Below are 121,896 nucleotides of genomic sequence, written 5' to 3'. Positions count from 1 at the left end.
TAATGCAAGGGAAGGTCTTCAGATTCTTACAAAAGTGACTTGTTTAATTCAGCATATGTTGGCTTTTTTTAAAAAAAAAATCAGTCAAATAGATTACTGTTTTATTGTTAGAGATAGCCATAAGCATTTTCAACAGATGCTACAAAGAAATGGAGAGCGGATGCACAGGTGTCTGAGGTGAAGAGAAAGGGAAGGAGAAGGAGGCAATGGGAAGGCTGCCGTTAGGGATAGTCTTTTTGATCTGATCTGGTTAATTTGCTTGCAGATCCCAGTGGGTAGAATTGCACTCTTCCTTCCTGAACTATACTGTTTGAAATTTTGGGAGTTCTAGTCCTAACACGTCTGGAGGACACCAGGTGGGCGACAGCTGATTTAACCTGTTTCTTGCATGAATCGGGTTAAAATAAATGTTAAAATAAATATGACACTAAATCATGGTTGCTCAGCATGAAATTTGAAACTGTTTAAATTGACTTCAGACTCAGCTAAAAACTTAGGTGGATCCTCTAGGTTTGGATGACATGTTTAACCAAAAGATGGTTAAAATTGTGACCGAAGAGCCATGAATGATAAAGTTACAATGAAGACACATTTTCTTTAACCAACTATGAACAGTCCAATCTCTATAATTATAGGTAAATCCCAGGGTAAATGAAGCAAATAAATTTATGTGAATTTAGGCCATTAAAAATGAATTAGTTTCACATTAAAGGCAATTACTAGCTTTATACACTGCCCTAAATCATAAGGGGTTGTTTCATTTTGGCTTAATGTATCTGTAATCAGTCAATTAATTTGATCAATCAACTGTGATTAAATCAGTTATAAATTAATGCAAAAAATATAGCTAATCATTAACTCCTCATTCCCAATCCTTGCCTGTATCCTGTTTTGGAAAATTTCTGGTGACAAATTAATGCTAATGCTTAGAGATCTGAAATGTGTTTGACTCGTCCCTTTTGTTAGGATATGGGCTTGGACCTGCGGCAGAAACAACACTGGTCATTCTGTGGCTAATTGTTGGAATCTGGAGGGTGGGGCATGTGTCTTCCTAATAGCAATAGCACTTAGACTTATATACCACTTTACAGTGCTTTACAGCCCTCTATAAGTGGTTTACAGAGTCAGCCTATTGTCCCCAACAATCTGGGTCCTCATTTTACCCACCTTGGAAGGATGGAAGGCTGAGTCAACCTTGAGCCTGGTGAGATTTGAACTGCCAATCCTACCATCCTTGTGGTTGTGTTCAATATCATTGATCTTAATATCCTCCTGGATTTCCTGTAAACTTTCCTGGTGGAGACCGTGTTTTGTAGTTGTTCTGCTTCTGAGTGACTAGTCCCAGTTAGAAGTTAGGAGAACACAGGAGGTCCTGTGGTGGCTCCAAAATTGGCTACTGCAGGGTTTAATCTTCTCTCTCTGGTTATTCAATATCAATAGCACTTATATACCGCTTCGTAGTGCTTTTACAGCCCTCTCTAAGCGGTTTACAGAGTCGGCATATTGCCCCCAACAATCTGGCTCCTCATTTTACTGACCTCGGAAAGATGGAAGAGTGAATCAATCTTGAGCTGGTGAGGATCGAACTTCTGGCAGTGGAATTCAGAGTTAACCTGCAATACTTCATTCTAACCACTGCGTCACCATGACTCTTATTCAAGTGGTGCTGTTGAACACTTGCAAGGACTCACAAATGATTTTAGAGTTATTCTCCCTAGCCTTGGCATTGTAATTGCTATGGAACCTAAACCCAAGAGGAGCAAATTTCCAACAGAACTACTCCAGCTAAACCCCTCTTGTTGCTCAGTGAGATCCCAGGGAGAATTGCCAAGTTGTAGTGCCAGGTCATGACTAGCTACATATTGTCTCATAGAGATCTGGCATTTATAGATGTACTTTATATATTGAGCAGTGCAAAAACCTGAGCTTGGAGCAGAACCTTTAAAATTAGGAGCTTCTTTGCTTTCTGTCTTCTATTTCAACACATGTTCCAATTCTTCGCAATTGCTTGAAAATGTGTTAAGATTGAGTCTGAAGGGTACTAAAACAAAATTAGCAATGTCAACAATAAATATAGTTATGGCTCCTTAGAGGTTGACAAACTATTTATTGCATGAGCTCTTATGGATCCATTCCTCACTTATATAGTTATTTAATATCTGATTGAAAGGGAAGGCATATCTTTTATATTTTGACATCCATGGTTTTTTCCCCTGTTTTTGATTATGAAATTGATTCAAGGACAAAAAAAAAAAATGCATTCTCTTGGGATAACCAGATAACTTTTATTGTTCAAGATATCAACTCACAAACACGGTGAATAACAAGGAATACAGTATTGAATATATAGAAACTGTACATTACCTTTTTAAATCTCTTATTGCTTTACTAGGCTAACTATTAAACAAATTTATATACTGTAGCTGCCCAAGTATATATAAGTGACTCAACCCTTAAAAATGACAATAGCGTCATGGAATGAATTTATCATGTAATGATTTTTACATTTGTCCTACAACATTTTAAAGAACAGGTAAGAAATTACATAAATATTAGAGAATACTTATAGACAAAACAGAGGGGAATAAATTCAGTACCTGGGAATTCTAGTAATTTTGCTCCCGATATCTGAGAATATCATGTTCATAAAAAATAAATTGTACAAAATCCTCTAGTAATATGTGAGGAAGTAGAACTTCAATAAATATTTCCTTGGAAACATATGCAAAATTTCTTAAGCGAGTCAATTCAGCCAATATTTTATTCAGAACATTGCACAATCTCTCACTTTCTTGGGTTAATCAAGAAGCAATCTGGTTGCATGACGATCAAATAAAGTAGAAAATAGAATAGAATGTGAGCTATTGGGTATAAAAAGCACACTATAAGGAAGCTAAAGAATTGGAAATATAAATACCAATTTGCCTGCTCTTTCTTGAATCCAATAAGAAGCACTAGGGGGAGTTATTTACAGTACAATCCTTCTCAGAAACATTTCTAACACAAAACGTAATGTGCATATCATATTAAAGACTCTCTCTTGCCGATAGCTCAATTTTCTCTAAGATGGGACTAAATCAAACTTCTCTGGTGAGAAGAAACCTCTTACTTTCAAACAATTAAACTGCTGTGAGATTGGAATAATACCTTTTGACTTTATCATCTGTAAAGATTCTCAGTCATCCAGCTCATGGTTGTCCAAAGGTGCTTTTTTCAGGAGGCAACTGGACTTTCTTGTTTTTTCTTTTAAGACGTTTCTCTTCTCATCCAAGAAGCTTCTTCAACTCTGACAGGATAGTGGGGAATGGAAGCAGGGGTGGGATTCAGCCGGTTCGGGCGAATCAGTAGCTCCGCCGATCAGCTGGGAGCCAACCAGTTTGCTCTGACGATCAGCCCCTGCACTTTACTTATTTTTATCCTCTCAGCTGATTCGTGCAGCAGAACGGATTGTTCCGCCTTAACTGTGTTACTCCCCAAAAGTAATATGGAAGGTTAGTTTTGTTAAAACTGGCAGGATCCCACCACTGAATGGAAGGATTTATATTCCTTGCAGACAGAGGGTCATTTGCATCCTTTTAGAAGGTGTGGTAGTAGGAATGGATTTCCAGAGGGGAAAAAATTGCAGACTACAGGAACTCAGGTGACCCTGAGGACACAGATAAACCTCCAAGTGCTTCAAAGACCCTCTAAAAGGATGCAAATGATCAGCTGTCTGCAAGGAATATAAATCCTTCCATTCCTCATTGTACTGTCAGAGCTGAAGAAGCTTCTTGGATGAGAAGAGAAGCGTCTTCAAAGAAAAAAAAAAAACAAGAAAGTCCAGTTGCCTCCTGAAAAATGACCTCATACACATAGCATTCCACCACGGTTCAGGAATATCCAGTAGCCTCAGTATAGAGACACCCTCTGAAAGAAGTAGGAAATATAAACCCTGTCTTCACTTCCAGATCAAATTTGTATTTATATTTGTATTCTATGTTTTTTATCTTGGCTGTACACCACCCTGAGTCCTCAGGGAGAAGGGCAGTATATAAATTGGAAATTAAATTAAATTAAATTAAATTAATTTTCCCCATCCTGGCTGGAGAATTCTGGGAAGTCCACATATGTTAAAGCGGCTAAGGTTGAGAAACACTGTTTTCAGTGGTGGGTTGCTCCCGGTTCTGTCCGGTTCTATAGAACCGGTAGTAAAATCGGTGGGAGGCTCCACCTCCACCCACCCACTCCACCTCCACTCCACCTCCACCCACCTGCCGCGACGTCATCATGGGTGATCTGTGCATGCTCAGAAGTGCGCGCGCTCCTGCTGCAAATCGGTAGTAAAGGTAAGTAGAACCCACCTCTGACTGGTTTATACTATCCTACACTCACTGAAATCTAAACCCATACGCAGCTCTAAAAACTTTGTTTTTTTAACCTAGCCTTAGTGCATAGAAACCAAAGAACGCCTTTGCATAAGATATATTTTAATATATAAAGAGAAAGCAAATAATATTTGGACTATCAAAGAATGTCCCAGTTGCAACTGTGACAACCCAACTGCCTTTTTCAAATAACATAAAAGTAGAATACAAAACAAGTTTCCAGAGCCTTTCATTCTTGGCAAAAGAAGATTAATCTGAAAAGCCTTAAAATAACGTGCATGCCTATAAACCTTATTACTAAAGTTAGCCGAAATTTATACTGTGGCTTATTTACTACCGGTAGATACTGTAGGGCATGTACAGTATCACGTATAAAGGCAAGGCTTCACTGACCTGTATTTTAACAAAATGATAATATTACTAAAAAATACAAATTTAAAATTAAGGTTCATATGCAAGGCTGCTTTTCCCTCCACCCTGCAAATGACATGGGATTTTGGCTAATCGGGACATCGCAATTGGAAGGGAGTTCATGTTTGCTTGGAAGCCTCTATGACTGTTGTGGCCAGCCAGTGGCCAGCAGAGCTGGCAGCAGATTTGGATAGTGAGGAGGTTGGGGAGGAACATGGGCCAGTCCTGGAGTCTGGGGAAGGCTCTGATGAGGACTCTGCGTCCGAGGCAGAGAGGGGGCCAGGGCCCTATGCCAGTTATCAGCTGCCTTCGGAGTCAGATGTCAGTGAGGCAGATGAACAGATGGAACCTGTTCCCAGTGTGCACATGCACAGAATTGCCAGATGAAGGGAACAGCTAAACGACAAGGGTCGACTTGGGAGTAAGGCCACAGGTGGATGATGAATGGCCTCTCCCATAGGGAATAAAAAGGAGCGAAAGGGGAGGTGAGTTTGCAGGAGACAATTAGTTCGCTTAATTGGTTTGTGACTCTCTGAGACTCCTTGCCAAGTTTTGAAGATATCGGCCTGGCAGCTCTCCAAGCCAGATAAAGTCTGTGACTGTAAATTCCCCCTTGAAAGGCTTTGCTGGATGTGAATGAGAAGAATTCACAGTGTTGCAATTTTTTCAGGATCAGACTCAATAAAGATAATAGGAGTTAGAGCTTTAAATATATTTCTTTTTAATTATGATAGGCATTCTATATTCACTGAATATTCAAGGTAGAAGCGACGAGAATGGTGAGGGTGGCTCCTTATATATATACAAGGGGTGGAGCTAGGAATGGGAGTGGTAAGTTATGAATACATTAAAGTCCAAAGAATAAGTTAACCTCTGATGTTCCATATATACATTATTTACACATTGGAGAATAAGGCATTTACATCTGACAAATCCCCCTCTAAATGCCGGTTCGTTACACAACACCAATTACATTCTGATTCAGGACAATATAATACATATAATTTAGAAGTTAAATATTTGTGTTGTTTAGAAGGTAAGGGTTTTGTTAATATGTCAGCTAATTGTTCAGAAGTATCGCAATGTATTGCTTTAATGAATCCGTCTTGAGACAGTTGTCTCACATGCTTAAACTTTATATCAATATGCCTGGACCTTTGTCCAATTGCATCGGATCTGGATATTTCAATGGCCGCTTTATTGTCTTCATGCATAATAAATGGTAAGGTGGGTTTCTTCCAAACATCAGTGATCAGATCATTGAACCATACAAGGTTATTTGCAGCCTTGGACAAACAAACATATTCCGCTTCTGTAGTAGAAGTGGCTACTAGTTCTTGTTTACCAGTATACCAGTAAACAGGACAATCATTCAATAGAAAAACATAACCAGAAGTACTCTTTCTGCATGATGTATCACCAGCCCAATCTGCATCAGCATAACAAGTAATTTTTGGTTCTCTGTCATTATTGGGTTCCAACATTAAACAAAAATCTAACGTACCCTTCAGATATCTTAGAATTCTTTTGACAGCTTCCCAATGATACAAGGTTGGTTTACTAACATATCTTGACAATAGATTGAGAGGTAATGCAATATCTGGCCTAGTCCAATTAGATATATAAAGGAGTGAACCTATAACTGATCTGTAAAATGTGTTGTCTTTAAACTCAGGGGAAGATTCATCAGTGTTTCTAAGAAAATCAGTTTGCATAGGGGTGTCACAGGTTTTAGCATTATTTAAGTTACATTTGTTTAGGAGTTCGATGATTTTATCTTTCTGTGTAAGTTTGAATCCCCTTTTAGTTTTGTTAATTTGCACACCAAGGTATTTATTCACTTTACCCAGAGATTTCAGTGAGAAGTGTTCATTTAACTTATTTACAAAGATTTCCCTGCTCTCTTTATGCTTTCCAATGTATAAAATATCGTCCACGTAAATTAATACAAATTCAATATGATCATTACTCTTTTTTACAAAGAAACAGTTATCAGCAGTGGTGGCGTTGAAATCCATGGTCTTAAGTACTTTTACCAAGCAATCGTACCATCTTTTGCCGGATTGCTTTAATCCGTACAGACTTTTATTTAATAACCAAATTTCGTTCTTGTTAGTGTATTGACTGTGTGGTGCTCTTACATATATTTCCTTATCTAATTTTGCATGTAAGTATGCGGTCTGTATGTCATATTGGAATACGTCCAGATTGAGTGCAGATGCTACTACAAGGGCTGTTTTGACACTCTCTGTTCTCACTGTGGGTGAATATGTATCAGTATAGTCTTCTGGATATTTTTGTGCATAGCCTTGTGCAACTAGTCTAGCCTTGTATAAGGTATTGCCTCCTTCTAAGTTCTTAATTTTATAAATCCACCTGGTGCCTATAATTGTTTTATCCTTAGGTGCGATCGCAGGTGTGAATACATTTAATCCTTGTAAACTTTCCATCTCTTTTTCCATAGCTAGTTCCCATTTTTCTCTTTCTTCATGTGGAAGTTTCAATACTTCTTCATATGTATTAGGTGTTATTTGTTCTCCATTCATATGCATTACGTAATCTTTGTATTTATTTGGTATTTGGTTTCTATTGTTTCTAATAGTTCTTTCAGGCTTGCTATGGTTATCATGCAAATATCTAGCTTCCTTTTTTGTTAATGTGTCTGTCTTTATTTTATGCTGACTATTAGTCCAAGTTTTGGTTTTGTTCTTACTTTTGTTAATATTTTGATTTTCTGTTGTTCCTTCCTCGCAAGATATCGTATCTTTACATTTATTAGGAAATATTTCATTAAGGTGCAATTTTGACCAATTGGCCTGTTCATGGAACACAGCTGTTCTGGATACTATAAATTTGTTATTACTATCAATAAATCTGTACCCTTTGGTTCCAGTTTCGTATCCCATGAATCTTAATCTCCTGGATACGTTTTCTCCCTTTCTCCTCAATTGTTTAGGTATGTGTACGTCTGCAGTGACTCCAAATATGTGCATGTGTGATAATTTGGGTTTTCTATTGTACATCACCTCATATGGTGTCTTATTCACAATACTGGACCAGGTTCTATTTTGAGTGTAATTCGAATAATGTAATGCCTCTGACCAAAATTGTTTGCCTAAACCAGCATCCTCTAATGTGCACCTAATCATGGTTTGTAGTGTGGAATTTTTCCTCTCTGCAACTCCATTTTGAAATGCAGAAAAAGGATTGGACGTGAAATGTAACATTCCTCTATCCTTTAACCATTGGGAGAATTCTTTAGACATGAACTCACATCCCCTATCTGTCATAATTTGCTTTATTCTGATATTATGTTGTGTTTCTATACGTTTGTAGAATTCCTTAAATTTCTGAAATGTTTCATCCTTGTGCTTTAATGTGTAAACAAAACCATATCGGCTGTAGTCATCCACTATTGTTAGGAAGTAACGTTTTCTATAGGTAATTGAGGGACTTAATGGACCAACTAAGTCCATATGTACCAAATCAAAAATATTGTTAGTTGATCTGTTAGATTTTTTTGGTCTGGGACTGGTTTTTAGTTTGGTGGACTTACATACTGAGCATTCCAAATAATTTTCACAATTTTTTATTTTGACACCTTCTGCGTGTTCAGTCATTTTTTGTACTACAGGAAAGCTTGCATGTCCTAACTTCCTGTGTAAGATGTGAGCACACTCATCATGAATTGGTTTACCTATTTTTGGTTTCTTTTCCTTGTATGTATTTTTGTGATCATGAGTTATTCTACACTCATCATTGTCACTGTTACTGACATTTTCATCATCTGCTTCAATACAATCTTCCATATTTGAATCAATGTTATGTAAACATCTTTCTTTAGTTATCAGATAGGGTAGACCTCCTTTTATCATTACAGTACCTACATTTGTTTTGTTCTTTTCTATAGTTGCTTTCCCCTTTGAGAAAACTATATTGATATCAGATTCTCTGCTTAATTTTATGGCACTTAGTATGTTGTGAGGTATTTCTGGGATTAATAATACCCCCTCTATTTTCCCTAGACCAGGCAAGGTCACATTTCCTTTGCCTAGTACTTGAACCTTTTCTTGATTAGCTACCTTTATCACAAACTTATCTTCTATAAATGAAGATAATATACTTTTGTTGTTGGTGGTGTGATTCGTTGCACCAGAATCAATAAGCCAATTGTTATTCTCATCCTGCTGTGTTCTGGTGCTGTCTTGTTTATTTAGCCCATTCAGTGACCCAGATTTCCTCTCTTTTGAATTTTCTCTACCCCTTCTACCTTCTTTGTAATTTGGTGGACTTCTATATTTGTGTCTATCTGTGGAAGATTGTCTGTAATTATATTTGCTCCTATATTCTGGTCTATGTCTCTCTCTTGAGACTTTGGGGCAGTCTCTTCTACTATGTTCCCTGGATCCACAATTGTAGCATCTAAAGGCCTCATTATGTTTATCTTGAAAGACTACTTTCCTAAAAGGTTTGTGGTCTGTTTGGTTACTGGATCGATTTTTTCTTGAATTGTCTTCTGCTATCAATTTGTTAGATAGACTTTCTATGGATAAATATCCCAAATTAATGGTATCTAAGTGTGACATAAAGCTATCCCATGATGGATCAAGTGAATTGATAATAACACTTTTCATTGTTTGATCTGAAATCACTTCCCCCCTCAATTGTAGCTCAGCTCTTATTTTGTTTAGATTTATCAAATGCTCACTTATAGAAACCCCTGGTTTTACTCTAGAGGAAAAGAAATCCTTAGACATTCTTGTGGTTGTAGCTACGCTATCGCTGTGAAATAGATTAAACATGTATTGAATTATTTCTGATACAGTTAGGTTTGGTTTGATGCTATGATACATTGCAGGAGACACGCTAGATATTATTATGAAAAATGCTCTATGATGTAAACAATCTATTTTTAAAGTCCAAGGTCTTCTTGGAGGGCTAGTTATAAAGAATAGTAAATTTTCTTTCATGAAAATAACCTGAAGCTGTTGGTACCACTCTTGTAAATTAATGCCATCAATTCTAAGTTTTGGGAAGTCACTGGGTAAGTTACCTACATTATTCTGTCCATTACTTACAACCTGGGGCAGTCCGTGATCTCTCAAGTGCAGGAAATTACAGAACGGCATTGGGATGCTTGCAATGAGTCTGCGCGGTTCTCTGGCCAGTTCAAGTCCTTCTGGGTCGTCTACGTAGTTTCGCACATGCGCGTTGCTCATTTCTTCTTTGGTGGCGTCGTGGAAGGTTCTCTCCCTTTCAGCTCTCTCGATCCGCTCCTCCTCAGATGAGTCGGTCTCTGGCTCGGTTTTTGGGGTTTTGGTGGTGGCGACGGTTCTTTTCTTCTTTTTGTGTGCGTTGGTATTCGATCTTGTCTGTGGTGTAGGGCGAAATCGGCATGGCTCTCTGGGCTCGGGCGTCGTCGCTTTCGAAGTCAGGATGGGAGCGTGCAGGTCTTGAGTCGCCGGTTTGATTTCTTGCTTCTTCGTAGATGTCTTGGTAATTTTCAGTCTTGGCCCAAAAGCAGCAAAGAGCGTTTTCATTGCTGATTTTACTTGAGATTTTGTTAAATCGTCTTCACTTTCTGATTTTGGATCATCTGAAGAGTTTGAGGCTTCTTTCTCACTTTCTTCGTCTGATAGTGTTTTTCGCGCCAGGAATTTTGAACTGAGCGTTTTGATTGGCTCTGCTCCATTCTCTTTTGAAGTTCGTTGAAACCAAGATGGCTGCCATTCAAAATTTCGCGCGGGATCACATCTTTTCTTTTTAACAACTATTTTCTCAGTAGTCATCTCACTTACGGTTTTTTGATCTTTGGGTTTTTCTTTAATGACGTTTTTCTCTCTCGCTGCTCCGCTGTTCTTCAGCATCTCCTGGAGGTCCGCGATGAGACTTTCATCATTCTTTTGGCTTTTTAGTATCTTTAATATCTCTGACCTGAGTTCGTTATTTTCTATTTCGATTTCTTTCTGGTCATTATTTTCACTCATTAGTTCTTCTTCTTCAGTGGTGTATTCTTCGGATTCTCTCGAAATCGCATTGGTGGATTCGTTGACCATCTCTTGATCAGTTTCTATTTCTTTGCTGTAGGCCCTGGTGTTGGGCCTATCTTTCTTGGACATTTTTAATTACTTATTGAGTCAATTAACCATCCTCTGCTACCAGCTTGTTGCAATTTTTTCAGGATCAGACTCAATAAAGATAATAGGAGTTAGAGCTTTAAATATATTTCTTTTTAATTATGATAGGCATTCTATATTCACTGAATATTCAAGGTAGAAGCGACGAGAATGGTGAGGGTGGCTCCTTATATATATACAAGGGGTGGAGCTAGGAATGGGAGTGGTAAGTTATGAATACATTAAAGTCCAAAGAATAAGTTAACCTCTGATGTTCCATATATACATTATTTACACATTGGAGAATAAGGCATTTACATCTGACACACAGTAACTTAATAACAAGGGTTTTTTGTCAGGACAAGGAGTCTGCTTTATGCTCTTGAGAAGCCTAGGTCAGAACAATGACTCTAAAACAAGGGTGAGTAGCTATAGCAACTTTATGACCTGTGGACTTCAATTCCCAGAATTCCAGAGACAGCATGGCTGGCTCAGAAAAATCTAAATCTAAGGCCACTGAGTGTAAAGTTGCCATAGTCGCCCACCCCTGCTCTAGAATAATGTGTTCTGCCCCAGCGACGGACCCCAAAGAACACAGCACAAACAAAGTCTGTACAGACCTTAGTTTACTAAATTAAATCAGTCTTTTTCAAACAAAAGCTGTTAATTAACTTTTTTAACAGCCTACAAGAATCCAAAGAATAAATAATCGCAATCTTACTATGGTTGGCAGAAAGCCCAGAAGCAATTTGTAGAGAACTAAGATCAAGACGCGAAGAAGAATGAATGAAGTTGTTCCCTGCAAATTGCTTCCTTAAATAGGCTAAGGGAGTGGCCAATTAGCCCCAAGCCTTACTCTCGAGGAGACCTCCTCTTGAGGAGCCACTCCTGCCTTTTGGCAGCTCTGTGCTCCTGTGCATCGAGAAGAGGTTCCTCCTCTTCTTCCTCTTCACTTATGGGAGCTTCTGGAGGTTCTGAAGGCCCTGGCTGAATCCCCGCCTCTGGCACCACATCTTCTCCAGCCTCCTCATTGTCTGACTCGAGTGCCAGCACCACACCAGCCTCCTCGCTGTTGGAATCAGCTACAAGCTGCACGGGCCGCTGACGGGCCACAACACTATGTCTCATTTCCCAGCGTTCTGATTGATACAGTAAGTTTTCCTGAAAAAAAAACTAATTGCACAACATCCTAAAATATTCATAGTAGTTGCTGAAAATGTCCCTAAAATCTGTGATCCTGAAACTGTATCTTTGCACTTTGAAAAACTGGTATAATAACAAGGATGGAGAAATTTCCTGACAGAACAATTAATCAGTGGAACAACTTGCTCCAGAAGTTGTCAATGCTCCAACACTGGAGGTTTTTAAGATGTTGGATATCCATTTGTCTGAAGTGGTGTAGGGTTTCCTACCTAAGCAGGGGCTTGGGCTAGAAGACCTCCAAAGTTCCTTCCAACTCTGTTATTCTGTTTAAATGTGTCCCGGAATGTGCAATAATTCAGCAATGGGGAACTTACTGTCCTCCAGCTACCATATAATTCTTATCATGTCAAACTATTGGCCATGCTGTCTGAGACTGGATTTCAACAACTGTACATGGAAATAGGTTTCCCATGTCTATATAGATAGTGGGGCATTTGGGGATTTGGACTGTTTATGTTTAGGATTGTGCCTTTTCTCATCAGGTTGCTTTAGTTCAGGGGTACTATTCAGCAGGTTCTGACAGGTTCTGGAGAACCAGTAGTGGAAATTTTGAGTAGTTCGGAGAACCAGTGAATACCAACTCTGGCTGGCCCCAGAGTGGGGTGGGAATGGAGATTTTGCAATATCCTTCCCCCAGGAGTGGGAAGGAAATGGGGATTTTACAGTCTCCTTCCCCTGGAGTGGGGTGGGAATGGAGATTTTGCAGTATCCTTCCCCTGCCACGCCCACCAAGCCACAGAACCGGTACTAAAAAAATTTGGATTTCACACTGCTTTTAGTTGTATGCAATCTTTCTCCAGAATGATGTGTAGAGCTGGTTATGGAATGATAGATTAGAAAAAGGTTGAGAGAAAAAAGGGAGCTTATAAATGGAACAAAATCAAAGGGTGCCCTTCAGGCTTGAGGTCTGCAGAAAGATCTCTCGGTCATCTGCCGTGTACACCATCCTGCAAGGAAAATCAAAAGAAAGGTTAAGGACTGTTATGCACGCTACCCATCCCAACACTGCTGATGGAATGTAAAGGGGGTAAATTGAATAAACTCATGAAATATTTTTTTTTTAAAAAAAGTTATAAAATATGTTTCTCTACCTCTTTGCCCAAAATGGCTCCCAGAACTATTTGTATAACATTGATTTAAAAAGAAGTGTTTGCACTGCATTTTTTTTCCAGTACTAAATGAAACGATTAATACACATGCACACATCATGATATTCTATTTTAGAATTGGCAAGTTTATCTAAGATTCTCCTGGAGAAAATCTCTCTACTTCAGGGATGGGCAACCAACAGCAACTTGATGTCTTGTGGATTTCAACTCCCAGAATTCCTGAGCCATGGGATTCTTGGGAGTTGAAGTCTATAGGTTGTAAAGTTGCCATAGTTACTCATCCTTGATCTACATCAGGGGTGTCAAACTGGCGGCTGTGGGCCAGATGCGTCACATGTAGGCCACGCCCATCCCAGCTCCACAAAGGGAAAAAACGTTGCAATACGTCACGTGATAGCAACATGATGCGGCTAGTTTGACACCTGTGATCTACATGGTTCCTAAGACTTGAGACTGACTTGCCAGCGCGTGATCAATCAATGAAAATCATGCAAAGCAGAGCAAAGAATTAGAAATACCGCACAAAGTATATTAGACATGAGGTAAGAAAAAAAGAAAAGGTAACATGGCTAAATCCAGAGGAGACATGCTCCCAGTTCGGACCGGATTGCCCGATCAGATAGCGATGGAGGCGGGTGGTTCAGAGAACCAGTAGCAAATATCCTTGCCTCCCCGCCCCATTGCCCAGCTGAGCTGTGCAATCATCAGAGGCTTTTTTTTATTTTTAAAAGCATTTTTTCTACAACCTCTTTGGCCGAAAAAATGCTTTTAAAAGTAAAAAAAAAAAAGCCTCTGAAAAAAAGCCTCGGCTGAAGAGGTTATAGAAAAAATGTTTTGCCAATCAGGCAATCAGCTGGGATCGTCAGAGGCTTTTTTAAAAAAAGAAAGCCTCTGCCGATCAGGCAAGTAAGCTGGGATCGTCAGAGGCTTTAAAAGCATTTTTTAGCATTTTTTTCAGCTGAAGAGGTTGTAGAAAAAATGCTTTTAAAAGTAAAAAAAAAAAAAAGTTGACCACGCCCACTTAGTCATATTACCCGTCCCCCCCCACCAAGCCACGCCCACAGAACCGGTAGTAACAAATTTTACATTTCACCACTGGCTAAATCTATTTTACACCGACATTGTTCTCTCTATCTTTATAAAACGTCTTTGGTTCAATGACAATCAATTCTGATTCATATGTCTTTTTTGTTGTTTCAACTCTTAACTTCTCTCTTTTGTGGGTGTCATTAGCTCCCTCCAACCACAAGTTTCCCAATCTTCTTCTTCCTCTCAACTCATTCACTCTTCTTTCAAGCATTTCTTTTCCAACTCAGTTCATATTCATTCTCTCCACATGACCAAACTATCTTAATGTGCTTCTTTGGGATGGTCACTTGCTTTTATATTCAGTCTCAATTCATTCAGTCCTCGTTTATTCTTGAGTTCTTTTAGCATACACACTGCTTTTATGTAACCCCCTGATCTCAAATACAAAGCCCTTTTTGCTTCTTTTGGCATCCTTTCCTCTCAGTGTGATTACACACTTTCCCCTCAGAACACTACACACTTTCCCTCAGAACACTACACAATTTCCCCTCAGAACACTACACACTTTCCTCTCAGAATACTACACACTTTCCCCTCAGAACACTACATACTTTCCCCTCAGAACACTACACACTTTCCCCTCAGAACACTACACAATTTCCCCTCAGAACACTACACAATTTCCCCTCAGAACACTACACGCTTTCCTCTCAGAACACTACACACTTTCCCTCAGAACACTACACACTAAACTGTTCCCCTCAGAACACTACACACTACACACTACCTTCTACTTTTTTATCCATCTTAACATTTCTCTGTCCATTCTCCCAATTGGTAACACTTAACCAAGTTACTTTTCCTCAAGTAGCTAACCAGACAGCTAAAAGCTGAAAGCATGGGAAGAAAAATGGGTCCACGAAGAAATGTCAACCTAGTCAAACGAAGAGCTAGGTAGGAATTTCATCCCCTTCTTACCCCTTCAAGAGTCAGTAGAACCTTCGTCCATAAGTGTTTGGATACAGCCCTGTCTTCTGCACCCCAAAGGCTGTAATGAAGATGTTGATAATGACTGTGATGAAAACGAGGACCGTGGTAACATTGTTGAGCAAGTCCAGGAGCTGCTGTTTTGCCACATCATTCAGATTCAGTCGAACTATAAGCATTAAATCCAATCTGGTCAAAATTTCACACAGAGGTACTTTGTTTTCTTGATCCCTCCCTCCTTTCAATTACAGGTGCCTTTCCCCAAGACTCAGAAACACTAAAAATCACAAAAATGCATTGAATTATTTTATGATTTCTTGAGTATCAAGATAGTCTTATTTGATTTTTCTCCCAAAAAAGTCAGGGCAATGAAGCATGTTGTCTTTCCCAATCCTACCGTGTTTCCCCCAAAATAAGACCGGGTCTTATATTAATTTTTGCTCCAAAAGACAGATTATGGCTTATTTTCCTGTTAGGTCTTATTTTGGGAGAGATATAGTACTAAACGCCTCCATCTGCTGACGATCTTAACTGGGGCTTATTTTTTGGGTAGGGTTTATATTATGAGCATCCTGAAAATTCACGCTAGGGCTTATTTTCCAGTTGGGTCTTATTTTCGGAGAAACAGGGTATATGTGATTTTTTTTTCCCCCCGGTCTACAAAACAGTGAGATGTAAAAGCTGAGAAACAGGGCTTCGATTAGTTATGGTTGCTTGTCTTGAGTTGCATATTTATAGCTAAATCGAATATTTCAGAAGCAGACTGCATCCCCAGTTCTCTCTCCTCCTTGAATTTCTCATTGCTTAGCAAAGAGGAGAATGCAAAAACAATACATTTCCTTGATGTAATATAAGTTTACACCACTCTTAAAATAAAACGTGCATATGGAGAACAGGTGACAGGAAACATGTGGCCCTTCCTGATTACTTCTCCCTCCCCCCCCAAGGAGCAGGATTTGCTGTCATGCAAATGACATGTGGAACCAATAGCAAAAGGCGTCTTGGCGCTTGGTGAGCTGCCCAACCAGCTAGCGATTTTCAACGAAGTTTGTTTAACTGAAAACCAAATGCAACTCTCCATCCAAAGGGGCCTGATTGCTTTTTAAGAACGGATTGGATGACACTTGACCCACTGGAAAAAAATATATATATGAGTCACTTTTTGGACCCCCCACCCTTGGTCAGAGTTTTTTAAGAAGCTGAAAGCCAAGGGGTGCAGGAAGATCCATGCATGTTGGGAATGCTAACAATCAGCCTCTATATATAGAAGAGAGTTTCTATTGATACAGCAGGACTGCAGCTGTATGGAGCTCAAGTTCATGACCCTGTCATTCCTTTCAATGCCAAACACATAAGGAGAGAAAGACTGGCTGCTTTTATCATGCAAGGGCATGGGGGGGGCAGGGGTGGAGGGGGGTGGAGGCAAGGGGAAGGAGCATGGAGGACCAACCCAGACAGTTGCGGAGACTGCTTCCTCTATCTGTAACCACAGAGATTCAAAGAACTAGACTAGAGCGATTACAAAGGGAAGGGAAAAAACCACCAGGGTGGTGGATTTACTTAAGAAACGGGGTCGATGCAGGATGGTGTGTAGGCAGCTTCGGCTGCAACCTGCAACAAACACATCCGTGTTTTCATGGCTACTGACAGCAAGTATCAAAGTCTCCCCATCAAGAGCACTGTGATGGAAATTGGATTGCTCCCCGTGACCTGGTTAATTGCAGGCTTCCAAGCTTAGTATTGTTTAAGGCTTCGCTTCTCATCAACTCCAGCTAGTATAGACAAGGACTGATAGTAATTGTAGTCCAACAGGGACTGGGGAGGCAGCAAACTCACTATTGATAAATCCCTTGGATCTTAAATTGCGCGAGTTTTAAAGATGGAATAGGACAATCCCCATTTTGTTTCAGCAGTAGGAAATTGTCTTAATGTCAGTGTCAAAAATTTTAGTAGTTCTCAGATTACTGTTTATTTAACCAACTATTATTTGTATTGATATGCTAAACAAAAAATTCCCTCAACACTGTCAAATTATTTATTAAGTCTGCACTATTATTAATCTTCTCATTGTTCCCACCACCATCTCCTTCCACTTATGACTGTATGACTGTATCTTTGTTGCTTGTATCCTTATTTATATTTATATTGTTTCCTGATTGCTTATTTGTACCCTATGACTAACATTAAGTATTGTACCTTATAATTCTTGACGAACGTATCTTTTCTTTTATGTACACTGAGAGCGTATGCACCAAGACAAATTCCTTGTGTGTCCAATCACACTTGGCCAATAAAAAATTCTATTCTAATACTACAGTAAGTTACGACCTTTGCAACATCCCCATGATCATGTGATCAAAATTCAGATGCTTGGCAACTGGTTCATATTTATGACCATTGCAGTGTCCTAGGGGCATATTATCACCTTTTGTGATCTCCTCACAAGCAAAGTCAATGAGGAAGCCAGATTCACTTAACAACCGGGTTACTAACTTATCAACTGCAGTGATTCACTTAAGAGCTGTGGCAAAAAAGGTCGTAAAATGGGGCAAAACTCACTTAATCTTACTCAGTCTTACTTACTTACTTACTTACTTACTTACTTACTTAGTCTTACTCAGCAGCAGAAATTTTGGGCTCAATTGTGGTTGTAATTCAAATACTGCCTGTACTTTCAATGCCCTAAAATTATTATATTCTAGGAAAAAGTAATTACATATATTATTTTTTTTTCTTTGAGAAAAAAATTATATTTGGGCTTTTATATTCTTTTGAATGACCTCCCATTATACAAAACTGATGGCTGGGCAACAAAAATTAATTTCCCATGGCCTTTCTTATTAAGTCTTTCAACAGTAGGATGATATCACTGAATGGACTGAAGAGTTGAAGTTACTTGCAGTTTATGAACACGTTGCTTATAGACATAGATTATATATGGATGGTTACAAGGAAATAGAACATCCTTCATTGAAACTGATATTAAAATGTTCATATATACATATAGGAGAATCCCTTACAGATATAATTTTCCCTGTTGTAGTTTTGCTCCTTTCTCCCATCTTTCTTTCTTTTCTTTTTTTTTTTGCTATGTTTTTTTTTTTGCTATGTTTTTTTTTTTTAAAATTTTGATTTATATGCCGCCCTTCTCCGGAGACTCAGGGCAGCTTACAATGCGTTAAGCAATAGCCTTCATACTTTTGTATATTTATACAAAGTCAGCTTATTGCCCCCACAAACTGGGTCCCCCTTTCACCTACCTTAGAAAGGATGGAAGGCTGAGTCAACCTTGAGCCTTCGAGAGATTCGAACCAGCAGAAATTGGTTTGTCTGACTAGTTCAATAAAGGCCAATACATAAATAAAACAAATGTTTGAAAGATGACAAGGTGAGCCGTAGGCAGTAGTGGGTTCCACTTACCTTTGCTACAAGTTCAGAATCGGGAACGTGCAGACATGCGCATGCTTGCTTTGCTGACGTGCGGCACTTCTGCACATGCACAGAACCATCTGCACATGCGCAGAGTGTCTGTGATGATGTCTGGGTGGGTGGGCGGAGCCTCCTGCCACCGCCACTACTGGTTCATTCGAACCGCGGCAAACCAGTAGAAACCCACCACTGCCCGTAGGTCAGAGAAATCATCTGCCAACCAGTTTTCTCAACCATTAGTTCTTCTAAGTGTGCTTTCCACAATCTTTACTCACCAAAAAAAGTTGCAGTCTGGCTGTTAACCAGGTGGAAACTGAGGTCACAAATCAGTAAGCAATATTAGCATTTCTGAAGGGCGCCACATCGCAAAAGGCTGGTGTTGAGTAATTCTAAGGGCTAGTTTAGGCATTTGCATTTTGGGACTGTTTACATACAGTAGCTACTCCTGTAAATGATTCAAACAATTCAACTACAGTTTGAAATGAAGAACAGGAAAGCTCTCTTTATACCATCCATGAAATTAAAGCAGGGGTGAAATCTACTTACCTTCCTTACCGGTTTGGAAACGCACGTGCCGTGCATGCGTGTTTGCTATGCTTGAGCTCACATGCATGTCACCTGCACATGCAGACTTTCTGCACATGCGCAAAACCTTCTCTGCATGTGCAGAAGGTAAAAATATACATTACTTCCTGGTTAAAACCAGGAAGTAATGACACTGGGGTGGGTGGGTGGAGCTTTGCTCCACCATCGCTACCGGATCGCCAAACCACCAGCCAAGATCGCTACCGGATCGGGAGATCTGGTCTGATGCAGGAGCATTTCACCCCTGAATTAAAGGCCTGCAAAAAAAAAAAAAACCATCTTACCCATCACAATAAGGAGAATCCCAATGGTCATCTGGAAGAAGAGGGACACACTGATGAGAACTATCAGAGCCACATAATAGTGGAATGAAGGTCCCTGTTCCAGGACAGCCTTCAGCTGTGCAGCATTAGCCATAAAGAGGGCCACGTCCAGCATGCTCTCTGCCATACTTTTCTTGGTAGCATAATGGTTTATGTTGATTACACTTTCCCCAGTGAAGCCAGGGTTAGAGGCCTGGAAGAGAAAAAAAAACAACATTAAGAATCAGGAAGGGAAATGACCTTGCCCTCCTGCTATAGGTAGATGCACAAAATGTTCTTTGGATGTAAAGCAATAACACCAAAATGGCAAAGGAGTTCTCCCAAATTTTTTGCTGGGCTCTATTAGCCAAAACAAAACTAGATTGTGGTGAACAATCAGAATTCGAAAAACAGATTTTTATAGAGTTGCCAGGTGTCCACTATTTGAGCGGACAGTCCGCTTTTTTCACATTATGTTCACTATTTTTTTTCCACAAAATAGTGGACATTTTTTTTATTCAAAAGCTTTATGATGAAATGGTACGTAATCTAAAGCTGTACAGTCTAAGAGAATAAGGATAGGAGAATCGCGTTTTGTCTTTTTTTTCATAAGTTAGAATGAGACAAAGATCGAATATCCATTGAACTTGATTCTCCGAAAAAATTAATGATGAGATTAAAATAAAAATATATTATAAAATTATGTACAGTTCACATTTTTAAAATGTATTGTAGCTTGTGTCGACTGACCTAAAATGGCTTCGAGTGATGAGAGTGACAGCGGCGAGATTTTGAATTCTTTAAAACGAAAGAGAGGAGTGTGCAAATACACCAAAGACTGGGAAGCTACTTTTGCATGGATTACCAACAACGAAACCGACAGAACAAATACGACGCCTACTGTAAATTGTTTGTAAGAAAATATATAATTTAATTGTAAACATTTTTTTATTTTTTTTACTACTTAACCCCCTCCCCCCCGCTTATCCGCTATTTTTTGGAAGCAGACCTGGCAACCCTAAACAGTGCACATATTAAAATCAGGCTCTCTTACCTTTTTCCAGCCTGACACCCTCTAGATATATTGGATTAAAAATGCAAAATGTATTTACATAGATGCAAAATGTATTTTTGCAAATTAAAAATATAAAAATACATTCATTCTTTTTTTCTCTTGTTATTTGTTTGCACCTGAGCCTATTTATCCAGATAAATGAGAGTGAGAGATTCTTGTAACTACTGGGTGTAATGTTGCTTATAGCAGTCCATAGTCTGTCCTGGTATGCTTCTGTTCATTGTATAATCTTTGCTGCGGGTAATATCTGCCGAATTTTTGAGACCTGGATGAAGAATAGCAATAGCCCTTAGACTTATATACTGCTTCATAATGCTTTCCAGCCCTCTCTAAGCGGTTTACAGAGTCAGCATATTGCCCCCAACAATCCAGGTCCTCATTTTACCGACCTCAGAAAGATGGTGTTGGAAGGAAAATCCATCTGGTTCAGTTCCAAGCTGGGAGAAAGACTCTGGAAACAGCACAAGGCTGGAGGCTGATTGGAAAGAAGGTCCATTTATTGATGAACAGAACCATCAGGGCTTGTGGTTCTGGTGCGGCTGACAAAATGGAGTTTAGAGTGGGTGGGTTTTTATACCTTCTGGATTCCTATGGGGTCATGTAGAAGTCATGGCTGGCTCTATAGGCAAAAGGGAAATGCAAATCCTTGGTGTTTGTCTGAGGTAATTTTGTCAACCTTTTGTTTGTTGCTTACCTGAGTTTCTGTCTTGAGCCAGTCTTTCTGAATGGATTACCAAATCTGCATTTCTGAAAGCTGGCCTCCTCATTTTCTGCTTGGGGCAGGGAAATGGGGGCTGGTTTCTGCCTCCCTTAAGTTTTTCTTTTTCATTTCTCCTTTAGGGGAAATATTCTATCCTGCCTTTTTAATATTCCCCAAAATATTTCATTCTTTGTGGGGGAGGGGAGCTTCCCACATTGGAAGGCTGAGTGAACATTAAGTTGGTTAGGATTGAACTGGCAATACTGCATTCTAACCACTGCGCCACCACAGCTCTTGTGATGTTTCTTGTGTCTTTATTTGGCGCACCTACTGTATCTTTCCTCGGTATGCCATATAATTTTCTCCATTGTTTTTCTCCACTGAAATCAATGACCCAATAAACAAGGGCATGTATAGAAACCCAAAACACTGAAATAACTTGTGACATCATTTTTAATGTCTTTGTTTTACTGCCTCAAGAAACAACAGTCATGCATTAGTAATGGTCAAATCTCCTTGGGACTTTGGGACTTGTTTTTTGGCTTGTCACAGATTTGCCACTGTCACCTTCCAGAATGATTTTTTTTTTTTTTGGCTTCCCAATCTATCCTAAAAGGTAAAGGTGAAGGTTCCCCTCTCACATATGTGCTAGTCGTTCCCAACTCTATGGGGCGGTGCTCATCTCCATTTCAAAGCCGAAGAGCCAGCGCTGTCTGAAGACATCTCTGTGGTCATGTGGCGGCCATGACTAAACGCCAAAGGTGCACGGAACCTTGTTACCTTCCCACCAAAGGTGGTCCCTATTTTTCTACTTGCATTTTTTTACGTGCTTTCAAACTGCTAGGTTGGCAGAAGAATCTATCCTAAGCATACCTAAATATCCGATTATTCTAGTGAGGAAGATTTCACAGGGAAACAGAAGCTTCTGTAAGAATGAAGTTTGGAGGGATAGAACCATTCAGAATAAAAAAGGGTCAAAAATGCACATTGACCTCATATCTGTTTAACTTGCACAGGAAATATACATCACAAGTTGCAGTCTCAGAAGAAATAGCAGCTGACATAAAAACTGGACACTTAAAGTTACAAATCTCAATATGGAGAAGATAATTCTTTGACAGATGAAAATGTCTCAGGCTCAAAAGAGCTCATTAGAAAAGCAAAAAATGGAAAACGAAAAGATATTTTAAAAATATTTTTAAAATATTTTTTAAATATTAAAAAAAAGACAAAGGTAATGCCAATCTGTGTACTTAATAAATGCAAAACTGATGACTTTATTGAGCTCAAGAATGGATAAAAATAGACAGAATGCTAGATAAGTCAGGAGATGGATCTATAGGAGGTAAACTTAGATAAGAGTCTAAACCTTAGAGTCTATTTGTGGGTGAAATGGAAATTTTATATATAAAGTAAATAAATAAAGAAGACCATCAAGGATCAGACTACCAACAAAGATAGGAATAGTTAAAGCAAGACTTACTTAGTGGAAATGTATGGCTGTGAAAGCAAGACACTGAGAAAGAACAAAAGAAAGAAAATAAATAGTTGTGAATTATGGATTTGGAAACGGTTTCTAAGAATATCATGAACTGCTGGCCAGTCCTTGAACAAATAAAGACTGACTGCTCTTGAGGCAGTGATCAGCAAACATACATACATTTGGGCATGTGGTGCAAACAGGTGATGAACTAAAAAAAAGAAGGACTCTGCTTGTAACAGTGAGGGAAATACAATAAGGTGAAGATAACAGACAAGGGGGATGAATGAGACCAAGAATATCACTAGAACATTCCTGGAAGAACTGTAGAATATAAGTAGAGGCTTGTTGAATTGGAAAGCATTTGCCCACACAGGATAGTCACAGAATCAGAGCCACCTCAGAGAGGTTAAGCTCTCTCTGTGACCAATTGGAGGCAGCCAAGGTGCCATGGACTTCCTTTGCTAGAGGTCAATCCTGTTAGTTTAGGTTAGGTCCCAACTAACCAACTGCATTCAAAGGCATACATTTTCATGAGCTGCAGTTCACTTCAACAGATGCTTATAGGTAATCTTTGACTTACGACTGTAATGGAGCCTGCCCATCATGGTCATAAGTCATGACAGTCCTAAAACAGAACAGTGAAATGGGCAGTGTATGTGTGTGTATCAGATCAGATCAGATGTAGATGTAGATGTAGATGTAGATGTAGATGTAGATGTAGATGTAGATGTAGATGTAGATGTAGATGTAGATGTAGATGAGGGGACACGATGGCTCAGTGGCTAAGATGCTGAGTTTGTCGATCAAAAGGTCGGCAGTTCAGCAGTTCGAATCCCTAGTGCTGCGTAATAGGGTAAACTCCCGTTACGTATCCCAGCTTCTGCCAACCTAGCAGTTCGAAAGCACATAAAAAATGCAAATAGAAAAATAGGGACCACCTTTGGTGGGAAGGTAACAGCATTCCATGCGCCTTTAGTCATGCCGGCCACATGACCACGGAACATCTTCGGACAACGCTGGCTCTTCGGCTTTAAAATGGAGATGAGCACTGCCCCCTAGAGCCGGAAACAACTAACACACATGTGCGGGGGAACCTTTACCACATGACTGATCTGATTCGTACAACCCTTCTTGTGATGGTTGTTAAGCAAATCACCACATTAAACATAGCAATGGTTTGTTATGGGTGCTGTTTTGCTGAAAATTAGAAATGCCAATTTGGGATGAAAGTGTTGTGAAATACTGTCATGTGACTGTGGGATGCTGCAAACAGTTATAAACACAGCCGTGTTGCCAAGCACCCAAAGTTCAGTCACATGACCAGACTTAACCCAGACAAGACCGAGTGGCTGTGGGTATTGCCTCCTAAAGACTATGTTGATTGTCCATCCTTGGTTCGGGGGGGGGGGAGAAATTGTCCCCCTCAGAACGGGCTTGGAATTTGGGTGTCCTCCTAGACTTACAGCTAAGATTAGAGCAACATCTGTCAGCTATGGCTAAGGGGACCTTTGCACAGGTTCTCCTGGTGCACCAATTGCGACCCTACTTGGATCAGGAGGCTCTCCTCACAGTCACTCATGCCCTTGTCACCTCACGGTTAGATTATTGCAACGCGCTGTACATGGGGCTACCCTTGAAAAGTGTTTGGAGACTACAGTTGGTCCAGAACGCAGCCACGCGAGCTGTCGTGGGTGCACCTAGGTACACCCACATTACACCAATTCTCCGCGAGCTGCACTGGCTCCCTATTGGTCTCCGGTTACAATTCAAGGTGTTGGTTATTACCTTTAAAGCCCTACATGGCTCAGGGCCAGGGTATCTTCGAGACCGCCTTCTACCACATAGCTCCCAGTGACCGGTAAGATCCCACAGAGTTGGTTTCCTCCAGGTCCTCTCAGCTTAACAATGCCGGCTGGCAGGCCCGCTGGCGAGGGCCTTCTCTGTGGCTGCCCCAGCTCTCTGGAACCAGTTACCTTCTGAGATCCGGATCATCCCCACCCTATTGGCCTTCCGAAAAGCGGTGAAGACCTGGCTTTTCCGGCAGGCCTGGGGTCATTGATCTCGCTGTTGCGATCTGGCGAGATCCGGCCATGAATGATGTGAATGGGTTTTAATTGTTTTTAATGTTTTAATGTTTAATGTTTTTATATATGGTTTTTAAATGCATTGTAAGCCGCCTTGAGTCTTCGGAGAAAGGCGGCATACAAGTTGAATAAATAAATAAATAAATAAATAAATAAATTATCAGGGGATGTCTTATTTTTGGGGAAACAGGATAATACTTTTGGGGTTTTTTAAAACATATTTGTAGTTGCTTGTTTCTATCCATCAAAGCCCCTTTTATTCTCTACAGATTAAAAAAAAAAAAACCAATTGAAAATGCTAAAGGCAGGGCAGATTGAAAGTGACGGCATCATGCCATTCTGCTTCTTTGAACATCCCATTGTTCTTGTATTTTGTGACTGGTTGAGTACAGACAGTCTCTGTGGTCATCTGGCCACCAACCAGTGGTGGGTTCCTCCCGGTTCGGTCCGGTTCGGCCGAGCCGGTAGTGGTGACGATATGACGTCACCGAACTGGTTCTCCCCCCCGCCCCGCCCTCCCACCCCCCCACGTTATTCTTACCTTTTATTTGGTCCCACCCCCAATCTATTGCTGCCTCCTGAGTCCCAGCTGATGACTAGAGGGAAAAAAAACTGTTTAAACTCTTGCCGCGGGGCTTCAAAGGGCCGTCCTACAGCTGATCAGTGTTAAAAGCAAACAAATGAGTCGGGTCGTAAGTGCGAGGACTGGTCGTAAGTGCGAGGACCTTCCAGAAATGACTGACCAGCCCACCTCCAAGCCACATCCACAAAATAAGCCACGCCCACAGAACCAGTAGTAAAAAAATTTAGAACCCACCCCTGCCACCAACATCTCATTGCGGAGAAGGATCTTCCAGGGCCAAGTACAGATGGATCCGATGCACTGCCTGAAGCTGCCTTTAAGAACATAAGAAGGTAGGATGCATTGCGGCCTGTGCTGGTTTTCTTGACTGTTCATTAGCCACTCCAGTGATAAAAAATATCCATTGACCAGTTGACTGTGACTCTGTTCAGGATAGCACACCAAGCCACGCCATGCTTGTCCATGATTTGTAAATGGCTTCATAGACTCTATGCCTTTAAAAACCATGGGCAACTTTCATATAGTTTTTCGTCGGGCCCTTAAAACCTATTTCTTTCAGTTAGCCGGGCTGGCCTGATTTTATATTGGTTTTAAAATTTGATACTGATTTTAATTGAAATGTTTTAAATTATGGGCCAAATTCTATTTAATTATTTTAAAACTATTTTAACTTTTGTGTACAAATGTTTTATTTTTGGCTGTTCACTGCCCTGAGTCCAAAAGGAGAAGGGCGGTATAGAAATTTAAATAATAAATAAATAAAATAATAAATAAATATAACATGCTGAACCACATTTTGATTTATTTTCATCATGGGTAGCCCCAATCTTCGACTTCTACTCACAGGAGCTGTTATACAATATAGTCCTTCATCATTGGGGGCTTTTATGAAGAGACTGGACTAGTGGTGGGATTCAAATTTTATTACTACCGGTTCTGTGGGTGTGGCTTGGTGGGCGTGGCATGGCTTGGTGGGCATGGCTTGGTGGGCATGGCAGGGGAAGGATACTGTAAAATCTCCATTCCCACCTCACTCCAGGAGAAGGTTACTGCAAAATCTTCATTTCCTCCCCATCAGCTGTGACTCGGGAGGCAGAGATGTGGGTGGGGCCAGTCAGAGGTGGTATTTACCGGTCCTCCAAACTTCTCAAAATTTCTGCTCCAGAACTGGTCAGAATCTGCTGAATACCACCTCTGGACTGGACAGCCATTTGTCTGAATTGGAATAGGGCAGTGGTTCTCAACCTTTTCTTCACCATAGACGCCATTTAATTACCTTTTGTGGACACAGACTCTCAGCAACGCTGGGCTGCCAGGGCAATTCCACAAGGAAACACGCTCAAGTGGTGGTTCAAAGATGGTTTATTTGCAGCTAACCGATATGTTAACAGCAATCAAGTCAAAGTTCCCGCATCGGCACTAGGCGTTGTTTAAATAGCGCACTGAGAAGTCAGCTTCTGTCTCCACCTCACATTGGCGTCTCGTGATGACATCAACGCGGATCTGTCAACAGCTTCGGTCCCAATCCCTTCAACCCTCGCGATCCCGCTTCACCCAGCACCGTGTAATCATAGCCCTATCCGCACCCCAAAACCCATCACCAACACCCGTGTCGCGCAGCTGCCCCTCCCAATCACACACACACACCGCTTTGGCAGTCACAGGTCGTCAGTGTCGAGTTCCGTTAGCAGCAGATTGACGGCTCGACACAGACCATGGCCAGTTTGGCCACGGACCCTCCAAGACCAGGGATCAGCAACCCGCGGCTCTGGAGCAGCATGTGGCTCTTTCATCCTTCTGCTGCGGCTCCCTGTCGCTCAAAATATGCATCACAACAGCCAATGTGCGACACCTACCGACACGCAATTTATTAAGCATTTGACTCCCAGTAGGCCAACCATGGATAAATCCAAGAAAAGAAAAGTTTCAGAAGAAAACAGAATCTTTAATTCAACTATATATGTTAGTTTTGGGGCTGCTCAGGAAATAGTCAGGCATGGGAAGAGTTTTGTGGCTCCCGGTGTTTTCTTTTCTGTGGGAAACGGGTCCAAATGGCTCTCTGAGTGTTTAAGGCTGCCGACCCCTGCCCAAGACTTCACTCAAGATTTAAATCATAACATTTCTTCAAGCCTTCGCGGACCCCTTGTGATGACATTGCAGCCCCCCAGGAGTCAATAGACCACAGGCTGGGAAACACTGGTACAGGGTCTCCTGCTTCTTGAACAGAGGATTGAACTAGAAGACCTCTAAGGACCTTTCCAACTCTGTTATTCTGTTATTCGGAAGCTGAGACTCATACCAAAAAAAGCCTGATCATCTTATTTTTCAATGGCAGCAGAACTAAACGCAGGAGAAGCTAGTGAATTTGAAGTTCAATAAATCTGCCAAAGGCCTTCTGTGCTTTGCTTTATTTTTCTCTAGGCAACTATGTGATGGGCAAAACTACCCATCACAACAGTTTTTTTTAAAATTAAATCTGTTTATACTACTTTGCATTTAAAAAACTCATTAAGAATGGCCAGCATCTTGAAGACCATCAAAACAATTTATACCAGTGGTGAAATCCAAATTTTTTTTACTACCGGTTCTGTAGACGTGGCTTGGTGGGCGTGGTGTGGCTTGGTGGGCGTGACTTGGTGGGTGTGACAGGGGAAGGATACTGCAAAATCTCCATTCCCTCCCCACTCCTGGGGGAAGGATATTGGAAAATCTCCATTCCCTCCCCACTCTGGGGCCAGCCAAAGGTGGTATTTGCCGGTTCTCTGAACTACTCAAAATTTCCGCTACCGGTTCTACAGAACCTGTCGGATTTCTCCCCTGGTATAAACCAGTACGTATAAGGACAGAAACTTCCTTATATCAATAGTCAAATAATAGGCTACTTCTGCTATTCATCTGGAAGTTGTTACCAGATGCCAGGAGAAACCACTCCTTTCTTTTGAGTGATTCCAAGATCTAAAACTGATATTACTTCATTTTTTGCATGTGACTTAAAGTAGGGGAGCAAGGGGGAGAGGGAAGGACAGCAGGATAGGAGTGATGTGTGAGTGTGTGTGTGTGAGAGAGAGAGAGGGACGGAGGGAGGGGGAGAGAGGGGGGAGGGAGGGAGGCAGAGGGAGGGAAGGGGAGAGAGGGAAGGAGGGAGAGAGAGAGAGAGGGAGGGAGGGAGGGATCATATGAATGATAAATAATCTTCTCCTCTTTAAGAGTATTTGCTGGCAACTCTCAAGGCACTTGGTTGGGAGGCCATTAATTCCAAGTAAGCCGCTGTGGAATGCCAAATCAAACAGAGAGAGACACCCTGGCAATTCACACAAAGGAAACAAAAGAGGCAGCATGTACAACTGGGCGTAGGAGTCCAGGATCCTTAAGCTGCACAATCAGACAATGATGTCTGAAGAAGATGATACAGAGACTATTCAGGGCTGAGGCCTCTTCTTGAACGTGAGCCAGGAGCCAAGGGGCAGAGGAAGAATGTAAAATGCCCCTAGGTTGCAAAAAGCTTGTTTTGACTTCCCACAGCAACAATTCGACACAAGGGGAAACCCATCTTTTTAAATGCATACATCTTCCACTTCCCACCGTTCATTTCGTGACTGTTGGAAGCTATAACAGCACTGGAAAAAGGTGACTTATAACTGGTTTTTACACTTAGAATCAGTGGTGGGTTGCTCCTGGTTCAGTCCGGTTCTTGAAAACCGGTAGTAATGGCGGTGGGAGGCTCCGCCCACCCGCCCCGACATCATCACTGATGATCGAAGCGAGTGCAAGCGTGCGCTCCCATTGCGAACCAATAATAATGGCGGTGGGAGGTTCCGCCCACCCGCCCCGACGTCATCACTGACGATCAAAGCGAGCGCGAGCGCACGCTCCCATTGCGAACCAGTAGTAAAGGTAAGTGGCACCCACCCCTGCTTAGGATCGTTGCAGCATCCCCATGGTCACGTGATCAGAATTTGGACGCTTGGCAACTGCTATGTATTATAACAGTTGCCCTGTCCCAGGCTCATGGGATCACCATTTGTAACCTTCTCAGCTGGCTTCCAACAAACAAAGTAAATGGGGGAAGCCAGATTTGTTTAATGACCACCAGATTCACTTAACAACTGCAGTGATGTGCTTAACAACTGTGGCAAAAAAGGGTTGTAAAATGGGGCAAAACTCACTTAACAACTGCCCGGCTTAGCAAAGGAAATTTTGGGGTTGGTTGTGGTCATAAGTCAAGGACTACCTATTTACCGCTCTGGTAATCTCTAATTTATTCCAACAGTCCTATCCATCATAAAGTGCCTTTCCCAACTTGCTGTCCTTAAGAGGGTTGTACTACAATTCCCAGAACACCCAGTTCATACGGCTGACTGGAGGTGTAGCCCAGTCAGCAAATCCCATCGCTACCGGTTCACTCGTGGGTGCGTGCACACTTGCGCATGTGCAGAAGCGTCCAGGTGAGTGGGTGGAGCCTCCTGCCGCTGCCGCTACCGATTTGGCCGATCCGGGGTGAACCCATCACTGGTGTATCCCCTACATATCTTCAAGGCACCAAGTTGAAAGCTGACTGAGAAGCTACACCTCTTTAATTCACGTTGTAGGGGAAATGATGAGGTTCCATCTTGGCCATACGTGCTATGGAAAGGTAGAATATAAATAAAACAACCAGGACATTGAGACTTCTCTTTAAAACCATCAAGGTATTCCCAAATGTCCTATTCAAAAGTTCAGGGACTGCCAAGCACAATGTTCAAAAGTTCCAAAGCATAATATTATATTAATGGTCATGTGATGTTCTTTAGGGGAAAAAAAATCTCACAATGCGTCTTTTGAGAGTCCGTGTTTCATTAAATAAAACACAAATATTAAGCCATAAATAGTTTCATCCGAATGTTTTGTGCCAAAAAAAGTTACCCTAAGCCTGCAGTCGTGGATTATCTTCAACCCTTTGTGGGGTTGTTGGAGCAGAAAAAGCCACTTGGCTGAGATGGGTGGCTATAGAAATTGGCTAAATAAATTAAATAAATGAAAAGAGCGGCAAGATAGATGTGTCCTCAGTGGTAAGGTAGAATTCCCCACCCTATCATGGTGGCAAAGCGGTTAGGATGCAGTATTACATTCTAATTCTGCCGACTGCCAGCAGTTCGATCCTGACCGACTCAAAGTTGACTCAGCCTTCCATCCTTCCAAGGTTGGTGAAATGAGGACCCAGATTGTTGAGAGCAAAATGCTGACTCTATAAACTGCTTAGAGAGGGATGTAAAGCACTGTGAAGCGGTATATAAGTCTAAGTGCTATTGCTATTGCTACCCAATGGCCTGAGCAGGTTTGATAGACAACCCCAACATTAGGACAGGAAAGCTGCAGTGTTTGGGATAACACTTTCCATTTGGGATCAGCTCAGAGGTGGGTTTCAGCAGGTTCTGACCAGTTCTGGAGAACCGGTAACGGAAATTTTGAGTATTTCGGAGAACCAGTAGTAAAAATTCTGACTGGCCCGGCCACCATCTATTCTCTGCCTCCCAAGTGCCAGCTGTTGTGGCCCGTCAGCGGCCTGGGCAGCTAGTAGCTGATTCGGACAGCGAGGAGGCTGGTGTGGTGCTGCGCCAGCAGCCTGTGCAGCTGGCACTCAAGTCAGACAATGAGGAGGCTGGAGAAGATGTGGTGCCAGAGTCAGGGATTCAGCCAGGGCCTTCAGAACCTCCAGAAGCTTCCATGGGTGAAGAGGAAGAAGAGGAGGAGCATCTTCTCGATGCACGGGCGCGCAGAGCTGCCAAAAGGCAGGAGTGGCTCCTCAGGAGGAGGTCTCCTCGAGAGTAAGGCTTGGGGCTAATTGGCCACTCCCTTAGCCTATTTAAGGAAGGATGACAACTGAGGCAATTTGCAGGGAACAACTTCGTTCACTCTCCTTTGCGTCTGGATCTTAGTTCTTTTATCAGTGTCCCGTAAATTGCTTCTGGGCTTTCTATCAATCCTAGTAAGAGTATGATTATTTATTCTTCGGATTCTTGTAGGCTGTTAAGAAAGTTAATTAACAGCCTTTGTTTGAAAAAGACTGATTTTATTTAATAAACTAAGATTTGTACAGACTTTGTGTGTGCTGCATTCTTTGGGGTCCGTAGCTGGGGCAGAACACCAGCTGATCAAGAGGAAATGGGGATTTTGCAGTAACCTTCCCCTGGATTGGGGAGGAAATGGAGATTTTACAGTATCCTTCCCCTGCCACGCCCACCAAGCCACACCCACCAAGCCATGCCACGCCCACCAAGCCACGCCCACAGAACCGGCAATAAAAAAATTTGAAACCCACCACCGGATCAGCGGTCTATTAGTTCTTGCTCAAATGTAGAAACTTTCTAAGAAAATAAAGTACTATTGAAGTACTGAGAAACTTTCTAAGATAGAAAGAGGATTGGCATCTCTCCCTGGGCAAAGCTGTAGAAATTACAGCTGTTTACATTTAGACAACAACCAGGAAGGATTGCTTCAGACCTCACATGAGTGCAAGACCCACCTGCTATTCATTAAAACAACCAAACTTCTTCTTTTTTTTCCTATACAAGCCTGGAAAAAGAGGCTACTGCTTTAAGAGTCACATTAAATTGAATAATTCTTTAAGCAGCAACAACTCCCCCCCCCCCCCCCGCCTTGCTTAGAGCCCTGAAACTAAGCCCAGAGCAGTATTTATTGCAGGATCTAACATACTGCTCCGGGCTTAGTTTCAGGGCTCCTGCAGCCAAAGAAAAAAAGCAAATTTAAGTCTTATTTTACTTCGCTCCCCCGAAATGTTGATTTTTGTGAGCGAAGTCGTGAGGAGAGAGAAAAGTTGCCAACAGTGATCAAGAGAGAGAGTTGAAGAGGGTCTCCTAATGTCAGCTTAAGCAAACATTGCTTGATGAATTTTAGTTCTTGCCACTCATCTCATTGACACCTTCAGCAGAGCAACTGGAAATACATGACAAGAACAAGTCTTGGCTGGGATTTTAAAGCGTGCAACTTTTCAAGAACAGGTAAATCAAGACGAAAGGATGTTGGCGGACAGGTTTATGGCCTGTACTTGGCAGACAGCAAGAGCCGGCAGTCCTTCCCTAAGAATTAAGTGGAAACTAATTCTCAATCTTTACTTTCACCTCTCTATCAGTTTTCTAGGATGCTGGGACAGAATTGCAAGCAAGATACAAGAAGAAACGGATTTGGTTTTACAGGAAGAGTCTAGATGTACTAAATCCAAGTTTTTTAGCCTTCAGAAAACCCTGAAAGACAGTTAATTCCTATGAAGGCCCAGTACTCTTCAACATCTTCATCAATGACTTGGAGGAGGAGATAGATCGGGAATTCATCAGATTTGCAGATGACACCAAGCTGGCAGGAATAGCCAACACTCCAGAAGATAGGCTTAAGATAAAGAAGGATCTTGACAGATTTGAACATTGGGCGCTATCTAACAAAATGAAATTCAGTAGTAAGGTTGCCTAAACATTTAGGCAAGAAAAACAAAATGCACATACAGTATATGTGGTACCTTGCTCAATAGTAATAACTGTGAGATGGATCTTGGAGTCCTAGTGGACAACCATTTAAATATGAGCCAGCTGTGTGCAGCAGCTGCCAAAAAAGCCAACACAGTTCTAGGCTGCATAAACAGAGGGGTAGAATCAAGATCACGTGAAGTGTTAATACCACTTTATAATGCCTTGGGAATGCCACACTTGGAATACTGCATTCAGTTTTGGTCACCACGATGTAAAATAGATGTGGAGACTCTAGAAAGAGTGCAGAGAAGAGCGACAAAGATGATTAGGGGACCGGAGGCTAAAACATATGAAGAACGGGTTGCAGGAACTGGGTATGTCTAGTTTAATGAAAAGAAGGACTAGGGGAGACATGATAGCAGTCTTCCAATATCTCAGGGTTTGCCACAAAGAAGAGGGAGTCAAACTATTCTCCAAAGCACCTGAGGGTAGAACAAGAAGCAATGGATGGAAACTAATCAAGGAGAGAAGCAACTTAGAAGTAAGGAGATTCCTGACAGTTAGAACAATTAATCAATGGAACAACTTGCCTCCAGAAGTTGTGAATGCTCCAACACTGGAAGTATTCACTTTTAGAAGATGTTGGATAACCATTTGTCTGAAGTGATGTAGAGTTTCCTGCCTAAGCAGGAGATTGGTCTAAAAGACCTCCAAGGTCCCTTCCAACTTTGTTATTATAAGGCAGAAATAGCAATAGCAATTGCACTTCATAGTGCAATTACCGCTTCATAGTGCTTTACAGCCCTCTGTAAGCGGTTTACAGAGTCAGCATTTTGCTCTCAACAATCTGGGTCCTCATTTTACTGACCTCGGAAGGATGGAAGGCTGAATCAACCTTGAGCCTGAGAGGATTGAACTGCTGGCAGCTGGCAGAATTAGCCTGCAATACTGCAGGCCCCCATTCAGAACGATTTGATAAATTAGTGAAAAGAGCTGAAAATGTCAGAATGACATTTCTCAAATAAAAAAAATATCTGTGAAGAAATGGAAAGGTATAGGATGGGAAATATCTGGCTAGGTAAATAGTATCACTAAAAAGTGGAGTAACGGATGAGGTGGCAGTGTGAAATAGTTCCAAAACAGGAGAATTCAATTTCAGACTGCATTCATTTCTAAATCACAGGATATAAAATTTTATTTTATGCTGTGTTGTCTGGAATCCACTTCCCCTATTATCTCCAATTCAGGACACTTCATTGTAAGAAGTAGTGTTCGAATTTGCAAAATGGCAAAAGTTTGGTCAGAGAAAAAACAACTAAAGCGTTTTTTAACAGACTGGAAACCTTATATGGACTTTTTGCTGAAAGATGAAGGAAAAGACATGATGATTTATGGATGTGAAGATTAAGAAAGATATGGATTAAATGAGGGGCTGAAGGAGTCTGTATAACATCTCACAGGAAAGAAAGTCAGTAAAATTGTAATTATGTGTTTTAAAAAGTCCACTATTATGTGTATATGTATAGTGTGTGTGAGTGTATACAGAGAGAGAGAGACAGACAGACAGAGAGAGAGAGGGAGGGGGGAGAGATGGGGAAGGAAGGGAGAAGGAGAGAGAGAGGGAGGGAGGGAGAGAGACAGAGAGGGAGGGAGAGAGACAGAGAGGGAGGGAGAGAGAGAGACACAGAGACACAGAGAGAGAGAGGGATTTTGAGTAGTTCAGAGAAATTCTGACTGGCCTGGCCACCATCTATTCTCTGCCTCCCAAGTCTCAGCTGATCCAGAGGAAATGGGGATTTTGCAGTATCCTTCCCCTGGAGTGGAGTGGGAATGGAGATTTTACAGTATCCTTTCCCTGCCATGCCCACCAAGCCACGCCCACAGAACCGGTAGTAAAAAATTTCGAAACCCACCACTGATCCCACTGCATATTTCCCTCCATGCATTGATGTCTGCAATGCAAACCTGGAGTTGCTCTACTACAAATGCATTACTCAATACAATCGTCAAAACAGAAGATTCGGTCATTCTTAGATTTGCCACCGTACATAAAAGTCTATGGAATTAATGCAAATCCTTTCAAACAAATCCTGTAGGATGTGGACTGTTTCTGGAATTCTTCAAGCTCACATAACTATTCCTGGTGGTCTAAGGCCCTGACAAGCTAATTTTGGCAACTGGAAAGTGCGCTAAACTTCTCCAAGTTTGTATTATTATCCCCTCCCAAATTAGGAGTAAGTCAAGGGAACCACTTAAAAACAAAACATCATGTGAGAATATAAACCCAAGGAGGCTGGCTGACCTGAAAACGACCTAGGTCAACCGTAGTCATTCAAAACAGTATTCTACAAGAACTGTAGCATTTGGTGTGTTAGGTTACAGCATAATCAGGATGGGATGGGCATGTGCAAAAGTATGTGAAGATTAATGTCCTGGATACTGTTGCAAACAACCTTGGCTCAACATTCACACCCAATTCAATTCCTTTTAATTTGATATTTATGTGCCGATGGATATACTATATCCTGCATTGCAACAGGTGCAATCTACCCCAAATGAATCATGTGCGCATTCAACGGAGTTCAGAGGAGATTTAAGCATGGGCTGAAGCTCTCCAAGCGAAATCGGTATCAACCCAATGAAACAGCGCCCTAAAGTTAGAGATGGCCAGATGCTTTATATGCAGAGGGCTCCAAGTTCAGTTCTGGTATTTCACATTTAAAATGATCCCAGGAAGGAAAACTGAGAAAGAATTCTCAGCTCCTGAGGTTTTGGAGAGCTACACCACCATCTGGGGTGGTGGCAAGGCCTGTTCCACAAACTTTATTTGGCAAAGGCATGTGTTGCACATTCAGAATGTGTCTATTTATCTCTTGTAACACCTTGGCTTGCTTTTCAAACCACATATATCGAGTACACAATTTCATATAAACAGATACCAAGGAAGGTGTCCAATACCATGTGGATATCCACAGATGCCACTGGGTTCACCCCGAGCAAAATAGTGAAGAAAAAGACAGCCTGCTGAGGTAAACCACGGAGCCTAAATTTAATCATGATTTCAAGAAATTAGAAGGAAGCGTACTAGGTCCTGTTTCAGTCTAAAACTACCCCTTCCGATTTCTGAGATGAGGGAGCGTCTCTCTTGCCATGCATTATAGTTATTTCCCGTTTCCTGTTTCCCAGAGACATTCCTTAAGAAAACTATGTATTATTTTACTCGATTTACAATACAGATAGCCCTTGACAATGGAGCCCCAATGGAGCCCCAAATCCAGTGGTGAAATCTAAAATTTGTTACTACCGGTTCTGTGGGCATGGCTTGGGGGGGTAATGTGACTGGGTGGGCGTGGCCTTTTTTCTTTTTTTTTTAACTTTTAAAACCATTTTTTCTACAACCTCTTCGGCAAAGAGGTTGTAAAAAAATGCTTTCAAAAGGCTCTGACGATCCCAGCTGAGTTGCCTGATCGGCGGAGGCTTTTTTTCTTTTAAAGGCCTCTGACGATCAGGCAACTTAGCTTGGATCATCAGAGGCATTTAAAAGAAAAAAAAGGCTTGACCCCCGCCCCCTTGGACACTGCAACAGTCATAAATATGAACCAGTTGCCAAGCATTCAAATTTTGATCACTGACCATGGAGATGCTTGCAACGGTTGTAAATGTGAAAAATGGTCATAGGTCACTTTTTTCAGTGCCATTGTAATTTTGAACAATCACTGAATAAATGTAAGTCAAGGACTACCTGTATATATTTGACTTAATGTTTCGCAAAAGAGCTTCAGGGTTGATACAGTTCGGCAATAATTTAGTTTTGAGGGTTCCTAAACACTACACCAGGGGACGCGGTGGCTCATTGGCTAAGATGGTGAGCTTGTTGATCGAAAGGTCGGCAGTTCAGCGGTTCGAATCCCTAGTGCCGCGTAATGGGATGATCTCCCGTTACTTGTCCCAGCTTCTGCCAACCTAGCAGTTCGAAAGCAAAAAAAATGCAAGTAGAAAAATAGGGACCGCCTTTGGTGGGAAGGTAACAGCATTCCATGTGTCTTTGGTGTTAAGTCACGCCGGCCACATGACCATGGAGATGTCTTCGGACAGCGTTGGCTCTTCAGCTTTGAAACAGAGATGAGCACCACCCCCTAGAGTCGGGAACAACTAGTACATATGTGCGAGGGGAACCTTTACCTTAAACACTACACCGTCCTTCTGAGGTTATGGAGATACATCAGCCTATCATTGACGCTATTCCCATCCAATAAGACCAAAGACACATCCCAGTCAATTTCTTTGGGGAACAAGCCAACTTAAACTCTCAGCGCATACAAAGACTGAAGATGCATGCATTTTACTGCTGATATTTGAGACTCACCCATCCCCCTGCTGATAGGAAGCAGCACTGAGTAAAACTTTTACTCCCCTGAGTAAAAAAGCAAACTTTGCCTACCGAAGATTCAGGCCCTCTCCTTCCCTTCTTTCCTTGCCCCTTGGCTGACATTGAAGCTGGAGTCAATTTCTCAGCTGTCTGTACTGGATTCATGGAGCCATCAGAAAGTTTGCTTGTCAGATCAAGTGCATTCTCAGCACCAGCTTCTCTTGCTTGGCTCCCCCACCCCCATTTATTTAAGCTTATCTAGACATTGTTCGGAGCCTCGCTTCCCTCCCTATCTCCCACTCAGGTCCTCTTTGCCAGTGGAATTGCTTTACAGCCATTTTTCTTTATCCCAGAGAACTTGTAAGGAGTCGGCGGTTACATGATGGCTTGGCTCCCAGGATTTTTTTGATCGACACCATGTCTGATAAGCTAGAATCAATTCCAAGATATATAATTACTTTATGCATTGCTTAGGGATTATTCCATGATAAAGCAGTTTGTGAAGGGTTGAAAATAAACCACACATCAGTCAGATGACCTTTAATAGGCAAGTTGTCCTTTATTCGTGTTTTTTTTTTTTTAACTTGCCATTTCACCCCTTAAATATCAGGTAGCTTAGCTCATAGACACAGGCAGAAGAAATCTGTGCTCCTTTTCTGGCCAGACTGTCTAAGGCTGTTGTGAGTAGCAATTCAGCAGCTTCCTAAAGGGCATAGCTTTCCACTAAAGATATTATATTTGATGGCATAGTCTTACTTAGGAAGCTGCTCTGCCCCCTTTGCAATCCAAAGACGAACGATGGAGGAGGAGGAGGAGGAGGAGGAGGAGGAGGAGGAGGAGGAGGAGGAGGAGGAGGAGGAGGAGGAGGAGGAGATGGATGGAGACTGATGCTGATGCTGATGATGACAGCCAGTGAATGTTGGCTAGGAAAAAACTGAACAAGGAACCCCTGAAACATGGTGTGTCCTAGAGCAGGGGTCTCCAACAGGGGTGGGTTCTACTTACCTTTACTACTAATTCTCCTGAATTTCATTTTGTTTTTGTGCTGGTGTTTGACTGCAATAAATTGGAATTGAATTGAACTGAGTCAATTAGAAGATAGTTTTTAAGTGAAATAATAAATAGGATAAAAATATCTGCATGAAGTTGCTGAACAAGCCTTCAGTTTTGACCATGTGACTGCAGGGGCACTGCGACAGCCATAACTTTGAGGACAGGTCCTAAATGCCATTCATTCAGACCATTGTATGGTTGCTGAGTAAATGTTCATTAAACAAGGAGACCTGTATTGCATTAGGAGAACAGCACAGTACTTCAATCCTCAGTCACCATATGTTTGAACTATTCCAATGCATTCTACATTGAGACCACTCAGAATTGCAACTGGTTGAGAATAGAGTGGCATTGGTATACCATAATATGCTCACTTAACACTGATCCTTAGTGAGAAGCACCATAAAAAGTACTTCATATTCTATTTGAATTATTTCATGATGTGTACTGTTCTGAATTGTGATGGAGTCAGGTGACTATAAATGTATGACTGTCTAGTTGTATCCAATTCTAGTGGGTAGTGCTCATCTCCCTTTCTTAGCCAACGGAGCCAATGCTGTCCAAAGATATTTTTGTGGTCGTGTGGCCAGCATGACTATATGCCGAGGCACATGGAACGCTGTTACCTTCCTACCGAAATGGTACCCATTGATCTACTTGCATTTGCATGCTTTTGAACTTCTAATTGGGGCGGAGCAGGGGTAAGTAACAGGAGCTCACCCCATCCCGCGGCACTCGGGTCTCAAATCTGGGCTGTCAGCTTTCCAGCCAGCAAGCCTAGCATCTCAACCGCTGAGCCATCGTACCCCTCTCAGCTATAAATGTAATGAATTAAAAATAAATGATAAATACTCTAATGATTAGAACTCAAAATTGCTGACTCAGTAAATGTTCAGGACCGGTTTTACTAATGAGCAATGTGAATTTCAGGAACTGTAGTAATAATGATTAATTATTGAACGTCTTTATTAATTTACTTGAATTGCTATTGTGGGGGAAATAATTATGGTGGTATTTAGCCGGTTCGAACTGGTTCAGGTGAACCGGTAGCAGGAACTCGCTGGTTAGTGCTATGCCATCTTATTTAGCCACATTTTCTAAGCTGCGCGCATGCATGCAAGCCACACATGCAAGCAAAGCACATGCATGGAAGACTGCACACATGCATGGAAGGCACGCGAGCAATGCGATTTTCAGTGCGGGTGAGCCGGTTGTAAAATTATGTGAAACCCACCTCTGGAGATCATGCATTGAGAACGTACCATCATATGTAAATAACGCAAAATGTGGCAAAATAACTTGGCTGGTTCTAAATTCTTTGCTGGGAAGGGAGCACAATTTGTCTTGCTTTAACTCTCCAATGGTCATCGCTCAACCCCCATCACTCAACTCAGAGTTCCTATTTTCAAAGATATTTTGGCAGACGAGGCAGAAAAATCCCACAAATACCACCACTTCCTCAGACATAAAAATGCAACAGAAATGCAAAAATGCAAAAAATTTAACTGCTAGCACTTGGCACCATTTAGGGCAGCCGATCTTTATCCTGCCAAATGAAAGGACTGGACTGTTACGTTCTCAAGCCAAGATGATCTTGGCACCGCCTTATGTCCTCGACTTATGACCACAACTGAATCTAAAATTTCTGTTGCTAAGCGAGACAGTTATTAAGTGAGTTTTTGCCCCATTTTACGACCATTCTTGCCACAGAGCAAGTTTGTAACACTGCAGTTAGTAACATAGCTGTGAAGTGAATCTGGCTTCCCCATTGACTTGGGGAAGGTTGCAAAAGGTGATCCAACGACCCCGGGAGACTGCAGTTGTCATAAAGTGGAACAAATGGCAAAGAATGGGGATGCTGCAATGGACATAGGTATGAAAAATGGTCATAAGTCACTTTTTCCAGTGCCGTTGTAAGTTCAAACAGTCACTAAACAAGTAACTATAAGTTGACAACTACCTGTACTCTTAGCAGAATTGAAAAATCATTTGAAGATTTTTTTAAACTAGGAGGTTCAGAACAGTGGTGAAATCCAAATTTTTTACTACCGGTTCTGTGGGTGTGGCTTGGTGGGCGTGCTGTGGCTTGGTGGGCATGGCAGGGGAAGGATACTGCAAAATACCTATTCCCTCCCCACTCCTGGGGGAACGATATTGCAAAATCTCCATTCCCACCCCACTCTGGGGCCAGCCAGAGGTGGTATTTGCCAGTTCTCCGAACTGCTCAAAAGTTCCGCTACCGATTCTCCAGAACCTGTCAGAACCTGCTGGATTTCACCCCTGGTTCAGAAGTCCATTTTGTTGATATAAAATAAATTCAAATTAACATGAGGTTAAAAATGGCTTGGCAGAAGCTCTCACCACTCCCTAATACTATTTCATTTGTTGTAGCTCCTGGGGAAAATCCTTTCTAATGTGAGACTTGTCATAAGTACTGACAAGGAGGATTATCTAGAATAATTATTTTTGTAAAAAAGGATGTGTAAACTGATCTCTAAAGCATATTCGCATCCGGCCTATTTAGCAGTCATGGTACTTGCCATCATAATATGTGAGGAAGCAGAAGAGACTAAATTAGAAACATGTATAGAAATAAAAAGTAGGTTAGCAAGAATGTGGGAAAACATTGATATACACATTTTAGACAAATTCGAGTTATTCTTACACAGGGAAGGGCATAATGAAAATTAAGCTTTCCATGAGTGGACAGTTTTTATTACAAAATTCTAAGCAGAAAATATAGAAATTATATTTACCCTGTTTCCCCAAAAATAAGACATCCCCTGATAATAAGCCCAATTGGGCTTTTGAGCGCATGTGCTAAAATAAGCCTCCCTCCAAAAATAAGCCCTCCCTGAAAATATTTAAACGCAGAGCTGGAAATCAGGTAAGATGGTAAGAGGAGCCTAATCTTGCTCCACGTGCCCAAAATAATAAGACCTCCCCGAAAATAAGGCCAAGCTCTTATTTCGGGGTTCAAAAAAATATAAGACAGGGTCTTATTTTTGGGGAAACACTGTAGTTTGAAACTTTTGATCCACAGTTTTGGTCCTTTGTTATATAACATGTCAATATCATTTAGTTCCAAAATTTGTATTTTCTCCAGGTCTGAATACTCCTGGAATAATGGAGTAATAGAATAACAGAGTTGGAAACAGGGGTGAAATCTATTTACCTTCCCTACAGGTTCCAAAGTGCGTGCGTCCGATTTTTGACCCTCTGAGCATGCGCAGAAGCCTTTGCGCATATGCAGAGGGTTAAAAACCAGGAAGTAACGACTTCCTGGTGGGTGGGCGGAGCCTCGTGCTGCTGGCGCTACCGGTTCGCCGAACCACGCGCCACCGCCGCTACCACCACACGCGAGCCAGACAGAACCAATAGGATTTCACCACTGGTTAGAAGGGATCTTGGACACCTTCTAGTCTAGTCCAACCTCCTACTCAGGTAGGAAACCCTATACTATTTCAGACAAATCGTTGTCCAATCCCTTCTTAAAAACCTCCAGTGATGGAGCACCCACAACTTCTAGAGGCAAGTTGTTCCACTGATTGTTCTCACTGTCAGGAAATTTCTCCTTAATTCCAGGTTGCTTCTCTCCTTGATTAGTTTCCATCCATTGTTTCTTGTCCTGCCTTCAGGTGCTTTGGAGAATTGGTTGACCCTTTCTTCTTTGTGGCAGGCCCTGAGATATTGGAACACTGCTATCATGTCTCCCCTTGAAATAATTCTATCAGCGTTTTCACATCTCCTGAATTTCCAATCTGTTACAAACAATTTAGAATTGCACCTCATGAGTTTTCACTTTGTTGAACCTTGGGGGAAAAAAAGAAGTCCATGCAAACTACTGCCAACCAGACACAGTAGACTAGCTCAACAAATAGAGAATTATATCTAACACTAAAACTGTGGATGGATTATGTTTAAAAAAAAACCTGTATTGGTGCTCTTATAGTTAGAATATAAAACCAGTACTGCAGCACATTCACACTGTTGCCAAACAACTGACCAGGAGTTACATAAGAATTTGTTCTCTTTATTTGGTGCTTTGAATAAAATTCCTGAAAGAATCCATAAAATGCATGCTTCTGAGTTTATTATACAAAACAAGCAGTTGGCCCAATGAAATCTATCATTTTTGTTTCTCGCATGGGCAGAGATGAAAATAAGACCTGTTCCAATGAAAAGCTGGGGCTTGCCCTGGAATGTCTCTTTGTCAAACAGAAATTAAATCTTCTTGATACGACTAGAAAATCAAGATATACTCTTTGTATAAACTCTTGAATCACTTGGAAGGAGGAAATGGAACTTATAGCATAAGAACTGCAATATAATTGAACCCAGCTAATATGACTGAATTCAGGTAATATAACTGAACTCAGTCTCAAGTTGCTGCCACCAAAATAAAGTACAAATAAATACAAGAAAGAGACCACTGTCATTTTTATCTATCTATCCTTTTACTAGAATGATATCCCATCTACATTTCAAAGAGCATTTCATATATGTTTTTTTTCTTTCTGATTTTGTGCTCAGGCTAAAGATTGTTGTGGCCTTGATTGATCCTTGACTTGCAAAATTACTGAGAAAAACAAAATCTATTTTTCCCTGAGAAAATTTGAAAACTATGGATTTCCAGATATTGTTACCAGCTATACAGAGAGCCAGCAATAGAGAGGCAGTTTGGTCTAGTGGTTAATGCACCAGGAAAGAGAGAGAGAGAGGGAGGGAGGGAGGGAAGGAGGGAGGGAGGGGGAGAGAGAGAAAGAGAGAGAGAGACAGAAAGAAAAAGAAAGAAAGAAAGAAAGAAAGAAAGAAAGAAAGAAAGAAAGAAAGAAAGAAAGAAAGAAAGAAAGAAAGACTATTTCAAGGGCTCCAATGCAGGGGTGAAATCCAGCAGGTTCTGACAGGTTCTGGAGAACCAGTAGCAGAAATTTTGAGTAGTTTGGAGAACCGGCAAATACTACCTCTGGCTGACCCCAGAGTGGGGTGGGAATGGAGATTTTGCAATATCTTTCCCCCAGGAGTGGGGAGGGAATGGGGATTTTGCAGTATCCTTCCCCTACCACGCCCACCAAGCCACACCATGCCTACCAAGTCACATCATGCCCACCATGCCCCTACCACGCCCACCATGCCCACCAAGCCATGCCCACATAACCAGTAGTAAAAAATTTTGGATTTCACCACTGCTCCAATGTGACAGGTATTTATGAAGTAACATGGCGGCAGTCTTATTAGGGCAACTGCTTTAGGCAGACCTGGATTATCACAAAAGGGTAGGAAAGTATTGTATCTGTCATTATGATATTATCCTGGCTAGGTGGCTCAAAGCCTGGCTAGGTGGCTCAGTGGCTAAGACGCTGAGCTTGTCGATCAAATAGGTTGGCATTTCGGCAGTTCGAATCCTTAGTATAGGTCTCCTGCGTGAGCAGGGGGTTGGACTAGATGACCTCCAAGGTCCCTTCCATCTCTGTTACTGTTAAATCCTATGGAGGGATGTGTATGCAGGGAAAGGTGGGCTAGAGAATATTATGGAAATAAAAATACATACAGTATTGGCAAGAAAACAGGAAGGGCATATAAGGCATAGGAGACTTTCTGCTTCAAGTGCACATGTGACCTGTCTGTCCTTGGGGGTTACACCACCATGACAATGGCATCTACTGCCCTGCCTCAGACAAACCAGCCCTTGGGCTACTTGCGAAGCCATGAAAAGTCAATGCTAGCCATAGCGTAATGGATTTTCCCAACCTGCTGCTCTCCAGAGATATCAGATTTCAATGTTTATGTTTGGTTTTCTTTATAAACTGGTCTACGGGTGCCCATTAAATATGAACTTTGCAATATTTACAATAGCTACAATAGATGCAATGTTTATTGGCTTTATCAAGTTGCCCGGCTCCTTGCTCTGCACTTGAGTACTAAGTGAGACTCAGTGACACTTTCTGTAAAAGGTGTTGTTTCCATTCAGGACTATTTGCTCTACAGGGTTAGAGTTCACTACAACGGCTCTCTAACATCATATTCACAGAAATTATGGAAGCTGGAATCCAAGTCACTTGGAGAACACCTGATCCGGGCAGAAGACAATCATCAGTGGATCTGACTTACAGTAAGCCTCATTTGCTATTAAAGTAACTTAAAAACAGAAATTTTAAGAGCCTTGGTAGTACAGTGGTCTAAGGCACCCTGTTATTAAGCTGGTTATTAAGACCAGATGCCTGCAATTACTGCAGGTTCGAATCTCGCCAAGGCTCAAGGTTGACTCAGCCTTCCATCCTTTCTAAGGTAGGTAAATTGAGGACCCGGTTTGTGGGGGCAATAAGCTGACTTTGTATAAATATACAAAAGGATGAAGGCTATTGCTTAGCGCATTGTAAGCCGCCCTGAGTCTCCGGAGAAGGGCGGCATATAAATCAAATTAAAAAACAACAACAACAACAACAACTTTATTGTCATTGTATGTATATACACAGTATACCCATACAACGAAATTCACTTAACACCCAAAGACCAGGTCCAACACACATAACAATCCCCAAACACACTCCCACCCACCACAATTCCCCACCCCTAAACCACCCAAACATCCACACAACAGACCAAGTAATACTGTCCAACAGCTCACTGATGGTGGCCCTTTAGTTCATTGCTGAGTGCAATTATAGCTCTGGGATAAAAACTATTCAGAAAACATGTGGTCCGAGTTTTAATGATAGAGTGATTGATCCAGAAGTCCTCCAGTAAGCTTAGGTGGCTGATGGTGGACTTGTGCTGGAGAAGACTCCTGCGAGTCCCTTGGACTGCAAGGTGAACAAAGAAGTCCATCCTAGAGGAGATCAACCTTGACTGCTCCTTAGAAGGCCAGATGCTGAAGATGTAACTCAAATACTTTGGCCACCTAATGAGAAGGAAGGAAGGACTCACTGGAGAAGAGCCTAATGCTGGGAACGATTGAGGGCGAAAGAAGAAGGGGACGACAGAGAATGAGGTGGCTGGGTGGAGTCATTGAAGCAGTCAGTGTGAGCTTAAATGGACTCCAGAGGATGGTAGAGGACAGGAAGGCCTGGAGGAATGTTGTCCATGGGGTTGCAACAACAAGAATCCCCATGTTGTACATTTAATTCTTATCACCATCAATCAGGTGGCACTTTCTAACATTGTTATTATTATATCCATCCATTCATCTTTATTTTCTTTCTCTCACTTCTTTGATCTCTTCTATTTCACTTTCCCTTATCTGATTTTAAATGACACACAGCTCTAGAGGATAGCCAGTAGGTGGTGCTGAGAGGTAAACCTAACATGCTTTATACTCTTTTTCTGCTCTTTTCTTTTTCTTCAGTAATCTTTCCAAGGGCATTCATTAGTTACCTCTCCCCCCCCCCCCGTCTCCTTTTGGACAGATTTTCAGTGCATTATGGATTAAATGTGATAAGACCTAAAAGGGGCCACATGTTATCAAGATAATATATTCTCCTTGAAGAAACCGCAGGAGTCCATTTGTGAAATTCAGCAGCTTCTTATATTATTATTATGATAACTTGAAAGTATAGGGGTTAAAAGTTTAAAAGCAGGAAATAAAAAATAAAAAAATCCCAGGGATTAATGAAGCTTATTTAGAATGAAGAAATAATGCTTATTAAGATCTACCCCATAAGGACTGAGGAGTGGTTTTTTGATGTGATTGTTTGTGTTCGTATTGGCACCACAAGTCCAAACCAGAATACTTAACTACTGCAAAGGTGCTAACTGAACCTCAAAGATTCAGTTAAAGGTGATGACTCCCAAAATCATCAATAGATTCACACAACTTGCTAAACCATATTGTTGTTTTGGTTGTTGGTAGTAGTTAGCACAGGGGTCAGCAACCTGTGGCTCTGGAGCTGCATGTGGCTCTTTCACCCCTCTGCTGCGGCTCCCTGTCACTCAAAATACGCGTCACAACCACCAATGTGCGACACCTGCTGGTACGCGATTTATTGAGCTTTTCAACCCCCGGTAGGCCAACCATGGATAAATCCAAGAAAAGAAAAGTTTCAGAAGAAAACAGAATCTTTAATTCAACTACATATGCTAGTTTTGTGGCCGCTCATGAAATAGTCAGACATGGGAAGAGTTTTGTGGCTCCCGGTGTTTTCTTTTCTGTGGGAAATGGATCCAAATGGCTCTTTGAGTGTTTAAGGTTGCAGACCCCTGAGTTAGCGCATCATGTGAATCCAGCAAATAGTGGCTTGCAACCCATGTATTATAATTTAGTACAATGTGTAAACCTTGCAAGTAGTGATATAAGCCCGTTTTGTTTAGTCGGTGGTTAAGACACCAGGCTAGAAAGTGGGAGACCATGAGTTCGAGTCCTGCCTTAGCCATGAAAGCCGGCTGTTCCTTCTCTCTCAGTCCGACTCACCTCACGGGATTCCTGTGGTGAGGAACTTAGGAGGAGAAAGTTGTGTTGGATACTGTATGTCTGCTGTCTTGAGATATTTGTAAAAATAATAAAAGCAGGATATAAATAATAATAGTAAAAAACTAACATGCCCTCTACAACCTCATTCAAATCTTTTTTGTAGAAATGAAATGTGGTCTGGGATAGCAATTTGCAGCACTCTATTATGATTAACAAAAAAAATTAATATTTGATTCAGTTATTCAACTAGCTGTGATCTTTTTGTCCGTAGACTGTCTATAGTTTGGCATACATCTTACAGTTTGTCATATAAGCTATCCCAGGAAACTCAATGTTTTGTTAAATAACCTATTCATGGCAATTCTATCTTCTATCATGTTGGCTAATGATAATAAATGCTTCTTCTTCCAGAGATTCCTTCACTGAGTACTTCATCAGGAATTCTAAAATGTTTGCCTGAAATTGACTTTAGCTTGACATACTCTTTGATTCAGTGGTGGGTTTCAAAATTTTTTACTACCAGTTCTATGGGTGTGGCTTGGTGGGCGTGGCTTGGTGGGCATGGCAGGGGAAGGATACTCTAAAATCTCCATTCCCACCTCACTCCAGGGGAGGGTTACTGCAAAATCCCCATTTCCTCCCGATCAGCTGGGACTTGGGAGGCAGAGAATAGATGGAGGCGGGGCCAGTCTGAGGTGGTATTTACCGGTTGTTCAAACTACTCAAAATTTCCGCTACCGGTTCTCCAGAACTGGTCAGAACCTGCTGAAACCCACCTCTGCTTTGATTACTTTATAGTACATCTCCAAAGCTGCCTTTTCCAATATGGTACCTTCCAGAATTATTGTATTAAAACGCTGAGGTTTCTTGAACAACATAGCTGGCCATATTGGTTGGAGGTGGGTTTTTTTTTCTTCTTTGTCCAACAGATCAAGTTGGGAAAGTTTCAGCTATAGCATAGATGAAAAAAACAGTTTCTGTGAGTCTACCATATTTCCAGGACTCCAGAAAAAACCTGCTTGCTTCTTTCGTTGTCTCAAAATGGCTTCTTTGAATTTTTTTTCAGATCTCCTCCTTTTAATGTAGATGTACAATATCTGTCACTGCCAAATTCTCGTAACTCACTTTTGGAAATGTTCAAGAGATATCTCTTATTTGCATTGGGACATGTCCACCAGAAATGATAATATGTTCCGGGGACTTTTTTACCCAATGTGAAAAAATATTGGATTAAAATTAGAAGTTGGATTGAAGAGATAATTGTCTATAATGTGGATTGGAAACCAGAAATGTTTTTACTGGGGATATTGAACAGAATTTACAGTAAAGAAATTAGATATTTGATTCTGCATATAATTACAGCGGCAAGGATAGTCTACGCACAGTCCTGGAAAAGAGAAAAGATCCCAACAGAGGAAGAAATAATTAAGAAAATCCAGGACTGTGCGGAGATGGATAAATTAACAAAAGAAATAAAAGAAAAGGAAGATACAGAATATTATCAAGTATGGAATAAGTGTTATGATTGGCTCGAGATTAGGGAAAGTAAATGTGAATAAACGATGGAGAGAAGAAGGTGACAAACGTGTAAAATATTGTAAATGAAGAAAATTAAAAATAAAGGGACAATAAAGATAATGATAATAAAGGTTAGGAAAAATGGGGAATGTATATAGTAGAAAGTAAGAGGAACGAAACTGATATGTAAAAAGAAACACATATTGTGTGTTTGTGTTTTGTATGTCGTGTTGTGTTGTTGTTATAAAATCAATAAAAATTTAAAAAATTTTAAAAAGAAAGAAAAAAAGAGATATCTCTTATTATTTCCTAACTTTCTAACTGGACAACATTTCCTAACACATTATTCTGCCTATGAAAAACGAATGGCCAATAACAGGTACAACAATATCAAATATTATAATTCTATTCTGTATAGAAGCAATATAATAATTTTGGATAAAGCAAAAACAGAAAAATATTTAATGATCAAATCTAATGTTAAAATTATTAATGCATAAGAACATGTAAATAGCATTTTTCCTAGGAGCAAAAAGCATTAGAATGACTTTTCATTAGATCCTGACAATAAAGTGATTATACAGGAATCAAGGCAGCAAATGACAAAATGAATCATGATATAAATTCTTCCTCTTCAATGTTTCCATCATAATGTCATGTGTGAATGCACAAGAGTCAGAACTTGCATTGTGACATCACAAAGTCATAATGTAATGTAGCAAATGCATAAGAGTCAACTTGCATTGTGACATCAAGCCAACATTTTGTCAAAATGTTGGCTTGCAGCGCATACCCCCGAACACAACCAGTCTAAAGTTCGGCTGAGAGAGAATAATTGCCCCAAATTACCAAGTGACTTGTAATTGCCAAGCACATTTGGAACTAAATCTGCCCAATCTAATCTAATGCCTTGACTACACCACACCAAATATGCATTTTTCAATATCACATAATGTGAGAAGGATGATGCAGAAATTTAATAAATAAATAAATCCATAGTACTGTATATAAAATGCTGTACAAATCCATGCCATTTTATAATTTCTATTTTGGTGAATTGTAAATAATTACTCAACGTTCTATTAAATCAACCAGTAGGATTAAAATGATATCGAAACTTCTTGGAAGTAAAAATGTATTTTGTTTGATTGCAAAGGACAGAAAAGCAACCCAAGTGTTTCTCACAAGGAAGCTTGTTTTAGAATGTGGGTGCGCTTCTCTGGGATACCCCAACTCAGATAGCTCTCATCTGACTCCAGATTTGTTTCTCATTCTCCAAGTCAACTTCTTTATGGAAGAAGATCAACAACTCCATGAAGTTGATGAGTCATAAGGTAATAGCCGGTCTGCAATTCAAGCCTACTCATTACTAGAACAATGTGTGTCCGCTGCCTTCTGTTTCATGACCTTGATCTTCCAACAAGCTATTCCTCCCTTGGACTCATATCCTTGACCTTGGATTCTAATGATCAGGAACAGCTTCATCCCACACAGAGCAAACATCTGTGCTTCATAGTGGCCAGTCTTTCCAAATTTGAGGCTATGAAACATACGTCTTTGTTTCTACTGAGAAAAATGTGTTTACAATCACCATGAATCTGAGTTTAAGTATCAGAAATTGATTAGATCCCTCCCACCCCCAAAAAATCTGGTCTTCTGATTAAAGAAGCTGATGCACCTAAAAAAGACACACAAAGCTTCCATGACACCATTGTGGTTGCCATCTTGATTTTTCTGACCTCACTGTGCAAACACCCCTGGTTGTACCCCTACACCTTCCCCGCCCCCTCTCTGCATCCCACCTTGATACTAAAACTCTGGCTGAAGTCCATTCCCTGCTCCTACTATTCCTTTCAGACGTGATTGAGGTAGCCTTAGTTTTCAGCAAAGTGGACTTGCCACCATCTTGTTTGGGATCATAAAGCCAACATCATCCCGATGAGCCACTTTGAGTTTCACCATCAAATATAGTGACACTCTTGACGAATCTACCTATCAGAAAAAAATAGAATGCAGAATAACAAAGTTGGAAGGGACTTCGGAGGCCTTCTAGTCCAGGGCTGTGAAACTCGCAGGCCTCAGGCCGGATGTGTCATACCCATGCCCGGTTTAGTGAAGGGGGGAAAAAGTCATGATATGTCATGTGACGCTACCGTGACAACACGAGTTTGACACCCCTGTTCTAGTCCAACCCCCTGCTCCAGCAGGACACCCAATACCATTTCAGGGAAATGGTTGTCCAGTCTCTTTTTGAGAGCCTCTAGTGAAGGAACATCCACAACTTCTGAAAGCAAGCTGTTCCATTGACTGATTGTTCTCACCATTAGAAAATTTCTCCTTAGTTCTAGGTTGCTTCTCTTGAACTAAGTGACTGCCTGTGCAGCTGGTAACGATGAAAGCACGAAGCTTGGAAAGTGTGTCTTTCTCCCTCCCATCTTCTTTTGGTTTTCTTTCATCTCCTCTGGCTGAATTTAGCTTCAGAAGTAGGTCAAGAGGAAATCAGTTTTCTCGTTCAAAAGCTGACCGGTTTATGTGAGTGTGGCAGTTTGACTCCTCAGTTTGGCTGGTACAATTAGGGGAAGAGCAGGAAGCAAAGATAACCTTGGGATGGAAAATGCAAGCTTGGCTGGGAAGTTTTGTAAACAGAAATCAAAAGTTGCCTCAGTGGACCATCTGCAAGTCATTGGCACCTTCAATTCCCCTATTGCAAACTTCCCCATTAATGAATTCGACAAGTCAGCTTTAAAAGCAGAGAGAGTGTAATTGACTGCACTGTGAAATTATTCTCATTTACAGTGTAAGCCAAAACTGTGTCATGCTTCTAGGATGGAAAGTAATTCTTTGCCAACAGGACTGGAGAACTGATTTAAAAACTTTAAAGGGCACTACCCAGACGAAGTTGAAGTCGGCATCTGTTATGCTTTTGCATTTCTCCAACTTTTTTTTTCCATCAGACTGAAAAAATCTGGACCAAATTTTAGTTTTTACATGTGATCACCTTGGCAATGGAAAATACTTCAGTTTCTTTCCCTTAATATGGGGAGGAAGTGGCTCAGTTGTAATAAATTTATGTAGGACAAGGATTTAAAACAATTATGTGAATTATCTCTTCTACAATGTAATATTTTGGTAAAGTTGGAGCCAAAACATAAATGCACTTACATCAGAGGTGGGTTGCCCCCGGTTCGCACTGGTTCTATAGAACCGGAAGTAAAACCAGCGGGAGACTCCACCCATCGACCCCGACATCATCAAAATGCTTCTGCGCATGCGCAGAAGAGCGCGTGCACAAGCAAAGCAAGAGAGCGCGTGCGCGCAGTCCCATTGTGAACCGGTAGTAAAGGTAAGTAGGACCCACCCCATCCTTACATGCATAAATACACAACTACACTTTTCTAGTGAGAAAACTAGCTCCATCAGATCATTAACTCTTTTATCATATATTTAAAAGAATTACACCATTCCATCAATCCATATTATGTTTTATCTGCTTAGATGTTAGTATCTTGGTATCATCACCTGTTACATGCATATAACACTGAGTTATTCTATTTGCACTTCCATAACTGTAGAGCATAAAGCATGGTTTGTAAGTATGATGTTGTGAGCAACAGTCATATGGCTTTAATAAACCATGGTTTTGTATGAGATGTGAAAAAAAGCGAAAAATCCAATTTATCTAAGAATGCTTCAATTGTCCCCCAAGTTTGCTTAAGGCTATGCTACTAATCAAAATGGCATCTTCTGGTGGGACCAGCCAAGCAAATGATGAAACAGAGATCATGACATTGCAATTCAAACTAGAGCCTTTTTGCATTTGTATAACAACACACCCAAGTACATAAGGAGCAGTACTTATGGCAAGACATCATAACACTGTTCATAATTTTGACAAAATTTCTTTGCTACAACACCCCTATAGAAAATGAATTCCAGATTCTTTGGGCCTGTGGATATACTTGGAATCTTAAGAGCAGGTGATGGGCATTGTGAGAAAGTAGCATTCATTATGGATTTGGCTATTTAGCAGAAAGCAAACAGTTGATGTTCCTTCTTAAGACCATCCAAGTCCTTCCTTCCTTCCTTCCTTCCTTCCTTCCTTCCTTCCTCCCTCCCTCCCTCCCTCCCTCCCTTCCTTCTTTCCGTTCGATGTCAACTGCATATCAGGAAAACTTGTATCAAATGTTTTGTAGATGGCACTTTGCACTGGCAAGACTGGCAAAAATGTTTAAAGATAGATCGGATAAATGTTGGAAGTGTAATCAAACATCTGGTTCATATTATCACATGTGGTGGACATGCCCAAGAGCGAGAAAATATTGGACAAAAATGCACACATGGCTGGAAAAAATGATAAAACTACATATAGATATGAAACCAGAAATACAGTTGATGTTCCTTCTGAAGACCATCCAAGTCCGTCCTTCCTTCCTTCCTTCCTTCCTTCCTTCCTTCCTTCCTTCCTTCCTTCCTTCCTTCCTTCCTTCCTTCCTTCTTCCCTCCCTCCCTCCCTCCCTTTTAGCACATTTTCAAATGAATGTTGAACTGCAGTTCCCTATCATTTTATTTTATAAGAATTCTTCCAGGCCAGTGTTTCTCAACTTTGGCAACTTGAAGAAGTGAGAACCTCAACCCCTAGAACAGGGGTGTCAAACTTGTGTCGTCACGTGATGTATCAGGACTTCCCCCCCCCTTTGCTAAACCGGGGGGGGCGTGGCCAGCATGTGACGTATCCAGCCTGTGGGCCACGGGTTTGACAGTCCTGCCCTAGAACATTCTAACCATCTTCAAGCTGCCAAGGTTGAGAAACATAGCTCCAAGCTATAGACAGGTCCCAGGAGTATTCCTGAAAATAGAAATTGGGAAGCCATATTAGCTTTCCTTTTCAAAAATAATCATAAAAAATAAAATTATAAAAATAAAATGAGGGTCAGTGTAGAGCCTGGTGGGCACTATGAAATTGCCCATAGGTGTAATTACCACATTCATTGGACACCCATAGTGCGGGTTTTCTAAGCATTGACCACAGATTAAAACTATCTCTAGTCCAATTCTCCAGGTGCTGAGACTTCTAGTGATGGAAATGCTAACCAGGATATTTTATTCCCTTGGAACAAGGTCACTGGGGGCATATATTGTTTCTGTGATATGGTTTATTTATACTTATAGTGACGCTGAATGTAACCAGAAGCTTACAAAATTAACATTCCAACCCTTTTTCAATTTCAAGAGAAATGACAAGCACTATAATGTTCTAACAGAAAACAGCTTCCTCTGTAACTCATAGCTTCACTCCATAAATTGTTGGGCTTGGTTCTGTTGCCAACTCATATGCACAAATACATGCTCTCCAGTGAAGTTAGAAGAATAACGAAGAGTCACCTTCATATTATCCACTATGCCCATGATGACGAACCTATGGCACACGTGCCACAGGTGGCACACAGAGCCATATCCATAGACACGTGAGCATTGCCCTAGCTCAGCTGCAGCACGCATGCGCGCACCGGCCAGCTGATTTTTGCACCTTCTGGGCCCATCAGAAGTCGGGAAATAGGCCGTTTCCAGCCTCCAGAGGGCCTCCAGGGTGGGTGGGGGAGGCCGTTTTCATCCTCCCCAGGCTCCCAGAAAGCCTCTGGAGCCTGGGGAGGGTGAAAAATGGGGCTGCCGGGCCCACTGGTGTCCTCTTTGCCGTCACGTGCCAAAAGTGGGGGAGAGCGTGGGAGAGTCACTCGCCCATGCACGGGGGTGTGGGGTGCATTGAATTATGGGTGTGGGCACGTGCACATGCGACCTGCCCACGCTCCCACTTTCGGCACACGACGGCAAAAAGATTAGCCATCACTGCACTATGCTGTGCTGTGGGAGCTGGATTTTTCTTTTTTTATGTAAGATACTCCTCTGTTAGAAGGATCAGATTTGGGAGTAAAGGCACAGCTCCCATTTGTGAACTCCAGCAACTGATAACCATAGACTTACTATCTCTAAAATTAAAGTGAATTTATCTAGTGCTCATCTTCTAATGCCCATAGCAGTGGTGCTATTCAGCCGGTTTGAGTGAACCGGTAGCGGCAGCTGCGGGAGGCTCCGCCCATCTGCCCAGACATCATTACATCCTATTTTTGATACTCTGTGCATGCACAGAAGGTCCTGCACATGCGCGGAGGTGGCGAATGAGAGCGAAGCGCACGAGCGCTCTCTCCCATTTGCGAACCGGTAGCGAAGGTAAGTGAATACCACCCCTGACCCATAGACATTCTCCATGAATCTCATTTCAAAGATCTTTAGGTAGATGTTAATCACTGCATGCTATATATTAAGTCCTTGGATTTACGACATGAGTCCCTGATTGGCTAAGACGCGCTGCTGTTCAGGTGGGAGAATTCAGGTGCCATTGGTTGAACACTTTGACAACTATTGTATAAATAGCTGTCAAACGCGCAAGTTGTTGTTCTGTTCCTATTTTCTGTCTTGCTGTCAGTTAAGCCAAATAAAAGGCTTGTTAACTTTCAAACCTGTCTCGCCTCAGTTTTTAACCCCCCGTTGCCCAACCGAGCACTATTGATATACACCTCAAAGTTCAACTAAGTGCTGTGTGAAAACAACATCTTTTTATTTGGCCTGAATCAGTGGTGGGTTGCCCCCGGTTCGGACCGATTCTATAGAACCAGTAGTAAAACCAGAAGGAGGCTCCGCCCACTGACCCCGATGTCATCAGAACGCTTCTGCACATGCGCAGAAGAGCATGCGTGCGACCCCGTTGCGAACCGGTAGGAAAGGTGAGTAGAACCCACCCCTGGCCTGAATCTCTTGTTTTCTTCAGTTTCATTAGATTATCCTGTGTTCCTCCTAATTCGACATAAATCTGTCTTGTTTCCCCCTCCATGTTTTTCTAGGCATAGAAGACCCTACTTTTGTAATCTTTCCATAGGGAGGCAGATCTGAATGTTGACTTGGTCTAACTTAAAGCTAAAAAGAAACACAATGAGGAAAACTATGGCCTTGAAGATGTGCAGCAAAAGTTAGCATGAGGCAAGAGATGAAACCAATACAGGGCTCACAGCATAACAATATCATGGGATGAAATACTGCATTTCCTTTGAAATCATAGTAACTTTAAATGTTCACATTCAAATTCGTTTTATACATATTGAAGTTATCTTTTTTCCTACAATACTTTCCCTCCTTCTGTACAGCTCTGTACATATCAGAATAGCAAGAGTTGAAAGGAACCATAGAGGTTTTCTAGCTCAGTAAAACCTATTACATTTCAGACAAATGGTTGTCCAATCTCTTCTTAAAAATCTCCAGTGTTGGAGCACCAGAACTTCTGGAGGCAAGTCATACCACTGATTAATTGTTCTAACTGTGAAATTTCTCCTTATTTCTAGGTTGCTTTTCTCCTTGATTAGTTTCCATCTGTTGCTTCTTGTCCTGCCTTTAGGTGCTTGGGAGAATAGGTTGACTCCCTCTTGTTTGTGGCAACCTCTTAAATATTGGAAGACTGCTATCATGTCACCCCTAGTCCTTCTTTAAACTAGACATACCCAATTCCTGCAACCGTTCTTCATATGTTTTAGCCTCCAGTCCCCTAATCATCTTTGTTGCTCTTCTCTGCACTCTTTCTAGAGTCTCAACATCTTTTTAATGTTGTGGCAATCAAAACTGGATGCGGTATTCCAAGTATAGTCTAACCAAGGCTTTATAAAGTGGTATTAATATCTCACATGATCTTGATTCTCTCTGTTAAGGCAACCTAGGACCGTGTTGGCTTTTTTGGCAGCTGCAGCACCCTGCCGGCTCATATTTAAGTCATTCTTTTTTTTTTTTTTCCATTTCCCCTTTTATCCTTTTTTGAACAACTCATTTTGGTCTATTTTGAGCTTTTCTTTTTATAATTCCCATTTTTCTGTTTCTTTATATTTTTCTGAAATTTAATAAAGCTTAAACAAGCTTTATTAAACAAGCAAGCAAGCAAGCAAAGACAGAATGTATCTGCCTTCAGGGTGGAAGGGATTGCCATTCTTGAATTGGCCTTTTTAGTCACACTAGATGCTGTTTTAGGACCTCTTTCCAGAGCACAATCCCATAGTCTTTTGAGACTGAAGGTTGCCAATGAAGCAAGCAAATAGCAAAATACTAACAAGGAAAACTAATTATTTAATACAATTTAGAAAAGAAACAAGAATTAAAGATTCATTGAGCAATTAAATATAAGCGTATGCCGCTTTGGAAAAAAAAACTCAGGGAGATCTTACAACCAATTCAGTGCAATTTTGGTCAAAAATTATATAAAGATTGTGCATCACCATTTCTTTATCCTTAACTTTTTTTATGTCATGGTCCCAAATGTCATAATCTTTGTCTGAACATCAGCATAGAGTTTATTTCAACAGAATTTTCATCATACCTTAAAATTATGCCTGTCCTGTTAAAGAAGACACATCATTACTGACTAGCTTTGTATTTTCTTTGCTAGGCCATCCATTTTGTCTGTTCCGCTTCCTTTTTTGTTTTCTAAGTATAAAAGTATTCCAATTCCATGATGTAATCATTCTGTTTTCAGCTGCTTGGATACAGCAACTTATTTGGCTATTTGGAAACTATTTGATCTGGCTAATTATGCTATTTATTTTTACACCATTCTTCAACATGATTTAAAAAGCCAAATTAAGATCGTAATTAAAAAAACAACAACACTCCGTACTATATTATATTAAAGCTGTACAATTATCTCAGCACCATTACAGGAAGTAATCAATGAGCTCAATGTCTCTTATTTCTGAGAAGGGATGCATAAGATTAAACTGTTTTTTAAAAAAAAGGAACTATAAATCAGCCAGTAGGATTAAAATGACATCGAAACTTTTTGGAAGTAAAAATATATTTTGCTTGACTGCAAAGGACAGAAAAGCAACCCAAGTGTTTCTCATAAGGAAGTTTGATTTTAAATGTGGGTGCGCTTCTCTGGGATACCCCAACTCACTCATCTGTCTCCAGATTTGTTTCTCATTCTCCAAGTCAACTTCTCTATGGAAGAAGATCTACAACTCCTTGAAGTTGATGAGTCATAAGGTAATAGCAAGTCTGCAATTCAAGGCTACTCATTACTGCTGCCTTCTGTTTCATGACCTTAATCTTCCAACAAGCTATTCCTCCCTTGGACTCATATCCTTGACTTTGGAGTCTAATGATCAGGAACAGCTTCATCCCAGACAGAGCATTTATTCATACTCAACCATTGCTTCTCTCAATCTACCGTATGTGACTTGTTTTTCAAAGAATGTAAGAGTGGGAAGGAGACTAAGGCGATATGTAATATAGAGACAAGTCTTATTATTATTGTTTCTAATACCCTGGTCACTGGGTCTTACTTGCTTTTGAAGAGTGGCAAATTTACATTTGCGGGGAAATGTCCCACAATATTACCAAGAAATTAATGTGTACTCTGTTGGAACCTCTTGACTAATAAATGCATTAATTTCTCGTATCCAGATGTATACCATCTCTCATAATCCCTTTGGCTAACACTTCTGGAAGGCACTAAGATTAGAGGAGGTTGAAATAGTAAATTAATAAATATAATATTTGCATACTAAGTTTTCATGCTCCCCTACATCTATCTAATGTTCCCAACCATCCTTTGTTATATACAGGTAGTCGTCGACTTATGACCACAATTGTGCCCAAAATTTCTGTTGCTAAGCAAGACATTTGTTAAGTTACAACCTTTCTTGTCACATGACAGTTATTAAGTTATGAACGTGGTTAAGTGAACCTGGCTTTCCCATTGACTTTGCTTGCCAGAAGGTCATAAAAGGTGATCACAAAACCCCGGGAAACTGCCACTGTCATAAATATGACCATGGGGATGCTACAACAGTCGTGAGTATGAAAAACAGACATACGTCACTTTTTTCAGTGTCGGCGTAACTTCGAATAGTCACTAAATGAACTGTTGTAAGTTGAGGACTGTAATGGTTTCTCTTTAAATGACATGTTGTTGGTCAAAGAGAATTGTTCTTTTCTAAGATTTTTCTGGCAATCTTCTAAAACAAGTAATGGCAGCTTAAAGGTAAAGGTAAAGGTTCCCTTTGCACATACGTGCTAGTCGTTCCCGACTCTAGGGGGCGATGCTTATCTCCGTTTCAAAGCCGAAGAGCAAGCTGTGTCCGAAGACGTCTCTGTGCTCATGTGGCCAGCATGACTAAACGCCAAAGGTGCACGGAACGCTGTTACCTTCCCACCAAAGGTGGTCCCTATTTTTCTACTTGTATTTTTTACGTGCTTTCGAACTGCTAGGTTGGCAGAAGCTGGGACAAGTAACGGGGGCTCATCCCATTACGCGGCACTAGGAGTTCAAACTGCTGAACTGCCGACCTTTCTGATCGACAAGCTCAGCGTCTTAGCCACTGAGCCACCGCGTCCCACCTACCCACTGCTTAACCTTCCCACAAAAAGTTAGGTCTCCGCTGCTCAAAGATTTCCCACATAGTGCTCTGTAGCAAGGCAACATAGGAACACTGTGGAGAATTCACACAGCCTTTTTTCAGAGGGAATCCCCAGAGTAAACTTCAGCTATGGGCCTATTCAGGTGCTAGCTCTTGATACCCATCACGTGTTCCTTCATGCAAACATTGAGCCTTTCAATTGAAGCCTCTCCGCTGGTGCCAAGGCAGCTTGCTACAAGCCTATTTTCCAGACTAGACTGTTGAATGTTCTCTAAACTAATGAAAAACTTGAGAGAGAAAAAACACACCCCACTGTAAGCAATTCCCAAGGCAAGGGAGGGTGGGAGGGTTGGGAGAGTGGGGTGGGGTATGCCAAAGCATCTCCAGGCAAGCTTCTTTTTCTATGAACTGAAAGATTCCTCCTTTTCCTATTCCGTGGCTGCCAAGGTACACAAAGCTATATCATTTTAAAAGCAGTTTTTCATAGCATCGTGACTTTTTCCAAAGAGCTCTGAGAATTGCAGTTTGTCGAATGAGGGTGGCGCTGGAGAAATATAAGATGGATCGGGTAACCTGCACGCTTAGTTTTGCAAGCGCAGAAAACAAATTCACCAACGTGAATTCTCAACTATTTTTATTTTCCCATCCCCTGATCCCCAAATTTAAAAAAATAATGGCTCAAGCTTAATACAACATAGTCAGGTTTAAGGCTCCTAGATCCCTTTAAAAAATTAACATTTTAGAGAGCTAGCAACCGGCCTTCAGAGTGCTAACAACCAGATGACTGCAGAGGATATAAATCAGGGGTGGGCTGCTGGGGGTTCACAGGGGTTCGGGAGAACCTCTAGATAAGATTTTGTGCAGTTCAGAGAACCCTCAAATCCCACTCCTGGCTGGCCCTGCCCTGCTCCGCCCACCCCTCCCAGGAGTCCCCACGTGGCCCGTTTTGGATGCAGGTAAGTGCAGGGCGAATGCGGAGGCTTCGGGAGGGCAAAAATCGGGCCTACTGGAAGTTCAGGAAGGCTGGAAACGGGCCCATTTCCAGCCTCTAGAGGGCCTTCGGAGCCTGGGGAGGCTGTTTTCACCCTCCCAGGAGCTCGAGGAAAGCCTCCGGAACCCGGGGAGGGCAAAACTGCCCCCTCCGCTTGTGGTGCAGGAGGCCGACTAGGCCACACCCACTGTGGCCACGCCCACCCAGCAATCAGGCAGAGAACCCCTTGCTAAAAAAATTTAAGCCCACCCCTGATATAAATCCATCCATTCAGTCAGAACTGAAGAAGCTTCTTGGATGAGAAGTGAAGTGTTTTCAAGGGGAAAAAAATCAAGAAAAGTCTAGTTATTTTTTGAACAAGCACCTTTGGACCTGGATGATTGAGAATCTCCATAAACTTTCAACATGTTACAGTTTGCCCCCTATCTTGTTTTCTTTAGAGGCCTCCTCTTTGAAGGTTGGTTTTTTTTTTTTTTTTGATGGGTTTTATTTAGATGTCAAAAGATTCTCTAGTTCTAATGAAGCATTGACCTCCCATAATTGCAGGGCAACAGGAAGTCCAAAGATACCAGGTTGGCAATAGTTGTACAAGAGATTCCCCACCTCTCTTGAAACCGAGGCTTAGCTGCCATATAATTTTTGCTAGATAGAGACCTTGCTTTGGGGATGGTGAACCTTGGCATAAAATGCAAGCGGATACTGTTTATGGCAAATCACTCATTCTGCCTTAGTGGGAAACTACACCCAACTTCATCATCAAATACAAGAGTTGTAAAAACATCCAACTTTCCATGAAGCTAGCTAGGGCGTGTCTCCAGTCATTACTGCCCAGTACACCAACAAAAAGATACTACCCTCAAAATGGGAAAATTCATTCCCCTTCACATTAAAAACTGTTTTTGGTAAAAACAAACCTTTGACATTCCACATTCCTGCAAAAAGGAGAAGCCAAGTGAGACAAGATAATAGGTTTTGCTTTAGCTGAACTTTTCCGATCCTTTGTCTCTGCTGTTGAATTTGGCAACCTGCAAGCTTGTTTTTATGGAGCCTCTTCAGGAAGGTTAAACCTATTAAAAAATGTATCTTCTGAGAGCCTCCCTTTGGATCGCTCCAGCTGCTTCAAAACTATGAACTATCATAACAATATGCACTTCCTACCTCACAGGGCACTGGCTGGCCTCCTCGTGTATTCCAAAATTAACAAATACATCCTGTGATCCGGTCTTTCCCAGTCATGGCCGCTTTCAAGTTGCATGGACTTCAACTCCCAGAATTCCTCAGTCAGCAGTCCAGGCATCTTTCTTGAAGTTGCCATGATGGAAATACACTGCTATAACTTATAGTTCCCATATCCATTTCCTGAAGAATGCTATTTTCCAAAGGCTAAGATCATACAACATGGGTTCAAATATAGGTGAATAAATAGTTGTACAGCAAGTTGCGGGAACAATTGGCTTCATATGTCACATGAATGAAATCAGTATAGTTTATGTACATAACCGCAAAGCTACTAAATCTGGACCATACATTTCTGACAAGCATAAGTTATTTTCTGTATATTGCTGTTGCCATTGGAATGTTTGCAGCCCAGAGTTGATAAACAGCATGTCGTGTGGCTGTAGCAATTATGTTTTGTTAATCTGGAGATTTAGTGTTCTGTATGCAAAGAAGCCTCTCCTCATTCGTGATGCATGATTTAAATTACTCATAAACCTGGCATTTCAGGGCTTAAAGACCAACCTTAGATACCCATTGCATTTTGGACTTGGCTTTGGTATAAATTAGTGGTGTTGAACTTTTTGCTTTGAATATCATAGCTCTAGGAGTAGTGGTGTTTTTTTAATCAGAAATAAGATATGAGGAGGAAAGGGCTGTGGTGGGACTGCAGTCTGGAGTCTCAATGCCATCCCTTCCTCACATCACTACCAATGACTGCTAGGGGAAAAAATGCACATATAATGAATAAGTGTGAATGAGTGGAATGTCCCAATAAGACTAGTGTCAGCTGCTTGAGATAGACCAGACTAGGAAATCAAAAGGTTACTACTTTTATTGTAAGGTTATCACAACATAAACTTGCAAGTCTGAATGCTTTTCCCTCTTCCCCTGCCTTATTTTCTTGAGAACTAGGAGGTCTTGTTTGACATAAGGACAGTGATTAATGTAATAGAATACTATGAGGTGCATCCAGAGAAACAGGTAGCCCTGATTTTCCTGGATGCACAAAAGGCGTTTGATCGGGTCAACTGGAGATTCATGACACAACAAATAAAGAATATGAAATTCGGGGAGAAATTCGAAAAGATGATAGTTTCAATATACACAAAACAGAGAGCAAGGATACTAGTCAATGGGGAACTAACAAATTTTTTTGAAATAAGTAGAGGAGTACGACAAGAGTGCCCACTTTCACCACTACTTTTTATTCTAACACTAGAAAATCTACTTAGAAGAATCAGACTCAACAAAAATATAAAAGGACTCAAGGCTAAAGAAGAAGAATACAAGGTCCAAGCGTTTGCTGACGACCTTGTATTCTTCATAGAGGATCCACTAGAAACAGAATTAAAATTAACAGAAGAAATAGAGAAATTTGGTAAGGTGGCAGGTTTAAAAGTCAAAAAGGATAAGACTAAAATATTAACTAAAAATTTAACAGCAAAACAAATAGAAGAGTTAGAAAAACAATCAGGATTACAAGTAGTTAAGAGGATGAAATATTTAGGTATTAATCTGACAACTAGGAATGTGGCTATAAAAGATAATAATTACGGAGAGTTAGTACAACAAATTAAAAATGGTTTAGAAAGATGGGGGAAACTAAAGTTATCATTGCTAGGAAGAATTGGGGCGATAAAGATGAATATAGTCCCGAGGCTCCTCTACTTATTTCAAACTATTCCAGTTAAATTAGAGAAAAACTTTTTTACAAATTTGAATAAAATTACATCAAAATTCATATGGGAGGGGAAAAAACCAAGAATAAATTTAAACATATTACAGGATGATAGATCTAGAGGGGGTTTTGGCCTACCAGCGTGGGAAAAATACTATAAGGCAGCGAGTTTAACATGGATTAAGGAGTGGGTCAATTTGGATAATTACAGACTATTAAAATTGGAAGGCCACGATCTATTAAAGGGGTGGCATGCCTTCTTGTGGAACGCCGGGAACAAAACCTATAAACATTTTAAAAGCCACATAATAAGAAATTCACTGATTGGCACTTGGTTCGAAATTAAAAATAAACATTATATGAAGGTTCCCGGCTGGATATCTGCATTGGAGGGGGCAACGCACCCCAACACACTAGCCCCCCATAAATTAATAAGATATAAAGAATTACTGGATCCCCAAGGAAGATTAAAAACACGGCAGGAACTCAGGGAACAAGGTATAGAAATAGATTGGTGGCCCTACCTACAAATACAAACTAGATACAATAAAGATAATGAGGAAGGAGGAATTGAAATAAATCCCAACTGACTAGACAAATTATTAGAAGCTAAAGATGGAAATTTGATTTCAAAGATTTACAAATACTTATTAGAATTCGACCTAGCAGAAAATCTAGTCAAAGGACAAATGATAGCTTGGGCAAGGAATATTGGCAAAAACATACAATTGGAAGAATGGGAAAGGGTATGGGAAACCAACTATAGAATAACAAAATATACAATAGTATATAAGGAGAACCACTACAAGATGTGGTACAGATGGTATCTAGCCCCTGCGAGATTGGCGAGGATGTATGCAAATCTTAATCCAATGTGTTGGAAATGTAAGCACAGGGAACCTTCTTTCATGTCTGGTGGCTTTGCCCAAAAATTAAGAAATATTGGATAAAAATAAAAATTTGGATATCAGAAATAATTGCGGAGGATATTGTGTCAGAACCAGATTTTTTTGTTAGGAATGCTTAAACAAAACATTAGAAAGGGAAAAAAAAGTACCTAATATTACATATAATTACGGCAGCTAGGCTAGCCCTAGCACAAGTCTGGAAAACAGATCAATTGCCAACAGAGCAGCAAATAATTCAAAAAATTTACACATGTGCAGAAATGGATAGACTAACGTTGAAATTGAAAGATAAGGAAGACTCACAGTATTTTAAGATATGGGACAGTTGGTATGAGTGGATAAACTAATGGAAAAGAAGGTAAAGTCAAAATTTAGTAAGAAATTAAAAGTAATAATTATACACCGTCATTAAGGAAGAAAAGGAAAATAAGTTTTTGTATATATGTGTACTTATATACATTATATATACTTTGTTCGTTGTCTGTTGATACTGTTGATTGTATTTTAAGGTTGTGAATGTTTTATACAATTTTATTTTTTTTAAATCTAATAAAGTTTGTTTTTTAAAACTAAAAAAAAAAGGAGGTCTTGTTTGAGACATTTTCTTGGGCTACATTTTTTGTCTGGATTCAGGTTGTTTTTTTAATCTGACCGTTGTCTTCTTAGTGGCCCTTCCTCATGTTTATTTATATACACAGTATATCCTGCATTTACTTATTTTAACTCAAGGCAAGGAGCACACGCCGTACTCCTTCCTCCTCCTGTTTTCCTCACAACAACAACAACAACCCTATGAGGTAAGTCGGGCTGAGAGAGAATGACTGGTTCAAGATCACCCAGCTGGCTTTCATGGCTAAGGCAGGGCTTGAATTCGTGGCTTCTTGCTTTCTAGCCTGGTGCCTTAACCACTAGACCTGCCTTCTTCCCGTTACCCTTAGCTATCCTTAGGTCTCACTTTGGAAAAAATGGGCCTCTTTACAGGTGCCAAGAGAGAGGTGAATCACGGCCCTTTGTCCAGAGACGGCCTGCTGGCTGCCATGCAAATGGGTGCTAATCTGCAAGACTCCTGGATCAGCAGTGAAAATAAGCACAATTGCTCCTCCTTGTCTCCACAAGCACACACCCATGTTTATTTCCTCTCTCGCCACTCCTCCGTCTCTCATTTTGTGTTTGTTTTAATATCGACAACCATCACAGAGACACCTTTCCCTGCAGTGGGTCAGACAGTTAATCTGCCCACTTCCCCAGGAGCCCAAGCACTCCTGTTTGTGCAGTGTGTGACTGAGCCAGCAGGAAGGGTTGTTAAGTGTCCCATTGAAATGGAAGTTCTCCCCACCCAAATACCTGAGCTCACCACCAAGCTGGCTTGAGTTCCCTGAGTTTCAGACATTCATACCAATGGGTGAAATCATAACATTGTTTCACAATTGGCATTGGGAAATCGGCGACGGCGAGGCAGTCTTTCCAACCTGGTGCTTCCACAAATGTTAGGGATGTCGCCTCCAGACTTTCACACCCGAATTACCAATAGACGGAGAAATCTGGAAATGGCAGACCAACATATCGGAGGGCACTAGGTTGGAGAAGGACAACACAAGCTTTGTAGATCTGCTTAGGAAGGATTATTTTCCCAAGGATTTCATTTGGATCACTGCTCTCTTAAATCTGCTAGAGCTCAACTCTGGAATGGGATCAAAGACATGCTTTTCAATATGCCCAGGTAGTTACTTCCAACACAGATTATAGTAATGCGTTTAATCAAAATTGAAAGTTTAGGGCTGAGAAAGTATTTTGATTAAAATCATTTTAGCCAGATTTGTAAAAAAAAAAAAAAAAAAAAAAAAAGATTAGCAGTTGTTTTTAAATAATACCACTTGAAATTAAACGTAGCCCTTTCCAACTGGGTGGCCTCCCAGATATGTGGGACTACAACTGTCATCTCTTTATCGGCACAGCATGGTGAACATTTTAGTCTCGCGCATCTGGAAGCTGGGTGGTTCAGGAAGGCTGAAACTAGCTTATATATGTTTTCAGGGTGTTTTTACTTGCCTTCAGCCAGATTAGTTTGAGAATGTCTTAAATAATCCCCATTAGTTCTTCAAGAGAGCTGAATAAGGTTATTCTAGTTAAAATGTTTATTTTAAAGCTTTCAGATAACAATGATATGTGTTACAATTAAAGCAGGCTTTAAGCCCAGTGCATTTTATCTTAGAAGAAATATGCTTTGTTCCAGCTGTGTCTGCTTCTCCGGCTTACAGTATTTGGATGGAACCCATATCTGTATAAAGACACAAGTGTGTGAAACACTCCCTGGGGCAAAAGGGAAAGCCTGTTCACATGACTTAATGAGAATACAGCAGATATTCTAGAAAAAGACAACACACTGATACAATCTAGAACAGAGGTGTCAAACTTGATTTCATTGAGGCCGGGTTTCAAAACCAGTCGTTACCGGTTCGCTTGTTCACTCGGTCACATGCACGACGCTTCTGCGCATGTGCAGAAGCATCCGAGCGGGTGGGCAGAGCCCCCCACTGCTGCCACTACTGGTTCACCCGATCCGGAATGAACCGGTAGCAATCCACCACTGGTGTGATCAGCTTGACATCACTCAAGTTGGCGGCGCCTGTGCTGGCCCGAGCGCTCTGCCAGCAAAAACAGGCTCCCAAGCTCTGTTTTCAGCTGGGACGACCTCCTGCAACCCGCTGCCAGGGAAAACAGAGATCGGGAGGGCTGCACCCTCATGAGCTCTGTTTTCAGCTGCAATGGCCTCCTGCAACCCTCTGCCAGCAAAAATGGAGCTCAGGAGGACTGCCGCCCGAGCTCCATTTTTGCTGGCAGGGGCCCCACAGGTCGGTCCTTCGCTGTTTCCAGGACGGCCCTGTAGGCCAGATCTAAGCATCCCACATGCCGTATCCAGCCCTCAGGCCTTGAGTTTGACACCTCTGATCTAGAAGGAACTACAGTAATTCTCCTGGGACATATAGGAATTGCAGGTAGCCCTCAATTTACAAAAGATGATCACATGACCCCGGGACATTGCCACCGTCATAAATATGAACCCGTTGTCAAGCATCTGAATGTAAATCATGTGACCATAGGTATGCTGCCACGGTCATAAGTGTGAAAAAGTCACTTTTTTCAGTGCCGTTGTATTGAAAAAAGTGACAATTTTTCACACTTATGACTGTTGCAACATGCTCATAGTCATGTGATTTACATTTGGATGCTCGACAACGGGTTCATATTTATGATGGTTGCAGTGTCCTGGGATCACGTGACCATCTTTTGCGCCCTTCTGAGAAGCAAATTCTGGGCTCAAGTGTGGTTGTAAGTCGAGGACTAACTGTATAAAGCTTAAAGTGGCTGTTATGCATTGAATATATATAGTTGTGTTAAGCCCTGCTAAAGTGAAACTAAACTTTAGATGACCCTAACTGTTAACTCCAACTGTTTTGGAGGGAAACTTAGAACATTCATATTTGGGCGGGCTTTTTCAAGTACTATGATTGGTTAAGGCCCTGTGGGCCTAGAGTATAAATTACAGGCATTTGCCTGCTGTTCCTCAGTTCCAGTTTTGAGTCAATAAATGTTGTTGTAGCTATACTGGTCTGTTTCTTGCCTACTGAAGCCCACTACACAATAGTGGCCTTCAGTAAAGTCTCCTTAAGGAACTTCAACATTTTTTACAGTCTGCACCAATACCATAAATAGCTTAACCTCTATCATGAAAATAGCTTTCTCATGAATGGGGACAATGCAGGTAGTCCTTGACTTACCACCACAATTGGGATCATCAGAATTTCTGTTGGTAAACAAGGCGACAGTTAAGGGAGTTGCACCTGATTTTATGACTTTTGTCATGGTTGTTAAATGAATCACTGCAGCTGTTAAATAGTACAGTGGTCTAAGTTAAATAATAAATAATAAATAAATAAATAAATAAAATAAATAAATAAGTTAAATAGTACAGTGGTCTAAGGCACCCTGTTATTAAGCTGGTTATTAAGACCAGCTGCCTGCAATTACTGCAGGTTCGAATCTCGCCAAGGCTCAAGGTTGACTCAGCCTTCCATCCTTTCTAAGGTAGGTTAAATGAGGACCCAGTTTGTGGGGGCAATAAGCTGACTTTGTATAAATATACAAAAGTATGAAGGCTATTGCTGAGCACATTGTAAGCCGCCCTGAGTCTCTGGAGAAGGGCGGCATATAAATCAAATAAAAAAAAATAAAATAAAAAAAAATGAATCACACCATTAAGTGAATCGGTATTGACTTTGCTTATCAGAAGCTGGACGGGAAGTTTGAAAGTTTGAAAGTTTATTAGATTTCTATACCGCCCTTCTCGCGAAAGACTCAGGGCAGTGTACAGCCATATTAAAAACACATAGATTTATAAAATTTAAAACCAATTAAAATTGAATATATAAAATTGGCCCTCAATTTAAAAACACACATACACCTATTTAAAATTCATATTAGGCCAGTCCGGCTTGCTGGAACAGAAGGGTCTTAAGGGCGCGGCGAAAAGTACACAGGTCGGGGCTAAAACAAAGCTCTAGGGGCAGCTCATTCCAGAGGGCTGGTGCCCACACAGAGAAGGCTCTCCCCCTGGGTGTCGCCAGTCGGCATTGTTTGGCCGATGGCACCCTGAGGAGCCCCTCTCTGTGGGAGTGTATTATCCAGTGGGAGGTTGTTGATGGCAGAAGGCGGTCTCGTATATATCCCGGTCCTAAGCCATGGAGCGCTTTAAAGGTGGTGACCAACACCTTGAATCGCACCCGGAAGACCACCGGGAGCCAGTGCAGCTCGTGCAGGAGCGGTGTTACGTGGGTGCGCCAAGGTCGCACATGATGATCACATTAACTCTAAGAGGGTGAAACAGTAGTAGATACATGCCGGTTGCCAAGCACCCAAATTTTGATGACGTGACCATGGGGACACTGTAACGGTCATAAGTGCAAGGACCAGCAATAAGTCATTTTTTTCAGCACTGTTGTAACTTCGAATGGACACTTGACAAATGGTTGTAAGTTGAGGACTACCTGCATATGGAACATGAAGTGTTCTTGGAGACCCATATTCATATCACTGGAATTGAAGGATGTGGTATCTTCCAGCAATATCTACGACAAGTAGAGGTCCATGCGCTCATAGATGAATAGCATGGATCCCTCTGTTTATTTATTTATTAAATTTATATGCTGTTCATTTTCCTGGTAAGGCTCTTCTTCTTAGTGCTAATAGACCTTAGCGCTCCTCTGAGTGCTAATAACTTACTTGAGTGGTCATAGAACAATAAATTCCATTTATAAGAGTATAAACCGAAATTCACACGCAGAAAAAGAACAGGAAGCAATACGGATAAGAGTCTATATAAAGCCCGACTATAGTGAGATCATTACTGATGAGGACCCGGTTTGTGGGGGCAATAAGCTGACTTTGCATAAAATATACAAAAGTATGAAGGCTATTGCTTAACGCATTGTAAGCCGCCCTGAGTCTCCGGAGAAGGGCGGCATATAAAAATAAATAAAAATAAAAAAATAAAAAAAAATTACTTCAGGGAACAAATATTGAAAGGTGGATAAAGCGATAAAGCCATAGACTTCTGTTGCCATGCACCTGCATAGCTTAGATCTCAGCTAGTTAAGATGGATCTTCCACACATTAATTGAGGCAATCTGTTGAGATTTGCCTATATATCCAGGTAACATCTCAAGAACGAGCTATTCGCTGTAATCCTTTGGAGAGAGAGAGAGAGAGAAAAGTGCTTCCTGTGGAGCTAATGACTTAACCTCTATTTTGGCTTTCTAAAAAGACCTTGTGAAGATAATCTTTTCGAAGAGGCTTTTAATTAAAGTTTTAATACCTCGAGTAAGCCTCCGTATGAGACCATTTCTCTAGCAAGCACAGAAGGCAGAAGTAAAGAACTTCCAAAATCTGAGACTGAAGCTGCAATCCAGTGTATGTGTAAATCAAAATACCTTTTCTTTTTTTGAGAGGGAGAGGGGAGTAGAAAAAAAGGCTCTGTGGGATTAGGCTATAAACTGCCCCATCTCTCTTGAAGCTGAGGGACTGCAAATAGAGAAGCTGGAAATAGAGAAGTTGTTTTGCCTGCTCTACAAGAATGTATTCATGACAGAGCCTGTTGTCACAAGATTTTTCAGCCTGATTGTTGCCCTCAAGACTAAATTAATCCCTTTAATTCTATTAGCTTTGGTGGGAGTTACGTAATGGGTCTTTTTATATCTTCCCCCTTCACTCTTAATAATGCACAGTGTGAAGCCGCTTTGTTAAAATGATTGAATATTTTGAGATTGGCTCATCCTTCTGGGTTTTTTGTGTGTTTTGTTTTCATGTTTGCAGAGAAAATGTCGCTTGGGCAATTAGCAGAAGTTGAGATTTGACTTTGGAGAGCTTGAAAAGTCAAGAACTCAACCAAAAGCTCTGGTGACACCCCTTATCCTTCAAAGTGGGCAAATTAGGTGCTAAGTAAAAATAGGAATGGGTGAAATTCATTTAGTTTCCATTTTGTATGCAAAACCGAACATGAACTGAAACTCACCTACTCTTCTAAATTTGTAGTTCTCTGAATTTAGCAGAGCAATTCCCCAGTAGAAACAGCAACAGGGTATGTTAAAGAACAGTTTGTACAAAAATGTGTGGTGTCATGAGCAAGTGTACAACTTACATTAAGTCTTTTGTTGCCCAAAATGAATGTGCAGTAGGCAGAATTGCAGACATGAATATATTTGGAGAAACGTGTCCCAACCCACAAACCCATTTTACTGTAAACCTTTAAAAAAAAAAAAAGGAATCAAGCTGAGCGAGAATGAGACCATCAAAATTAATGTGATACTTAGCATTCATTGTATAATTTAGGCAACCTTATGTTAACGCTTTTGAAATTATATTTAAACTTCCCTTGGGTTTCAAGGTGCAATATATTTAAAATATATTATTAATATATTAACAATTTCTACCCTGTTAACAATTTCTATTCTGTTTCTCCAAAAATAAGACCCAACCGGAAAATAAGCCCTAGCATGGTTTGTCAGGATGCTCGTAATATAAGCCCTACCCCCAAAATAAGACCCAGTTAAGATTGTCAGCCAGATGGGTGCATTTAGTGCCATATTTCCCCAAAGTAAGACCTAACCAGAAAATAAGCCCTAATGCTTCTTTTGGAGCAAAAATTAATATAAGACCCGGTCTTATTTTTGGGGAAACACAGTAGTTTCTGTTGCATAAATACCACTGCATTCAGTTATCAGTTGTATTTTATAATGCTTTATCTGCAGTTATGATGTAATGAAACAATCTTAACTTAGAAAAATATAAGACACTAAGGGAAATCAGTAATGACCCAACAGAATGACTATTTCAGTAAGCAATAGTGCTTGAGTGGAGGTGTTTAAGCTCAGAAGTTATGTCAGGTTAGGCCAGATAAGTGCCTAGATAGGGAACTAATAAAAAATACCATATTGTAAACTAGCATAGAAAGGTTTTTTTTAAAAAAAATTCAGAAATTGGCAATGGCAAACCTGTTTTGTAACATTGCCTAGAAATCACACAGATGGATCCATGTAATTGCTAGAAGTCATGTTTGACACATAATTGTCTTTAAATTTTTGTGCAAGAGCTAATTAACTAATAATAAACCATCCAATTTTCATTTATTCATGGTAACCTTCATAATGTGATTTCCACCTTATGCCAATTTTTTTAAAAAAATAAATTCCTGGCTTTACATTTCCAATACCTAATTAGAAATGCTCAGCGTGGTATGAAAAGTAAAATTATTTTTTTTATTATTTCTTGATTCTGGAAGCTCCATAGAATTTTGATAGAGAGGATAACAACAGCATTCTCTAGCCTTGCCCCCATCTATTCTCTGCCTCCCAAGTCCCAGCTGATAGGGAGGAAATGGGGATTTTGCAGTACCCTTCCCCCGGAGTGAGGTGGGAATGGAGATTTTACAGGATTCATCCCTTGCCACACCCACCAAGCCATGCCCTGCCCACCAAGCCACACCCACAGAACCAGTAGTAAAAACTTTGAAACCCAACACGAGTCCCCAGTGATTAGTCTTGCACACCAGTGGTGGGTTTCAAAAGTTTTTACTACCGGTTTTGTGGGCGTGGCTTGGTGGGCATGGCAAGGGAAGGATACTGCAAAATCCCCATTTCCTCCCAATCAGTTGGGACTTGGGAGGCAGAGAATAGATGGGGGGTGGACCCAGTCAGAATTTTTACTACTGGTTCTCCAAACTACTCAAAATTTCCGCTACCGGTTCTCCAGAACTGGTCAGAATCTGCTGAAACCCACCTCTGTTATACACCCCACTTTGGAGACTCCTCCTTCAAGTAATTCTGGAAGAACCCTCGACAAAGCTCATGATGATTGATGAAATTTGCACCAATCAATTACTGTAGGCAAGTTTGGCAGAGAAGTCCTGGCCAACTCACAAGCATCAGCCGCAATCTTAAATTGAATTCCAATAAGATGGCTCTTTCCTTCATTCCCTTAGCAAAATGACTTCCCTAGATGGAAGCATGTAGACAGAGCTTGTGTGACACAGTTGCTACAGTGGTAGAAGATAACTCCACTTCATGATCAAACAACAGCAGCAGCTTCATTAAAATATCTCCCTCTCAGAATGTCTATCCACAGTGTTGGCAGCCTACCAATAGCATCCAGATTCAGGTGTCAAATATTTGCTAGTCCAGTCCATTGTTCTAACTAATCAACTACTTTCATAGCTCATCAGTTGGCAGTCAGCTATAATTAACAAGTGTTCAAGCAGGAGCTTGTTACCATGCTAAGCCCAGAGAGATAGAAAGGCTTTCTCCAGACCACCTTCCTGTCACTGGCCCAGTTGATGGAAAATGCACTCTGACAAATGCAAATAAGAACCAGATGCAGATGGCAGCAATACCAGCTGAAGGAAAGATAAGGCACTTCACAGGGCCACCCTTTTCAGTTCCCAGTTCCTATAGAGCAGTTTGGAAGTGATTGAAAGTCACTCTTGAAACACTGAGAACATGAAGCGATCACTGTAAGTCAACCAGAGCTCAGCCATAGGGGAGGAGGAGGAAGATTTTTTTAAAAAAATCAGTGCCCTTTCTTTGAGCTTCTGCTAGTTCTGGAACAATAACAACCTCCCGTCTCCTTCTATATATATATATATATATATACCCTGTTTCCCCGAAAATAAGACCCAACCGGAAAATAAGTCCTAGCATGATTTTTCAGGATGCTTGTAATATAAACCCTACCCTCAAAATAAGCCCCAGTTAAGATTGTCAGCCAGATGGATACATTTACTACCCTATTTCCCCCAAAATAAGACCTAACCAGAAAATAATGTCTAATGTTTCTTTTGGAGCAAAAATTAATATAAGACCTGGTCTTATTTTCGGGGAAACATGGTATAAAAAAAGAAAATCACAGAATATGCTAGTCTCCTGTCTCATCCCATCCACGTTGCTATGAAAGAAACCATTTTGCCACAATTTTCTGTAGTACTCCAAAGACGACGATGCATTTGTAGCAGAGGTGGGTTTCAGCAGGTTCTGACCAGTTCTGGAGAACTGGTAGTGGAAATTTTGAGTAGTTCGGAGAACCGGTAGTAAAAATTCTGACTGGCCCCACCCTCATTTATTCTCTGTCTCCCGAGTCCCAGATGATCAGGAGGAAATGGGGATTTTGCAGTTACTTCCCCTGGATTGGGACGGGAATGGAGATTTTACATTATCCTTCCCCTGTTATGCCCACCAAGCCACACCCCACCAAGCCACACCCACCAAGCCATGCCATACCCACAGAACCTGTAGTAAAAAAATTTGAAACCCACCACTGATTTGTAGGATGGTGGCAGGTAGTCCTCATACCTGGAAGACTAGAAGAGACAAGTGTTCATGTCAATAGGAAATTGGATTACATGTTAGCCCCACTAACATGCAGTGGAGTTGTAGTTAGCTATGGGGAAAAACACACTTCTTTTAAATAAACCTCAGCCAAAAACAACCACTCTCAAAAACAGCAGATATCATGAAATCGTACAGATCTACACATGACTTAGAATCATCAGAAGGTCCTTGTAGAGGTGCCAAGAGCAAAGGATGATTTAATCATGTTTATTCTTGTCTGTGAGCCAGTAGAAAAGAAATTCAAAATAAACTGTGCTGCCCAGGCTGCTTCAGTAACGAGGACAGCAATTGATGCTGTTTTTGCTATTATAATACAGGAAGTATTATTTACTTAATACTTACAGTTTGTTTACTGTTAAGTAGTGTTAATACTTTATTTATTGTTAAGGAAAGAGAGCCAGTTTAGGGAAGTGTTTAAGTGGTTAGAAACTGGGAGTCCGTGAGATCTAGTCCTGCCTTAGGCAGAAAGCCAGCTGGGTGATCTTGGGCCAGTCACTTTCCCTCAGCCCTAGGAAAGAGGGAATGGCAAACTACTACTGTAAAAATAAATGTTGCCACAATAACTGCAGGGACTTGTCCAGGCAATCTCTGAGAATCAGACATGATTGAATAGGAGGGGAAAAAAATTGAGAAAAACCATGGCTTTGATCCCTCCCATCCAGTTACAAGAGAAACAGCTGCTGAATGCTTTCCTTACTATGGGATGGACAAGTTTGGAGAAGCCTTAGGTGAAGACTTTTATCAGATAGTCTAGCTACCTATTTTTGGTAACAGGTTGCAGGTACTGAGGCTTTCTCTACCTGTTGTCTAACACAGGGGTCTCCACCTTGATGACTTTAAGACTTGATGACTTTAAGCCAAGCAAAGCTGGCTGAGGAATTCTGGGAGTTGAAGTCCACAAGTCTTAAAGTCGTCAAGGTTGGAGACCCCTGGTCTAACAGATGGTTTCTAAGCACAGATTTAGCTCTCTTTTGAAAGGGGGCTAAACCCAGGTTCAAAAAATAGACCAGCTGACAGGTCAAAACTCCAGATTGAAGTAGAGCAGGGTGTCAAACTTGCAGCCCGGGTGCCAGATGCATCATGCGCTGGCCATCCCGCCCCCAGTTTAGCGAGTTTGACACCTCCGAAGTAGAGAAAGCAGTCAAGAACAAATGAAGTTCATTTACAACAATTGCTGCAAAGGAATGATGTTGTTGGCAGCATGTCACTTAATACATACAGTAGGCAAAATGGTACTGCTCCTATCAAAAGTAGGTAATAACAGAAGCAGTAGAAAAAGTGGCAAAAGGGTATAAATAAAAAAAGAAGTCAGTAGGAGATCTGAAAATCATTTCAGAAAACACTGATCAGCCATTTCTTGGCCAGATGCCTCTACAGAAACCAGATGGCTAGTCTATCTTATAGCCTCAGCCAAGATGGCCGTCAAGGGGAAAGAAATGTGCCAGCAGCCACTTAAAGCAGCTATGGTAGATCTCAATCATTGATCACATCATCAATCGCATAATCTATATGCATACTAGGTAAAGGTAAAGGTTTCCCTTGCACATTGTGCTAGTCGTTCCCGACTCTAGGTGGTGGTGTTCATTTCCGTTTCAAAGCCGAAGAGCCAGTGCTGTCCGAAGACATCTCTATGGTCATGTGGCCGGCATGGTTAAACACCAAAGGCACACGGAACGCTGTTACCTTCCCACCAAAGGTGGCCCCTATTTTTCTACTTGGATTTTTTTACGTGCTTCCAAACTGCTAGGTTCGCAGAAGCTGGGACAAGTAACGGGAGCTCACCCCGTTATGCAGCACTAGGGATTCGAACCGCTGAACTGCCAACCTTTCGATCGACAAGCTCAGCGTCTTAGCCACTGCGCCACCGCATCCCTCATGTATGCATACTAGACTGCAGTAAAAATGATATCTGAAGATAACTACTTAAAAACTGAGACAGCTGAAGAAAGCTACCTCATTTCAGCTACCTGAAATGAAATGAAGGCCATGCCATGAGGTCATAGTTACCAGGGTATGTTCATTCTGTCATGAGGAGGATATGAAAATGATCCTAAGATAATGATTGGCCTAAAATCCCCTCATGAGTTTCCATGGCTAAGGCTAGAACATAAATATGAAATATATTAATGGAACATACTATTTTTTAAAAGGAGTTTATTAAAGATCATCTCCCTCATTCAGATGTTCTGGCTTAATTTGGCTCTTTTTTTATTATTATGTTCAGCTCTCTATTGGGTAGGCTGAAGTATAGTGACATGAACAATAGTTGCAGGTGTAAAAAGACTGAGAATTAAAAGTTTGGATATACTAGAACACTGGAAGTTTTAAGAAGAGGTTGGATAATCATTTGTCTGAAGTAGTGTAGGGTTTCCTGCCTAAGCAGGCGGTTGGACTAGAAGACCTCCAGGGTCCCTTCCAACGCTGTTATTCTATTCTATTCTATTCTATTCTATTCTATTCTATTCTATTCTATTCTATTCTATTCTATTCTATTCTATTCTATACTTTTAATCAAGGGTATCGGTTACAATAGATGTCAAAAGAAAGTGAAAAGAGTGGAAAATTAAAAAGCGTTGAAAAAAACACACACTATTTTTTAAATTGCATTGGTTGGCAATTATGCTGTTATAATAAAATATATATACTTTGAAGAAGTGTTTCCTATCTATTATACAGTTTTGTATGGTAGCCAATATCAATATTGTGATACAATACAATGGAAAACAGATGCTCGTACAGATGAGTGGCAACCTGGCGAATCACAATGAAAGATGGAACTCTGTGTCTCTTTCCTTCCTCTTCTTTATGTGGCCAAAAGCCATATTGGCTTGAAACTTGGGGAAACCTGCTCTAATACTTTAACATAACAAATTATCCTGTTTGGCTTAGGCTCAAAGAGGAAGAGGAAACAGTCGAACTGAAACTCTCCTAAACAGATTAAGCGAGGCAAAGTCTAGTCTTTGTTAGAGGCAGAAGGCCCCTGTATGAGCCTGGCACTGAGAATCTCTTAAGCTTAATGCAGGTTGGCAAAACAGTTTACTATTCCTCTTTGTAGATATTCTATTTTTAAGAATTCAGATTTCCCCTCTTCCTCTTTCCTTTTACATTTGGTTCATGACATGTTAGATGGTAAATCTGAAGGCACCGTTTTTTAATTGATTTGATTAGTATTTGGATGGGACACTAGCAGGAAAAATCAAGCTTGTTGGATATTTTGGACTTTTTTTTCCTGAAAAAGAAATCCCAGAATAAGAAAATACAGGAAAGCTATGTGGATGTGTCTATATAAGTCAATAGGTATCCATTTTGACTGGAGGCAGATCTTAGGTTTTAAGCCACATAGAAACCATTCAAGATGAACGTCATAAAGGCTTTAAAATTAAAATAATTTATATGGACAAGATATTCCCTAATAATCAGCAAGATGGTGGGGAAACATCATGTTTCCTTCTATTTTTCCCAATCCATATATAATACCACTCTTTTTGGCCATCAGATTCCTAAGTTTCAGAAGGAAGAATAGAATAGAATAGAATAGAATAGAATAGAATAGAATAGAATAGAATAGAATAGAATAGAATAGAATAGAATAGAATAGAATAATAGAGTTGGAAGGGACCTTGGAGGTCTTCTAGTCCAACCCCCTGCCCAGGCAGGAAACCCTATACCATTTCAGGCAAATGATTGTCCAATCTCTTCTTAAAAATTTCCAGTGTTGGAGCATTCACAACTTCTGGAGGCAAGTTGTTCCATTGATTAATTGTTCTAACTGTCAGGAAATTTCTCCTTAGTTCTAAGTTGCTTCTCTCTTTGATCAGTTTCTACCCATTGCTTCTTGTCCTGCCTTCAGGTGCTTTGGAGAATAGCTTGACTCCCTCTTCTTTGTGGCAGCCCCTGAGATATTGGAACACTGCTATCATGTCTCCCCTAGTCCTTCTTTTCATCAAACTAGACATATCCAGTTCTTTATATGTTTTAGCCTCCAGACCCGTAATCTTTATCTTTATTTGATTTATATACTGCCCTACTCCCGAAGGACTCAGGGCGGTGAACAGCCAAACAGTAAAATACATAAATACAAAATTTAAAAACAGGATAAAATCGAATTAAACAATTTGGCCCAGACAAATTAAAACACTCCAATCATTTAAAAAACAGATTAAAATTTGCATATTAAAAAGAAAAGAGGGGAAAAAGATTAGGCCAGGCCCGCCTGGTGGAATAAAAAGGTCTTCAAAGCGCGGCGGAAGGTGCGCAGATCCAGGATCCTCCGTATCTCCGGGGGGAGCTCATTCCACCCACCCGCTGCCCCTCAGGAAAATGGGGCGTACGGAGACAGCAATAGGCTATGGCAATCCTTGCAGCCTGAAACAGCTGATCTTCGGGAAGCCGATCCAACCGACAATCAGCTGCTTGTGCTAATCAGGCTCTGCTGAAGCTGAAATTGAAACGGGCTGTTTGCTGCAAGGAGTCAAATTGCTGGGAGGCAGGCAGATTTTTTTTTTCTTGTGCTAATCAGGCTGTGCTGAAAATAAAAATGAAACAGGCTGTTTGCTGCAAGGAGGCAAAATGCTAGGAGGCAGAGGCAGATTTATTTTTTCTTTTCCTCCCCAAAAATGGTAGGTGTGTCTTATAGTCTGGAGAGTCTTATACTCTGAAAAATACGGTATATTCTATAATATGTTGTTAGTATTTGATGCATTAAAACAATTAACTTGGGGAAAAAAAGTTAGCTGAAGAGAAAAAAAATGCTTTGGAGTAGGGGCCCCCAACCCCTGGGCCACGGCCGACTTCTGGGCCTTGAGCAATTTGGAACAAGGCTGCAGAAGTGTGGTGAGTGAGTGCAGGTGCATCCCTGTTTGCACGAGCAGTGAGGGAGCGCATGTGTATGTGCTCCATTTGCACGCGAGGTGGGTGCACTTGCCCACTGCTCATGCAAATAAAGCAGCATGCTTACATGCTTGCCTCCTGCTCACGTGGAACCATACCCCTCCCCCCCCAGCTGGTCCACAAAGCTAGAAAGGTTGGGAACTCTGCCTTGGAGGAAGAAAAGAAATGTGGACTATCTTTATCTTCTAATAAGTGGATATTTTCTAACTCGCCAACAGGGGTGGGTTCTAAATTTTTTTACTACCGGTTCTGTGGGCGTGGCTTATTTTGTGGGTGTGGCATGGAGGTCATGTGACTAGGTGGGCGTGGCTAGCTGGTCAGAGTCATTTCTGGAAGGTCCTCACACTTACAACCAATCCTCGCACTTACGACCCGACTCATTTGTTTGCTTTTAACACTGATCAGCTGTAGGACGGCCCTTTGAAGCCCCACGGCAAGAGTTTAAACAGTTTTTTTCCCTCTAGTCATCAGCTGGGACTCAGGGGGCAGCAGTAGATTGGGGGTGGGACCAAATAAAAGGTAAGAATAACGTGGGGGGGTGGGAGGGTGGGAGGGTGGGGGGGGAGAACCGGTTCGGTGACATCATATCATCACCGCTACCAGGTCGGCCGAACTGGATCAAACCGGGAGGAACCCACCACTGCTCGCCAACACATATCAGCCAGAGGTGGGTTTCAGCAGGTTCTGACCAGTTCTGGAGAACTGGTAGTGGAAATTTTGAGTAGTTCGGAGGACCGGTAAATATCACCTCTGACTGGCCCTGCCCCCATCTATTCTCTGCCTCTCAAGTCCAGCTGATCAGGAGGAAATGGGGATTTTGCAGTATCCTTCCCCTGGAGTGGGGAGGGAATGGAGATTTTATAGTATCCTTTCCCTGGAGTGTTGGGAATGGAGATTTTACAGTATTCTTCCCCTGCCACGCCCACCAAGCCATGCCATGCCGTGCCACACCCACCAAGCCACACCCACAGAACCGGTAGTAAAAAATTTTGAAACCCACCACTGATATCAGCCATTTTGTGTGATTACCCATGACATTATCTCAATGTTTTCTCAGGCCTACATCTTTCATTCCTATTGTTCACTCTTCTAATTTTTTGTTTTTCAGATTTGGAATTGCAGGGAGGGAAGAAAACCTCTTCTTGGAGAAGCCTGTAGTGACTATATCCTTTAGGGCACTTTCCCGCCATTCTTTCACCACCGATGATTCATGACTGCTTTCACTTCTACTGACATGCAATGCAGAAAACAAAGAACAAAATTCTCTGCCCTGCCCCGATCTGGTACAGGTCGTGCAGCATCAAACTCTTTTCCTCCCTCAATTTCCTTTGCTAAAGAAAAGCCGGAACTGACAGGAGCATGTCAATTTCACCCGGGTCACCTGTCAGACCTGGACTTTGCAGAGGCCCAGTTCCCAGCCAAAAAGAGTGATTCCTTTTGCAAGGCAATCAATTCAGATGCCAAATAGAAATTATGTTGTGTAGTGTCATGGAACTGATTTATGAGCACCGTAAAAAGTTTGCACAGAAGCTCCCTAAATTATTAAACATAAAAAACATAAAAAAATTGGATAAAACTCCCTCAATCCTTTGGCTATATCCAAATGGCTCAATATTTTGGCTAGATCAGATATTTGGCTACACAACACATGAGCACACAATAGATACAAACTTAAAGTGAGCCGCTCCAAACTCGATTGCAGAAAATACGACTTCAGGAACAGAGGGGTCAATGCCTGGAATGCACTACCTGACTCTGTGGTTTCATCCCAAAACCCCCAAAATTTTAACCTAAGACTGCTGACCTCACCCCATTCTTAAGAGGTCAGTAAGGGATGTGCATAAGAGCACCAGCGTGCCTACCATCCCTGTCCTAATGTTCCCTTTAATTGTATTCATTTTATGTATTCAATTCATGCTTATACCTATATATAAATAATTTTTTTTTAAAAAAACAATGAGTTTCTTCTCAGTCCCGCTTGCTTCTACAGACCCTGTGAAGCTCTCTCTCTCTCTTCTATGTTCCTCCAGCTTTCTCTGGATCTACTATCATCTTCTGGTGCTGGCAGAAAGATATTCCCCAGTGCAGCTTTTCGTTCAGTTCTGTCATGCGTCTATGTCTTTTTTATGCTCTCCTCAAAATATTCAGCCTCTCTTTTCAGTCTGGGGATCCCAGTTTAAGCCATCTCTTCTAATGTTTTGGGAGGCTTTTTTTAAGCTATAAAAAAGATATCTGGATTTCTGATCACAGATCCATGCTGCTGCCTGCAGTTGAGCCTCAGACAACTGTTCCTAAATCAACTAAGCAGAAGAATACAAGTCGGTCAGCACTTTTTCTAGGAATATCACTAAATAAGGGCAAAGGGCTTTTGCGGTACTAGAAAGCATGCAGGAATTAGCCATCCCTGCAGATACAAACAAATCTGCTTTCAAGGCAAAGATTTTGTAACCACTCCGAAGCCACACATTTAAAGCCACAGATGCCAAGAAAATTCTTTCAACGGAGAAATAAGTACACAGTGTTGTATGCACGGTACACCACATACACTTTCATTCTGGAGCAAGACCAGTGAAAACAGATAGGCCCTTAATATGTCCTACATAATCTACTTATGGCATAGTGCGGACCAAAGAAAGTTGGCACCTCTTATCAGATCAACAACCAGCAAGCACTATGAATAACCAGGACCAAGAGATTCTTGAGCAAGTCCAATTGTGGTCTTAAAAAATAAAAGAACCGGCACCAATATTGGCTTCAAGTTACCAGTTGAATTCCTGTTATCTGAATATTCCTTCAGATATTTTTCTGAGGTTTGTCAAAACAACTACTGTATTTTTCGGAGTATAAGACGCTCTGGACTATAAGACGCACCTACCTTTTTTGGTGAGGAAAACAAGAAAAAGAAATCTGCCTTTGCCTCCCAGCAATTTTGCCTCGTGGCAGCAAACAGCCTGCTTTACTTTCATTTTCGTTTTCAGCATGGCTTGATTAGCACAAGAAAAAAAAATCTGCTCCCAGCAATTTACCTCCTTGCAGCAAACAGCAGAGGCCCGCGTAGCAATAGGCAGTGGCAATCCCTGCAGCCTGAAACAGCTGAGAGTCGGGAGGCTGATCCAAAGGACAGTCAACTTGTGCTAATTAGGCTGTGCTGAAGCTGAAATGGGCTGTTTCTTCTTGCTGCTTGCTGCAAGGCGGTAAATTGCTGGGAGGCAGAGGGCAAAGGGTGGGGGCCAGTGAGTGAGTGGGGCTACATTCGCTGTATAAGACGCGCCCAAATTTTCACCCCCTTTTAGGGGGGAAAAGGTGTGTCTTATACTCCAAAAAATACAGTAGTCCTAGTTGGTACTTTCACTGCATCAAAATAGCCATTTAAATACTAATTACTTCCTACTTCTTAGAACTGAGAATGTCAAAGAAGCAACCTAAATCCAACCAATAAATAATTGGGTGTTGGGTAGCACTTTGGAAACATCTACACCTCCATTTTCCTTCAGCAGATCCTTAAGAGCATTTGAAAATGACTTGCAATTACCTTCACTGCTATCAACTTCATTGTTCCTCAGCTCCACTAGGTAGATCAGACCAGGAAATCAATTTCAACCAGAAAGCCATTTCATTCCTGATTTTTGGTAGATTGAATATTTAAACAACCAAGGTTCTGATCTTGTTCTTTGTATGTGGGTATCCATAACTTATTGCAAAATGAGAATGTGAGCTGGCCCTTAGAAGAACCATACATATTTTTGTTTGCAAATTAATTCAATGACATTTAGTCATTATGCTAAGGACTCAATTTTTAGTAAAATACTAAGATTCACTCTTACGCCCACTCTGCATATAAGCAGATTTCCTACATTTTAGATTTCAGTCATTCTTCATTTAAAGATCTTGTCCCAAAGTCACATTTTTCAGATTTGGGCTAAATACACAAAGGTATCTCAGATCTAAAATCGATATGGTCCTGAGAATGAGGTGAGCTGAGATTGAGCTCTGTTGTTCAATAAATGTTACAAGAAGTGGCTGGGATTAGAAACAATTTTGATCTGTCCTTGGGCCTGTGAAAGGAAATGTGGATTCAAGACAGTGAATACAACTTTGGGATTAGCAAAATGTCCCTGCTTCGTATTTGATAAGCTACTTTGTATTTCTGCTGGAGGGAATTATTTCCATATGTCTCAGGTCTAAAGATGCCACGCTGAAGTTATACAGGCAGTTCTTGAATTATGGCCACAACTGAGCCCAGATTTTCTGTTGCTAAATCAGGCATTTGTTAAGTGAGTTTTGCCCCATTTTACGACTTTTCTTGCCATCATTGTTAAGTGAATCACTGCGGTTCTTAAATGAGTAACTTCGTTGTAAAGTGAATCTGGTTTCCCCATTAACTTAGTTTGTCAGAAGGTAGCAAAAGGTGATCACATGACCCTGGGACTCTGCAAACATCATAAATATGAGTCAGTTGCCAAGCATCTGAATTTTGATCACGTGATCATGGGAGGGGCTGCAATGATTGAAGAATGAAAAATGGATCTTCACAGTCACTTTTTCCAGTGTCAGTTAAATTTTGAATGGTCACTAAAAAAAACTGTTGTAGGTCAAGAACTATCTGTATAAAGGAGCGCAAATTCAAAAGTTCAAGTTCAACAGAGAAAGAAATGTTGAATGCAGTGGGCGTTTGCCACTATGCTAAGCACAGAAATATGCAGGAATTCTAGCAATTTATTTTCTTTTATTTTTATGAAGAGGGGGAATGGATATGCATTTAGGCACAGCTCTGACGAGGTAGAGCAAGACAGTCAGTTACTGGTTGGCAAGCAAACAATGATTGGCTAACGTTTCTACATCTTCAGTTTGGGGCCAGTAAAAACAACCGCTCAGTTGGTTGATTGGTTGGTTGGTTGGCAGTCATCTGCAAGCTTTAGATTTGCAAACTTTTAAATATGCTTGGGCTTATAACAATGGTGGTGAATCTTTTACTCTAAGATACACACGTGGTTGGAAAAAATGATAAAGAGACGTATTGACTTTAAACCAGAGATATTTTTATTAGGGATCTTACCAGAGACATATAATAGAGAATTGCAATATTTAATTGTGAATATTTTAACAGCTGCTAGAATCGTATTTGCTAAAAACTGGAAAGGAGAGAAAATACCTACCGATGAAGAAATTATTAAGAAAATATTGGATTGTGCTGAAATGAGTAAACTGACGTTTGAAATAAGAGAACAGGAAGACAATCAATATTATTTGATATGGGGTTTATTTTATCATTAGATAGATAATAAAATAGGGAGATGGAATACGATATATGAATTGGAACTTAAGATAAAACGTGTAGAAATTTGTTTTTAGGAAAAAGAAGCTTGTGTCATATATGGATATTTTGAAGATATTGTGAGCACAAAAGGATGCTAACCGATCGATACACTATCTGTAATTGTTTGAAAGGATGATATTTTTATGTTGTTTTTGTTTGAAATAAAAAATTGTTTTTCAAAAAAACAAACAAACAATGGTGGTGAACCTTTTACTCACCGAGTGCCGAACAGGTACATGCTACGCGTGCCTTGCACGCGCGAGTTCCATCCGCGTTAATGCATGGTTCCTCCCCCATGCACTGCATGTGCAACCGCACCATCTACACATGTGCACAGCTTTCGCATGGGCCCCACCGTGCGCTGCTCACGCAATCGCACCATCTGTGCATGTACGTGGTTTTTGCGCATGCAATGCACATGCATGAATGCCATCTGCGCATGCATGTGCTGTTGCACTAGTACTCTCGTGTGCATGTGCAAATGCGCGTGCATGCGCAGGAGAGCTCCGAAGACCAGCTGGGTCCCCTGAATTGCTTGCGTGCGCACCAGAGGCCCCTGAATTGCATGCGTGCGCCCCATGCATGGGGTGCGCATGCATGCACAGCTGCAGGTGAGTTGGGCGATAGCTCGCGTGCCTGGAAAAATGGCTCTGGTGTGCCACTTCCGGCACGCGTGCCATAGGTTCACCATCACGAGTTTATAACATTCTGATATACAAATAGACCAGAAAATCATCAGAAGATTCTGGATTAATCTTAAGTACATTTTTTTTAAAACAAGTTTTATTGGTGTCTCCCCCCCCCACTTCCCCACATCTTTTTCGAACAGAGTATTGGCCGTTTCTTGTCTTATACAATTAATTAAATTCAAATATATTTTACTCAATTACAATTCTTGCCAAAATCTTTCCCGCCCTCCTTTTTTATCATATCTCACTATTTCTATGCTTACTTACATGCACAATATCTTCATTTGCCCTTAAATTCTAATTCTACTATTTATTCATATTTATTCCCTTTTATTCTTTAACAATTCATTCTTTATCTTAATATATTTGTGTTTGGTCGGGGTTGCCTTTCTTCCATTTCATCTTTTTTATTGTACAGCAATCTTTCTCCTCCAACCTACCATCTCCCTCTTTTCTTTCTTTCCTACTTTCTCTTCCCCTCCTCTTCTTCTCTTATCTACTTCCCCTCCCCTTCTCCTTCTCCTCCTCTCTTCCCCTCTATCTTCCCCTCTCTCCTACTCTAATTTCCCTTCCCTTCCTTCCTCCCTATTCTTCCTTCCCTCTGTCTTCTTCCTCTTCCCTTCCACCTCTCTTCTTCTCCTTCATCTCTCTCTATTGCTGATCTTGAGTACATTTCAGTCTCGATTTGTCCGGAAAATCCCAGAGCTGGTGAAATATGTCTTGTGCTTCTTTAATACTCAGTGACAGATGAACTCTGGAGAGCAAAGACATTAGCTACCTCTAGTTTTGATAAATAAAACCCTGCAGTACAGCATTAACCTCTCATCTCCCATCCTTTGATTGTATTACAAATTCTCACACGTAAATTGCTGTGAAATATGGCAATCCTCTGTTAAAGTGCCTAAAATCCCATTATTAATTTTAAGCGTTCAGATTTAGCACTTTCGAGCACCTTTAGGATATTTGTCAGATACCACACCGTAAAGAAAGGTTGATAGTTCACATACGAACTATAAAACAAACCAACCCACAGAGGGTTTTTCCCCTCACTCTTTCCGCTTGCTTATTAGGGGAAAATGGAATGTTTGGATAATCCAGCCAAAATCAAGGATTGTTTAATCCCATCAATTTCAATTTAGACAGAATGAGGTTCTATAATTAACTCTTCTCAGTGATTTCAGTTGGAACAAGACAGGGGGCAATTCTATATATACTGCAAAGACCAAGACTTATTATATTAATCTTGAGGTTTTTGAAGTGCTTACTTTGATTAGATTCTGGACTGTGCACTTCGTTATTACTCTTAATCTAATATTTATTACTTTACTATATCTTGTCAAATTAGGGAATTGGAACTTCCTTGAGTAGTTAATGAGTTCAGTATGGAGTTGGTTGCATTAGAGAATATGCGACTTCTAGTTAACATGACAAATGTTAACCTATGAATCAGTTTTCTGTTTGCAATTCAAAAATAATTACTATTGAGTGGACAGATACTCCCAGGTGTAAAATGCTTGAGAATAAATAGACTCAGCTCCCCTTTGTGAGGCTGGTCACCATATTTATTCCCAGTATATGGACAAACTTGGCAGGCATGCAAAAGAACTATTTCTATGAATTAAGTTATTTTTTCCCCTGTTTGCAGGAAATGAGCAATTTTTTCAATTTCCTAAGGGGAAAGCAACAGATTCTACATGTAGGCCATTGGAGGAAGCAATTTCACTCAGGTATTTCTACAGTTTTAAATTTCTCAATCTTATTTCTTATGTAACATTTTCTGACTAATTCTTTCCTTCCAAGGCCAATTGTAGAGCATAAATTGTGAGTCATAGTTTTAACATTCATGGCCAAAAAGAATATTGGGCTCCACAGAAAAGATGGACTTTAAATCAGCAAAGAGGAATTAATTCAGCTTTCCAAAGCTGATAGCCTCATGAAAGGTTTGGGCAGCAGTTCCCAGAATTCCCAATTGGTGCTGTAGAAGAGAATTCTGGGAGTGGTATTCTCAACATACAGGTAGCCCTCATTTAGTGACTGCTCCACTTGGCAGCCATTCACAATTACAGGGGGAATGAAAAAGTAACTTTACGAAGGATCCTTGCATTTATGACCTTTGTAGGTCTGTAAAGCAAAGGAAAGCTGAGGTTAGACCCTAAGCACTTCTGCCTAGCCACCACTTTGCTTAACGACCTAATTGCTGGTCCTACTTGTCATTGCTAAATGGGGGCTATCTGTACCTGGGTTTAAAACTCACTTGGATGAGTTTTATGACAGGATCAACCAAGATTTTACCTGTTTCAGATAAAAGACAGAAAGGCTATTTCTTCCTCCCTTGCAGAGATAGAAATGGAATATTCATATTATTCTTCATTATTGATCATGAGAGAGAGAGAGAGAGAGAGAGAGAGAGAGAGAGAGAGAAACAGACAGACAGACAGACAGACAGACAGAAGGTAGGTAAGTGGATGGATGGATGGATGGATGGATGGAGAGATGGAGAGATAGAGTTAGAAGATAGAAGACAGAGAGATAGACAAAGATGGTAGGTAAGTAGATGGATGGATGGAGAGATAGAAGATAGAGAGATAGAAGATAGATAGAGATGGTAGGTAAGTAGATGGAGGGATAGGTAAGTAAATGGATGGATGGATGGAGAGATAGAGAGATGAAAGAGAGAGAGAGAGAGAGAGAAGGTAGAAAGATAGAAGATAGACAGATAGACAGATAGATGGTAGGTATGTAGATGGATGGATGGATAGAGACAGAGAGATAAGATAGAAGATAGGAGAGAGAGAGAGAGAGAGAGAAATAGAAATAGGATGTCTTAGTCCAATTTATTATTATGTGCATTATAGCATACTTTTAAGATAAAAAATAACTAAATCATAAAAATACCAGTGCCACCTTCACACTTGAAGCAGCAGCCTCCCTTAGAAAGTGCAGTCAGATTGTATGATAGATACAATTCTGCCCTCTAATGCTTGATTCCCTTCCCCATCATGCACGTCTGCAGAGCCCAGATTGGGAGCGTTAATGAGAAGGACCAACCAGATGGTTCTTAGTTGCTCTCAAGGAAGGACATGTAGGCAGCAGCCCTCTGGCATAATTGTTTCAGTAGATCTCGTAAATTGCAAGCACGTTGCTCTTAACATAGTTATTCTCCTACAGAGGTGTTTTGACAAGGACATCTCTGTTCTCACCAAAATTCAAGCACCTGGAGTTGGGGAAAAAAAATCTCTTGAAACATCTTTTATGTTTCCTATTTATAGGAATTCAGATCATATCCAGATTTAACTTGGTTAATGTCATTGCCTTTCCACAGGAAATTCTGAAAACAACTGTTTTCAAAAAAAAAAAAAAAAGGAAGCCGTCTGCAACACAGATTTTTATATTAAGAATCATTGTTGTTATGTGATTTTTGCATTGATTTATTGAGGGCATTCACTGTCTTTCTCTTCATATAAATGAGCAAACATTGCACAATATTGTAAAGTTATAGTGCAGCCTTGAAACAAAATTAAAACTTATTGCCTTGAAGCCATGTCTTTGTGTACAGAATTAGATTCTGGGCCAGTGGAAATTCTCCATATTCACTGAGGCAGAATATTCTAAATCAAGAGTCTCCAAACTTGGCAGCTTTAAGACTTATGGACTTCAACTCCCAGAATTCTCCAGCAAAGTCTTAAAGCTGCCAAGTTTGAGGACCCCTGTTGTAAATGAACACCGACTTGGTTCTGACAAACTTTTGCTAGTCATAAACATCTCCTCTCCACCAGGTATAGGGACCTGGTGAAAAAAAACAGTTGCTTGTGCAGATCTGTGTGGAAAAATGTGGTCCTTATGATGCCAAGATATAAACCACATGGGGTTTTTAAGATTAAAACCAGGCCTTTAACTGAGCCTAGAAACAAGCCAAGAGCAACAACATTTTTTTTTGTAAAAAAACTAGTGAGATGTGTTCCATTTGAATGATTCCAACCAATAAAGTATTAACTTCATTTCAGGACAAATTGCATTGCAAATACTCTTCAAAGGCATCCTTACAGCAAGTCCAAGCAAAATGTTTTAGAGCGATCGGATCTAGACTGCAAAAATCCGCATAGCCACAAAGTGGCATCAGAGATTCCAGTTATCTGTACGTATATCTTTGCTGCCATTAGTTGTCCTTTGGCTTTTTGCAGCTCAAATCTGGTAGCCCAAAGTATTAAATAGACCAGGGGTCTCCAACCTTGGGAACTTTAAGACTTGTGGACTTTAACTCCCAGAATTCCCAGAGTTGAAGTCCACAAGTCTTAAAGTTGTCAAGGTTGGAGACCCCTGAAATAGAGTACAAATGGTAGTCAAGCTTTCTCTGTTCAGGAGGAGCTGAAGCATAACCTGATATTCTGAATGGGGCTTCATGTTGCAAAAACCATGTTAGCCTTCAAAGCCATGGCCAGATTAAAACACCTGTTCAGGCCCCAAAAAACCAAATTCCTTGGGAATACAGCTCAAGGGCACCGACATTCAGGCCTGCAACAGAAGGAAATGGACAAGCAGCTTCTTCCAACTGCTCAGCTAGGTTGACATGGCACAATCATTTCATAAATAAATAAATGATCTTCTGAACTGCAGACTAGCCCAACATAGTGTTGTGTGAATTTGATGGAATGGTTAGTTTGCAGTTCAGTACTTTGTAGGAACTTAAGCAATGGAATTAATAAAATCCATAAAGATAGCCCATCTGGGAAGATCTCCTTTTAAAAATATCCTTCCTAAAAGAAGAAAGCTATTGTAGCAAATCAAAGGAACAAGGCGAGAACTTCTTGCCCTAATATAGTTGTTTTCTACTTGAAAGTTTTAGACAAGGTAACATTAAAATCCGTCACACATCATGCTTTTTGTCTTCTTGATAGTAGTTGCTTTTTGGTGGGGTGGGAGTAGGGGGACAGATGGCTATTTGAGGTTTGCTTGCAAGTGGGTGTATTTGTTTCTTTCCCGTTCCGCAAGAGACAAGGTTAGCTCTGCCAAAGCCAGGTAACCCTAATTGCAACCTCAGTATATCCTAAAGTCATGTTATGGTCTACCGTTCTTCTCTTAAGCTGAATGCTCCCTTTCTTCGCTTTGCTGGGTACTTCTGTAGGTAGAATTTTTTTTCTTAAAATTCAGCCCATCGACCAAAACCTGTCCCCTTTCAAGGGATGCCAAGTTGAGGAAGCACACGTTCCTTGTCAAACAAACACTAAGGAGCAGTAAAATGGCTGGATGAAGAGGTTGTATTTCCTCAGGAATCCTAGATCTCTCTCCTTTTCTTGCTTAGCTATTGCTGTGTTTATCTCTTTCCCTGCAAGCATTTCAGGACCGGTTTCTTAATTAAGCACAGAAGAGCTTTTTTGAGAAAGAGCAGAGATGAAATCACAGTTTTCCACCTGATAGGAGGGGGAAAATGAGGTTACTTTCATTTACTTGTCCTTTTCAGAAAGCCCTGACAGTTCTCCTTTCATCTCCCTGCCTCTCAACTTTATTAATTGGGGCAAGTTAATCAATCTCTGGATAAGAACAACATAGGCTGTGGATCCTATGATCAGCACCAATGAGAGAGCAAGGAAAGCAAAAGAGAAAAAAACCCCAAAGAAGCATCAAAATAAACCAGAACAAAACGGGAAAGGAAGAATGAGGAGCAAGCAATCAGGACCTGCTCCTTACCCATCCTCTCTCTTTGTTCATTACCAAGAAACACTCACGTGAAGGTTGATCATTTCTCCTTCCGATCCCATCTTTAGTCTCCCCAGGTTTTCTTCTTAGTCCTCTTGAACCCACACAAGAGATCAAGTCTCGGTAGCCTTCTGGATTCTCCAGAGCATTTGCTGGGTGGGAGGGAAAGTGCAGTTCCTGGAACAAACCTGCTATTCATTTGCCTGAAGTCCAACTCTTGCCTTGGCTGCAGCATTGGAATGGGGGAGGAGGAGAGAGAGAGACTGGTGGTGGTGATGGAGGCAGTGGCATGCAAAGCCTTTATTGTGTCCAAGACGCTGAATGGTCCTCCTTGTTATTTACCCATGACTGCATGTCTCGGGAGCTTCTGGATCCAGCTGAGTCCTATGAAGTCACTGGAGGTTGCAATTCAGGGACACCTACAAATGTACCACTGGGTTCATGGCACAGATCAAGCCAGCTTTTGGCAGAAGAGGGGTTGCAGCTAGAGGGAGTTGGAGTGCAGATGGCACCAGGCTGGCCCTCTTGGTGTGTTTGTTATTCCAGGCAGCCACAAAAAAGACCAAGAGAAATCAATCACTAACAGCAAGGAATCACTTTCCAGCTCCAGATTCATAATATTGGGACCAGCTCTTACCCACTCAGCAGCAAATGATCCAGTGCTGGAGTTGATAGTTAGAACCAGCAGAGTTCACAGGTTGTCATCACAAAAGTAAAGATGGCAGCCACCATGGTGAGATTAAAGCTGCACCTGTTAAAAAAATAGATGGATCATTGAATCACCATTGTGGCTGTCATTTTGACTTCTTTTTACTACTCTCTGTGGATAATCCTGGTTGGAAACTTTTAGAAGCTGCTCCCTTCCCTGATGTTTCTTAAAATTATGTTTTCCACCCAAGAGGGACACCAAAGAATATAATCTCAAATACAAGGCTTCATACAGAAATGGTTCATTAGGGTTGGTTTTAGGGATCCAGAATCCCAAGGAGGAATATTGCATTCAGCCCTGCTGCCAAAAATTATTTCCCTGGCGACCTGCATGGAAAACTCTTACTGGTTGCATTTATGTTCCCCTAAGCCACAGAGTATTTAATAATAGCTTATTGAATAAACCATTATTGGCTAGGTTTGTAGAACACACTCTCAGTCACAAACCATGACGGAGCAATCAGATGAGTATTTCACATCTGTGATTTGGTATGTTCTCTCAATCCACTTCAGTGAATTAGGGGCTTTTTTCCCCTTTGGAATATCAGTTGTTACTTCTTTTCTGTATTGATAATTGGCGTCCCTTCAACATACAGAATTTCCAAGAGTAGTTTCCATTAAAACCAAACTATCTAAAGTGCACTGTCAAAATATCAGGTTCTAATGAGCAACAAATAATAATAATAAAATAAGCTATCAGATGATCCGAAACATAGCTGCAGAAATTCATTTAACTGTTCTTTATGTTGCTATATATCATCGTGTTTCCCCCAAAATAAGACCCTGTCTTATATTTATTTTGCCACCAAAAATGGCACCAGGTCTTATTTTCAGGGAGGAATGTTGACCCCCTCATGTCACTTGCATGTGTCACCCACGGCCTCCTTTTTGCTGTCAGAGGCCTTCAGGAATTTTTTTGGCTGGCAAGGCCACCAAGGCTTTCCTGAAGACATCTGCAATTCGGATCAATCCAGAGCTCTTTTATTGGCTACAGAGGCCTTCAGAAAAGCAGAAGAAATGGGCCAAGGTGTGCAAGGCCTAGCTGCAACTATCCGAAGGTAAGTAGTAGGGCAGCTCCACCCTTCCCATCCCCACCTTAGCTTAATTTTTACCCGTGCACCCTGGAGTGGGCGGGGTCTTAATTAGGGCTTATTTTTGGGGTAGGGCTTATATTGGGTGCACATGTAAAAATCAAGCTAGGACTTACTTTCTGAGTAGCTCGTATTTTCTTGGAAACACAGTAGGTATTATATTTAAAGACCCTTGTTGGGGCTTAGATGAGCTACTTTGAAGACATCATGTTTTTTCCAAGGGGAAGATGTAACTCCATGGGTGGTTTAATTTAGGCCTGAAAGCACAAGGTCACTGTTTCAGAGAAACTAAGGTAAAAATGCTAATATAGATTTTCTGAGAAGCTGTATAATAATCAGTATAAATGAGGTCAGAATTGAAATAATAAGTATGGCTAAATGACAAAATTATATGGGAAACTAATATATTTGCATAGATATTTGCAGAGTTATTCTAGGCTTCTGACCTCAAGCTGCAAATCCCATAAATTATCATTTATGATCATATTATTTGCATCTTCAGGAGCCAAAGAAATATTTGCCTGGCTATAAAGTTGAAAACAAAACCTTGGAACAAAAGTATTCTTGGTTTGAATTAGTTTGGTTGATTGAGATCATGTGGGTTTAATTTTAAGTTCATTACATTTCATAGTCTTTGGGTTTAAAGGCTCCCCCCTCCCAGAACTTTTAACTTTCACTTTTCCCAAAGGACATGCTTTTCAGCAGAAATTTAAAAACACAAAATTGATAGAGCATCTGATGGAGTTTGCTGTAGCTCACAAAATCAAATTTGCCCAGTTCTGAGAAGGATTATTGTGAAAAAGAAAAAGAGATTAACCAAAGAATGTGTATTTTAAATAAAATGCAGGATGTGTATCTATTCAGAGTTTATATCTGTAAAGATATAAATCACAAGCACTCAAAGTGTTTTCCGCCCTATAATAAATGGTTGTCTCACACTGTCCTTCAAATATTTGAATAGTGTAATCATTCTAATTAGACCCCACCCTCCTCTTTTCATCCTTACTTCTCTAGGATAAATCTTCTCGTTGCTAATCATCATCAGTTTTCTTAAAGTACAAGCCTAAAATTGAATGTAGTATTTCCCATATAGTATAAAATACAGTGAGAACCAGTTTGGTGCTATGTTTAAGGCATCAGGCTAGAAACCAGGAGACTGTGACTTCTAGTCTTGCCATTGGCACAAAGCCAGCTGGATGACCTTCGGCCAGTTACTTTCTCTCAGCCCTAAGAAGAAGGCAATGGCAAACCACTTCTGAAAAACCTTGCCAAGAAAACTGCAGGGACTTATCCAGGAAGCCTCTGAGAATTGAATAGAAGGAAAAAAAATTAGAATATAGCAGCACCAAGCTGATCTTACCTGGCCTTCAATAAACTAAGCAATATTGGACCTAGTTAATAGTTGGATGGGACACCACCAGGAAATTTCTGGGCTTTCGATTAAAAAGTCCAGGAAACACTCTGGAAGCAGGCAACAGCAAACTGGGCTAAAACATACAGTATAAGGAATGGTTGCTCGAATTGGGTACGTCTAGTTTAATGAAAAGAAGGACTGGGGTGACATGTTAGCAGTGTTCCAATATCTCAGGGGTGGCCACAAAGAAGAGGCAGTCAAGCTATTCTCCAAAACACCTGAGGGCAGGACAAGAAGCAATGGGTGGAAACTAATCAAGGAGAGAAGCAACTTAGAACTAAGGAGAAATTTCCTGACAGATAGAACAATTAATCAGTGGAACAACTTGCCTCCAGAAGTTGTGAATGGTCCAACACTGGACGTTTTTAAGAAGAGGTTGGACAACCATTTGTCTGAAATGGTATAAAGTTTCCTGCCTAAGCAGGGGGTTGGACTAGAAGACCTCCAGGTCCCTTCCAACTCTTCTCTTCTCTTCCAACTCTTCCAACTCTTCTAATTATTTTTAGTGTGTTGCCAAGAAAACAACATTAATATATCCGTGAAGTTATCCATAGTCCTGCTCAAATCAAGTGAGCTTTTTGATTCCTGAAAATGTATGTATGCATGTTTTAAAATTTATTACAACTGCCCAGCTCCAACAGACTCTGACTTGTCCAGAATATAATAGAATTGTTATTCTCCTGACTTTGAAACTGTGCTTCTGCCTATTAATTTGGCCTATAATCATGTTAGATTTCTTTGCAGCCACATTACACAACTGTTTTATGTTCGGCTTCTGTAAGAGTCCTATTCTGGGTGATCACAGGCATCCCTGACTGGTTTTGACATCATGATAATAATTTTTCCAGCTGTTGCAGTCCTAGAAACCATTGCCATTCAATCTTGGATCACCTCATCATATTTGATGTTCAGGCAAATGCTTATCCAGAATCCAACAGTTGAGATATCTCAAATATCTTGTCTGCTTCTGGTTCTTTTTAAAGACGCTTTATGGTTGGTGTTTATTTTCTTTTAAAAGTTCTTCATGAAAATGATGGCACAAAGATTCCTTTAAGATGGAAGTAATCACTGGAAGGATAGGTCTGGATATTAGTAATGCTAGAGAAAAAAAAATACTTTGCACTACAAAATAACTTAGAAAGATGGAAGATGAGAAGAAAACCTTCCATAATGATCGCAGGAGAACCAGGGTTTGTATTGCTGAATCAGCAAATCATTGTTTGGAGTTTCCAAGAATAATCCATGAGAGTAGGAAAACATCCAAAAAGGCTGAATTCTGGAGAAATAGGGAGCCAGACAAAGTAGGCAAACACTTACCAGATCTGTTCATAATCACGACCACCTCAAAATCTGGAGTCAATAGATACATAAACAGATTTGTTGGATTGCAACTTTACAGGCATGGAGCAATGCCAACATTTTTGCAACTTATGCAGAAATGCAAAGCAGAAATTTCCCAGATTTCAGAACTAAAAAGAGGACAAATCTGTAGGGGCCCTTTTCTTCTGGCTAGAAATGGCACCAGTGACTTATATCTCCATGTTGGCTTCTTGTAATGAGGTTTCTCCCTATCAGCAGAGGTTTCATGGCCAAGATTCTTCTACATCCTCAGCTCTTAACAGAATAACAGAGTTGGAAGGAATCTTGGAGGTCTTCTAGTCCAACCCCCTGCTCAGGCAGGAAATTCTACACCATTTCAGACAAATGGCTGTCCAATCTCTTCTTAAAAGAGCCGAGATGGCGCAGCGGTTAGAGTGCAGTACTGGAGACTACTTTAGCTGACTGCTAGCTGCAGTTCAGCAGATCCAATCTCACCGGCTCAAGGTTGACTCAGCCTTCCATCCTTCCGAGGTGAGTAAAATGAGGACCCAGATTGTTGGGGGCAATATGCTGACTCTGTAAACTGCTTAGAGAGGGATGTAAAGCACTGTGAAGCGGTATATAAGTCTAAGTGCTATTGCTATTGCTAAAAGCCTTCAGTGTTGGAGCATTCACAACTTCTGGAGGCAAGTTGTTCCACTGATTAATTGTTCTAACTGTCAGAAAATTTCTCCTTAGTTCTAGGTTGGTTCTCTCCTTGATTAGTTTCCATCCATTGCTTCTTGTCCTGCTTTCAGGTGCTGTGGAGAATAGGTTGACCCCCTTTTCTTTGTGGCAGCCCCTTAGATATGTTTCCATGTTTCTTAGATATGTTTCCATCAGTGATGAGTTGCTACCAGTTCGCACCGGATCAGGCGAACTGATAGCAGTGGCGACGGGAGGCTCCGCCCACCCACCTGGACGCTTCTGCACATGCACAGAAGCACCCCATGTGAGTGCGAGCACGCCCACGCGCACGAGCAAACTGGTAGTGATGGGATTTGGAACCCACCCCTGGTTTCCATGTTTCTTCCATGGAAACAGGGAGGCTAGATTTAATATTGGTGAGCAGGAGACGATAACACAGGGAGTTTGTAAAAGTAAATCAGATGTTTTCACTCAAGCAGCAGAAATGGAGAGCAGATAAGGAGGAATTCTCACTGTATGTGGGACCACTGCAGCAAGAATGGGTCACCAGGGAGGATTTTTTTTTCATGATTAATATTGCTGTTGTTGCTGCTGCTTGTACAATTGGGCTGAGCTTGAGGGGGAAAATAGCCCACTGGGCAAATTAATCACCATGCTTCTGTGGCAGAACTCCTGTGGCAGTTCTTATTTGTTCATGGCATCCGCGTAATAAAATAGTGTGTAAATAGGAAAACCAAGTGCTGGGAATGTTGCCAGGTCATCCTTGTATTTCTGGAATGCTGCTATTTCACACTTCAATAAACCTGGAAAGAACGATTTTTTTTTAGTTAGGAGGCTGTTGAGAAGAACAACCAATAAGGCAAAGTCCAGGATTCAGATTCTGCAGTAGTCAGCCATACCAGGAAGGAAGGAAGTTTGGTTAGAGAGGTGGAAACAATCGTTCCAAAACTGCTTTTCTCATATTTAGAAGATACTTTCTAGAGTTCCACTGACAAGGGATGCCCCAAATTTCTCGCAGATGAGCAATTTGTGGTGGTTTATCTTATTTCCTTTTTCTCAAGAAAAGACAGCAGAATTATCACATCCTCTTAGCATGAGGAGTAGAGCCAGTACAGCACCCACAGAATTGTCTACACACTGCAGGAGTGTCAGGGTTCCAAGTAACAGATGCAATGAAATCAAAACTCTGAGGCCTGGAGTTTCCTCAAAGTAAGAATTTATTAGATATGCCATATTGGCACAGCTGGTGAAAACCCAACTCTGAAGGACCCGAGGTTTTCCCCACCCAAATCAAAACCCAAAGTTCTTTCCCCCAAGTCACATGTCCATCACATGGTCCAATTCTTTCCCATGGGAAAAAATGTTATTTTGGCTACAATTCCTCCAGTTATCTCAATTTTCCCCCCTTACGTTCCCACAGCAGCAACCGGCCTTGCTGTGGCAGCCCTGAAGACTTCCAAAATGGTTCCAGGTCTGACAGGCTGCCCCCCCTCAGATGAGAAGTTGCTCCTGAAAGAGAAAATCAGAGAGAGGTTAACCAGTCTCACCTTCGACCTCCCCTTCCTCCCCACCTCCCCAGGTGCAATGGTGGGTTGTTCCCGGTTCGGTCCGGTTCTATAGAACCAGTAGTAAAACTGGTGGGAGGCTCCGCCCACCCACCATGACATCATCATGAAGCAAGCACGCTCCTGCTGCAAACCGGTAGTAAAGGTAAGTGGAACCCACCCCTGCCCAGGTGGTCCCTTGGGCTTGGTGGAATACCTGTCCACCAAAACTGCCCACCAAAACTGTTTAATCAACCTGTCAGCTTTCACATCCCAGCTTTTAACCCAGGTGGTTTCAGATAAGGGGTACCCCTTCCAGTGGTCTAGGTATTGCAAGTAACCCCGATGTAATCAAGAGTCTAAAATCCTCCTCACTGAATCCACAATGAGGCTTGGAGAGGCTCCAAAAACCAAGAAAGACATGTTGAGACTCTTCTAAGCAGTTTCCTTTATTGCTCCTCACCTATAGACAGAAATCTTGCCAAACTAAAGCAGATTACTTGCACCATGAAACATATACTATTACAGGTGGTCCTCGACTTACAGCAGTTCATTCAATTTAGTGACCTTTCAAAGTTACTGCAGTGCTAAAAAACGTGACATGACCATTTTTCACACTTACAATGATTGCAGCATCCCCATGGTCACGTGATCAAAATTTGGATTTTGTGGCCAGTGGTTCATATTTATGACTGTTGCAGTGTCCCAGGGTCATGTAGTCACTTTTTGCAATCTTCTGACAAGCAAAGTTAATGGGGAAGTCAGATTCACCTAACAAGCGTGTTACTAATTTGACAACGGCAATGATTCACTTAACAAGTGTGGCAAGAAAGATCATAAAATGGGGCAAAGTTCACTTAACAACTATTTCATTGAGCCACAGGAATTTTTGGGCTCAATTGTAAGCTGAGGGCTACCTGCACTAGGAACTACTGGAGGTGGGGGGTGGGGGGGGGTGGAGGAGAGATCTCAGCTCTCTTTCTCCCAGACAAACTATCGAAACTGTGTTGTCTTTTGTTCTTCTGGACTAGACATTCCATCACACCTGGAATGTGTGGGTCTCTTTTTACAGCAATGCTATACCAGCCAGACTTTTCACAGAATCCCTGAAGAGATGGAATAAAGCAGTGGTGGGATTCAGCTGGTTCAGGCTGGTTCGGGCAAACCAGTAGTTAAATTGCTAGCTGGCCCCTCCCCTTCCCAGAGTCCCTACGTGCCCCATTTTGGCTCCCAGATGAGTGCAGGGAGGCCTATTAGGCCCAAAATTGGGTACAGGGGGTGCTCCCCACTGTGGCCCATTTTCGCTCCCAGGAGGCTTCAGGGAGGCCTCCTAGGCCCAAAATGGGGCATGGGGGGGTGGGGTACGGCATGGCCCCCTGCAGCCTGTTTTCACTCCCAAGAGGCTGCAGAAAGTCCAACTAGGCCTCAAGTGCAATGGGGTGTAGTGAGGCCACCCGCAGCCCATTTTTGCTCCCAGGAGGCTGCAGGGAGGCCTACTAGGCCCAAAACAGGGTGCGGATGTGCAGCGCATTCTCCCGCAGCCCGTTTTTGCTCCTGGGGTGTGTGTGCAGGAGGCCGAGTGCTGCCTGTCACACCCCCTGGCCATGCCCACCATAGCCACGCCCACCCAACCGGTCATTAGGGCAGAGAACCAGTTGTTAAATTATTTGAATCCCACCACTGGAATAAAGGTATCCTATTATACTAGATAAAATCAAACCAGTACTAGAAGTCTGCACACCCCAGGATGAAGAAGTAAACTGAATATAAAACTATTACTGTAAATCAAGGAGCCTCCACTGGAGAGTGAGTGGGAGACACAAGGCTGTGAATACTCCTTCTCTCTCGTTCATCACTAGAAAGTTAGGAACCTATCTCAAATGTTATAATGGCAGGAGAAGTTGGCTGAAGTAACTATGGGTTTAGTAGCTTTAATGCTCGTTTGGAAGTGCTTTCCCGAACAAAGTATCTGGAGCTGGAACTTGATTATTGGTTCTTCCCAAATATCTTTGCTCTTGATTCAACTGCTAGATTTTCTCAACTGCTGGATTTTCTCAGAACTTTTTCAAAGGTGTCTGCTGCTATTGCTGAATTATTTCAGCTATCAATGAGTCATGTCTGAATAATTCTTTAAATATTTCTTCTTCATTCCCCCCTTTTTGTCTTTGGGCAAAATAAATTGCAGTGGAGAAATGGGAGCCCAAGATGGTATTCCCTGAATCATTGTGTAGAGCACTAGGATTAGGGCATAAAAGTCCTGTAGTACAGTGTACAGTGTACAATGTACAGTACAGTACATTGAGGAGCCTGTAGTACAGTGGACTAAAGCACTGTTATTAACATCTGCTGCCTGCAATTTGGCAGTTCAAATCTCACCAGGCTCAAGGTCGACTCAGCCTTCCATCCTTTCAAAGGTAGGTAAAATGAGGAGCCAGATTGTGGGGGCAATAAGCTGACTTTGTATAAATATACAAAAGTATGAAAGCTATTGCTTAATGCATTGTAAGCCGCCCTGAGTCTCTGGAGAAGGGCGGCATATAAATTAAAGCAAAAAAAAAAAGTCTAAAATGCTTACCGGTATATCTTTTATAGGAGGGTTAGTAAGTCTGCTACCCTTACAGAGATACTGGACTGGAGGTATATATTCAGGTTTTATCTAGTGCTTCTTGTATGCCCCATTACTTCAAGGATGCTTGTTTAACATTTATGAAACTTGGCTTCATCGTTTTTTTTCTCATTCTCCCTTTCTTTGTTCTGTCAGATCATTTTACTTCTTGTCTAGGTAGTTACCCAAACTTCTAATCTGTGGCTCATGTTTCTTGTTGATGGCAGCAACTTCTCATTTTCCATAAGTTTCAAACATTTCCGTCCTTGCCTTCCTTTCGTCAAAATCTTTTGTAAAAAAAAGAAGAACTATTTCACACCAAAGTTTCTGGTTTCAGGAACTATAGTTCATTGTTCTTTTTAGTTCTTCATTCAACTTTGCATACATTCCAATACCTGCTTCCCATGACTGGACTGCATTTCCCGTGCTGGGGTCCCATGGGGCAACATATCTAAGCTTCCTTATTCCATTATTCCAAATTTGGGATAGTATCCTATAATCAGTGGTGGGTTCCTCCCGGTTCCTCCCAGTTCCGCCGAGCCGGTAGCAGTGACGATATGACATCACCGAACCGGTTCTGCTCCCCTGACCCCACCCCCTGACCCCACCCTGCCCCACTCCCCCACCCCGTGTTATTCGTACCTTTTATTTGGCCCCACCCCCAATCTATTGCCGCCTCCTGAGTCCCAGCTGATGGCTAGAGGGAAAAAAACTGTTTAAACTCTTGCCAGGGGGCTTCAAAGGGCCGCCCTACAGCTGATCAGTGTTAAAAGAAAACAAATGAGTAGACCGGTGCCTGCAAAAATACATGAGTAGATCAGTGCCTGCAAAAATACATGAGTAGATCAGTGCCTGCAAAAACAAATGGGTAGACCGGTACAGCTCTGCAAGCAGTTAAAAGCCTGGTAGACCAGTACCTCTGCTAAATCCTAAAGAATTGTCACATGGCCATCAAGCCACGCCCACAAAATAAGCCACGCCCACAGAACCAGTAGTAAAAAAATTTAGAACCTACCCCTGCCTATAATCTACTTATTGTTCACTCTACTGTCTAGTTGCAGCCTATTGAAGTACAGGTAGTCCTCAATTTACAACCGCAATGGAGCCCCAAATCTTTGTTCCTAAGTGATACATTTGTTAAGTGAATTTTGCGCCATTTGACGACCCTCCTTGCCACGAGTATTAAGTGAATCACTGCAGTTGTTAAGTTAGTAACACTGTTGTTGAGTAAATCTGGCTTCCCCATTGAATTTGCTTCTCAGAAGGTTGCAAAAGGGGAGCACATGACCCCAGGACATTGCAACCGTCATAAATATGAGTCAGTTGCCAAGCGTCAAAGATGACCACGGGGATACTGCAATGGTCGTAAGTGTGAAAATGATCATAGGTCACTTTTTTCAGTGCCGCTGTAATTTTAATCACTAAATGAACTGTGGTAAGTTGAGGTAAGTTGGGGAAGCGGTGGTTCAGTGGCTAAGATGCTGAGCTTATCGATCAAAAGGTCGGCAGTTCAGAGGTTCGAATCCCTAGTGCCGCGTAATGGGGTGAGCTCCCGTTCCTTGTCCCAGCTTCTGCCAACCTAGCAGTTTGAAAGCACGTAAAAAATGCAAGTAGAAAAATAGGGACCACCTTTGGTGGGAAAGTAACAGCGTTCTGTGTGCCTTTGGCATTTAGTCATGCTCGCCATATGACCACGGAGACGTCTTCGGACAGCGCTGGCTCTTCGGCTTTGAAACAGAGATGAGCACCACCCCCTAGAGTTATGAATGACTAGCACATGTGCAAGGGGAGACTTTACCTTTACCTTTAAGTTGAGGGCTACATGTACACACTGCCCTCTCTTTCAATTTACAGCAGCAAAGTTTTAGGTGGCTGAGACTTCATAGAAGGGTTTTGTATCCAGATGACTATGCAAAACTATGGTATAAAAACTTACCTAAGAACATGCCAACAATTGGAGAGATCCAGCAGGTTTTTTGTAAGTTAGCAATTTACAGTGAGTCATGGGTCTCCTGTTGTTGAAAGCAAAGAGCACCAGAGACTGTCAACGTGGTTCTTATATAAGGTTGCAGAGATTAAAAATGAGTATATATGTTGACAAAGATTTGTTTTAAATTGGTAAAGGTTATAGCCTGAGGTATATAGGAACCTGAGCTTCTGCCAGTCATGATGACTGTTATGCTTAACCCTGCTTGACCCTGCATCTTTCACCCCTTTAAGGTAGGCCACATCAGAAAACTAACATCCCAAGAATTACAAAGATGCTACTGAATTGTTGTAAGGTTAATAACAGAATCTTGAAAGCCTAAAGATTTTCCTTCTGTCCCCTCTCATGCGAGACAGAATCAAGACAGTTGTCAGGCCCAAGTCTAATCAACCCTTTATTTGATTAGCCCTAGTGGATAGAATCTTGCCAAACTAAAGTTATAACCTAGATGTATTCTAAGAGATTCCGGGTTGTGACTACTATGAACCTTTCCCCACTTTTCCATTCAGTTTGGCATTGTGCAGTCTCTTAATTCTGACCTCTCTTTGGCAAAGATCTATGTTGCCAAAACACTTCCCCACTGTTCCTGAAAGTACACCATCCATCACATCAGGGTTGTTTTGTGAGTTTCTTTCTACGTCTTTCCTTTCCCAAAGTTAAGTTGTCATTAATTTCATTTAATATGAGCCACCATGGTTAGAGTGTAGTACTGCAGGCTACTTCTACTGACTGCCGGCTGCCAGCTGCCTGCAATTTGGCAGTTCAAATCTCACCAGGCTCAAGGTTGACTCAGCCTTCCATCCTTCCATGGTTGGTAAAATGAGGACTCAAATTGTTGGGGGCAATAGGCTGACTCTGTAAACTGCTTAGAGGGGGCTGAAAGCACTGTGAAGCGGTACATAAGTCTAAGTGCTATTGCTATTGCTAACTTTCTGTCCTTTTCAGTCTTTCATACCTCTGTCAACTCTCCACAATAGATTAGGAAACTAAAGTCACACAAGTTGACACTAGTTCTATTACCATGTTTCCCTGAAAATAAGACCTCCCTGGATAATAAGCCCTCCCCCAAAAATAAATCCTCCCCTGAAAATAAGCCCTCCCCCTGAAAATAAGCCCTCCCCAAAAATATTTAAATGCTTGTGCAGCCGGTCCCCGCCATTTCCTCTAGTTAGGGTTAGGGAGACAGAGCTGGAAATCAGGTAAGACAGCAATAGAATCCCCGTCTTGCTCCACGCACTCCAAAATAATAAGACCTCCCCATAAATAAGGCCAAGCGCTTATTTCAGGGTTCAAAAAAATATAAGACAGGTGAAAAGAAGGTTGAAATTTACTCCTCAATTGTTCCTATTGGGTATAACTATGGACTGTACAGTATCAGAGACTAAATTGATTTTGAATCTAATATCAGCAGCTAGGCTGTTGGTAGCACAATATTGGAAGAAGGACTCTTTGCCTACTATTGAAGAGTGGATATTGAAAGTAACAAACCTAGCAGAAATGGCAAAAATCTCAGCGTACTTGAAAGACTATACACAAGAAAGATATGTATCGGAATGGAGAAGATGGATTGACTATATTCAAAATAAGTATCAAACAAAAAAATATCAAATAGCTTATGAATGAATGTTAAGTATTAGAAGTATTTTGTTATTTATAGTGGAGTTAAGATTTCAGGGGGGGAGTTAGTAGTCCGAGGATAAGTAGGTTAATCTAGTTTATGATTGTTAAATGAAACACCTTGTATTTTGCTCTGGGAAGTCTGGGGGGGAGGGTGGGATGAGGGGAGGGAAAGAGTGGGGGGAATATGGGGGGGAGGAAAGTTTTTTGTTTTTTGTAAAACTTTTCAATAATTATATATATATAAGACAGGGTCTTATCTTCAGGAAAACACAATATAAGGGTATAGTACCAGAATCACAGAACTGACCCAGACTCAAGTTTCTTTTGTCTTGATTGTGGCTCTTCTTCCTATTCCTCAAGGTTATTTCTTCTGCCCATTACTTCATCAATATTCCTCTACATCAGTGATGGGTTGCCCCTGGTTTGGACTGGTTCGCAAGAACCGGTAGTTAAACTAGTGGGAGGCTCCTTCCACCGCCCTGGATGTCGTCATAGGCGATCTGCGCATGCACAGAAGCTTCGCCTACGCAAGCAAAGCAGTAAACCGGTTGCAAACTGGTAATAAAGGTAAGTAGAACCCCTGCTCTACATGACCTCCCCTCTTTGAGTACAGAGCAGTGGTGGGTTGCCCCCGGTTCGCACCGATTCTATAGAACCGGCAGGAGGCCCCGCCCACCTACCCCGACGTCACCAAAACGCTTCTGCGCATGCACAGAAGAAAGAGAGAGTGTGTGAGTGAAGCGAGCGCGTGCGCGCGGCCCCACTGCGAACCGGTAGTAAAGGTAAGTAGAACCCACCCCTGGTACAGAGAATTGTAAACCCACCTATTATCAGTATCTTTGAGAATGCTTCAGTTTATGGAGACATACAGTTTTTGATCAAAGGCCACCCATTGATGTAATAACGTTTATACCGCTGGGAAAATATATGTCATGAGGAAGTAGTTGTGATATGTATACAAGGAAGATGGTTAGTAATGAAGGCTTTATAGCCCAATACATTGATTTTTACAGGCAAACAAAAGAGAAATATATGGGAACTGTAATTGACCTAGATACTGTATGGGACTGCAGAAAGCATATAGAACAGTAAAAAAATTCCCTTCAGGTGAGATGAACGCAGTTTATTTTTAGCACCCCGCCAATCAGTTTTTAGCTTGCAAAAAATAAAAAAGGATTTTGCAACAGAGGTACATAGTATAAAACGAAAAGTTATCATTCCCAGAAGAGCAGCTAAGTTAATCTTTTGCCACAAAACCAGCAGGCGCCTGAAAGGCTATAAGATCAAATTGGAAAGCTGCTGTCATTTGTCTTAACTGCCTGTGTTACATAATTTGCATGTTATTTTTGTATACGCACTAGGTGCCAGGGTGCTGCTGGAAATGACTAAAGAGTTGCTTCTGCAGCTGTAATCAGCGAAGATCAACCAAATGAGAGTTGTTGAGGATGTGATGGATTGTGCCTAAGAAGGGGAAGGTGGTGGAGAGAGAGCACCTTCTGGGGAAGGGAAGAGACAAGAGAAGCTGGATCTGAGAAAAAGGAAGAGATTTAGAATAGCCACTCCCTGGAATCTCCCAGGATATATCCTTTAGGGTTAGACTACAGGTAGTTCTTGACTTGCAATAGTTCATTTAGTGACTATTCAAAGTTACAACGGCACTGAAAAATGTGACTTAGAACTGTTTTTCCACAATTACAACCTTTGTAACATCCCCATGCAGGGGTGGGCTGCTTGGGGTTCGTAGGGGTTCGTGAGAACCTCTAGCTAAGATTCTGTGCAGTTCGGAGAACCCCCAAATCCCACTCCTGTATGGCCCCGCCTACCCTGCCCCGCCCCTCCCAGGAGTCCCCACGTGGCCTGTTTTGGCTGCAGGTAAGTGCAGGGTGCGCGCAGAGGCTTGGGGGAGGGCGAAAAATGGGCCTACTGGAAGTTCGGGAAATGGGGCCGTTTCCAGTGTCCAGAGGGCCTTCGGAGCCTGGAGAGGCCGTTTTCGACCTCCCAGAGACTCGAGGAAAGCCTTTGGAGCCTGGGGAGGGCAACCGTCCCCCCCACTGTGGTGCAGGAGGCCGACTAGGCCATGTCCACCATGGCCACACCCACCCAGCAACCATGCAGAGAACCCCTTGCTAAAATTTTTGAAGCCTAACTCTGTCCCCATGATCATGTGATCAACATTTAGATGCTTGGTAACTGGTTCATGTTTATGACCATTGCCATATGATCCTCTTTTGTGACCATCTGACAAGCAAAGTCATTGGGGAAGCCAGATTCATCTAACAACCAGGTTAGTAACTTATCAGCTGCAGTGATTCACTTAACAACTGTGGCAAGAAAGGTTGTAAAAAGGAGCAAAACTCACTTAACAAATGTCTCACTTAACAACAGAAATTTTGGGTTCCATTGTGGTCGTAAGGCAAGGACTACCTGTAATACAGATTTAGTTGGCAAGATTCTGTTTATATGATGTGTGCAAATAAAGAACTGGACTTTGGCTGGGTTGTTTTATGTCATTCTTGGGCTGGGCCTGACTGAGAGCGTAAAAAATCAATAGGCGTTTTAAGATACCATAAATTCAAAGTTTGTTATGTGTTTGTTGCCCTTCTTAAACTTTCTGCATTTTTTGTTGTCCTTTTTTAAATGCAATTTTGCTCTTCACCCCCACAATCTAGCTATCTTAGGAAAAAGAATAGGACAGGACAGGACAGGACAGGACAGGACAGGACAGGACAGAACAGAACAGAACAGAACAGAACAGCTTTATTGATCAATATGATTCGACACATAAGGAATTTATCTCTGTTGCATAAGCTCTCAGTGTACATACAAACAATAAAGTAATATAATCATAAGGTACCAACAGGAAAAGGTAGTAGAAAAGATGAGAAAGATAATAATAATAATAATACAGTCATATTACATGGGTAAATATCCGTAGACATAAGACAGTACTGTGGTACTGTGGTACTATGTATATTGTAATATATTATACATATATTGAAAAATATATATATGGAAAGTATATATTTTTCCTTGATTTAAATTCCTGTTGTTGTTCTGTGCTACTTTATTGCGTGCTACCTTAAATCTCACAACTGGGATGGTGTACAAATAGAATAAAATAAATATATATCCATTTGTTTAACTGTGGCTACTCAGGATTTTACTTATTTATTTATAAACCTATATTGATTGCAGGAGGTGAGTAGAGTAGAATAGAGTAGAGTAGGAATAGGAATAGGAATAGAAATGAAAGAATAGAATAGAATAGAATAGAATAGAATAGGATAGGATAGGATAGGATAGGATAGGATAGGATAGGATAGGATAGGATAGGATAGGATAGGATAGGATAGGATAGAATAGAATAGAAATTCAAATTCAAATTCAAATCTTTATTGTCAGTGCACAACATATGTTCAATGAAATTGGTTGAGCTCCCTCAGAGAAGAGAAGAGGAGAGGAGAGGAGAGGAGAGGAGAGGAAGAGGAGGAGAGAGGAGAGGAGAGGAGAGGAGAAGAGAAGAGAAGAGAAGAGAAGAGAAGAGAAGAGAAGAGAGAAGAGAAGAGAAGAGAAGAGAAGAGAAGAGAAGAGAAGAGAAGAGAAGAGAAGAGAAGAGAAGAGAATAGTTGGAAGGGGGCTTGGAGGGCTTTTAGTCCAACCCTCTTCTCAGACTTATATCATTTCAGACAAAATGGTATAATAGACACGATATGGTTTGCCGACATTCCAGTCAAGCCTAATAGATATTTATTTATTAAATTTATATAGCCTCCCATCTCCCTTCCATGGCTCTAGGTGGCATTTTGTCTTATGTCAATTATAATACAATCCAAATCTTTGGCCCACAGATTCTTCTGATAGAAGGTTGTTTTACTTTTTTCTTGGGGCATAGTAGTGTGATACATAGTTGAGTACGTTGCAGCTTTGTGACAAAAACAGGTGACTTAGAAAGGAAAACTTCAGGTAGGAGTGAAGGTCATAGAACTCTCTGAGTATATAACATGGATTACAAATTATTCGGGTATTTACCCCTCTTCCTCCCATTTTTAAAGATTTTTAAATCATACAAAATCTTACCAAACCACGAATCTCATAAAACGTTTGTGTTCTCATCACCTGGAATCGTGCAGGATTTCAGCATTTTCATATTAGCTATTGCTTGCGTTCAACATCCTTGTGCAAGATGTATGAACGTTTCTAGTTTTGTTTTTTGTTTTAAATTGAATGTAGGGAATTTGTAGCTCTCCTGGCAACCAGGCTCTGTTATTGGCCCTAGGTATACCAATAAATAAATACAGTTATTGTCAGCATAAATGCCTATTTGGAATTATTATTTTTTTCACATGTGCAAAAGATTGCACAAGGTGCAAGGCTGTGAAGAAATATTGTATTTGCCAGTGGGAACTCATATTACACGCCATAATTAAGGAAAAGTCTGACTGAGTGAATTGCCAGCCTGCAAAGAAAATTACTATGATCTTCCTTGGTTAAAAGTAGTCATGGAAGCCATAGCATTTGAAACGCTAGGTCATTTAAAGTTTTGTGGTTAAACCGTACATTCCATGATGGAATTAAGCAGGAAGCAAGTTGAAAAAAGAAAGGGAAATAGGAATAAGGTTCAACTTTCAATTAACTTCTGAAGTTCTGACTAAGTGCCTCTCACAATTGCTAGGCAAACATTGGGCTTTCTTTACATTTGATTTTCATAATAAAACTTCCAAGAAGGAACCAGGTGATAATTGGACCATTATGTCTCCACTAATTTTCGAATGTGCCTCTTTAGTTATGCCTTTCTATCTGCAGAAAACCTCAAGTCACAATGTTCACCTCAGAAAAAAACTGAGGGGGAAAAAAATGAGGAAAAATTCTACAACAAGTGTAGGCTTTGTCAAAGTATAAAAGTAAAGGTACCCCTTGCATAGGGGTGAAATCCACTTGCCTTCACTACCGGTTAGCAAATGTGAGCACGCATGCCTCCTCCATGCCTTCTGTGCATGCACAGAGGTTCAAAAATGGGACATGATGATGTCCAGGTGGGTTGGCGGAGCCTCCCTCCGCCGGCACTACCAGTTCTCCCAAGCAGGATAGAACCAGCTGAATTTCACCACTGCTCTCACACATATGTGCTAGTCGTTCCCAACTCTAGGGGGCGGTGCTCATCTCCATTTCAAAGCTGAAGAGCCAGCACTGTCCAAAGACATCTCCGTGGTCATGTGGCCAGCATGACTAAATGCCAAAGGCGCACGGAACGCTGTTACCTTCCCACCAAAGATGGTCCCTATTTTTCTACTTGCATTTTTTATGTGCTTTAGAACTGCTAGGTTGGCAGAAGCTGGGACAAGTAACGGGAGCTCACCCCGTTATGTGGCACTAGGGATTCAAACTGCTGAACTGCCTACCTTTTGATCGACAAGCTCAGTGTCTTAGCCACAGAACCACCGCATCCCTTGTCAAAGTATACACCTGTTCTATTATTTTTTCCTCAGTTTTACATATCATGTTCAAGCATAAAGCAGTTGAACTTTGATTTAGAGTGTAGTGCTAATTCAATCACCAGAGTTTGTAAACTATGATTTATGGCAGTGTTTTTCAAATTTGGCAACTTTAGGATGGGTGGACTTCAACTCCCAGAATTCCCTAGCCAGAAATTTGCTAACTTTGAAAAACACTGGTTTATGGCAATGTATCCTAGTAAACCCAACCAATTATGATTTACTCAATAATTTATTCAATCAATAAATCACTCTTGAGCAAATCATGACTTAGCACAATACGTGAAATAGATCTTTGATTAAAAAGTTAGTTAATGGAAAATCTATCACCCAAATGTTGGAGATGTGGCCATAAATTAGGAACATACTACCACATGTGGTGGATTTGCCCTAAAATAAAATAAAAATATTGGTATAAGATTAAGAGCTGGTTGGAGGAAATCACATTACAAAAGATAGAATTCAAACCAGAGCTCTTCCTACTAGGCATAATAGATCCAAAATTAGAGAAATCTTTGCAATACCTAATACTTCACATACTAACGGCAGCAAGGATTACCATTGCACAAGGGTGGAAACAAAATAATATACCACCAGAGGAAATAGTGATTAGGAAAATTTTACAATGTGCAGAAATGGATAAAATGACAATGGGAATTAAGGAAAGAGAAGATTCAGACTGTTATATATTATATGGAACAAAGTATATAAATGGATAGAAAAAAGAAATCTAAATAAGAATTGGGAAATTTAAATTGATATCGCTGAAATAAAGAACTATATGTTACTAATTATTCTTAACCTTATAGTATTGATTGTGTAAATAAATATAATGTAAATGTATGTATTCAGTAGAAGAATTGAACAAAAATAGACAATATGCATGTCGATACAGAAGGCTGTAAAAATAGCATATAACGTATTGTTATGTTTGTCATGTTTTTACTCTGTTTTTGTCCTTGTTTTTTTTTTCTGTTTTTAAAAGTAAAAAGCTTAATAAAAACTATTTTTAAAAAAAGTTAGTTAATGGAGATTTCTCTCTAAACACTCTAAACACTTATTGCTTAACGCATTATAAGCCACCCTGAGTCTCTGGAGAAGGGCGGCATATAAAAATAAATAAATAAATAAATAAATAAATAAATAAATAAATACATACATACATACATACATACATACATACATACATACATACATACATACATCTTCCTCGGCTCCAGTTCCGGCTTCAGTCCTGGGTATCTTTTAGAGGTGGAAAACATACAAATTCAATATGAAAGAAACAAAGCAACATGACATGAGCTGTAGCTGGCAATAAACCTGCCCCATAACACAGAAATTTAATTATGCCATACAGGTAGTTCTCAACTTACAAGAGTTCATTTAGTAACCTTTCAAAGTTACATCAGCGCTGAAAAGAATGACTTATGATCATTTTTCACACTTATGACCATTGCAGCACCCCCTCCATGGTCATGTGACCAAAATTCAGATGCTTGGCAATTGACTCAATTGACTCATATTTATGAGTCCCGGTGCAGTGTCCCAGGCAAGGGTGAAATGCTACCGGTTCGCTCCTGTTCGGGCGAACCGGTAGTGATAAAAACTACCAGTTTGGGTGAACCGGTAGTTAGCTACCGGTTCGGTTGAACCTGTAGTTTAAAAAGCTACCAGTTTGGTCGAACTTTTATTTCCAACGATCAGCTGTGCCACGTGGTTTAGCTTTGCTAGAAAGAAGGAAAGCCTGCTTTTGAGCGAAGCTAAATAGCGCAGCACAGCTGATCCCCCCTCCCTATTCTACTTACCTTCCCAAGCCTCCTTTTGGCGTATACTGTGCATGCGCACACAGTGTGCATTTGGTGCACAGCGCGCATGTGCAGGCAAAGAACCGGTAGCAAACTGGTTCAGATTTCACCACTGGTCCCAGGGTCATATGATACCGTTTTGCAACCTTCTGACAAGCAAAGTCAATAGGGAAGACAGATTCACTTAACAAGTGTGTTACTAACTTAACAACTGCAGTGATTCACTTAACGACTTATCAACAAGGGTTGTAAAATAGGCCAAAACTCACTTAACAAATGTCTCACCAACAGAAATTTTGGGCTCAATTATGATCGTAACTCAACCTATACTTTCATTACTGGATAACATTGTTAACTGCTCTACTACTTTCAGACCAGGAGCTTAAAAGCAACCCACAAACAGATTAGAGCCATGTTTCTCAACCTTGGCAACTTTAGATGCTTTGACTTTGGTTTCCAGAATTCTTCAGCCAGCATTGCTGGCTGGGCAATTCTGGGATTTGAAGTCTACACATCTGAAAGCTGCCACGGTTGAGAAACAGTGGATGAGAGAATATCTGGGTATGTGAGCACTCTCAATCCTTGATACTGCTGTAGCTGATTTATATTGCACTGGAATAGTCATTTTTGTGTAAGGAAAAGCTTCCCATGACAATTCTTCAACCACAAAACGATGATTCAACTGTGCGAGTCATTTATTCTTGATCCAGACTGTTTTGAACAGAATTCCGAATGCAAAATTCACCGGCTGCAGAAACATCCTTTACTTTTTTTAAAAAAAGGAAGTTGATTACTCATAACAGCCCTGATTTGGAATGAATGTTCTGCTGGCCTTACCTAATAAATTTTCCTACCTTTGGGTGAGGCTGAGAAAACCTTTTTGTGACCTCTTTTTCTTCTAGTTACCCAACCTTTTGTCCTCCAAATATGGTAAGAGTGATACAACTTCCAAAATTATCAGCCAACATGATGGTGATTGTAATCAAACCTATCTGGGAGGCCCTGGTAGGAAAAAAAAAGTACTATTATACTGTATATATACTTACGCACAAGTGATACTGACATCAGTGTAGATAAGAATGCTCTGCTGGGTAGTTTTCAAAGACAGTGTAGCACAGGTAATCCTCGATTTACGACCACAATTGAGCCCAAAATTTCTGTTGTTGAGACATTTGTTAAGTGAGTTTTGTCCCATTTTATGACTTTTCTTGATACAATTGTTAAGTGAGTCATTGTAGTTGTTAAATTAATAATACAGGTGTTAAGTGACTCTGGCTTCCCCATTGACTTTGCTTATCAGAAGGTCGCAAAAAGGGATCACATGACCCCAGGACACTGACATCATAAATATGAGTCGGTTGACAAGCATCCCAATTGTGGTCAGTTTAGTTTATTGGATTTATATACCGCCCTACTCCCGAAGGACTCAGGGCGGTGAACAGCCACAAAGTAAAATACATATATACAAAATTTAACCAAAAACCCCAATAATTTAAAAACAAATTAAAATTTACATTTTAAAAGGAAAAGGGGAGAAAATGAAGATTAGGCCAGGCCAGCTTGATGGAATAAAAGGGTCTTGAGGTCGCGGCGGAAGGTGCGTAGGTCCGGGATCCTCTGTATCTCGGTGGGGAGCTCATTCCAGATAGTAGGTGCCCCCACAGAGAAGGCCCTCCCACTAGGGACCGCCAGTCGACACTGTTTGGCCGATGGCACCCGGAGGAGCCGCTCTCTATGAGAGCGTACCGGTCGGTGGGAGGCTATTGGTGGTAGCAGGCGGTCCCGATTTTGAGAGTAGGAGTTGAATATCAAGAAACTTTGGTCTCATCAAGCAGACTATGTTCTCTCTTCCTCTTCTCACAGAAGGTCTACAGCATTCTCAACTGCACAAGAGGGAGATAATTCAAAAAGTGCACCTCTCCCTTTTTATTTCTGCCAAGAACTGTCTTTTAAATGTTAACCTGCTGCTAAGCTCTGAAAAGCTCCAAGGTTGCTTGATGTGATAATTCCCCAAACCCCCCACCCCCCAACTTCATGAGAACACTGGGAAAAAATCTGCAGATTTGTGTTCTGGGAATTGCAAGAAAAGACTTAAGTGGCAAGAGGAGAAAGAGAAAGAGGGGGGGAGGGAGGGAGAGAGAAGGAGTGCAGTGTTTATCTTCTCTTTGGGTTGTGCCTCCATGTGGAAGACTGAAATGACAATTTCATGTTCTAGCTTGCCATCAGAAACATCTTTTCCGTGGCCTTCAATTTGGCAAAGCTCAAAGCTCTAAACTAAACAGTCTATATTGCATGGTTCGCTGTAACCAACAACATTTTGGAAAAAAATACTATTAAAGAAAAGCCAGTAAAAACCAGTCTCCAAAATAAAATGAGGAGGAAAAGAATATCATAAATATAGTTGTAGTTGCTAGACTATGGTTCCTAGACTGTAGTTGCATGACCTAGCACAACATAAAATGTTGTGCTATGTATTTATGTAAGACTGAAAATTTAAGCATTTATACTATGAAATAAATCTCAGTGAGATGAATTTCTGGGAAAATATGCCCAGGCTTGCACTGAAAAGTTGGATTCGCACTTCACAGTATGTAATGATTTGTCTTAAGTATGTTTCCTGGGGAAAAGATGGTGACTGGGTCATGTTTTGGGTGTATGTCCATAGACATCTCTGCTCTTATTGATTATTCATATTATACATTATTAATTCTGTAAGTTATAGTAAATTTTATTGGAAAAGGCATTTCACTTACAAGGAGGTAAAAGAAAACATGTATAAATTAGGGTATAGCATTTAATCTTTTTGGACTGTTGCCTTCTGGCAGAAGATACAGAACAATTAAAACTCGGACCACATGTTTTCTGAATAGTTTTTATCCCAGAGTTATAATTGCACTCAACAATGAACTAAAGGGCCACCATCAGTGAGCTGTTGGACAGTATTACTTGGTCTGTTGTGTGGATGTTTGGGTGGTTTAGGGGTGGAGAATTGTGGTGGATGGGAGTGTGATTGGGGATTGTTATGTGTGTTGGACCTGGTCTTTGGGTGTTAAGTGAATTTCATTGTATGGGTATACTGTGTATATACATACAATCACAATAAAATTATTATTATTATAAAAATGCATATATCTTAAAATTATTTTAGGTAGAATAAAATGAGCATTAACAATAAACTTCTATTGACTGGAACATAGGAACTGAAGTTAGTAGTAAGTTTATTGCTGTAACCACAAGTCGTAACATATAGCACACTATAACGCACAATAGCAATAGAATAGTAGGTTTATAAAATGAAATTAGAAAAAGAGCGCAAGAAGGTTAAAATAAGATAAAGCTAGGACTACAACGGACATCTTAAATATTTCTAAGTTTAAAAGCAGCAGAGCAAAAGTAGCAACCTAACTGCTAGCAGTTGTAAACACAATTTACACAGCTTAATTGTTTGAGGTTCAAGCCCTTGAGTTTTATTTATGTATTTATTTTATTAAGAAAATGTATAGGCCCACCCCACTCATTCGGAGTGGCTTTGGGCAACTTACAGGAATAAAATTATACCATAATACCATACATATGGATGGTAAGTGAACTTGGGGTTTATTAGGAATTTGTATTAAATTCCTAATAAACCCCAAGTTCACTTACCATCCATATAATCTAACCCTTCAAAAGCACCTGAAGTCTAAACCATTTGGAGAACATTACCAGCCCACAAATCTACTTCCATTGAGCCAGATTAAATGCAGCTTTTTCCCAAATGTTCAATCTCAGTAAAGGCTGGGAGACACATATCTTTAGGCAAGGTAGCTACTATGGCTGAGCAATCCTTCAATATGAGAAAGTTTTAAATAAGTAGGTCTGAAAATTGCTTATCTTCTGTTGGATTACATCCCAGTTTTGCAGATAAACCTTGTCCTTTCTCAAAGCGACACTATATTATTCTTCCCTTCTTCGGCAGTTGAAGCCCCGGGTAAAACAAAAACAAAGAAATATTCAGCCTTCCTCTGTAAGTCTAAATTTTATAAGAAGGATATCAGTAAGGAGAATCTGTTATCATCGTCTGTAAGATATGTGGCTGCTTTAAGAACCACTTCATTGAAACCACTTTTATCCCAACAATTCTTATTCTAAATTATTAGGGTCAAGCAGTGGTGAAATCCAATTTTTTTTACTACTGGTTCTGTGAGTGTGGCTTGGTGGGGCGTGGCTTAGTGGGTGTGGCAGGGGAAGGATACTGCAAAATCTCCATTCCCACCTCACTCCAGGGGAAGGATACTGCAAAATCCCCATTCCCTCTCAACTCCTGGGGGAAGGATACTGCAAAATCTCCATTCCCACCCCATCCTGGGGCCAGCCAGAGATGGCATTTGCCGGTTCTCCGAACCACTCAAAATTTTCACTACCGATTCTCCGAACTACTCAAAATTTTCACTACCGGTTCTCCGAACTACTCAAAATTTCCGCTACCAGTTCTCCAGAACCTGTCAGAACCTGCTGGATTTCACCCCTGTGGTCAAGGTTTCTCTCACTCTCTGATAAATACATAAAATGCCTGGCTAGTTAATCATAGGCACGATGGCTAAATAATGAAGCAAATGTCAATTGAAAAGGTGATCTAAGGACAATTTAAAACAAGAAGTGGTGTGCTGTAAATGAAGGAGTTTCCTGAATTCCAGGTCAAGAATTCTATTTGCTTTGGAGGCAAACAGCGCTTTAGAAAACAACTGAAATCAAAGGCAAGGAACAGCCAATGAGAGAAGAATAATGCGTGAATAATGTCATTACAACAGTGGGGCTAGGCTGACTTAATAATATCTGATTGGAGCCAGAAGGTTTTTTCTGTTGTTCTTTCTTGTTTAAAAAAAAAATCAGAACATTCTTTTCGACTTAGGTACCTTACATACTATACTAAGGATCAGGTTGACGAGTGGGAAGGGAGATGGCAACAACAGGCCCAATCGTAACCCTTTGTAAAGTTATCAAGATCAAGATCCCAAAATTGTTTGTCTGCAGTAGATGGCTCAAACAGACAGAATAATAACTAATGGAATTGGTTGAGATCAGAGGTGGGTTTCAGCAGGTTCTGACCAGTTCTGGAGAACTGGTAGCAGAAATTTTGAATAGTTTGGAGAACCGGTAGTAAAAATTCTGGCTGACCCCGCCCCCATCTATTCTCTGCCTCCTGAGTTCCAGCTGATCGGGAGGAAATGGGGATTTTGCAGTAACCTTCCTCTGGATTGGGGAGGGAATGGAGATTTTACAGTATCCTTCACATGCCACACCCACCAAGTCACTCCCACCAAGCCACACCCACAGAACCGGTAGTAAAAAAAATTGAAACCCACCAATGATTTGGAGGCTTAAAGTATGACCAAAACAAAAGCTAAATTTGATTTATTTTTAATTCTTAATGAATTAACATTACAGTGCATTAAGTATAACTATGATCACCACATTTGTATTTCAGAGAATCATGCTAAAAATTAAAATTTATGAGCAATTTTTGAAAGGTTCTTGGGAGCTTCTGCAAGGGATGCAGGTCTCTTTTCTCCAAGGAAGCAATTCAACTATGATTTATTTGCATTTTATGTATTTAGTATGCCATACTCAACACAAAATCAACCCCAGAAGATGGTTAGTAGTTCTTATGTTCTACCACCCTTGGGATTCCAGCTCAACATATTTGAGGGGAAAATGCACTACTACACATATGTTTGATATCCCAAATCAAAATGTCACTTTCTACTTTCTGAGTAGCAGAAGCCATTGTCAAAAACATACAGTATTTCTTATAATTAGCCTTCTGGGAGATGGTTTGTTTTGGATCATTTTTGCAGCACTGGGAATTGTTCTGCAACTGTGCAGAGATGTTGCTAAGCAGGTAATGCTGGGGATGAACAGAAAGAAATTAATCCTGCAATGCAATGCACCAGTAAACAAGAATCACCTGAACATCACAATCTGACATGAAAAAGGCAGGACATTGAGAGGTTCTTGAAAACACTCTATATGTGAAAGTTATGAATGATTTCTTTCAGTCTGCAAGTTCACTCACAATGGGGAAGATATTTTGGTCCTGTTGTGCACAGAAACAGTTTCCTAGACATTGGTCTTTTGGCTAAGCATCTTGTGCTTTAGAATAGAATAGAATTGAATTAAATAACAGAGTTGGAAGGGACCTTGGAGGTGTTCTAGTCCAACCCCCTGCTTAAGCAGGAAACCCTATATCCATGATGACGAACCTATGGCACACATGCCACAGGTGGCATACAGTGTCCTCTCTGTGGGCACGTGAGCTGTCACCCCAGTTCAGCTCCGCTGTGCATACGTGCACGCCTCCCACCGGCCAGCTGATCATTGGGTCTTTGCCACGCATGCGCCGGGGTGGGGCGCTGTGTGCGAATACACGGGGAGTGCATGCACAGGAGCCATGCATGCATTGCATTGGGGGGGGGTTCGGGTGCACGCACACACATTTGCATGTGCACACGTGCACATTGGGCACTCAGTCCCAAAAAGGTTAGCCATCACTGCCCTATACCATTTCAGACAAATGGTGATCCAATCTCTTCTTTAAAACCTCCAGTGTTGGAGCATTTACAATTTACAAAAGCATTTACAGATTTTCTTCCTTCTTACTCCATGAGTGTATATCAGTATCTGGATTTGCACCTCCACAGCTTTTTATATCTTCCCCTGACTTCTTTTTTATACAATAATTTTATTAAAAATTACGTTGTAGTTTTTGTACATATGGCCACTGAGTTTTTTGGTTTACTTAAGATGTTTTGGAGGATTTTAGTTGATTTGTGTTTTATGGCGGTGCTGTGTAGTTGTAATAGTCTGTTGGATGTCTCTGGGATGTTTTTGATGTACGTCACTGTTATCCTTTTCATAGCTTATGTTAGATGTGCTGTAGAGAGTTGAGTGGTCAGACACTTTTTGATAAAAGTTGTGTGCGTATCCACTTTGTTGGAAAATGTCACATAGGTGGCCTGTTTCCTTTTTCTGATATCAATGCACAACAAAGATTTTGCTTCCTGAACAGTTTTGGGTGTATAGACTTTTGGCTCTAATCTCAAAAATAACTTGTAATTTAATCTACTACAGGGGTGTCAAACTCACTTCATCATGGTGGTGTCACGTGACATATTGGGATTTTCCCCCCTTCGCTAAACCGGGCGTGGGCGTGGCCAGCATGTGACACATCCAGCCCGCTGGTCGGGAGTTTGACAGCCCTGATCTGCTACATAGCATATTACAGAAAGGCTCTACTCCACATTAAACTTGGACTGATGAAAAAGTTTGTGAAAGTGATGAACAAATAAAGTGAAGATTTTTGTTATTTGAGATAGATGTTTCCAAGAATTACTGATGCCAAGATTAAGGAAGTCATGTCCACAGATTAGATATGTCATCAATGACAAGATGTTTGAAGATCTGTTAGTGAGGCTAGAGCAAATCATCTGGAAAGCATTCGAGGATGTGCTTGAGAATTTTCCTGGCAACTAGAGAGCACCAAACTACATTTAGATTGGTTAACAATTTTCTGATAGCACACAAAGCTGTCACTGAAGTTTCATTTTCCGCATTTACATGTGGATTTCTTTCCTGAAAATTCAGGTGCAGTCAAGTGATGAACATGGTGAAACGTTTCACCAGGACATTGCTGCAATGGAAAATAGGTAACGGGGCAACTGGAATTCATCAGTGCTGGTTATCTATTACAGCGAGATGCATCGGACACTGAGTACAAAGAAAAATCAGCAAAGCACTTTTGGTCCTGTTGACATTTATGCAGAATGTCGGAAATATTATGTGATTGAATACATTATAGTCGTTAAAAGTTACTTTCGTATTTCTCAAGATTCTTATGTGATATAATCACTCTGAAATTATATTTTGTTCAGTTTGAAGGGGTCTATCATAATCCCCAAAATATTGTCAGGAAGCAAAACTCTTCTGTTGAGAATATCCAGGAAGCATAGCATGTTGTTATTTTCTTCTTCCTATGTGAATTTTATGCCTTTGAAGATATTGTTGATTGTTTCAACTGCCTTCTCTAGCTGTTCCTTTTTTATTTATGTAGATGTCATCTACATATCCAATCCACACTTTTGGTTATATGCATTTGTTGTTGTTGTTAGTTGCGAAGTCATGTCCGACCCATCGCGACCCCATGGATAACGTTCCTCCAGGCCTTCCTGTCCTCTACCATCCTCTGGAGTCCATTCAAGGTCATGCCTACTGCTTCAGTGACTCCATCCAGCCACCTCGTTCTCTGTCGTCCCCTTCTTCTTTTGCCCTCAATCTTTCCCAGCATTAGGCTCTTCTCCAGTGAGTCCTTCCTTCTCATTAGGTGGCCAAAGGATTTGAGTTTCATCTTCAGGATCTAGCCTTCTAAAGAGCAGTCAGGGTTGATCTCTAGGACTGACCGGTTTGATCGCCTTGCAGTCCAAGGGACTTGCAGGAGTCTTCTCCAACACCATAGTTCAAAGGCCTCAATTCTTTGGTGCTCAGCAGTTTTTATGATCCCACAGCCATACATTGCAATTGGGAAAACCATAGCCTTGACCATACGCACTTTTGTTGGCAGGGTGATGTCTCTGCTTTTTAGTATGCTGTCTAGATTTGCCATACCTTTCCTCCCCAGGAGCAAATGTCTTTTAATTTCTTGGCTGCAGTCCCCATCTGTAGTGATCTTGGAGCCCAGGAAAATAAAATCTGTTACTACCCCCATTTGTTCCCCATCTATTTGCCAGGAGGTTGTATGCATAGGAGTGCCATATCCCAAAGGTGCTTTTTCAAAAGGCAACCGAATTTTCTTTGTTTTGCTTGAAGACATTTCGCTTCTTCAGTTCTGAGAAGCAAAAACGTCTTCAAGGAAAAACAAAGAAAGTCCAGTTGCCTTTTGAAAATGCACCTTTGGGACAACCATGACTTGAATGACTGAGAATCTCCATAGACCTAGAAGTGCTATGGCTTCTAAACACTGTATCACCATCTCTACTAAGAGTCCTGAGAGTGATGATCACATGGACATTCCTCTGGTTTGTTGGTATATTTGTCCATCAAACTGAATATAGGTGATGAGGCAGAGTTGATGAGGTCCATGATTCTGAGTACTTCTACCTTAATGCATTTGATTAGGTTGAGTATATGTTGTGGTATTGCTACCACACAGTATTTCGCTAGTGCTCAGTCTATGGATGTAAACAGTGTTTGACATTGAATGAGACAATAATTTCATCTTCTATTTGTAGGATTTTTGGGAGGCACTGTAATAGGGGGTTGATATATGCTCCTCTCTATGAGGATCATTTGTTTGGCAGGGTTTTTTTTTGTAAATTTTGACTTCTTCCAGTTACAGTCCTGTCCAACCAAAACCCTATTGCCCAGTAGTGGGTTTCAAAAAATTTTACTACTGGTTCTGTGGGTGTGGTTTGGTGGGCATGGCATGGCTTGGTGGGCATAGCTTGGTGGGCATGGCAGGGGAAGGATACTGCAAAATCTCCATTCCCTTCCCAATCCAGGGGAAGGATACTGCAAAATCCCCATTTCCTCCCGATCAGCTGGGACTTGGGAGGCAGAGAATAGATGGGGGTGTGGCCAGTCAGAATTTTTACTACCGGTTCTCCAAACTACTCAAAATTTCCGCTACTGGATCTCCAGAACTGGTCAGAACCTGCTGAAACCCACCTCTGCTATCGTCCAATTGCCTTATTTCTGACAAACCTGCTAGGTTTTAAGCCCATTACTGTTTCTCAGTTCTATGGCAACCCACCAGGTTCCAGGTAGTTCTCCAGATACTGCTCAGCTGTAGCTCTGTCAATTCCAGCTAGCATAGCAAAAGTGAAAGATTCTGGAGGTAGTTATTCAGCAATACCTCGAGAATTATAAGATGGGAAGGGCAAGAATTAATTTCAAATAAACTTAATACGTCATTGGATGACAGTAGTAGAGAAGATGGAACTTTCCACTACCTTTAATCCCCAAAATAGCTGTCCTGGGCCTCCTGCAAAAGGCCATTGCGATAGCAAAAGGCCACATGAGTGGAGTAGCAGGGCAAGATAAGCACAGATGAAAACTATAAGTCTCTGTGTTATGTATTTCCTGGGATATATCCCACAGCAGCTTCTTCGCTTTGAGATTTACCAATAAATGTCAAGAGCATTTTTGACAGAGGCTTATTTTAGAGATGTACTCTGTCTATTAGGATTAATGCCATGATTTGCAGGCAGAATACAATGGTTCAGATCATGGCATTTCCATTTGAAAAGCTCTCCGGGATCTTTTTTTTGTGTGTGTGTCAACCACAAAAGATTTCTTTTAAAAACAAGTAAACATGTCCAGGCAGAATAATAACGACACAGAGCTAAACTGCGGGACATATACAACTGTAATCCCTGCTGCGTTCTGTTTTGTTTAAAATGGGGTTGCACAAGCTTTTGATAGATGCCAATCCTCCCACTCAATTGGCTATTCTTCAATGGGGTAGGGAAGCTCCCTCCCCTCCTGTTATTGGTCCCTGCCCTCCATGGTCATTTTTTTTTAAATAAAAAAAAAAAAAAACCACACTAGTGCATCAGTAAAAATCTGGAATATTTTTTTTTAAAAAGATGATACCATATGACATTCTTAACTAAGACCGCATGAGAAGGAACAAAATACAGAGCGCTGTAGTTAAAACTGGGGTGGTGTAGTGATATCATTACAAAAGAAGAAATTAACCATGCCAAGGAAGAATGAAAATAGATTACTTTGGAAATGATCACTAAAGAGAAGCAGCAATTGAGAAATAGCCCAGACATATGCAGTTCAAGATTGTAATAAATAAAAAAAGAGGTCTCTTTCTTATCACACCATGATTCTCACACAGTTGTAAGTATTCCTTTACTTAAGAACAAACTTGCTACTTCAAGAAAAAAAGACTCTATGTCAGTGATGGGTAAACTTTTTGCCATTATGTGCCAGGAGCAGGGGGGGGTTGTCGTGTGCCTGCGTGCCCACACCCATAATTCTATGAACACTTCCCCCATGCATGTGCTGTCAGATGTAAATGCCTTATTCTCCAATGTGTAAATAGTGTACAGACAGGGTATCAGGGGTTAACTTATTCTTCACTTCTTAATGTATTCATAATTCACCACTCCCACATATAGCTCCACCCATTGTATATATAAGGAGCTACCTACACCATTTCCCTTGCTTCTATCTGTGAATATTCAGTGAATATAGAATGCCTAATGTAAATAAAGAATATATAGTTAAATCTTTAACTCTTGTTGATCTTATTGAGTCTGATCCTGAAAATATTGCAACAAACTGGTAGCATAGGATGGTTAATTGACTCAATAAAAAAAGCTTTAAGATGTCTAAGAAAGATAGGCCCAACACCAGGGCCTACAGCAAAGAAATGGAAACGGAACAAGAAATAATCAACGAATCCACCAATGCAATTTCGAGAGAATCCGAAGAATACACCACTGAAGACGAAGAAATAATTGATGACCAGGAGGAAACCGAAATAGGAAATAACGAACTCAGGTCAGAGATATTAAAACTATTAAAAAGTCAGAAGAATG

The 121,896-nt window shown here is 41.0% G+C and overlaps 1 protein-coding gene and 1 long non-coding RNA gene across 2 annotated transcripts; both read right to left on the bottom strand.

The window, feature by feature from the left end:
* Window positions 1-2,256: 2,256 nt before the first annotated feature.
* On the bottom strand, window positions 2,257-5,423 carry LOC148112774 (uncharacterized). Its single transcript, XR_015728841.1, has 2 exons — window positions 4,247-5,423; window positions 2,257-4,210 (listed from the first exon to the last, which is right to left on the bottom strand). It is a non-coding gene; the product is annotated as an uncharacterized LOC148112774 (long non-coding RNA).
* A 5,786-nt stretch (window positions 5,424-11,209) lies between these two features.
* Window positions 11,210-90,382, bottom strand: NINJ2 (ninjurin 2). The gene is made up of 4 exons (XM_034402960.3): window positions 90,068-90,382; window positions 19,518-19,749; window positions 15,211-15,388; window positions 11,210-13,041 (listed from the first exon to the last, which is right to left on the bottom strand). The coding sequence occupies exons 1-3, from the start codon at window positions 90,098-90,100 to the stop codon at window positions 15,222-15,224; spliced, it is 432 nt and encodes a 143-aa protein (XP_034258851.1). The 5' UTR covers window positions 90,101-90,382; the 3' UTR covers window positions 11,210-13,041; window positions 15,211-15,221.
* Window positions 90,383-121,896: the final 31,514 nt, after the last annotated feature.

This window comes from Pantherophis guttatus, chromosome 7 (genome assembly GCF_059756535.1).
Source record: "Pantherophis guttatus breed Tessera chromosome 7, ASM5975653v1, whole genome shotgun sequence".
In the NCBI taxonomy this organism is placed as follows: domain Eukaryota; kingdom Metazoa; phylum Chordata; class Lepidosauria; order Squamata; family Colubridae; genus Pantherophis; species Pantherophis guttatus.
The sequence above is the reverse complement of the archived record's forward strand: the minus strand, read 5'-3'. Positions and strand labels throughout refer to the sequence as shown.

Excerpts from the sequence above, each read along its gene's own strand:
- NINJ2 (XM_034402960.3), bottom strand. The coding sequence starts at position 90,100 with ATGGGATCGGAAGGAGAAATGATCAACCTTCAC. Across the intron at positions 19,750-90,067 it reads GAGAAATGATCAACCTTCAC|GCCTCTAACCCTGGCTTCAC; the intron begins GTGAGTGTTTCT and ends TTTCTCTTCCAG. Across the intron at positions 15,389-19,517 it reads GATTCTCCTTATTGTGATGG|TTCGACTGAATCTGAATGAT; the intron begins GTAAGATGGTTT and ends TAATGCTTATAG.